Source organism: Raphanus sativus, chromosome 4 (assembly GCF_000801105.2).
Source record: "Raphanus sativus cultivar WK10039 chromosome 4, ASM80110v3, whole genome shotgun sequence".
Taxonomy (NCBI): Eukaryota; Viridiplantae; Streptophyta; class Magnoliopsida; order Brassicales; family Brassicaceae; genus Raphanus; species Raphanus sativus.
In genome coordinates, this window is record NC_079514.1 from 47810051 (window position 1) to 47951220 (window position 141170).

Genomic DNA, 141170 nt, shown 5'->3' on the forward strand with positions numbered 1-141170 from the left:
TGTGTGTGTGTCCACCACCTCCTCCATGCTATGCTCCTTCACCAAAAATAATATACAAATCTCCTCCACCTCCATATGTTTACAATTCTCCACCACCACCATACTACTCTCCATCTCCTAAAGTATACTACAAATCTCCTCCACCACCATATGTTTACAGTTCTCCTCCACCACCATACTATTCACCTTCTCCTAAGTTGTATTACAAGTCTCCTCCACCACCATATGTCTACAACTCTCCACCACCACCATATTACTCACCATCTCCTAAGGTAGACTACAAGTCGCCACCACCACCATATGTTTATACCTCTCCACCACCGCCACCTTATTATTCTCCTTCTCCAAAAGTTGAGTACAAATCCCCACCACCACCTTCATATTACTGAAAAGCAGTAAATGTGAGTTTTAACCAGCTACCGAGTTTTATTTGATTTCATATTTCTTTTTTTCTATATAACATGTATGCAACTTGTTTCAATTTATTTGGAATGTTGATTAATAATTTGGGTACAATACCTTCATATGTTGTGTTTTCTTTAATTTAGTTTGTGGAAAGAGTGGTTGCGGTTTATTTGTAGTCATTTTCACATTGTGGTTATGAATTTCTATTTTGACATGGTAATGTTGGATAACTATGTAATTCTCTTTGCATGAGTTTTGTATATGGATTGCATAACTAAATTGCATGGATTTCTTAAAACTATATTGTAGTCTACTTCAGAAGCATGATTATTAAAAAAATATATCACTAGAATATTAACAGTAAATCTTCAATTTCACTAGAAAATACATTTTTTTTTTGAAAAAAAACTAGAAAATACATTTGTATCCTATGTTTTAGTATCTATTATATTAATAGAGAATCAATCTAAAAATCTACTATACAAAAGTTATTACACCTACACATTACTATTTATTATTTTTACTTTTATATATCTTTATTTTCTCTGCCTATACAATATTTTAAATAAAATCATTTATTACTTTTCGTTATGTATTAAACATAATATAGGAACCACATTTATGAATATAGAGATACACTTTTTGAACTTGGCAATGAGTCCCTTTTCATTTTATCATATAATTTTCTTTTCAAAACATTTTTTTATCATTTAATTTGTATATGAAATTTCACAAACCAAGATTGCATTCTAACATGGCTACGAATAATGAATTCTGCATTAACATATGTAATTGTATGAAACATAGTTTCTAAAACAACCTTAATCATAAAATATATAGAACATATATAGAAGTTTGAATGACTCTCTCTCTAGACCTTCTTCTCCAACCTCTTTCTAGACATAAGTAATCAGAATATGTTTCCAGTAGCCAGTGATTAATCGAGAGTAAACGACTACAACACTAGCATTGAATTCGAATCATTACAGCACATATATAATTTTTGTAAGGAGAGATGTCTTCTCCATTTCTTTATATAGAGACACATTTTCTTTATATAGATAAATGTCTTCTCCATTGTAACCAGGGAGATGACTACAACACTAGCATTGAATTCGAATCATTACAGCACGTGCCCCACACTAACTTTATAACTTTTTGTTGGTAACATAATCTTGAGTAAGTAAATCTAGCATGTTTGGTTTAATTGAATCAACGGTGCCACACACTCACGTCACGTTTGACCATACGTCCTTCCATCCTTTATTTAATTTATTTTGTTATTGCCAAATGTAATTGGTCTAATTACTTTTTGTTCTTATATTTTAATTTTTACCATTTCTTTTATTTTTAAACTGAGGCTAATTTGTACCATTGTTTCTTAAACTTTATTAACTTAGTTATATATGTCTAATTTGTTCAGTTTTTTTGTGTGTAAATATCAATCTTGGATTGCAAAATTCTTACTTTATACTTCCCTATTAATTTTTAAAAATAAATTTTATGCTTATTACAAAAATCAAAATATAATAATAAATATTTTTTATGTGATTAACTAATGATAATTCAATAAATACAAATAATTATTCAAATTTACAGTTTACCATTATTATCTTATATAAAATGCATTTAAAATATAAACTATACATCCTAAAAATAATTTGTGTACCAAAAAACACATACTTTCAAAACATTTATCTAATGGAAAGATTATTTAATTAATTAAAGATTCTTGCAAACATATATTATTTTTATAATAATATAATAAAATTGTAAAAGTATTTTATAAATTATATATAACTATACTGTGCCCCATATAAAATATTTTTCTGCGTCCGCCCCTGATTGTAACTCAATATTTGCTCTCATATCCAATGACTTGAAAAAACCATGAAGGTTTCTGAATCAAATAAAAGTTTGAATTATTGATACTTTTATCGTTTTTTACAATGAGGGTTACGTTAAGCGACTTGGTAATCTTTTTCTGTTTTTTTGTTCGTGGTGGAGTTGGTATGTGATTCGAGGGGGTGTGATTCGGTTCTGTTTCTTGAGTCATATTTTATTGGGACGACGAAGAGGTAAAGTATCAATCTTTACTATACTTGTGAATATGAGTAGTGATCTGTTTTTGTATCACTCGGGAGGTGATGATTCTGAGTTTTTATGATTGTTTGCTTCTTACGTTACTTCACGATTCTATGCAAGCCCTCTGCCTTGTATTCACAAAGTCGACTCTCTTTTCTCTGATGCTTATCTGTATCAATCTTTAAGAAAAAAGAGAGATGTAAGATGTAAATCCCCAGGATTGATTTGATTTTTTTTTTTTTTTGAAACACGGATTGATTTGATTACATTCCATTTTTCTGTATCTTTGAATTCACAGGGAAGAACAAGGTTTCGGCTTTGACTGCATTGTAGAAATAGAACTTGAGTTTTCACAAGTTATGGAAGGAGCCTCTAAGTTCATTCCTCACATATAAAAATAACGAACTGAGCTTGTTTCTCAGCAAGCTCAGCAAATCTCTCTCCATGCTTAACCATGATGTAAATAGGCAATCTCTCTCCATGCTTAGCCTTGTTCCTTGCATTCCACACTGCATATATTGCAGCTTGAAAAGTATCTCGAGGTAGTTTTTTTTTTTTTTGAATGAATGTTAAATTTTATTCATCAAAAAAGCCTATTTACATCAAGCTCAGCTTGTTTCTCACACCTTTGTCTCGAGGTAGTTTTGTTAGGGTATGGTAGTTTGAGTACCAGAATAGGATAAGCATAGAGTCCATTGAAGTGGTTAAGTCTGGTAATTATTTAGAGAGCTTGGTAAGTTTTTTTTTTTATTATAAGGAAATGTTCTTTGAGAAGTGACTAATGATTTCGTAGCTTTGATTTTGTATACTTTTCAGTGATCAGTCAGTTTTATCTTGTAGGACGTGTGTCTATTTTTATGCTTTATAAGCTTCCTTGTGTCTGATCTTTATTTTGGTTATGGTCTTTAACTATTTTTCAGCTTAATAATATGATATGGGGTGATGACATTGACGGTGAGACAGGCGACCACATTGTGCCTTTTAAATTAATAAGTGAACAACCTAAGAGAAAGGAACGGAGTGAAGATTCTAAGACGCAGCAAAAGATAAATTGGACAAGAAATGACCTTCATGATAGTAATCCGGGGAGCAGTTCAGGCTATATTGTTGGTGAAGGCTAGCTCATGGCCTGACTTATCGCCTGACTTATCGGCTATCTAATGCCAGAGAAGCTGGTCCAGCTTACTGAACTTTCTAAACGCTTAGCTGAGCCAGCAAGATATCATTCAACGAGAGGTGGTGCATTTCTTGAAACAATGCTGTTTTGCTTGGTTAGGTTCTTTCATGTTAAAGTGATTTTTGCTCATCCTGTTATTTACCAGAGAAAACGTCTGAACTTGGAAAGGCCATGATATTTTTTTTCGTAGCACAGACGAGCATAAAGAGAAAGGTGATGATTGACTTTGATGAGTAAGGCTGGGCTAACATTGGCAGCTTTGATGAGATCTCCATTGAATGTTCAGGTAAAGCTTTGTTCATAAGTACTAGCCTCTTTATCTCATTTGTGCAGATTATTTGAAAATTTTGTGAAGAAGCTGCTTCACTTGTAGAATACTGACAAGATATTGGGGTTTTGATCATTTTTCTAAGTGAGCTATAGGTTTCTTAACATCAAAGATAATTACTACTAATGGTTAGTTCCAAGCACATTTGTCTCTATCTAACACAATATCCTCACAAGTGATGATTTTGCAGTAGTGATGTCCCTATATTTGGCGGTGGCAGATGAGTTATGGTCTTCTTCCAAAGATGTATTCAATAGTCCATCAAAAACAGTACCATCAATTTTGAACTCTGAAGATCTAGGATTTGATATTAGAACTGAGTTTGAGCAACAAGAGAACCAGCAATTTCCACTGACTGGAAAAGCCAATGGTCCCTCATCTCAAAGTGTGCGTGTAACCCCAAAATCTGAGCAGTTTCATGAGCATAAGGGTCAAGCCTCACTTGAGGACCACTTACTACGCACAGCAGACTGCTGCACGTTGCTCACACGTTTATGATAAAGTGAATGAAAGAAAGTGTGTTGCATTAGTTTTGTCTTTAAATTTCTTTATGTATTGAGTCTTATTTGTTTCATTTCCTTATTCTGTGCAGCCATATCAACAAAACAAAATGATGAAGTTTTTGAAATTGTTTGGGACTTCTGTGGCAGTAGCATTTCAAGATGCAAACGGTCAGAGGACACACTGTCCATCACTTGGAAAAAAAAAGTAAATTGGTTAGCACCGTCAGCGTGAGTCTCAAGGGTCTGGGACATCACACCATCTACATATGCCAAACCAGTACATGGCTACTTCTGGTTTTGGTAATCATACAAATCCATATTCTACTCTGCCTCTAATCTCAGCCGTCCAACATCCAGATGTTAAGAATCAGCTGATGCATCCTTCCTACAATCCTGCTACTGCTATCTCTGTAAACATGGTAATAGATGCCTCTGCAAGACAGAAAATGCAGGCAATGCTTGCCATTCAGAAACAACGGCATCAATTTCGTCATCAGGTTCCTGTAAGCAGATCGATCCCATTACTCAGAACTGTCCACTCCAGCTTGTTGGTAAAAAAAAAAGCTAATCTTCAAGGGCTAACTGCAGTGTCTTCCTTTGATGCTACTTCATTTTTGGAATTAGGTAATTCTGGGGCAACTTTGCTGCTGCTGCTGTTGATATAATTCATCAGAATTCTCGGTTCTTTATGAACTTCATGGTGTTGTAGCAAAGGTACTCAAATGGTTGGTTAGTTGGTTTGTTATGTTATAAGAAGGCAAAGCCTTAAAATCCTACAGTACTTTGTAGCTAGGTGGCCTTTAACTAATACTCTTCTTATTGACCTGCAGTTGGATATGGAAACAAGGACTTGATACCGCAGGTCACAGACATCTCACTAGTGATAATAAGACTACATTTCGAAAAACTTTTTGTTTGTTTACTCTAGTTTTTCCTCCTTTGAAACCAAGTTCAAGCTCTTATTACAATTGAAACCAAAGTAGTCTGGTCTTAAGAAACAGTCTATTTCCATAACTAAAAATATCTCAAGCTGCAGTGAGTTTGCATCATCTTCAGAAGATGCAGCGGTAAGTGACGAAATACCCAACAGGCTCTTTGCTGTATGTAATCTTCACCACCTGGCCCTTCTTCAACCCATGGTATCTCACGAAACTGTCCTTCTCCTTCAAAGAGGGAAGCTAAAAACGAAAAGAGAAATCCATTTAAAACATAGCATACAAAAAAAAGGTGAGAATCTATGTGAAGAACTTAACCATACCTGTTTGTCCTCAAGCGCATGCTCACTCATCAACTTCTCTTTCTCCTCTTTGGTTAAAACCTCAATCTTTGGCTGTCCAGTGTGCTTTGTGATGTTGACCAACAAATCTCCTATCTGTTGTTGACACAGAAATAAACACATAAGTGTTCCGTTAAGTATGATTGTTAAGTCAGGTATCAGTTGCATGATCCAAATCCTGTTATCTCACATTCATATAATAGAAACATTTCATAATGCAGCAAAAAGGGAGAACGGCTTACCGGGAAAGTTTCAACAGTACAAGGAAAGGTTGCCAGTTCCTTCCGAGCAAAGTGGTTCATTTTGCCCTGTAAAACTAGAATCAGCCCATGCAAGCCCACAGTGCCGGAAACCTGACTGTGAATAGCACGGACTGATTTCACAGTGACTGGTTCAAACCCCATGAACACAACAAGAATCTGCATTAAAGAAAAAAACAATTCAAGTATCAGAAGCTGAGAGATAAGCATGATGGGAAACAGGTAAAGCATGTGAACAACGTTTGTTGACACTTCTCATCTCAACTAAGCAGTTCAAAACAAAATGGCATTTCTCATCTCAATCTTCCATAGGAACACAACTCACAGTTTTACCACTAATCTCTGATCAACCCCTATACTCATCACTAGTCATTTAAAAGTGCGCTGAAAGCAAAAAGTCTAAACCTTTTGCAAGTATAAAGGCAAACTCAAACCAAATGTAAAACCCTAAATTGAAAAAGTTTAGGCCTTTCCTGTGTTTGAAAGCAAACTCAAACCAAATGTAAAACTCTAAACTGAAAAAAGTAGTTGCCTTTGTCAAGTTTTTCTGTTTTTGAAGGCAAACCAAACCAAAACTAAACTCTAGATCGAAAAAGTCGAAGCCTTTCTCAAACTTTCTTGTGTTTGAAGACAAACCCAAACCAAAAGCAAACCCAAAATAAAAAAAAGTGGCTTCCTTTATCATGTTTTCATCTGTTTCAGCCCCAAAACAGAACACCCAAATCAAAAACAGAGTTGAAATAAAGAGAAAAAGCTTAAACCTTTTTCATGGGGTTTGAGAGGAGAGGCACGCAGATACGGAGGCGTTCAAGGTCTGGCTTCTCTCCAAAACCAGATCGAAACTCTGAGAGAGAGAGGGAGAGTTCGGCGTCTGAAACTTGGTAGCCTCTGTCGCGGAGCATCTCGAGAGCTGTCGTGCGAGCCAAGTAAAACCTCTTGCTCTCGTCTCCACCTCTGTCCTCCGTCTTCGCGATGCAGTGGCTGTGTGTGCCATCGTCAAAGGTCGACACGCCGTTCTCAGAGGACCATTCTACTGCCATTACCTCCTCCATTTTTTCTTTTTGCCTTTGAGCTTCCTTTCACCGATTGAGTTTGTAGTTGAGAGAGGAAAAGGTTTTGTCTTTAAGCCATTTTGAGCTCCTTTCTGAATTTATTATTTTATTTAGGTTGGTTTGGTTTTGTTTTGTCTTTCGGTTTACAATTTTAAAGATTTAAAAACTGCTCGGTTATTCAGGACATTTGGTTCAGTTTTTATTTCAGTTATTTTGTTTTTTGATTTGGTTTGGATAACAATAGGAAGAAGCCAGTTAATAAATTAATTGTCTTTCAAAATAATTCAAAAACAGCCTTTTAAATAAAATATCACATAAATAAGTATTTTGCCACATTTACAGGATTAATAATTTTACAAAAAATTATAAATATATATATTATCAGTTCCAAAACCATTAAAATAAATTATTTTCATACTTTTAAACTATTTAATACTTATTTAAATATTGAATGTTTATATAATATAAATTTTTATTTAAAAATAATTTTGTAACTAAAAAAAGACTTTTAGATTCAAAGTTGCAACCTTTAGACTCTCCAGATCCTATTCAAGTCACAATTGATTTCTATTCATGTATAGCTCAAAACCCGGTTTCTATATTGAATGATCTGCTCCTCTAGGCTTGTGTATGTGTTTGTTATCTAATACAATTTGTATCAGTGTAAGATTTTTGTATTTTTTTTTATATCTGTACTGTGTGTTATGTGGAAGCTTGGTAGATTTCATCTTTTTGTTTGTATGAGACTTGACTATCTTGACTTGGCATTTTTTGTTGGGCATTACAGTCTGTTTCAGTGTTTTTTTTTGGTGTGTGTGTATCTCGTATGAGTTTGCAGATAGGTATAACACAGCACTCGTTTGCCACAGATGGAGATATCTGGCGTGTCACCCTCGCTTGTGGCTACGCGTTGACGGTTTTGTGAAGGATCTATCCCAACCTGGAGTTTTCCATAACATTGAGTCGGCCGTATCTGCAGCCAGGTTTGTGAATATTATCTTTGGTAGTAATAGAATAGTCCACAAAGTACCTGACAAAGTTAGTTATCACCTCTAGACCTGGTGATACCATTTTGATAGGAGCTGGTGGGAATTTTCTCGTTTCTAATATTCAGATTAAAAAGCCTCTTTGCCTGGTATGTCTTATCATATATCATATGTCTAGGTGTAGAAATGTGAGTCTTTTTTTATGTTTTACATGTTCAACATTACCGCAAAAAGTAGTAAATTAACTAGTTTATCTAACTTCATCTAAGTATATAGTTTAATATCCCAAAACATATGAATGAATAGCCACCTATCTACTATGATGAGAGGATGGAGATCCATTCCCTGCGGTAGCTCTTGGCATGAGAGATTAATATACATTTAAGAGACCCAAAGAAAAAAATGCCACATTTTAGGTACCAAACTAAAACTGGAAGACAGCTTAGAGTGTTTGACTCAAAGTCTGACAAGATTTTGGGATTCAAATTGTGTCTCCTCCATCCACTCATTATGGGATTCTCCGCCTCTTTCGTCTTAGTAATCCTCATATGATGAATAGATGGAGAAGTATGATATGACATATGATGAATAGATGGACTTTGCATAATCGAGGTTCAGACAGGTTTGGAGCTCATATTCCCTTTGAAGCTATTTCTCAGTTCTGCTTATATAACATCCTGTTTGGACCTGTTCTGTGTCTCCATGCTAGTTTATCTTTATTTATTGCAATTAAAGTTCTTCGGTATACGACTTTTTGTTGTTGTTGGGTTACTTGTGCAGTGCCCTGGAACTGCTATCAACCTGCAAGCTTGCTAACTTAACAGTGAAAGCCGAGCTTGGTTGTTGCTTGCTTCACAGGAGTGGAAGGGTAACCACTGATGGATGTGTGCTTCAATGCGAAACAAACCCTTTGGATCATCTCTCATGCCCAATCGTTACCACTGCTGGAGATGAAGAAGAAGAAGAAGATATCTTGAGCCATGAGGAAGTGAAAGAAACTGTTGTTGAAAAGATTAAAGGCAACAGCGTGAGTGTTTTGCAGACAAGGATCGAGGGAGGTGCCAAGGCTGTTTCTACAAGCGGGGACTTAGTTCTGCAGCGTGTTAGAGTCATGTATTCCAAGGCTTACCTCTATTTCTGGTTTGATGTAGATCATGAGTGAAATTGGGTCTTTGCTGTATGTTAGATTAATACGTCTTTTCTTCAACCTGTAACATTTTGTAATATGTGGGGATGTTGATGAATTGGTCATCATCATCTCCTTGTGTACTTTATATATCTCCTTTTATGACAAAACTAAATGGTAAATAAATTTTGTATGTATTTAAACTTTATAATAATTTATAAATTAATTTGTTGATAAAAAATCAATAGAGAATTTGTCACTAGTTAATGATGGAAGAATATTATTAAAATTTATTACATATATTTAATACATTCATCTCAAGGTAACTAAAAAGAAAAACCACAATATGTGAGTTATGATATACATCTAGTATCTATGTGGAATTCAGAAAATAATAAGTTTGAAAGGATTCTATTATATTAAAGATTAGGGGTTAATATGTCCTATGAATATGTAAATTAGTGAATGTCAAATATATAACATCTTAAATTTTAATGACTATTTACAATATAGGTGTAATCTCGTAACATTAAATTTTACTATTTGTTTCTCTATTTTTCTTAAGTTATCAAAGGTGCATCTCACTTATTTAAAGAATCATGAAAACATAACTATTTTAAAAATTTATATATTTTTTTTGAAAGAATGTTAAATTAATTCGAATAAAAAATTGTTTTACACTTTGTGTTGCTTGGAGCATAAGTTTTTGTAATGCAGAAAATTAAGTCTTTGACTCCTTGACTATCTTATGGTAAACCATAGAGCAAGTCCTCCTGCAAAAGCTGAATACTCACATATTTGAAAAAGTTTGAATATCAGCAACCCGCACCTGTCTGGCAGCGGGTGAAACGGGGGGGAGCTGATGGTCATTGAACCAAATCATCGTGTTTTTCCTCAACAGCAATTTACGTCAAAATGAAATTGCTTGCTCTCTTCATCACTTGAAGATTGAAGCTCAAAAATGTATTTTCTGTAAATGCGTATTTTTACAATTTTTTCTTTGTATTTAACCTTTTCAAGATTATTTTTTTCTTGAAAAAGTTAACCATGTCTTAGAGAATATCATATTTATGTTAAGATAATAATCTCTTTATTAGATTTAATATGTTTATGTAGTATCTTTTCATATCAGTTACATCTCTAAATGTAAAAACTCAAGAAACAAACAACCAGATCACAATAAAGATAATATTGCAACTATTCCACAACTTAGGAGCACTCTTGAATCTCAGCAAGTCATAGATGGACATTCAACAACGGTGGGTAACCACAACTTTTCTTACAACGTTCATGACACGCTTTATCAGTTCCACATCCCACATCACAATTTCGGTAACATATGACTCGTTGGTCTACTTCATTGACCCCTGTAAACATCATAAGAATCTTTATTTTCACTTTAATATTATATCATTCTAATAATTATCAAAATCACACGATAAATATAGTTCGATTAATTGTTTCGAATTCATGAGCTATGGGTATAAATGTAGAGAAATTGGTTATAGATAATATAGATTGAGAGTTCTGGTTACTTGTGTCAGAATGCTGAAAGGATGGAGGAGAAGCGCATCCCAAGACACAACTAGTGCAAGCTAAATTTTTTATCTTTTGATCACATAAGGACTTGCATACAGTTTCTTGACACTCAGTCATAGTTTTTGCTCTCACGTTCATTACTACCAAAGTCATCACCATTATTATCTTGATCATACTCGACATTTTTTGGGGGTTTTGTGTTGGCTTGTTTTTATCAACTCTGATTTATCTCAGGCTTATTATATAAAGTTCAATATATCTCTCATAAGATAAAAACGTTACGGCTTGCAACATCTGTCAAATATATTTTTCTTAGAATATAATCTAAAATAATAAAAGTTGTTTGATATTTTACTTGAATTGTAACTATTTCACCATTCATAGTTCCAACACCATTATAAGTAATCTTTACAAGAATATCTAAAATTAGTCACAGAATAAATATTTCATTGTATGAAGTTCAATATCTCTCGCAAGATTAAAAAAAAAATCTATAATTATTTAGATTCTACATGTGTCAATATATATTTTAATATTTTAAATAAGTTTCATAGAATATAATCTAAACTAATAAATACAGTTTGATATTTTACCTGAATTGTAACTATTTTATGTAAAAGTTCAAACATTTTATGTAAACTCTCACCATGAAGGTCTCATTATTATTCAATAATATTTTGACAATATTTTTTTCCACCAAGTTATATGAATATCTTCATATTACATACAAACATGCGTATGCGCTGTACACTTAATTTTTTGTAAAGAAAACATCTATATATATATATATATATATAAAAGTAGGTTTATTCTCTCATGGTGAAGACACCTAGAATTCCATGTCACAAAGTCGACTCTTGTGAGCATAATACGTGTCCAGACCAGTGAAATTCTGAGTTTCTTTTAGTCTGCAGCTTAATGGGCTTTGGTTGGATATTTGTGTGTTTTGGACTGTAAATCAGATTTTTCTCTCTTCTAACTGGTATGCTACAAGTGAATATTTGCGACAGTAAACATTACACGTCATCAAAACCCACAATAAACTTTGGCACTATTACAGAGCTGACAACATTTAAAGATCATAATTAAAGCTTTAATTAACTCATCTCTCCATTCCTCACGCAATCTCTCACACAGTACCTCTTTTTTTTCCAAGGACGAATTTAACGCTATAAATATGTTAGTTTCTCTGCGTAAAATTCATTTGTTATCATTTTACCTTTAGAGATTCATCAATTATAATCATCATCATGCACAAAGATCCATGTCTCTTTGCAATATTAACCTTAGTTTAAAGAGGTCTCCTGTTGGAAAATACTTCAATCTATCTACCGCCGACTCTAATTAGAAACCAAAGTGTTTGTGCTCTCCGCATTGCACCTTGGATCATTCTGCTGCCGATTACAAAACGAGAGTGCCAGAATTTTATCTTCGTCAAACAAGTGTGGTAACACGCGAAAAAGTATTTCAGAGTTAATTCTAGGAAAATTGGCTTTGGTGAATTCGCTATAACAGTTTCAGTTATTTGACGAAGAGTATGGTTAATTTAAACCGTCGTCTTTCCATATATGCGCCATCATGAATTCCGGCCACAACTTAACCGCTTCTACGTAATGCATAATCAAGGTTAGAATAAATAAGAATTTAGGTTTCTCGAAATTGGCTTTTTCATTTCTTGCGTTTAGCAATTATCTTTTGGTTATGTGTATGTTCATCATGATGACATCAGCAGGACCCGTATTCTCAGTTTGTTTTCTTAATATTCCATTGTATATAAACCCTAAACTTTATAAGAAACTGTTGGCCTTTTGAACGTCCTCAACTCTATGTTTTTCACTTTTGGTATGTCTGACTGAAACTTTTCATTCGATGTTTATACAATGAGAGACACTCAGATACACCAAGTACATGTTTCATTACTAGTTTCTTTCTAATATTGATGATGATGCATGTTATGTTGAACACCCCTTATACATAGAGAAATGAAAAAAAAAAGATACTGAGAATCACATATTGTGTTCTTTTTTTTGTCTTAGGATCGTTAGCTTTGTTGAAATTTGAGATCAATATAGTAGCAATTAGCAACTATAGATAATCTTTTCTAATCGTACATGACAAGCTACTAAGAGCAAAAAGATATTCATAATCACAATAGATATTATAATGCATGAATTTGGGAACCCTCTTTACTCATGTGAACCTCATCAAAATAATTTATCTACAAATTTGCAGTATAATTTTTAAAGATGTATTAAACACTCTATATTCCTTATCTTCTTATTCTATTAACTAAAATTATTACTAAAATGTTTAATGACCCAAAAGTTCTTTTTAGTAATTTTTTAATCAAAATTTGGTTTTAGTAATATGGACATCATTTTTACTGAAAATGAAATTTATAACTGGGCCACCTAGTTTCGTGAAGACGAAGCTAAATAGACCGGCAGTGGTGCTACCAGAGCCACCACGCGCCGGCCACCGAAAATTACAGAACTTGTGGCTGAGAGGATGAAGAAAACGAAGAGAAGATAAAGTTTTTGTTTATTTGGGATTTATACGCCTGACCTATTATTAAACCATCGAACAAAAATCTGTTGATAAACTATTGAAATAAATAATAAATGAGGTTAGTTTAGGTATTTTGTTTGCTTTCTTAATTTGTATGAAAAATCTTTAAAACCCACTTAAAATTATACAAATGGAGTATATTTTATTAGTTAACTAGATTCTGATCCGTTCTTTTAAAAAACGGATATATTTTTTTGTTTAGTTATTTTTGAAAATTTTAATTTTTACATTTTTTTGTAATTATATTTGTGTTTAATATTAATTTATTTTGATAGAACGATCATTTAAATAAATCAAATACATAGTTATACATAACGTTTATTAATATACATGTTACTGTTTTAATAGAATAGATAATCGTAAATGGTAAAACTCTATAAAACTAATATACACATTGAAGTTCTACGAGTTTAAAACATTTTGTCTTACGTGGGGATGGTTGGTGTTATTGGTCATCATCAGCATCATCTCCATGTGTACTTTATCTTTATATCTCTTTTTTTTTTTTGAGCAAATCTTTATATCTCCTTTTAAGACATAAAATGTCTCTTTTGATCAAAAAAGAAGAAAAACGAACACATAACATGTCTCTTGGTCTTTGTTTATGATTTTGTTAAGAAAAATGTTGTTTTGATTAAACATTTTTATGCGAAAGTGCAACATTGGATTCAAAAATGGTTCTTGTACTTTTTAAAATATGACTATGAATTCTCTTATTTTTAAAATAACGAACATGTTAACAAAAGGAATGTTTTCATTTTTTTCCACTGTTGTACAAATAAATGATTGGAAATATTTTCAAAACATATGTGAATGGTAAAAGTAAAAATAAATATGATACTGCAAATATAGTGTAAAAATAAATAGATTTATTTCATTCATTTCTCATCAAAATTGTTGTAAAATGATTCGTTTTATTTATAAAAAATAGTTGAATTAATGAAATAAACCATGTCCGATTATTTTATTAGGATAATCGAAGTCTATTTGACTGAAATTCTATTTTCAAGTTTTAAATTATTTATAGTTTTTTAAAGAAATTATTTAATAAAACTTGATACAAATTTAGATATTTGTTAAAATTAAAAAAAAATCTCTAAATTAAATTAAAGTAAAAATAGAGTGAAATCCAAAAAAATAAAACAAAACCTAAAGTATTTAAAACCCCGTCTACACAATCTCTTAACACTATATTTATTCTTAATAAATAAATCTTCGAAGTCATTCAATATTATCTTTTCAACTATATAAAATTAAGAATTTACTTTGATAAATATAGAGATGTGTTAATGTTATTAACCACTCTAACGTTTAACATGAAAGCTAGAAATCACTTTACAAATCATAATAATATTTTTATTAGTTAATATTGGTAATTTTTACATTAAGAAAACTAACTACATAATAAAAATATTTAATCATATAAATAACGCATTTATAATTCGATGTTTAATATAATTTAATATGTGTAAAATACAAATTAAAACTCAATTTAAAAACTGAGGAAATATTTTCTAATTAAATAAATGTATTTACTTTTCTCACTGCTATAGAAATATTATTAGAGAAATTTTCAAAATTATAACTGAATATATTATTATTAAAATTTCACTATTTTCCTAGTTTAAAATTTGTAAATACAATTAAAATTTAGAAATTTGTTAAAGTTAAAGTATCCATTTAAATACTATGAAAATCAAATAAATATTTAAATTAAATTTAATAATGAATAGATAGAAACAAAAAACAAAACAAAACCTAATGTATTTAATTCTCAATGCTATAAATAGAATTATTTACAAATTATACTTAAATATATTACAGTATTGAAACATTAGTCTTTTTCCAAGTTTAAATTTCTTAAAAAATACAATAAAATTAGATGTTATGAAAAAAAAAATTAAAATTTAGATATTTGTTAAATTTACAATTGAATACTTCAAATTCAAATAAAATTGTACAAGAAATTAAAGTATAAATACACAAAAGCCAAAAATACTTTTAACTAGTGGGCTTGGGCTAGTGGGGCTAGAGGGATAATCCCAATACGGCGAGTTCAAAGTTCGATCCCTCTGGCCACGTACTGCTTTAAATGGTAAGAATATGTGGCTGTTGCGGGTTTCGGGGGATTAGTCGGTTGACCTCAGTCGCCGGATCCTACGGTTATCAAAGAAAAAAAAAAAGAAGCCGGAAATAAAACAAAACTTAAATTAATTTAAAGTGCACACACTCTATATAATCAATACTATTAAAACATAAACAATTTTTATATCTTACAAATAATCTAGGTGGACCATTTCATTTATTTAATTTTTATTATTTTGACATTATATAATAACTAATCTTACTATATATACAATCATATCTACATCAATATTTTTTAAAAAGATATCCTAACAAGAAAACTTAAACAAACAGATATTTCATTAAGATTATATCCCATAAAAATAGCAATAGAAAATTTATGAAACCTGTAGAATTTTTCAATTATATGAAAAACAATAATTATAATATTATTAATGCAAAAAATTACGATAATAATTAAGATTTTGTGTATAGCAATATATTTTATGGATTCTAATATATTTTAAACTAGATTTTATATAATAATATATTTTAATCCTCATGCTTTAGAAGAAAAAGATATGAGTTCTACTATAAATAGTTTCACGGGTATTACTTATTAGCATACATTCAGACTTTTTAGCTTTCCAACTAAAGTCTAATGTATTTAACATCTACTCAAAGATATTAAAATAGGTACCTCATGTAAAAAGACTTATATTATGAATATAGTAACCATATTTTCATTGAAAATTTTGGCATAAAGTTATGGGTCTTGGTGAGTTTTTAAAAGTTTTCTTTCTTAAAATTTGGTAACAAATTTTTATTGAAAACTTTATTCTTTAGTAATAAAAAATTTATCCAATTAATTTTTTTCAAAGTTATCATATTTGCATATGTTGGCAATAAAATATATTCACATTAGAAAATAGAAATACATAAAGTATATACAAATTTCAATTTTACGTATTATAGTTTTTGATAAACAAAAAATGATCTCACACTTCTAAAATTACGTCCAAATATTAAACTCTCAGTTATAAACTTCAAACCTCAAACTTTGAAATTGAAACCGCACATTAAATATAAGTACATAATGTAAATAAACAAAAGTTGTAAATGTCAATAAATACAGGTAAAAAATACCTAAATATAACACTTTGTGTTAAATCGGATTACATATAAGGTCACTCATCGGTTCAAATGGTAGTTGGATCTCAAGTTTTAGCAGATGTTTGCGGATTTTAAATAATCTTTTTTGAAAATAAAACTGGATTACATATCAGGTCACAGGTTTGTCAGTTAAACTGTGAGTCCGAGCCGGGTTTCAAAACACTGAATATAACTCTTTATTTGTAATATTTATAGGTAGATATGCATTCAATAATTTATATCAAATATTTTTGATAATAATCCCGCGTTTTGAAAGTGCAGATCAAAATCTAGTCAATAAATTTATATCAAATATTTTGATATTTATACTAGATACGCATTATATAATTTATATCAAATATTTTGATAATAATCCTGCGTTTTGAAAGCGCAGATCAAAATCTAGTTAATGAATTAAATTTAGTTCTGCAGCGTGTTAGAGTCATGTATTCCACCTCTATTTCTGGTTTGATGTAGGTCACGAGCGAAAGTGAATCTTTGTTGTATGTTAGATTAATCAAATCTTTTCTTTCAGCCTGTTACATTTTGAGTTGGTTACATAATGGGACACAATTTGACTTATTCTTTCATCCAGAGACACATTGTACATTTGGGACACTTTTTCTTGGCAGTTTCTATGTGTAATGACATCGATGTCCTTAATAAAAATTTCGGTATTTTTTGGTCCCTAAAAAAAGAAACCGGTTTGGTTTGTGGACGGGTTTATGATATCAAGAGCCTTAGTCTTGACCATTGGATGTTGATTTTGTGCTTTCAATCCAAAGGCCGAAATTAAAACTGTAGAATTAGGTCAGTTTGATAAGGATTTTCACGGCATGTCGTACTTCTACGCCGTCCACTAAGTTGTGGTCGGATCTGTGGATTATTCCGTCCACAATTCTTTTTTACTTCGGTTCCGTCCATTTAATTACGGTCAGACCTATAGATTTATTCCGTCCACAAATCTTTTTTACTTCTACTCCATCCACAAAACCTCTTACATCTATTCCGTTCACAAAACGTTTTTCATATATTTCATCCACATACACTTTTTCCCAATCTATTGCATCCACAAAATGTTCAAAATAAACCCCGATGCAATCAGGCTGGTGATAAGGATATCCACAAATCTTCCTTACTTCTACTCCGTCCACAAATCTAAAACTACATGGCGGATGAAAGCGGTGGTGGCCTGGTAGGTTATTACCTGAAAAAAAATAAAAATTAACTTTGGCAAATCTAAAAACTGTGAAATCATGTTTCTGGGTACGAAAAAGTGAATTAAATCCCCAAAAATACCCACAAACACCAATCGGTGTTCTATGGGTTTGAATCGAGAACATAAAACCCAGACAGAGTCGGTGTAGCTATTGAAGAAATTAGTTAGAAGCTTAAAAACCTGGATCCGACAAAAGAAGGTGTAGATTAGGAAGAAACAAACAAACCTTGCATGTCTTGACCTTGAAGAACAGAAGAATGACAGAGATGATGTGATTCAGTGGTTTGGAGGCGAAAAAGGAAGAAGAAAGCGTCTGGTATGTGAGAGAAAATTGCTGCAAAAGGTGTGAGTGGAGAGAGACTGTGAATCTTGAATTAAAAATTAGGGTTGGGAAATTGATTAAAAAAGGTTGGTACAACAAGTAAATCAGACCGATGTGATTTTTGCGTTTTCTATTATATGAGGGCATATATGACATTCACTAGCTCAAAAGGTTGTCACATGTAGAAAATGTCTTGTGCTGAAATTCTAAAGTGATAAAGTGTGTTAGAAAGTAAAAAATTCCTTTATTAATCTCCTTTTAAGACAGAACATGTCTCTTGGCCTTTGTTTATGGTTTTGTTAGGAATAAAGTTGCTCTGATCAAACATTTTTTTTATCGATTGTGTTTTTTCCAAAATAAAGGTGTATTGATTAAAAAAGGGTGTTTTGATTAAAAAACTTTTATCGATTTGTTAAAGAAAAGTTGTCTCTTGGTTTTTGTTTATGGTTTAGTTAAAAATAAAGTTTTTTTTTGTTAAGAATAGTGCTCCAAAAAAATAATTAAACATTTTGTATGTGGAAGTGGAGCACTGGATTTTTAGCAAAAAAAAAAAGTGGAGCACTGGATTAATAAAAGGTTTGATAGTCTTTCAAACATGTCTACGAATTCTTTTTTTTTTAGATTAACAAATGGAATATTTGTGTTAAAAATGGAATATTTCAATCATTTTCATCAAACTTTTTATATAAAATGATCTCCTTTTGCATTTTATCTGTTTTAAAAAGTAATTAAAATTTTATAGAATCAATGAAACAAACTATTTCAGATATTTTATCACGACAATCCAGCTCATTTTGCTTAAATAATAAATATTTACCAAATATTAAATAATTTAATGTATTTTTACAAAAAAATATTGAATTGAATACTACTATATGATACAGTCAAATTTTAGATATTTGTTAAATTTAAACAAATCTCTAAACGAAATCAAAGTAAAAATAGAGTGAAATCCAAAAAAAAACAAAACCTTTTTTTTTGTCAAGTAACAAAACAAAACCTAGAGTATTTAAAACCCCGTCTACACACTCTGTTAGCTTGCAGTCACTACTGAGTCCTCTCACTTCTCAAAACCTCACAAAGCCTCAAAACAATGCCATCATCATCATCCATGGAGTCACTGATCCTCCAACTCCACGAGATCGGCGCCGTGAAGTTCGGAAACTTCAAACTCAAATCGGGAATCATCTCCCCGGTCTACATCGACCTCCGCCTCATCGTCTCCTACCCTTCCCTCCTAACCCTAATCTCCCAAACCCTAATCACCTCCCTCCCACCCTCCACCCACTACGACGTCGTCTGCGGCGTCCCTTACACCGCCCTCCCGATCGCCACCGTCGTCTCCGTCACCAACTCCATCCCCATGCTCATGCGCCGCAAGGAGATCAAGGACTACGGCACCTCCAAAGCCATCGAGGGAGTCTTCGAAAAGGACCAGACTTGCCTCATAATCGAGGATCTCGTGACCAGCGGGGGCTCGGTTCTGGAGACGGCGGCGCCTCTCCGTGGGGTCGGGCTCAGGGTCAGCGACGCGGTGGTGTTGATTGATAGGGAGCAGGGTGGGAGGGAGAATCTGGAGGAGAATGGGATTAGGTTGCATTCGATGATTAGGTTGACGGATATGGTTAGGGTTTTGAAGGAGAAGGGGAAGATTGAGGAGGAGGCGGAAGTGAACTTGCTTAGGTTTTTGGAGGAGAATCGTAGGGTTAGTGTTCCGTCTGTGGAGAAGGTTAAGACTAAGGCTTTGGGGTTTAAGGAGAGGTCTGAGATGTGTAAGAATCTGATGGGGAAGAAGCTGTTTGAGGTTATGATGGAGAAAAAAACTAATCTTTGCTTAGCTGCTGATGTTGGTACTGCTGCTGAGTTGCTTGACATTGCTGACAAGGTAAAGAACTCTGTTCTGTTCTTGGAGAATCGGTTTGGTTAGAGTTTGTATCAAAAGTTGAATACTTTCATTTGTGTTCATGAAGGTGGGACCAGAGATATGTATGTTGAAGACACATGTTGATATCCTTCCTGATTTCACCTCTGATTTTGGCTCTAAACTCCGTTCGGTAATGAATCCTTTGAACAAGTCTTTTCACCATTTTGACTGTTCTTCATTAGCTGGCTTAGATTTAAACCCTTTTAGGATACTCATTGATCCATTGTTATGGTTACTTCAGATTGCAGACAAGCACAACTTTGTCATATTTGAGGATCGCAAGTTTGCAGACATTGGCAACACTGTCACAATGCAGTATGAAGGGTAATGCGTTTGTTTTTACTGTATCTTACTGATTGTCTTTTCAAGTTTTCATAGAGTCTCTCTGTTGTGGTTTGTTTGCAGAGGCGTGTTTAAGATATTAGAATGGGCTGATATCATAAACGCTCACATCATATCAGGGCCAGGAATCGTGGACGGTCTCAAGTTGAAGGTATATTTTTGTATTTATCATTTGGTTATTTCGTTCTTACTAACATTTTTGAGGGCATTCTATGGTTTCAGGGTTTGCCACGTGGTAAGGGTCTGCTTTTGTTAGCTGAGATGAGCTCTGCTGGTAACCTAGCCACAGGAGACTACACTGCAGCAGCGGTGAAAATCGCAGAGGCTCATTCAGATTTCGTGATGGGGTTCATCTCGGTTAATCCAGCGTCTTGGAAATGCGGAAATGTGAATCCGTCTATGATCCATGCAACCCCTGGTGTTCAGATGGTGAAAGGTGGTGATGCACTTGGTCAACAGTACAACACTCCACACTCCGTGAGTCCTCTCTAAACCTTTACATTCATAATTAGTATCTGAACCAGAAACATAAAGTCTGTATTTTTGTCTTGTCTTGTTTCAGGTGATTACTGAGAGGGGAAGTGACATTATAATCGTGGGAAGGGGGATCATAAAGGCGGAGAACCCTGCAGTGACGGCTCGTGAGTATCGAGATGAAGGCTGGAAAGCTTACGTGGAGAAATGCTCTCAGTAGTTTCGATTCTGTGAGGTGGTTGAGTTTGTGTTCTGATGCTATTTTGTGTGAGTTCTGTGATTCATGTGAGTTTTAAAACTCATGTCTCGTTGATTTGTAATTTGATCTCAAATCTCAAATAAGTGTGAGCGTGGAGAGCTATTATCATATGGTTATGTATTTGCTTTGAGAATCTCTCTTTAATAAAATAAAACGTTACCGGTTTAACAACAAAAATCGCTTATGTCACTTCCTAATTACATCTTCAACCCAACTCTATATTTTCCTCCAAAATAGAAATAATCTGGTTTTATATTTTAGTCAGGATATATTATACATAACTAAAGTATAAATAAATTTTAAACATAAAACTTTATAAATATAAACTAATTTTATGTTTATATTGATGATTTATAGATTTTTTGATAGTTTTAGTGGTTTTTATCAGTTTAGTAACTTTGATATTTAATTCGACTACATTACTGGTTCATGATCGAATATCGAACCGATTTATTATATCCAATCCGAGTATATAACTAGTTCATGGTCGAATTCCGTCCAACATCGGATTGGTCTGGTTTTAAAAATACATATTTGAACAAATTTTCTGCTCAAAAAGCTTGGTTATATTCTAATACTTTTTATTTAAATTAAATTTCTGCGTATTAATGTAATGATTTATTTTGCTGTAATGTAAATCTATTAATATATTAATTTACTGCGAAAAACGTTACCAGAAACGAAATACACGTGGATCTATCTGATTTGCTGTGGAGGCGTACGTGGCTTTATTGCTGACGTGGACGAGAAAACTAGAGATAAGATTTTCCCAGCGATACATATATAACTTTTTTTTTTTTTCTGATCAGAAAGAGAAACAGAAAGATGAGATCTTTTTACCAACCCTAAATTACTCTTCCACCTCGCGATCAATTAAGATTCTTCCGATGGATGTTTCCATAGATTCCGATTACAAACTCTGTGGTTTCCTCCGCGCTGTCGTCTCCGTCGATTCCCCGCATGAACTATCGCTAGGCTCCTCTTGTTTCATCTCCAATGATGGTTTCAAATCCGATAACGGCTTGATCTTATCCCTCATCAATTCCACCTCCGATCCCAAATCCCTAGCTCCGGAAATCGCCGAAGGAGATCAGGATGTTGATGATAATTGCGGATCGGAGAGTACACCGAAACGCCGCAAGACTCAGAGATCGAAGAGACGAGGCTCCTCGGGAAGCAGAAGCTTTTCTCCGGACGGACAGGGGAGGAAGAAGAAGACGGTTAGGAGGAGTCTAGGTATGGTGAATGGAAGCATAAGCGTAGTGCATCAGCTTCACGCTTTGGTTGGTAATAAATGTTTGAAGACGGTGTGTCGAGTGGTGAAGGCTGATAAGTGTGAGAGTGGAGAGGAGAGAGCTGTGGTGTTGGTGGATGTTTTCTTACCTGTTGCATTGTGGGCGGGATGGCAGTTTCCTAGGTGCCACGCTACTGCTGCTGCCTTATTTAAGCACCTGAGGTAACTTAGTCCCCACCTTATATAGCTTAGGACTGTTTCTTAACCGTACTTGTATAGGTTTAGGGTGAATAAGTGATGAATGCTTAAAACAGAAGTGTTTGTGTGACTCTGATGTGTCTGCCTCACGTGTCTTTGCTTTTGAAATCTACTGTTAGCTTTGTTTATTAAAGTTCACATTTTGCATAAACAATGCGTTTTCTTGTTATCAATATCTGTCTTCCTTTGATATCTAGGCAAAGTTCTGAGACGATCTCAATTGGAACTTAGTCCCACCTTCTGTAGCGTAGGACAGTTTCTTAATCCTACTTGTGTAGGTTTAGGGAGAATAACTGCTGATATGATGAAACGGATTTGGGTGTGTGATTCTGATGTGTGCCTCACGTGTAATTGCTTTTGAAATCTACTGTTACCTATATTGATTAGGGTTCACGTTGCGTAAGCAATACTGTTTCTTGCTCCTCCTTGTTGCTGATCAACTTTGACTATGTTTAGGAAAAGTTCTGAGGCTATTTCAATTGGACTAAAAAGTTTTATACTTTGTAATACTGAGAATATCTGTAGAGGATGGAGTAGTTTTTTCCCTTTTACTTATGTATCTCTTTGGAAATGCATCATATGCTATATGAATGTGAACGTCTTTTGTGAATTAGCGTGAAAAGTTGCAATTCTGGCATTTTATTAATGTATTCCAGTTCTCTGCAGCTGTGACTGGGGACTGAGAAGCTCAATCCTTAGCGGGGGAAGCATTTGGGAAGAGGTCAATGGAAGAATAAAAGCCATCTGGAATCTATTTGACTGCCATGTGTTTGATTGCAAATTACAATGTAATGCCCCAGATTCTCCAGGAAGAAGATTATTTAAACTGCATGAAATTTTTCAGAGCTTGCCCAGTCCAGGAAATAATGGTGTCTTTGATTCTTCTAGAGTATCACCATCCACTGACTCTTATGCATCTGGTATTTGGGATCTCCCAGATGACGTTTTAACCAGCATTCTGATGAAACTTAACCCGAAAGACCTTGTCAGCGTTGCAGGAGTCTGCCGTCTGTTTAGATCATTGGCCTTCCTAATTGTGCCATGTATGAACCTTAAACTATTTCCTCATCAGCAGGCAGCAGTTGGTTGGATGTTGGAGCGTGAGAGGAAAGCTGAGGTTTTCTCACATCCCCTATACTTGGAATTCAGTACTGAGGATGGGTTTAGTTTTTACATAAACGTTGTGTCTGGTGATATAACCACTGAGGCAGCCCCCATGGTCAAGGATTTTCGTGGGGGAATGTTCTGCGATGAACCAGGTTTAGGCAAGACGATAACAGCATTGTCACTTATTCTGAAGACGCTGGGAACAATGGCTGATCCGCCGGAGGGACTTCCTGTAATTTGGTGTACACATAAAAATGACACAAAATGCGGTTATTATGAGTACACAAGTGACCAGATCACTTCTAACGGCATGTTAGCAGTAAAGAGGTTTCTAAGTCCATCTAGCTTTCGAAGCCAGCTTTCTCTGGAAGCCTTTGGTCCGTTGCTAGAGTCAAAATCTTTGCCGCTTAAGCAAGCTAGCCTGATTGGTTCAGATGGTCAAACTTCTGAGTCTAAGAACGCAAACTTTGAAAACGAATATGGAACTATCCTTGATTTAGAAGATCAACGTAGACGGAGCCTGGGTGATGTCAAAAAAAATCTCTTGCATGCATGTAATGGCGCATCTGAGCTCTCTGAAGTGACGGAAGCTAAAAGAAATGGGACTTGGAAGAAATTTGGTAGGATAACTGGTTGTAAGAGAAAGGGTCCTACTGGTTCGGATGTGGAAAGCGATATTTGGGTACAGTGTGATGCTTGCTCAAAGTGGCGGAGAATAGTAGACGAAGGTGTATCTGTTACTGGTTCTGCATGGTTTTGTAGCAACAATGCTGACCCTGCATATCAGAGTTGCAAGGATCCTGAAGAATTATGGGATAGATCCCAACCAATAAATTACTTGCAAGGTTTTTATGCTAAGGGAGCTTCTGGTGAAGAAATTGTGAATATCTCCTTCTTTACCAGTGTCCTTAGGAAACACAAGGCTTCAGTAAATAAACATGTAAATAATGCGTTAATCTGGCTTGCTAAACTCTCTCTTGAGCAGCTCTCACTGATGGAAACATTTGGCTTACCAGGTCCACCTGAAAATGTCCATAGATACCAGAGATTATTTCACGCATTTGGTCTAACGAGTAGATTTGAAAAGGGTGTCACGAGGTGGTTTTATCCAAAGCTTCTTGAGAACTTAGTATTTGATTCACCTGCCCTCAAGGTTGCTCTCTGTCAGCCGCTGGATGCAGTTAGATTGTATTTGTCAAAAGCAACTCTAGTTGTCGTGCCTGCGAATCTAGTTGATCACTGGAAAACACAAATCGATAAACATGTCAGCCCTGGTCAGCTACGTATCCTCGTTTGGACTGACAATAAGAAGCTTTCTCCGCACAACCTGGCTTGGGACTATGATGTTGTGATCACAACTTTTAGTCGCTTAAGTGCTGAATGGAATCCTCGGAAGAAGAGCCCATTGATCCAAGTGCATTGGCTGAGGGTCATGCTAGATGAAGGACACACTCTTGGTTCTAGTCTCAGTTTGACAAATAAATTTCAGATGGCTGTTTCTCTGACAGCTTCTAGTCGTTGGTTACTGACAGGAACACCAACCCCGAACACGCCAAATAGCCAGCTTTCACATCTGCAACCTCTTTTAAAGTTTCTTCACGAAGAAGTATACGGAGACAATCTAAAATTTTGGGAAGCTGGGATCCTTAGACCATTTGAAGCCGAAGTAGAGGAGGGTCGTTCTCGTTTACTTCAGCTGCTTCAGAGATACATGATATGTTCTAGAAAGAAAGATCTGCGGATGATTCCTCCATGTATCAAGAAGTCGACGTACATTAATTTCGTCCCAAGGCATGCAAGAAGCTACAATGAACTAGTGGAGTCGGTTAGGCGTAATATCTTATTAGCTGATTGGAATGACCCGTCTCATGTCGAAAGTCTGCTTAACTCTAAACAGTGGAAATTTCGAAACGCTACCGTAAATAATGTCAGACTATCTTGCTGTGTGGCTGGTCATATTAAAATGACTGACGCTGGTCAGGATATTAAAGAGACAATGGATGCTTTAGTTGAAGGTGGTCTGGACGATTCGACCGAGGAGTATTCTTCTATTCAAAATTGCCTTATTAGTGGCTGTAACTGTAAAAGGTATGTCTTAAATCCAGTATTGTCATTACTCATTCGTTTAGAACATTTGACACTAGTATCTGACTTTTCTTAATCTTATAATAGATGTGGGGAATGGTGCCGACTGCCTGTAATCACTCCATGTAGACACTTGCTATGTCTGGATTGTGTTTCTCTTGATAGCGAAAAGTGTACTTTTCCTGGTTGCGGACACTTATATGAGATGGAAACTCTGTTGGCTCGGCCAGAAAACCCAAACCCAAAATGGCCCGTGCCGAAGGATCTTATTGAGTTACAACCTTCATATAATCAGGTAGATATGAGTATAAATAAACCATCTTATAAGGTAAGGATTTGAACATATATAAATACTCTCTTTATTATGCAGGATGACTGGAATCCTGACTGGCAATCTACGTCTAGCAGTAAAATCAGTTATCTCGTGGACAGAATGAAGAAGTTACATGAGGGTAATCTTAAAAGCATTTCGTCTTTCAACAAAAGTAGCTGTGACAACCTTGAAGAGAATACCCATGGTACCTCGAAAGCCTTTTTGGGGCAAGAATTCCATGAGCATGATTTGAGATCTCAGATGGTACTTGTTGATAAAGTTCTGATTTTCTCTCAATTTCTTGAGCATATTCACGTGATTGAACAACAGGTACGAATTTACTGTTTATTTCGTTAAGGTCATTGTTTTTCCTTCAGTTGTGTTTGAAAGCTTTGAGCAATGGTAAATCATGCGTTTGTAGTTGGAAATTGCTGGCATCAAGTTTGCTGGAATGTACAGTCCAATGCCTTCGTCTAAGAAGGTAACGTGCCTTGTTGATTGTTTTCTTTGTCTGCTTTCCGCTAGACGGATAACAACTTTCGATTACAATTTTTCAGATGAAAAATCTGGCCATGTTCCAGAATGATGTTGATTGCATGGCACTTTTGATGGATGGAAGTGCTGCGCTAGGTCTTGATTTGAGCTTTGTAACACATGTGTTCCTGATGGAACCAATCTGGGATAAAAGGTATGACTCTGAACAAATTTTTCATTCAGCTCACAGGTTGTAGATTTGAATTTTTTTTTTTTTGAGTTTTGTCGTTACCATACATTTCCTTTTGTCAATGATTTATCCATAAAAAAATTATGTGGTTTGCTGATTCCTATATATGTCTGAATAAATGAACAGCATGGAAGAGCAAGTTATCAGTCGTGCTCATCGGATGGGCGCAAAACGCCCTATTTATGTAGAAACGCTAACCATGCGTGGCACGATTGAAGAGCAGATGATGAGATTCCTAGAGGTACTATTGCTTCTTTCTCCGTTCGCTCTGCAATTATTTATTTAGTCATAAGAACATATACTTTTGGGTGAAGGTCTGAGTAGGATATAATCAGTGTGTCATTGTGTTTCTATCACTGGACGACTAAATTCTCCATGTGTGCTGTTGTTTTAAGCAGGATGCTGAAAAGAGTGATAGATTATCCAGTGGGGATTACGTGAAAGTGGAGCAAGAGACAACAACACGAAGCAGCAGCAGGCGCACCCTACATGATTTGGCAGAGAGCAATTACTTGTCCCATCTTATCTTTGTTCGATCAGAGGGCAACACATAATGACTTCATCTCTAAATTATCGTAGTTTCATAAGGGTTTTGCAGCTTTGCTTCTTGGAGGGCTTAAATATCACCATTTTTATTGTGGTATCAGTAACACCTAGATTGATACTAACACTTAAGAGTTCAGAGAAATAAAGTGTGATGTAGTTTTAGTTATTGAGAAAACTTATAGAAATCAGTGATTTTGTATAAATTACTATAAACTTACAGAAATCAAATGATTTTTCATTTTCAAATCAAAAAACTAACTAACATCCTAACAATGTAACATATACATACTGTGAATAATCTTCCTACATCACTATCAAAATCATCTTTCAATTTCATTCATTTTCTAATAAACTAGGTGATAACCCGCACCATGTGCGGAGTGAGTAGATTTAAATAGATTATCATTTTTAGTTAATATATATTAATTTGGTAAAAGTTGTAGAAAGAAATTCTACATTTTTTAAAATAAAAGTTTAAACAAAATTGCACGTTGCAGTAATAAATTAATTTTCATTTGCTTAAACTTGAATTTTTATTTGTTTAATTGAATTATAAGTCTTGGAAGTGAATTCATAAGAGTAATCAAATACTAATATAATAAAAATTATTAAGTAAAGATAAAACGAAACATAAGCAATAGACTAATAAAACTTTGAGAAATCAAATATAAGAAAACAAAAATAAATTAAAAGATATTAAAAAGGTAGTGGAAAAGATGTTTTGAGAAGGAGACAATGGTGAGGAGATGTAGCTATGCGGGCTAGTATTTATATATTCAAGGTGCCTAGGTCTAGGGTATATTCGATATCATTAATTGGCACAATCAAATTTCATATTTCATTTTGAAATCTGAATATATTACTTGCACTTCTTCCTTATCGCATACTATTTGGTTGTTGTATAATAGGAAACAAACAACAAATTTGGTCAATCATATTACATGTAAAAATCAATCGGTGACAATCACATTTATATTCTTAGTTTAACGTGATTTACAATTCAAAAATGACCTTAATTTGACATGTATTAATTTTCGAATCAAATGCCATAATCAAGGTAGATATATTATTAAGATCATGCATTAGGTCACACAATACAATTCATATTTGATGTTTAGACACCTAAATTAAGCGAATCAATGAACTAATTAAATTATGAATCTATTTTCCCGTGATTGCATTACCTTTTAAAATTTTTATTGACAATTCATATTTCCGTTTGCCATAAAACGATCAAATAGTTTTGCATTAAGGAGAAGCAATCGATTTTAAAAAAATAATATTGAATCCTCTTTTGGCAATTTTAAAAAGTGATTCAAGGTATCACCGATAGATATATAATATCATTAAAACTATATTATAAACCCCTTGAATCAAAATACTATGATGAAACTTAATAAGCCACAATGACTCAAACATTTCCGTGAAGAAATAAAATTTGGTTTCTCTATAAAAAAAATTATGGCAAAGGAGAAGCAATCTCTATAAAATTTCCGTGAACCCAAAGAAATAAAATTTGGTTTCTCTATAAAATTTGTTTTCTCTATAAAAAAAGTTATGACAAACTGATATTCACAAGTTTAATCATTACATTATGTTATATAAACACTAATATAATAAATTGAATTTTGTGATCTGCCATCGTTTTTAATAACTTTACTGATGATTTTATATATGTTCCAAAGAAAACAAATATATATAAGGTTAGTTTTTAATATTGCTCCTCGAATAATAAAAAGGGGATATCATATAAAATGGACCAAGTGATATTTTTCTGTTATCGTACCTAAATAAGATTTTTTTCTATGTCCGGAAATATTGATTTATAGTTATGTAGAACATCTTCTTTTTTTAGCAAGTAGAATTTGCGTTCCAATTTAACTTAAAACTTGCCTAAACACAAAATATAACGAATTATATCAACCAAAATTAGGGAATTCGGCCAAAACAATCCTGAACTTTTCAAGAATTGCCAAAAGAAACATGAACTTTAGGGCTGACCAAAAAAAACACAAACTTTTCATTGACTTTAGAACTAGTTAACAATGTTTTCGTTGACTTGCCAATTTAGCACGCCGTCAGCAAATTTAACAGAAAAAAATAACATCGTTGAAAGTTGGTGTTAAATGAAACGACGTCGTTTTGAAATGAGATGAAACGACGTCGTTTTACATGATTTGAAAATAAAATCAAGTAGACCACTGGGTTCGAACCCAAGTTGTTTAGATAAAATAACAAAGTACTTTAGTGGTACATTAATTGTATGTACTAACACATTTACTTTTATTTAGTACTGATTTTGAATATAAAAAATTATCTAAAAACTTAAAAAGATCTTTAAAATTTCTAAAATTGAAAAAATAATTCCAAAAAGAAAAAAATTCATTTTTCGGATTTTAAAAGAAATTTGAAAAAATAAAAAAAAATTCGAAAAAATATTCCAAAAAAAGTTATAAAATATTTCGAATCTGAAACATATAATCAGAAAATATATATATATATATATAAAAAAATTATTACTATTTTTAAATGTTTTTATAGTTTCTGATTATATGTTTTCAGATTTGAAAATTTTTATCCCTTTTTTTGAAATTTTATTTTTTCCAATTTTGTTTTTCAATTTTTCTTTTTATAATTTGAAAAAATGAAAAATTTTATTTTTTGGCATTTTCTATAAAAAAAATAAAAAAATATTTTTAATAAATTCTGATTATTTTCAGATTCGATTTTTTATAACTTTTTGATATTTTCGATTTTTTTTTATTTTTCGATTTTTTAATCTGAAAATGAAATTTTTTTTTTGGAAATTGTTTTTAAAAATGAAAATGTTGGAAGATTTTTTATTTTTTAAGGAAAAATAAAATTTTATTTTTACTTTTAGTTTCAAAATTAATTGTAAAAAAAAATTCTTTATTTTCATATTTTGGAATTTTAGAGACCGTTTAAATTTTTAGAGATTTTTTTATATTCAAAATCAGTACCAAATAAAAGTAAATGTGTTAGTACATACATTGAATGTGCCACTAGCTTAGTGGTAAAATACCTTGCCATTTGATCCAAACAACCTGGGTTCGAAACCCGGTCTCTTCGTATTTTTATTTTTAAATAGTGTAAAACGAAACGACGTCGTTTTACTTAACGCCAACAGTTAACGTTGTGTTAACGATGTCTTAACTCTTGTTTAACGGTGTGCTAATATGGTCAGTCAATCGTAAGTTTCTAAATTATTTAAATAAGTCAACGAAAGTTTAGGTTTTTATTGGCCAGACAAGTGTACATGATTTTTTTGGCAATTTAAGAAAAGTTCATGATTTTTTTGGCCGAATTCCCACCAAAATTATGTAAAGTATGTCATATTCATATTATATAATCAATGTGCTTCCCTTAAGTGTAGGCGTTACATTTACTTGATATGAGACATTAGCTGTATAATTCAAAATTTCATCATAAACTTAACTTATATACTTTTGCTGATGCTGCAAAATAATTGATGGAAAGAAAATCAATTACTTTAATTCCATATATTTTAAATTTGAATTGACCACCACCAGTTTTGAAATCAATTACTTTCATTATGTTGACCGAGCCAAATGAAGATAAACATGTTATTCCTTTATGTAATTCACAAATTTTAATCGAGTTTAGTAAAGATTTTATATATGTTCAACATAATAAATATAATATAACTGATGAGACCATTGCTAAATAAATATATCAATTTGTATATTTATCAATAAGTATATTTTTGTGCTAAGAGTAAAACATGTAAAATATATATATATATATATATATATATATATATATATATATATATATATCAAAAGAAATAAATATGAAAAAAGTTCAATCTGACATATATATATATATATCAAAAACTACTTCAACGTCACATTATAGACGATAGTTCTGAACAATCGACTTGCTTGCAAAGAGTATACTAATTTAAAATTTTATTTATTCATTATGAGACCATTGCTAAGAGTGGATCATGAAAATTATTTATTCTTAAATATTAATTGATAAGAGTATAACACGTAGAAAATGGTTATACAACCAATCGAATAACGTTACAATCTGGTTTATATATAAAATTCGTTTGATTAACTAAAGTTAATGCATCTATTCGTTTAGTTATCGTCCTGCGAGTCTTGTAACATATCAAACATCAACTTTTATAATTAATATGTCCAATGGCATTTCATTGTAAATATTTTAGTAAATTATGTCCAATTTAATAAATGGTTTGAGAAGGATTATGGAGTTGCCACATCAGTAATGGCATTTTGGTTAATCACACATCAAGTAAAGGTTAAATATTAATAGTGCTTCTCAAATAATAAGAAAGGGATGTATCCAGTGACAAATATGATAAATTGAGAATTTTATATACCTTTTCAATTGTCTTGATTCTCACAGATCTTGACAAATAAGAGAATTTTAGTAATTTTCTTCTTTCATCATTTTCTTCTTGGCTGATTATTTTGAACAGACTCCAGAAATCTAACTTTTCATTCCAATTGGAGAACATTCATTATCTTTATAATTGTTTTTTTCTTAATTTTCTCTTTCACTCGCTATGATCCCTCTTTTTAACAACCGATAAAAATTTATGTTAGATTACAACTATATAGCTAGGGTCGGACGGGTACTTATTTTCATTTTTAATATAAATGAATATTATTTAAATATCTATTGATTTATATTTTAAATATTTATCATATTTTCAGCAATCAAATAGTTTATGTGCTGTAAAAATAGTGATCCGTACTTGTTATTAAACATTTGACAAATTAAGATTGACCTATTGATAGTTTGAATAATACTTCTTGTAACATGAAATTATTTGCCAAATGTAAAAAGAATTTAAATATTTTGATCATATATAGATAATATGGTAAGATTTAGATACGTTAGAAAAAATATATTTGGTTGTAATATTAAACATTGTTTTACAAGTAATTCAAAGATATTTAAAGTTCTGTATTAAATTTTCTTGTTGAAAATAATTAATAACAACCAAAATGGTTAAACATTTATTTTAGAATTTCTTGAAAAAAATATAATCTTAGGGGAGATTTAACTATATTAAATTAATATTCAGTTACAAATATTTCATCTTGTTCTATAAGTAGTTTAAATATATTTAAAATCTTAGAATATATAGATTTTATTGTTCAAAATAATTAATGGTAAATTAAACATATATTTTAGGAATATTCATAATATTGTTAAATATTGAATTTAAATTTGATTTTTGTTCAAAATAACTAATGGTATTGTTAACATCGATTTTAAATATAAATATTCTTAAAAATCAGCTCATTTATTTTAGGAAATATATTAAATACGAAAATTAAGCTGAAAGTAATTTAGGAAATTGTTTAATAAATAGGAAAAGACAATGATTACTTAAATATATGTTCATTTAATTATTTCAGTGGCATGTAATTATAAATAAAAGTGAAAATGAAGGGGTATTTTATATGGGTATTTCTCTTTTAATAATATAGATAGATTTATGGATCATTTATTGTACACAAAATATAAAACGATAAATTTAATGTTAGATTACAACTGTATAATTCATGGATTACATAATCAAAAGGCACATTCTTTTTTCTTGTCGGCTGAATAAGAACATCAATTCTATTAAAACACAAGTATGACCAATTGATATAAGATTGTGTCCAGCTTAAAATATAACTGCATCTAAATGATTATCTAAATATATCATGTAATCACTTTAGTAAAATAAATTTATAGCTTCTATTTATGTTCCATAATTTTCTGATCTACGTAATATACTATGGTTATAAGTGATCCAACAGTTTTTAAAGATTTCGGTCAGATTCTCAAAGACGAGGACAAGAAGTTGAAGTGGGTTTCGTCGACGGTAATATTGAGTACGGATCCTAAAAGCATCTCCAATCATTAATAATCAATGGGTTTCTTAGCAATAATTTTTTTTTTAAAATAAGAAAATTAAGAAAAAAACAAGTAAAACTGTAAAAAGTATCTTAAATGTGATATTATTAGTAATATTATTAAGAGGGAAATAAGTAAAAACAGGTAGTTCTATGTTTTAAAATTTATTACATTTTCATAAAAAATATAAGGAATATTATTACCAGTGACAGCTAGGAGTGGGCATTCGAGTTCGGCTCGGGTATTTTGGTATAAGGATATATAATCCATTCGGGTACTTTTGTACTTCGGATTGGATTCAAGTATTTTTAATTCGGATTCGATTATTTCGGATCGGGTTCAGATATTTAGATTTTAAAAGAAAAAATAGATTTTTTATTTTTCAAGTTTCTTGCAATTTAAAATATAAATTTCACTTAACTGACTTTTTCTATTTTTTATAGATTGAATGATTAATAGATTTAGAGATAACATTTAAAATATATATATATATATATATATTAATTTGGCTATTGTTTTAAACTTTAGATATAAGTTTTGTTAATAAATAAAACAAAAGTTTGACATGCATTATAAATTTATAATGAATATCAAATTATTTTCTCCATAATTATATATCTTAAATATATGTAACATCAATATAAATATTTTAAATAAAAATAAAAGATGTAAACTAAAACTACTGTATAAAGATAAGTATACATATGTTTGGATATCCATTCGAGTTTAGGTATTACCTATTCGGATTCGAATATCTGATCTCTCTTAACTTAATACTCATTCAGGTATTTTGCTATTTTGGTTTTGATTTTAGTTTGGGTTTTTCTAGTTGAGTCGGGTTGGGTGCGGCTTTGGTATAGGGTAAAGTGCTCACCTCTGTTTTGATCACTAACGTTATGATTATCATGCGTACACGTGTTGAGAACTTACGTCCAGAGCCGTGCCTAAGGTGTAAGTTTTGAGGCATTGGCCTCAGGCCCCTCTCATATTTATCATTTTTGGGGCTCCAAATTTACAGATATTCATAAACAAAATGTCAAGATAATTACCTAAAAAACAATGTAGTCTTTTAATAATTAATTTTCGAACATTCATCTCTATTTTTATTTATTATTGTGGACACTTACCATCTTTTTAATGTTGAAAACTTCTTCTCTGTATAGGATTTAAATACACATATGTAAAATTTCTCACTAAACAAATATAACCTCTTTTGCCATTAGAAGTTTGTATAGTTTTTCTTTCATATAGTAATTTGAAAATCTAAAATTAATATATAGAAATTATTTTTATTTACCTTTTATATTAAAAGTTATTATTACGCTAATATTACTATTTTTTGAATAAGCTAATATTACTATTTTGTTATTATTTAAAATAAAATGAATTATTTTTTGCCTTAGGCCCCAAATACTCTACGCACGGCACTGCTTACGTCTGTCGTTTAGTGACACAAGGATGGATATTCCATTGTTTTTTTCTTCCTTCCACCATCATCGTCAACAGATCAAATGGATCAACTTTGATCTCACCACCAGTAATCGAGTTTCTTTCTCCTCTGCTTCCACATCGAGCTTCCATTCTTCATGGCTTCTCTGGCGACAAAAATGATTCTTCCCTCGGAGAATGGGTACAGAGCTTGGGAGGACCAGACCCTTTTCAAATGGCGCAAGAGAGACCCTCACGTCACCTTGCGTTGCCATGATTCCGTCGAAGGTACAACTAATCCCTGAGAAAGACTCATCCTTTCCATCGAAAAAGAATCTCAATTGCTGAAAGAACTGATTTTTAATCTTCATACTCCCTTGAATGTGCCTCATGATAGCTAAAGTTAGGACCTTTAGTTACTGTATAGCTAAAGTTAGAACCTTTATTTACTGTATGGCTGCAAGTTAATCTCTAACACTGTGTTCGTTTAGAGTTATGGTTTAAAGGGACTACTACTAACTCAGTATAATGGCGTTCAATTTTTTATATGATTGTGTATAGGATCTTTGAGGTACTGGTACCAGAGAAACAACGTGGATCTCACTGTATCAAAATCTGCTGTTTGGAACGATGATGCTGTGCAAGCTTCTCTTGATAGTGCTGCTTTTTGGGTCGACGGGTTACCCTTTGTTAAGTCTTTATCTGGTTACTGGAACTTCTTCTTGGCTCCTACTCCTGCAAATGTCCCGGAGAAGTTTTATGATGCTGCGTTTTCCGATTCGGATTGGAAAGCTTTACCAGGTTCAAAACAAAACACCCTGAGAGTTGGTTCTTCTGTTGTTCTATTCTATATATCATGTTTTTGAAATGCTTCCTTGGTTTTACAGTTCCTTCCAATTGGCAGTGTCATGGCTTTGATCGGCCTATTTATACCAATATTGTGTATCCTTTCCTGAATGATCCTCCTCATGTTCCTGAAGATAACCCTACTGGTTGCTACAGGACTTACTTCCAGATTCCTAAAGATTGGAAGGGTATGTGGATATATCTAACCAAAGGAGAATTAATATTTTCTGTTCCATATCTTTTGTATGATCTTTTCTTTCCCATTTTCATTAAAAAAAAGTTTTGTCTTTCTGGCAGACAGAAGAATACTTCTTCACTTTGAAGCTGTAGACTCCGCATTCTTTGCTTGGGTGAATGGCAACCCTGTTGGGTACAGGTAGGTCATAGGTGTGACATGTCCCTGAGAGGACTAGCCTCCATTTTGTTTATCTTGCTATGTGCTCTTCTTTAGACCTGTATATAGAGAGGCACAGTGTCTTTTTTAAAACACAGCTGGAGTCTAAACTGCTTAGTCGAGTAAAAATACGACGTATGATAATTGATAGAAAAGATGTGCTGAAAATTTAATGTCAGTTAACAAAAAGGTAGAACATAGGAAAAGAGGCTGCATTTGCTGAAAGTTAGCGTTCTATGCTATGTACCACAAAATGTAGCATTTCACATAGAACATCATCTTGATTGATAGGGCCTAGTTAAACCATGAGCCACAGAGAAAAGTCTCTTTCTACTTCAGTTGTGTACTCTTTTTGGCAGCAAAGTTCAGAAGTAATATATTAACAAAACTGTTTTTCTTCTTTCTCTCAAACCAGTCAAGACAGCAGATTACCAGCTGAATTTGAAATATCCGACTATTGCTATCCATGGGACTCCGGGAAACAAAATGTTCTTGCTGTCCAAGTCTTTAGATGGAGTGATGGTTCATACCTTGAAGACCAAGATCATTGGTGGTTGTCAGGCCTTCACCGAGACGTGCTTTTGCTAGCAAAGCCCAAGGTTCATACTCTTGTCTTGTTAACAGCTTTATGTAAAATTTATTCATTGTCTCTACCATATACTAGCATTGATGAGCATAATCGGTTAACTTCTATCTATGCAGGTCTTCATTGCTGACTACTTTTTTAAGTCCAAATTAGCAGATGACTTTTCATACGCGGACATCCAGGTAGCCTATCCTAGAAGTTGCTTTCTGTGATGCAATCCACTTAAAACAACTATGTACTTTGTTATACTTAAATTTCAGTGTTTATGAACTTTTAGGTTGAAGTAAAGATAGACAATATGCTGGAGTCCTCAAAGGATCTTCTTCTATCTAACTTCATCATAGAGGCTGCCGTATTTGATACTAAAAGATGGTACAAATCTGGAGGATTTAGTGATGAACTTTCTCCCAAGGTGGCTAATCTGAAGCTTAATCTTTCTCCAAGCCCAGTTCTTGGATTTCATGGTTATTTGCTTGAGGGAAAACTGGATACTCCAAATCTCTGGTCAGCAGAACAAGTAAGCAGCTCATTGTCTATCGCTATTGACTTCCTGGTTCAGCCACCTAAATTTTTAGCTCTGCTTCTCAGGCATGCAGTAGAGTACTAAACTAAAAATAATGTTAGTTAGAGACAGTAAAATGAGAAACCTTAATGAAATGTATCAGGTTAGTACTTTTTGTCGTCTGTGGCTTTTAAGGAAAGTATGGATTAAAACCCTGCCGATGTCATCATTTTATAATGCATTCAGATTCGTCAAGTTGATTTAATTTGGCCTGGGCATTTTTCCTATTTTTAATCAAATTCCAGTGTTGGCTCTTTGCTTAAAACTGGTATGGTTGTCATAACATTTTTTTTCTAGTACTTTTTTCTTGATAACGTTTAACTCGAAGTGACATTTCCAAAATTGTAATGGACATTTGAAAAGAGATGTGTCAGTAAAGTATTGTGTTCTGATGTAAGTTACATAGTTTATGTACGGAAACCGAATTACTAACTCATATGTTCCTGTTTGGTGTTTGTTTGTGCACAGCCAAATGTCTACATCCTCGTTGTAACCCTGAAAGATAAATCTGGGAAACTCCTTGATTCTGAGTCTAGCATTGTTGGCATTCGCCAAGTATCAAAGGCCTTCAAACAGCTTCTTGTTAATGGACATCCGGTCATGATTAAAGGTGTAAACAGGCATGAGCACCACCCACGTGTTGGAAAGACTAACATAGAGTCATGCATGGTCAAGGTAACATGGTTTTACTTCTCTTATCTAGATTTGCTTTTTCCCTACCATGATTTATTAAAATGCCATGTGATTTATACCTGATACTGTTCCCAGGATTTAATCATGATGAAAGAATACAATATCAATGCTGTGCGGAACAGTCATTATCCTCAGCATCCCCGCTGGTATGAATTATGTGATTTGTTCGGCATGTACATGATCGATGAAGCCAATATAGAGACACATGGTTTTGATCTTTCTGGACATCTGAAGCACCCTACAAAAGAACCAAGCTGGGCAGGTGCTATGTTGGATCGTGTAGTTGGGATGGTCGAGAGAGACAAGAACCATGCCTGCATAATTTCTTGGTCACTGGGAAACGAAGCAGGCTATGGGCCTAATCATTCTGCCATGGCAGGTAACTATATCTTCCTTCTAAGAAAGCCTCTGAGTGTTGTCTCTTTCTATGTGCTGTACTTTTGGTATGGAGAAAAAGTGTTATTATCTTCACTATTTTCTTTTCCTTGAGTTGATTTTTTGGTTTAAAGTGTTACTTGATTTTAAATCAATAAAATTCTGTAAGTTAAGATGTGGCCAGAATGCTGAAGTAAGAAATTATATGAAGAAAATTTTGAAATATTCTTCAATCCTTATTGCTTGCACTTCTGATATGAGTTCCCAGTTCCATCCCTTTTATCTTACAGCTATTGTTGTTTAACTTGTGGAACAGGTTGGATTAGGGAAAAGGACCCCTCACGGTTGGTACACTATGAAGGTGGTGGTTCCAGAACAGATTCTACTGATATAGTCTGCCCTATGTACATGCGGATTTGGGATATTGTCAAGATTGCACTTGATAAAAGTGAATCACGTCCGTTGATATTATGCGAGTATGTGATATCAGTTTCTTTAGACTTCTCTTCATTTTTTCTTTAGACTTCTCTCCATTTCCCCTTATAGCATGACAGTTATAGCATCACCGTTTAGATTTCATGTTGTCCACTTGAGAGATTTTCTTCTCAATGAAATGCAGGTATTCACATGCTATGGGTAATAGCAACGGGAATATAGACGAGTACTGGGAGGCAATTGATAATACCTTTGGCCTGCAAGGAGGCTTCATATGGGACTGGGTTGACCAGGTTCCTATCTTGAACTTCAGTATAAACAGATTCGTCATACAATAATACCTCTTAACAAATTACTTAAAGCCTGTCATCTCTTCTATTTATAATCTCAAAGTTGTTATTCATGTAACATCTATCTTTGGTAAGATTCTATAGGTGTTAGGCCACTGCAGTAAAGCCATGCAAAAGTGTTAGAAAAATATACCCTTCTTTGTTAATTCGTGTTTAACCATGAGTCTTTCGTCATTCAGGGTCTATTGAAGATGGGGTCAGATGGCATTAAGCGTTGGGCTTATGGAGGGGACTTTGGTGACCAACCTAATGATCTGAACTTCTGTCTGAATGGGCTTATGTGGCCTGACCGAACGCCTCATCCAGCACTCCATGGTAACATCTTGATAGAGTTAGGAATCACAAAACAAAACCAAAGGCTTTTAGAAATTGGAACAAATCGAACTTGAAAACCTAAATTGTTAGAAACATTTCCTATGGTAAAGCCTACAACAAAGCTTTGCCAATATCCCTACAGAGCTCTCTCTCTCTCTCTCTAAGCTTGGATGAGTCTCACAACCGAGATCGCATCCTTATACTAAAACGTAAAAGCAAAACACTTTAGTAAAAAAACTAATAAGATATAAATAATCCTAAGTAGCATAAAACTGAACCAAGTAAACCAAGGAGTTCATTCCAAAGCACGCCCTTCCAAAACAATGAAATCATCCTCATCCTCATCCTCATCCTCATCCTCTTCGAAATCCAGATGAGGTGGAATATCAGTCAAAACTTGTTGGTTTCCACAAACAAGTTTGTGCTGTTGTTCCATAGAAACTTGAGGTTGGAGGAGCTTGAATATGACAACTTCTCCCTCTGTATCACTGTCAAGAACCTCTGTTGCTTCATCTTTAAATTCGTCAACCTTCTTTATGGCACAGTGGTTTTTTCTTATAGGGATCACAAAAAAATCTGTAGACGTTTCTTGAGATACTTCAGATATCGTGCTCACTTGAATTGCAGCAACCATTTCTGTTAGCCTCAAAATTTGATCTAAAACATTCTTCAGACCAGCTTGAGTACCATCCAACTTTTCACCCAGAGTTTGTTGTGAAACAAAGATATCCATCCAATGCTCTCTCTCTAGCGTGGATGAGTCTTACAAACGAGATCTCTCGTTAAAGATAAGCGCTAAGGAAAGAGTTAAGAAATTGAAATCCTAAATACTTTCCAAAATCAAGAAATATCACTTATTGTTCAATAAAGGAAACATAAATCTAAAACGTATCACATCTGTTTCCATTTTTCTAATACTAGACCATGTTACATTTCTCCTATGGTATTAATTTTCTTCTGTTTGCATATTTGCTTAAGAGGTCAAGCATTGTTATCAACCAATCAAGGTTTCATTGACTGATGGCACAATAAGGGTACAAACATAATATACTTCAACTAAGTTGGCTTAGCTTTGGTGTTTATCCTATATATGCAACTCAGACTTTTATCTTTGCAGGTAGCAAACGCTTACTTTTTCAATACAACAGAAGAGTTGGAGTTTAGCTGGACAGTTCATGGGGATGGTGTTGAACTTGGATCTGGGACTCTCTCTATTCCTGTGATAAAGCCACAGAATAGTTTTGATATGGAGTGGAAGTCAGGTCCATGGTTTTCTTTATGGAATGACTCAAATGCTGGAGAATTGTTTCTGACAATAACTGCCAAGCTATCAAATCCTACCCGTTCACTTGAAGCTGGTCATCTCTTGTCTTCAACGCAGATTCCTTTATCGTCAAAGAGAGAGATAATACCACAGGTAGTTCCCTTCATCTTTCTTTTGGAAAGATCTTTCTTCATTCTGCTAGAAAATATGAAGTAGTGACAGTTGTAAGTGACCTCACATTGTAGGTGATAAAAGAGAGAGACTCTGTCATCACTTGTGAAACTGTTGGAGATTTCATTAAGATCAGTCAGCAAGGTTCATGGGAGCTAATGATAAATGTCCAAAAAGGAGCCATTGAAAGCTGGAAGGTAAGTTTTTCTTTCTATAGGTTCCCCAAGTTAATGATGAAGTTACGGTCTAAAGTGTGATATAACCGATTATAACCAGTTTCTTGATTTATTCAGACCCATTTGGGGTTTAATAAGAATAGCACAGGAAGAACTACAAGATGAAAAATGAAACCTAAGTAGCTAGGGAAGTGGAAGAAACAAACAAAGCATAAACTACTAAACTAAACAATGAATTTAATGAGTGTTGGAGATTTGTTTCTTGGTTTGTGTTTTTATGAAAGCTGCAGACTCAATTTTTCCAACTTCAGTAAGATGTTTTGGTTTTGAAGATATTTCAAAATGACAGGTGCAAGGAGTTCTACTTATGAATGAAGCTATACTGCCATGCTTCTGGCGAGCACCTACAGACAATGATAAAGGTGGAGGTGACTGTAGTTACTTTTCAAGGTGGAAAGCAGCAAACTTGGACAATGTTGAGTTCATTGTTGAAAGCTGTTCAGTAAAGAGCACCACTGATAAAGCCGTTGAGATAGAGTTCATCTACCTTGGTTCTTCAGCTTCTGAGTCTTCAAAATCAGACGCCTTGTTCAAAGTCAATGTGACATATATCATCTATGGTTCTGGAGATATCATCACAAATTGGTATGTAGTCCCAAACTCTGATCTTCCACCGCTACCACGGGTTGGTATAGAGTTTCACCTCGAGAAAACACTGGACCGTGTGGAATGGTATGGAAGAGGTCCATTCGAGTGTTACCCAGACCGAAAATCAGCAGCCCATGTGGGGATATATGAACACAACGTTGCGGACATGCATGTACCTTATATTGTTCCAGGAGAATGTGGGGGTAGAACAGATGTTAGGTGGGTGACATTCACAAACAAAGAGGGTGTGGGAATATATGCTTCAACATATGGTAGCTCTTCTCCAATGCAGATGAATGCTAGCTATTACACAACCGATGAGCTTGATCGTGCAACGCATGAAGAGGATCTTATCAAAGGACAAAGCATTGAGGTAGTAATCTTCCCTTGTCCATTGATCCTCTTGATGAGATTACTTTGTGCTTGAGTACTTGAGTACCAACTAGCCTCTATTGTTTGTTTTTCTGTTTGGTTTTTTATTGTGCAGGTGCATCTGGACCATAAACATATGGGTATTGGAGGAGATGATAGCTGGACCCCTTGTGTTCATGATAAGTATCTGATTCCACCAGAACCATACACATTCTCTATCAGGTTGTGTCCCATTACCGCAGCGAGTTTGGTCTTGGACATGTACAAGGATCAGCTTCCCTGCTAGAATCTCTTCTTTCATATGAGTTGAATGCTATGCAACTAGACTTGAGAGTTTTAAGTGAAACATAATTTCTGTGTGATATTTGTTCTCGACACTAAGTTAATGTCAGGAACTTATCAAATACCAAACAGAGAGACTTAAGTCATTAGATCCAACTTAGTGTTCCATCTAAAGCCTAAACACATAGGACACAGAAAGTAGTGGGATATTGATGTGGGGGAAAAGCCACTTTAAGATGGGTGCTTTCCCAATAAAAGGGGTCCCCTCACCCACTTAGAAAAATAATAATTTCATTTTCTTGCAGACACTCTTTAACCACATGTGACCCACAAAACCCTTTGTTTTTTTGTCAACTTCTCAGAAAACTCTGTTAAAACCAAAGAAAAGATCTTTTTCTTTTGTCACTCACTCATCTTGTTGCTTCTATCTCTCACTAGACTCACTAGACTCCATAGCTAAAAGCTTCTACTACATCTATAGCTGTCTCCACGCGCTTATAATTACTTCCACAGTGGCAAATCCACCTTCTCTCCTCTCATGGCCACCACCGCATCAACCATCCTCCACCGTCCCTGACCACCACCACTCCTCTTCCTCTGCCGCCGTTGGAATCAGTACACCAGACTACATGCTAGGCCTAAGAAACGTCATCCTCTTACCACCACCGTCGCAGATTACTCACCCCTCGGTGGAAGCAGATCACAACAAGCCAAGGAACAGTAATGTTGAAGAAAAAGTGTGCAGAGACTGTGGAAACAGAGCTAAGAAAGAGTGTTTGTTCGAAAGGTGTAGAACTTGCTGCAAAAGCAGAGGATACAACTGTGCCACTCACGTGAAGAGCACGTGGATCCCTTCTTCTTCTTCTTCTCAGCATCATCACTCTTCTTCTTCCTCTTCCGACAGGTACAAAAAGAAGCTCAAAATCGATCCTTCCGACAAACCCAGTGTCTATACCGTTCCGACAACCACTTCTCGCCGTCAAGGTAATAAAAAAACTATAATAAAAAAAAAGTGAAACCTTTTTTTGATCGGTTGATGAAAAAGGTCAAAACTTTGTTTGTAGAGACGAGATTCAAAGAAGGGTTACCGGGAAAGATCGAAGCTCCGGCGGTTTTCAAACGGACGAGAGTAACAGCGATAAGCAACGAAGAACAATCAGAGATCGGCTATCAAGCGACAGTAACCATAAACGGTCATGTCTTCAGAGGCTTTCTTCATTACTATGGTGTTGATCACAACAAAGCGTTTCCATGTCTTTCTAAAAAGTAGGATCTAATGTTACTAGACTAGAGAGTCTGCTCTGTTTCGAACGTTACACATTGTCTTTTATTATTATTAGTATTACTAGATGATGTTATTGTGTTAGTATGTGAGGTTGTTACCGGGGTCAACACCAAACTGACGATTATAGTAACGAACCCTAGCTTCAACGGTGGCTCTGTTGGCTCCATCACACTCCAAAGCACAGTTGATGGCGCGGATTGTTGCACCAAAGCCTTGAGGAAGAACGAGTTGGACTCTGTTGGTCCAGTACCGCCTTGTTGTGCGTTGAGGCCGTAGAAACAGATAGCTGTTCCTGCTGGCCCGTAGTTGAAGTTCCATGAAGCCGAAGTAGCCTTTGGTTGGAATGCATTCCTAGAATGCATGGATATTATGTTGTTGCAGTAAGGATCCATCTATTTCTTCTATGTAGCAGAAATCTGAAACAAACCAAAAAGTATTATGTTTAAGCTGGTTGTACAAGAGTTTTAGCAAGTAGGTCAACTTGAAAATATATGTTTAAATCGGTAATAGAAGAGTTTTAGCTGGTAGATCAACTTGGACTGGTCGCTAAAACAGAATTGATGAATGATGTACCAAGAAGCACAAAGAAGAATTGATGAATGATAGTCCAAAACAATATAAACTAATATGATCTTTGATTACTTTAGAGAACATCCATATATGTAGCGCTGGGCATTCGGATTTTGGGTTATTCAAATTAGGATGTTTTGGAAACCATTTAAGGATCAGTATTTTTGGGATTGGATCAGTCCAGATCTTGTTAGGTTTGGATTAGTAATTTATCTTTTATGAAATGTGAAACAAAACCAAAACATATAATCTGGATTTGGTTCAGATTTAAACCCAAAACCTGACAAAATCCAATAACCTAAAATAAACCTTTAAAAACCAAAAAGCATTTGGGTATTTTGAGTAATTATTTATTCATAAATCATATTTTTAGATATGTAATATTCTGACATCCATTCAGTTATCAATTTGGTTTTGGTTTGGATTCAGTTTTTAAATTTAAAGAAATCATTCATACATTTTAAATATCAGTTTGATTTCGATTCTGCTTTTTTTTGGTTTCGGTTCCTAATCAGTTTTTAGATGTCGGATAATATGTTCACCTTTACAAGTATGTATTATAATAAAATACATATAAAATGAAGCATTGAGATATGCTTATGTCCAGTTGCATGTGTGACATGAGCAGAGAAGGAAGCGATCTCGCGCCTAGAATCTGTAAAATTAAACTATTATGATTTATATGATGATATCTACCCAAAGTACAAATCTAGATTTATGTTGTTTTAGAGAAGAAGAAAGGAACACTAACTTTTAATTCATGTTTAATGAAGTGATGTTCAAAAAGGCAATAGGTGCTAAACGGATGGTGATTTGGCGTCTAGAACGATTAAGCGGATGTCTGAACTGAATTATTATTTTGTTGGTTTACCAACTATAAACTTAAAAATATATTAAATATATGTTACATTTTTATCTTAAATATCATTATTTACAATTGAGTATTGTAATTATATAGACGGTTTAAAAAATAACCGCCATGGTCTTATAAAGCCTAGCACTTAAGTGCCAGCATAGGCAGCCGCCTAAATTGCTTTCTTGAACACTAATGAGTATAAAATGAAATCAATTCATCAATTGATTTTTTCCTCTCTTTGATCTTTTAGTTCAATGATTCCTTTTAATGGAGAATGAATTCAAGTTCTTAACACAATCTATTTATGTTATGTTGTAGTTATTTATGTGTTTTTCATAAATCTCACTTTACATGGAGTGTCTCTTTATATATTGACTAAGAGACACAATTAAAAGACACATCCAAGACACACCACTTAATAACTACCATCACACAGGTGTCTTTGCATATATTATATAGAACTCTTCATAATATATATGATTTAATATTGGGTGAGAAAGGAGGATTATCGATACACCCGATATCTAATGACTTTAATCGAAACCGATATCACGTACTTCGTCTTTAATATTAAATCCATAACTTTAATGTAAACTTGAATTTTATAATTAAGCCGAAAGACACATAGGTTATATAAGAATATAAAATATTTTTACATTCTCCCACTTGACCTTTTGTGTCGTCTTAATGGTTTAATAACTCTACAATGCATTCTTTTATATCAAGTTCACTTGATCTTTACTAAAACTAAAAATGATTGAATCATGGCGGTTTTATGTCATTTAACCGGCATAATCTCTTCAATGTATGACAAAATATTCTAATTTTATATCTTTTTTTTTGTTCACCTAATTTTATATCTTCTTTACATGAGAAGAATGTTTATTCTAAAAACTTTACCATATGTTATCTTTGAACCATAAATATATATGTACACATACTTTAATGATAACATCCTACTATATATATTAAATGAGAAGTTACTTAAGTGACATTTGCTTACAATCATTGGTTGAAGTCTTAAGAAATTATCATAGTTTGATTGGTTAATGATTTTAAATTTTTATTTATTTTAGATAAATATTAAATAAAAGATAACTCTATGTCCAACTCATATCACTTACCAAATAATCTTATAATATTACAAAAAAAAATTATGATAAATAATTGTGTAAATTATAGAAAGAGTAATAATGTTTGATCAACTTTTTATATTTATAAACTACATATAAAATAATGAACAAAAACCAATTATATAAATTGATATAATAACTTTATGTTCTTATATAAGAAATTATATTCATATATAAAATATTATAATTACTATTAATGTATTATAAAGTCCATACAAGGTTTATAAATCATATATAAAAAACATTTATAAAACTATTTATCTTGGCTTATCATAAATTTTAAATTATAATAAAAGGTTGTAAGTCATTTATAAAAAAAGGTTTACAGTTCATTACATATAAGATGGTAAAAAGATGAAAATATTTTTTAAGGTCTATGAATCTATTTATAGTACTAACTATAGTAATGAAGGTCGGAGAAGAGACACCAAAAAAGAAAATTCTTAGTATCTCCACAACCATCGGCTTCATTGGACCCGTCACCACCAAACATATTTAGTTAGATCCGATTATGAAGAAAAGACAAACAAATAACTAAAAAGTAAGGGTGGAAGGCCGGTACCGGTGCTAGAAAAACCATCGACCAACTCAGATCTAGATTTGAAAAAGGTGGCTGCTGGAGAGAATTGAGAGAGACTAGGGTTTTGACTATGAATTTTGGATTTTTTTTCTTCTCACTTAGAGGCTCTTGACAAGCTTCTTTCTTTGCTTCAGTCAACTCCTCCAGTTGACCCTTTGTCATTTGAATTCTGTATTTTCCTCCTAAAGTAAGCTCTTCTTGGCATAACATATACCCACTCAATTCCAACTCATCATTGTTGCATGCAAGTGTGTTTAAATTGGGGGTTTTATTTGTTTCGCAGTTAATTGGTTGGGACTTGGTATTAAGCTGTATCCACAAGTCGTGTCTGTGTGTGTTGTTTGTTATCTTTAATTTAATTCAATCCTCGCATTAATGGGTTTTTAAGAATTATTTGAGAATTTCTGAAATATTTAACCGGCAAAAGAAAACAAAACCCTTGTTCGGAAACTCGCTAGGCGCTACGCGTGCGGTGCACACGGGCCTAGCGATTTATTAAAAACGCGGAATAAACACGGGGAGTACTCGGGGTAGAATTTTTTGTATTTTTTATGTATAATACTTTATATATACGTATAAAACATGTATTGGGATTCAAAATTTTTATATAAATACCCAATTCTATAAGATTGAAGGCTAAATACATGATAGATCACGATTTCAAGGTGAGTACGTTGCTGTTTTTATAATTTATTTCAGTCTTTAATGAATTATATACACATATTTAATTATATGTTACTTATATAGTTTTACATAACACGTGTTCAAGGTAAATAAATGGTGTTTTTCACTTTTTCTTTAATGGATGAGAAAGAACTATGCCATCATCTCCCTCCTCTTGAACGTCTCTCGAACAGATACTCTAGTTTCCCAATTTCACGATTGTTAAACATATTTCAATGATCTTCTGATGTTTTTTTACACGATATTTTGATCCATTCTCAACAAAAGTTACGATCTTCAACTTACAAATTAGAGAAAGTGAGTAATTATTCCACGGTAGATTCCACGGTTTCGTTAACTAATCGGCGATTTTCGTTAAACCACGTTTATGGCGGACAGAAATCGGTTTGCCGAATAATTGCACCGATCACCTCTAACTCGCCACGGTTCTCGGCCGAGTAATCGGTAACTCCGGCGAGTTTTAGAACAAGGAACAAAACACTCTGAAATGAATTTTCTTGGACTATCATAAGTCACATGTTATGCGACATTTTTTTTTGACCGTGAAAGATCATGTATGTGTGCTTCCTTTCTGTTTTTAATAGAATATGCAAGTAATAATATAAATGGCGCGCACCTTAGCTACTACGGAGAATGCATACATGATCTCTCACGCTCTCCACCTTTCTCCACGACGACTATAATCTCCCATGCTATAAACGCTTTGACGCAACAGTTGCAGAAACTTCAAATTGAAACCAAGAAACAGAAAGAAGCAAAAAAAAATGGCTATTCCTATAAGGTTTATAACTATAGCTCTCGTGATCCTCTCCTTGTCACTACTCTCCTCTTCTATTACAGCGACGGAGACGAAGCGGAGCGAGGCGGAAGTGCAACAGATGTACGAGAGGTGGCTTGTGGAGAATCGGAAGAACTATAACGCTCTTGGAGAGAAAGAGAGACGGTTCAACATCTTCAAAGACAACTTGAAGTTGATAGATGAGCACAACTCGGTCCCGGACCGGAGTAACGACCTCGGGTTGACCCGGTTTGCGGATCTGACGGATGATGAGTTTCGAGCAATTCACTTGAGGGGGAAGATGGAACGTCTGAGAAGCGATCCAGTGATAGGAGATAGGTACTTGTACAAAGAAGGAGACGTTTTGCCCGATGAAGTTGACTGGAGAGAGAAAGGTGCAGTTGTTCCCGTCAAAAATCAAGGAGACTGTGGTATAAATGGTTTTCAATATTTTTTTGCGTTATATTTTTTTATTGTGCATTTGCTATATATTGCGGTTGCGGTTGAAATAATAGGAGGTTGTTGGGCGTTCGCGGCGGCTGGAGCGGTGGAGGGTTTAAACAAGATCAAGACAGGGGAATTAATATCTTTGTCGGAACAAGAACTCTTGGATTGTGACAGAGGGGAAGATTCCGGAAACTTTGGATGTTTAGGAGGTAGCGCAGCCAACGCTTTTGAGTACATTATCGAAAACGGTGGTATTGTATCAGATGAAGTTTACCCTTATACTGAGAATGATACGGCCGCGTGCAAGGCCATTGAGGTTTGTATAACGACCATTTTGAAGTTTTGATTATGGTTTCAATTTGGTAACATTTATATATATATATATATATATCTTATTTTCATCATGCAGATGGTTACCACTCGGTATGTTACCATTGATAGTTATGAGGATGCTCCACATTACGATGAGATGTCTTTGAAGAAAGCTGTTGCTCATCAACCTATTAGTGTTATGATTGAAGCCGAAAGCATGAAACTCCACATATCTGTAATTCTCACACTTTTCACCAAAAAGCATGATTTCCCTTTAAACCCAATACTAAGTTGTGGTTTTTTTTTCTTTGTTACTATAGGGTGTGTTTACAGGACCATGTGATCATTGGTATGGAAACCACAATGTGGTAGTTGTGGGGTATGGAACAACAGAAAGAGGTGAAGACTACTGGATTATCCGTAACTCATGGGGAGCAAACTGGGGTGAAAGTGGATACATGAAGCTTCAACGTAACTTCCACAACTCAACTGGGAATTGTGGAGTCGCAATACGGCCTGTGTACCCACTCAAGTCCAACTCAGCATTTGGTTTGTTGTCTCCAAGTATGTTTAAATTCGGGGGTTTATTTGTTTTAATTGGTTGGGTCTTGCTGTGAGATATATAGACTTTGCCAAGCCGTGTGTTCCAAAAGCCGTGTCTTCCAAAAGCCGTGTGTTTGTGTTGTTTGTTGTCTTTAATTTAGTTCAATCCTCTCATCAAGGGGGTTTTGAGAATTATTTAAGGCTTTTATGTTTCAGAATTAATAAAATAAGAGAGACTTCTCTCCTTCATTGTGTTATTCGATAAATTTCATCAAAACAATAAACATATATATAGCTCATCAAGAGACTGATTAAGCTAAACCTAGCCAGTCGTTATGCTACACCAAAATAGATTTCGATCATAAGAACCAAAACAGCCTTCCTCCCTAATGGCTACGGCCCCCCAAGCGACTTTTGTTAAAGATTAAGCTCTTTAGTTTATGCATTCAAAAAGAAGAGTACAATGAAATCGATGCATGAATTGCACTGCGCCAAAGTACTATCAGAACTAAAAGTGATATTGAGAAGGGAGTGAGCTCAGCTCATCATGTCAGCAAAATAAAGCCCACGATCAACAATGAAGTCACTGTGTTCCTAACCATTGATAGACAGCTGAGAAACATCATTTCAGCAAGAAGGCAAAAGAAACCCTTCCATCAGCTCATGATAATGTGGTTGAGATAGGGAATCTTTCTAGTGTTACTTGTTAAACCTTTGTCCCATCTTGTTTTTTCTTCTTTTTTGCCAAGATGGTTCAGTGATTAGTTCTACTTTGTAAAACTCTATTCATATATGATATTACAGTTTAGCAAAAAAAAAAAAACAATGAAGTCACCAAGCTCAGTACTAACAATGAAGTTCACTTGATCTTTACTGAAACTAAAAATGATTGAATCATGGCGGTTTTATGTCATTTAACCGGCATAACCTCTTCAATATATGACAAACAAATTCTAATTTTATGTCTTCTTTTTTTTTTGTTCACCTAATTTTATATCTTCTTTACATGAGAAGAATACTTATTCTAAAAACTTTACCATATGTTATCTTTGAACCATAAATATATATGTACACATACTTTTGTGATAACAGCCTACTATATATTAAATTAGAAGTTACTTAAGTGACATTTGCTTACGATCATTGGTTAAAGTCTTAAGAAATTGTTATAGTTTGATTGGTTAATGATTTTAAATTTTTATTTATTTTAGTTAAATATTAAATAAAAGATAACTCTATATCCAACTAATATCACTTACCAAATAATCTTATTATATTACAAAAAAATTATGATAACTAATTTTGTAAGTTATAGAAAGAGTAATAATGTTTGATCAACTTTTTATATTTATAAACTACATAAAATAATGAACAAAAACCAATTATATAAATCTATATAATAACTTTATGTTCTTATATATGGTAACTAATTGTCAAAATCATAGAAAAAAATAATTATCTTTGATTAAAAAGTTTACATTTATAAACTATATAAAATGAAGAACAAAGCATCAATGTCATCTTCTCCCTTTGTACATCAACGAGAGTTTCAACTTCAATAAAAACATCTAGGCGGTGTCGTCGCCTTCTCCTACTAGTCATTACCATACAAAATGTTGTTTTGGCTGGAGTGCCCATATTAATACATCCTCACAGCCCAAAAAGATCATGTAGTCTATCCATAGGAACCAGGAATCGACGCATGAGAAATAATTACAGTGAATTAAATAAATTTAGAATGGATATGATACTAAATGTAAGATTAAACTAGTATAATTTCTATGATGTAATCTATCCCAACCAGGAATCGACGCATGAGAACTAATTACAGTGAATTAAATAAATTTAGAATGGCTATGATACTAAATGTAAGATTAAACTAGTATAATTTCTATGATGTAATCTATCCCAAGTACAAAATCTATATTTGGTTTAAGTCAACCCTAATATGTTTTCTTAGAGAAGAAAGAAACACTAACTTTTAATCTAAGCTTAACGAGAATGAAATATATTCATCAATTGATTTTCTCCTTCCTTTGAACTTTCACTTTGATAATTCGTCTTGATAGAAAAAGAATCCAAGTTATTAACACAATATCCCTATGTCATGTTGTAATCATTTATGTGGTATTTCATATATCTCACTTTACATGGAGTTGGAGTGTCCCTCTATATATTAACAAAAAGACACAATTAAGAGACAAAACCAGAGGCACCACTTATTAACTACCATCACTTAAGAACTACACTAGAAGCATCACCTAATAACTACCATCACTTACAGTGGCGGACCTAGGAATTTGTATTAGGTGTGTCAGACTTTGAATAAAATTAGAAAAAAATCTGTTATGAGAAGAAGTAATGAAAAGAATCACAAGGAAGATAACATTTTGGAGCCTCGAACCTAAGTTTTTGTGGTGTCAGATTTCTCCACTATAACCAAATTAGCCAGAGTAACTTACTTAACTTAGCCTACATTTTTACTTTTTATACTTTAACATGTGTCATCTGCAACACTTTTTTATCATGTGAGTCCGCCTCTGATCACTTAAGAACTACAATCACACATGTGTCTTTGCATATCTATATATATAAAGTAGACTTTTACCTCTTCTTGTTGTGACATGTGGAAAGAGGATTTGATGACATGTATCTTCATGTATTTTGTTTTTACATTTTAGATATTTCTTTTCTTATATATTACTATAATTTGGTCTAATACTTTGTAATTGTGAATTTTTATTCTTCGATTGGTCCCAAAATTTCTAATTGCTACCTTTAACCTCATTTCACACAAATGATTCTTAAATACAATTCATCATATCTAATTTTTCTCGCAAAACCCATCATCATATATAAACTTTGCTAATCTATTTTAATAATCAATAAAATCAAGATAAATAAAGAAATAAGCAAAATAATATAAATATATTTTAAATATTTAATTTATTCACAACTAAATATAACATCAAATTTACTATTTTATTATATTTTACTGTTTTCTATTATTTTATTTACAAATTATATATTTATTTTTCTATTAAAAATTGAAAAAAATAACCAAACTAAGAAGAAGAAACTAGAGCACGTTACATAATATAAACCTAAAACCTCTACAATCATAGAGAAAAGCAAAATGTCATAGTAATACTAACTCAATAAAGGTCCAGAGCTGAAAAGAGATCAAGAACGAAGATTAACTTACCTCAAATTATCATAGAGTGTTTTGGTCCTAAATAAACATATGTCAAAAAGGGTAGAAAGATAAAAATTGAGAGAAAGCAATCCCCCGCACACAAAGGAACATGACCAAACATCAACACAAAAAACCAAGAAAGCGGATCAGAGGACACTACAAGAAAACAGATGTTTAACGAGGGCCATTTTCCTCGTTAATTCCTCGTAAAAGGATGTTTACGAAGAATTAACGAGGAAAAGTGTTTCGTCGTTTATCGTCCGTCGTAACAAAACTTTCGTCGCCATTTCCTCGTAGATTAGCGAGTCTTCTATTTCCTCGTAAAGACGAAGTTAATATTTCGTCCTAAGTTCCTCGCCGCTTTTCCTCGTAAATCACTCGCGGGCTTTCCTCGTAGAAACCACGCAGAACACGCGTCGTTACTTACACGTAAGATCCTTGAAAATAAATCCTCGTAAATTCGATCTAACTTCCTTGAAAAGGTTTCCTCGTGAAGTCCACGTAGAGTCCTTGAAATATTTTCCTCGTAAAAACCTCGAAAGGCTTTCCTCGTAAATTCTTCGGAAATCTTTTCGTCTTAAATAACTCGTACAGTGCCAATTTTCGAACTAATAAAAATATTATTTGATAAATATAATAATTATTAATTTAATAAAATAAAAGTATTTAAATATTGGGTTTATAAATAAATTTTAAATAAAATTCAGAAGCAACAAAATATTTTATATATAATTAAGTTTTAGATTTTATAATACATAAACCGAAAAAAACTAAAAAAACTAAGGCTCGTTCATTGCCTCGTAGAATTCCTCGCTCCTCCTCGTAATATTCTCCTCGTTATGTGTGCCCGATGACTCGCCTGGAATGGGATTTTGTTGTTTCATGTTCCTCAACAAAGCTTCCCATTCCGGATTTGTGGACGCTATAACGTCGATGAGGGCCTCGAGTCCACTCACACGGCTTTTGGTCGCGCCCAGCTCGGAACGCAACTGAGTGACTTCTTCGGTCCGTCTCTGAGCATAAGACGATGTCGCTCTCGGGACATCATTGACGGAACCGATCCCCAACGTACGTCCTTTTTTCTTAGGGACAACCTTAAAAACAAAAAAATTATATTTGTTAGTTAAATTTAAAAGGTAAATTTAGTGAATTAATAATTAAAAAGATATAATGTTTAAAAATTTACCTCCTCGTAAATCGTATCCACTTCAGTTGTGGATAAGGTAACGGGTAATCCGTCGGCGGACTGCTGGGTCAGCTGAGTCTGGCGCTCCTCAACCCGAGCAATTACGTCGTTGTAGATTTGCTCGGACTTGCCATGTAAAAACTGGCCCACCTTGTTCTTGTGGGTCCGCTCGTAAAGTTCCGGACCAGTTGTCGATGCAAACATCTATCATCTCCGAAGGCAACCCAAGACTATAAACCAGTTTCTGAATCTCATAATAAGAATCAGCAGACACATTGTCTTCCGGCAAATACTCTTTAAACAAGTCTGCCCATTCATTCATGCAACTTTCAGGTAGATTGTGATCAGTTTTAATATTCATCATTCTAGCAGCCAACGACAATTTAGAGAGACCTTCTCTACAACCACTGTAAAGTGGTTGATTCGCCGCATTTAACATTTCATAAAACTTTTTTGCATCTATGTTAGGTTCTTCATCTTCATCATGAGCTACGAATGCATCAGTTACCATATCATGAACCCTATCAAAATCTACCATCTGCTCCTCCTGATGGTAACTATGTTCATTATGCAAATGATGAGCAACCGGTTCTTCCTGAAAATTGCTATTACTACTACTAGCTTCATTCTGATCATAATTATTATAACCTTCTCCATGTTGAAACCATATATAGTAATTTGGCGTGAAACCTCTATTTATTAAATGCTTCCAAACATTTTCACGATTTGCCAATTTTGAATTGTTGCATTTCCGACATGGACAGAACATCTTACCGCTTTCTAGGGCGAGCGGTGTGGAATCTGCTTGATGCATAAATGTCTCCAGTCCCGCAATGTATTCTTTCGTCACTCTCCCGTTAGCATCTCTATGCATATACATCCACCTCCGCAACTCGTAGACATTCCCGGAGCCTGACATTTTTTTCCTTTCACGTTTTTCTTTTTTTTTCTTGTTGGTGTGTTTAAAATGATGTTGAAACTTCCATATTTATAGAAAATTTTCGAATCTGGTAGTTGAAGTTTTGCGATGAATTTGCGAGGAATAGGTAGGTAGCCAAAAAAAACGTGCTTCAAAATTCCTCGTTAAGTTCACGTATATCATTTCCTCGTAAAGGTGACGTAATCTTACGTTGAGTTAACGAGGAAAGTATATTTCCTCTTTTCCTCGTAAAGATAATGCAAGCTTTACGTGGTCTTTACGAGGAAAGTGTATTTCCTCGTTAAGACCACGTAAAGTTACGTTGGTTTTACGACGAAATATTGTCTTCGTTATTTTACGAGGAAATAACGAGGTTTACTTCTTTCTTTGTAATTTCCTCGTAAAATCGTCGTAAAGTTACGAGGATTATATTTCCTCGTTAATTTTCCTCGCCAAAGTGCTGTTTTCTTGTAGTGGGAAGAATAATCATTGAACCAAAATTACCATGTAGTAGAAAGACACATGACTAAATCACCGAAGCACAACCACCAGCTAAAAGGTAAGAAGCACCTTATAAACTAAACAAACATAGACAAAGAAAACAGGGGAATCATAGAAACAACCTGAAAAAAGGAGAATGGAAGCCAATCACCGAGAAAAAAGAGCCCAAGCCTGAGATCAGAAACAATCTCCCAAGCCCACAGAGCGCACACGGAGGAAAATAACATCAAAGATGACTAAACTCTGACTCAACCAAAAGAATTGCAGTTCCTAGCCAAAATCTAAAGAAGAAGCGGAGTAGTTGACCTAAACAGCCTATAATGCTGTGAGAAACAGCTACACAACTGGGAACTCATAAAATCGTTTTAAACAAATATCAGATAATCTCACAGGAGAAAAAGGTGAGAAAGAACAAGAGCACTGAGTTGAGTCTCTTTTCGGTGATGGTGAGAAGTACCGCACATTGGAAAGGTAAACAAGACACATAGATGGTGACGACTCAAGGTCAAAATATGGAGAAAGGACAAAAAACATGTTAAAAGAATAATGCTCAAAAAATTGAAAATAAAATAAAATACAATTTTGACACTGAAACGGTTAATCGAGAATCAACAAATGTCAAAATGAAAAGTTGTTTAAATTCAATATGCTTTATACCATAGTCTCACTACTGAAAAAGGAATGAGGGTTATTAATACACCCAAGTTTTAATGGTTTTAATAGAAACTGATCCATCATCGTATCATCTTTAATATTAGAATTTATAACTTTGATATGAATTATTTGAACTTTATAATTAAGCTGAAAGATACATAGATCATATAAAATATAAAATATTCTTACAGAATCATCTGACTGATCCAATCCTACCGAACCGAGAGTATGACTCTAAGGCCTCAAGAAAAGATCATTGGTTGTAAAATCTATTTCCTGCGCAACTAGACTCGGCTTGACAGATGATTCCATTGAAGAAATATTGCGTAACTGTCTCAGCCACAGACACATCATTCACAGGAGGAGGAGCAAAACGAGGCCCTTGTTGACAACCTACACCACAGTAGTCTGAAGTGTTACCGCATAATCCATTCTGACTACAACATAGCTCTGGTGAACAATTTCAGTTTTGAGCCTTTGTTATATATATATATATACATTTTCTTTTTGCTAAATACTTTTTTGAGCCTTTGTTATGGTATAGAAAGCTTGTAGAACTAATAGGATGGTTACTATAGAAATATTGTAGAACATTTTGATTTTGTTGGGAGAAAGGAAGGAAAAAATAATATCATTATGCCTAAATATAGCCAGACGATTTGGGAGAAAGGTCACATTCTAGAACAGCTATCCAAAACATAATGAAGAAATTTTTAGGCCCAGTCCAAAGGAATAGAGCAAATATACCCAGACAACTAGACTAATGATCATTTTTTTCCTCGTAAAACGGTTATTTATTATTCAAGTTTGAGATAGATTAGAAAACCAGAGTCCAACAGAACAACCAATATAATACAGTTCTCTGTAAACAAATCTTGTTATCTTAGCTAATAAATCAGAATATATTTTTAGAATGATGAATAAAAACAATTGAGAATTCGGAGAATCTATTCTTCAGTCTTGACAATTCTTTCAGTTTATTGGAAAAGTTTGGTCATGTTCTTGGATCTTGAATCATCAAAATTAAATTCTTACAATTGGTGCCAAAACCCTGACACGTCGAAAGAAGTAGCATGCACTTCATTTCCCATGGAAGAGTCTCAAGTTCTGAATATAGTGGTAGTATTCTTCTGCGTTGGTTTTTTTCTCCTAAAAGTTGAAGTACTCCTCTAAAATTTTCCCATGCCTATCCGCAACCACTAAAGAGTGTGTCATGTGTCCATGATCCATCTATCATACATCTCTTAGCTGTTCAGGAGATTTTCACTCCACTGGTATTTCTTCATGTTACTATTAGCTTCATACCAACATTCTGATTCATCGTGTCTGACAATTTTCAATAGGTCCTTGCCTATCCCTCTGAATAACTTATCATTAATTACTTTCCAAATATACCATATTATCTAAGGGTATGAGTCTTTATCCATTTCAAGATATTCAAAATCATTCTTTCGACATAACAGATACTCCATATTTATGTATTGGCTTACGCTGGGGAACATCAATGGTGTGAGATAGGGTTGCTGCTATAAACCATGTTTGTAAAGCTGGCGGACATTTAAAGATGGTGTGGTTAATAGTTTCATGCTCTGCTCCACATTCAGGACAATGGTTATCGCATTGCATATGACGATGTGTTAAGTTATTTGTCACAACTAATTGTCCTGAGATTGTTTGCCATATAAAATGACAGATTTTCTGTGGAGTTTTAATCTTCTAAGTAAAAGTTTGTAATTTTGCAATATTAGATTTTGGAAGTGGTTCCATCGTTTTTCTGTTGAGAAAATTTGTTGCTACCCAGTGGCCATAGTTGACAGTATACATACCACTATTTGTATAACTCTTAACTCATTATGATGATGTCCTTGACTTATATAGCCAAAGATTGAATCAGTGGGATATTTTCTGAATTAATGTAATTTTCTAGTAGCTCAGAATTTATCTTTTTGGGCTAGCATGATCGGATGAACCGCATGTGCAAAAGGTCTAACCGGTCGTGCTGGTATCCTCGGTATGTAAAGTTCTTCTCAAATTTTGATTTTATTCGTTGAATACATCTTTTGTATGATTTCCAATAATATTATCCTAGTTACTCTTCGGGACAGAGTGGAAGAAGGGAGGATCTGAATTAGGTGAAGGAAGTATGACTGCCTTACAAATCGTCGAGATTACTGTCATTATACTTATTCATCCATACGGGGGATTGTCGATACCAGACTAATGATCATTATAAAAAAATGGAAGGCCATACAATATTTTACTAAAATCATTTTGATATATACACTTGTTATTTGATCATAGATTCAAACTGAATTCTATGATTTTTATAATTTTCATGATTTAAATTAAGTTATAATACTAGTTTTATGAATTCATGTGTGGATTATATACTCTACGATATAGCTTCGGTTAAAAAAACTACTAATTTCATTTCAAATAATTCTACATATAAAAATATGAAAACAAGTTTATATAAAATAACACTGAATTTTATAAAAAATGAAATATTATTTACAAATAAGATATCTCTAACAACACATTTTCGAAACATGATTAATCATTAAGTGAATAAAATGGGCAGATGTTGGATTTCAATCCTATTAAGTCCTATTAAAATATATGATTGAATAACACTTCTTAAGCATTTTAATAGGTGCAAAATATCTATACACTACAAGTAATTTTAGACTTTGCTAACTCATATGTTAAAGAAGTTATAGTTAGGGACACACCCCAAATAGAAATCTTCACATATTACAAATCTACCAAATAATATCAAACTTTCGTTGGTCTCGAGGATGTTTACATATCACATTCAACTCTAAGAAACAAACAACATTGGAAAATACTTTGCAAAATATAATTTTAAAATGAGAATGAATAATTGATGGACAGCACAATGACTATAGAGTGGAGAAAGAAGCCAATGCGAGATATAACCCACCACATGGTGATGACTAATGAGTGTTACGTAGTTTGATACATTTCATATTAAGCAACAAAACATAATGCATTAATGTCAGTCTTCTACCCTTCCTCACGTGATACCTTTGACCTTTCTTCATGAGTGAAAAAGATATCAAACTCATTTTCTCGGATCTCTTACGCAAGAATGCACCGCACATTCCAACGTATTTGGATAACTCCTTCTAAGAATCGTTTTAACCAAGTAAATGGATATATATATATGTCAAAAAAACCTACATGGATGTCAAAAAAAAAACTTCCTATATGAAAAAGTAGTAAAACGATCGAAGTCTCATAAATAATTTTGGATGCTTTCTGTTGATATCTCAAATTTAAAAGGACAAACATTGCACATATAAAATTTTGAACCAATCTGTTTATTCACTAATTAATTTTAAATCTAATATTATTTCAAAACTTTATTGTTTGTCTCAATTATATATAATGTCCCGAAAAATATATAATTGGTCACAAAAATGGACCAATAAAAGTTATCGTTTCGATTGAACGTGTTAAAATCTTTTATCAAAAAATTAAAAAGACAAACATTAATCACTACAAGAAAAAAGAGATATTGTTACGACTTTTTGAAACTGAAGTTTTTAGTCACATATTTGTGACATAACAGACACTGATTTATGACTAATCTTTTATGTCAGAAAACAGTAGCTATTTGGTCACAATATTGTGACAAGTTATGTCGTAACCAAATTATGTCACATTTAGCGACGTAAATATGACAAAAATAAATTAGACAAAAAATGTGACATAATTGTAACTATATTTATCGTTACCATAGCAACAACATATGTGACTAAATGCTATGTCTCCATTTATGACGATATATAAACTAAATGTTGGTGATCAATGCATTGAAAACGATAACAAATAAAAAATGTCGTAACTTTTAAAGCAAAATTATTTGGGTGATCTTGCAAGGTTTATTTATGTTGCTCCAGTTTTAACCATGGTTTATCCATTTTTCTTTTGTGGTTGAATACAAAACTTTAATTCTATGCACTAATCCCTAAATTTAAACCCTAAACTTAAACTTACATACAAAACAATTAATTTGATCTTTTAAAATTTAGAAATTAATTCTTAAACTTTAACTTCAAACATATATTTTAAAAATTTAAACATATATACTCCAAACACTTAATCTCAAATCATATAAGTTAAGTCCAAATCTCAAATATATACCCTAAACTATATCAAACCATATATCATAAACTTAAATTTCAAATATAATATTTTAAACTTAAACTCTAAATCTTCAATAGAAACTCAAAATTTATTCTCTTAAAATATTTAATCCCAAATTTTTAAACTCAAACTGTTAACCTTACATATACTCCAAACCATATACAGTGAAACCTCTATAAATTAATAATGTTGGGACTACACCAAAAATATAATTTTTTATTAATTTATAGAGATTATTAATTTATCGAGATAGTAATTGAACCAAAAACTCAATTTGGAACTATGAAATTATATTAATTAATAGAGATATTAATCTATCGATTATTAATTTAAAGAGGTTATACTGTATTTGTATATCTAAAGACATTAAGTTATATCACATACTTCAAACTATTTTAAAATATTTTCTAAATTTTAAACTTAAACCTCAAACTCCAAATCATATATCATAAATTCCATATCTAAATCTATTTTTCATTTCTAGAACTATATAACATGTACTCTAAATGAAGTAAACTTGTAATTTTAATTAAAAAAAAATTTTGATCGACAATAAAACTTATAATAAACATTAAAACTAAAGAAAAATTAGAAACCAAAAATTTCTCGCTGTTCAAAATGAAATTAGAAACAAGAATTCTAAAACAACTAAATAAAACTTATTGTCAGTTGAGAAAATAAAGTATAACAACCAAAAAAAATCCTATTGGCTGATTCGGAAGCACGGGGATCAAGCTTTTCACCGTCGGATGAGACTGGATCCGATGGACCAAAGCTGTTCCTTTTCTTCAGATATTCATACATAAGCTTTCTTCACTGCTGGCCTCAACATCTCCTCTCTTCTCTTTCGTTAGAAGATCTCTGCTCCATGTCTCTCCACCCTCGCAAAATCTCTGCCTTCATCTTTCTCCATCTTCTCTACCGCCTCAGTTAATGGTGGTCTATTATAAGTTTGACTTCCATCATCTCTCTTCTGCGTGGCATTGATTTTGGTGCATGCTGAATGAGTGGTCTCTCTGTCTTTTGATGAATCCTCTTCCTCCATTTGATATCACGCTCGCCGTCTCCCCACCACTCTACCACGGTTCAACATATCTCTCTCTGTCTCTGTCTTTGTCTCTCTCTTTGATCTGATATTTGTTTGTTTTTGGTAAAGGAAGGTGGAGGATGCAGAAGAAGCTTGATGGGGGAGGATGCAGAAGAAGCTTGATGGGGGAGGAGACATGACCAGCCGTGGTCGTAGTGGCTACTGTGTGGCGGAGGCAAGGCGAGGCAGGCATGGCCGCTTATTTTTTAGGGTTGATTTTTTTTTTATCATTTGGTTTAGTTTTTTTTTTATCATTTGGTTTAGTTATCTAAACCGAATTTTATTTTAAACCAATTTCATTTTGTAAACCGATTTATATTTATTTCGATTTATAGATAGTAACCAATTGAAACTGAGATGTTATTATTACTGTCGTACTTTGTGACTTTTAATTATGATAAACTAATAACATGATGAGTCTTAAAAAATACAGAATTTTTGTTACGCAATTATAGTAACGGATAAATATCATTTCTTTAGTCATTGATTATTATGTTTTGTGACTAATTTTTTGTTTATAATAGGCTACAAAATTAAGATATTAAATTAGTTATAAATAATGACGGTTTGGGACAATATATAATGTCAGTATTGGTGACGGTAAAAATACTATAATGTCGTCAATATTAGCGACATTTTGTGACAATAAATCCGTCACTACGAGTGACAGAGTTGTCACAGTAAACAGTCACAAATTAAGACTGTTTGAGACCATTTAATAAGTAAGAAATTGCTACAATTATGTTACTAATATATAACGTAACTATGTGTGACGATTTGTTACGAAAAATTTAGTCGCAAGAAATTGTGACATTTTTTTGTTACTCCAAAACATTTGTGACACACGTATTGCAACCATTAATAATTGGTAACAAAAACGTAACAATGATGATATTGTTACGAATTATTTCTTATTGTGATGGAAAATTTCGTCACAATATTCTCATTTTTTTGTAGTGAATATATAATAAATTTGGGTTAATCCACTTATCGCTGATTTATTTTCATTTGAAAATTTAGAAAACTTAACATTTTCAGACATTCTAAATGGTCATATATATGTATTTTGTAATGTTTAGACTGTATCATTTGTACTAAAATATTTATGTCTTTTTATTACATATTACCACAATATTTTTTGTTTTTTTTTCACTTATACGATATTTAAAATCTATTTTACTATGTTACATATTATTAAATTGTTTTAATGTTTGTAAGCTTTGTGGAGGGAGGGCAAAGCATGTCGATGCCAATATTAGAGTGGACCTAAAAACAGATAGAAAAGGAAGATGGGATCCAGACTGTTCTCTCAAATATAAATAAAACCCACTCTTCATTTTATAATCTTATTACTTTCTACACACTCATTCATCAGTCACTATATAAACACACACTCACAAACACTAAAACCCACAAGATCAAATCAAGATCCAAGAAAAATGAGAACCCAACTCATCTTTCTACTCATCTCTCTCTTAGCCTTGAACTCTGAATCACTAAACTGCTATGAAAATAACCCACGAGGCCATCCCTCAGATCTAAGAGTGTTCCATATTAGCAGCCCTTGCTCTCCATTCAAACAACCAAACACTGTCTCATGGGAAAAAACACTCCTTAAAGACAAGGCTCGTCTCCAGTACTTGTCAAGCCTCGCCGTAAAATCTTCGGTCCCAATCGCCTCGGGACGTGCCATCGTTCAGAGCCCGACTTATATCGTGAGGGCTAATATCGGGACACCAGCTCAGCCCATGCTCGTGGCTCTTGACACTAGCAATGACGCTGCTTGGGTTCCTTGTTCTGGCTGTGTTGGCTGTGCTTCCTCTGTTCTCTTTGACCCTTCCAAGTCAAACTCTTCCCGCACTCTTCAATGCGAAGCTCCTCAGTGTAAACAGGTATATAGTTAGTATCTATTTATTACCCTTCAAATACATTAGATATACTGTACACGCCTTTGTGGACGTAAAACAGATTTTTTTTTTTTCAAATCAGAACGAATCTTATAAAAATAATTTGATATTAAATAAATAAATATTCTTATAACTATAACGAATTTGATATTTAATATTCTAATTTTCCATATTCTTATAACGAATTAGCCAAATTTTATAAAACTAAATTTGATATTAAATAAATAAATATTCAAAATGCATTTAGTTTTTGATACTCACTACTTTCTTTTGGAAAAATAATCCCTAATAGGAGTACTCTTACTCAACTTTTACTGTAAAACGGAGTTTGCAGTAAGATATTTTGTAATCATATTATATTTTATATTCTATAATGGAAAATGAGATTACTCCATGTAAAAAGTGATATTAGTCTAAAGAATAATAATTTTATATTTACTCACGATTCCACTCAAATATAGAAGATGATTGGAATGATACACAACTTCATTATATAATTACACTATTTTGGAAAAGAAATAATGTAATACACTGGAATTGGAGATATGCTCTTAGGATAGGATTCTTATTCGAATTTTGTTTTCGCAAAACAAGAAAACCAAACCGAAGGACCACTCATGTTGGACTCTAGTGTTGAATATACACACAAAGATGTGATGTGAACTTAATTTCGGCTTTGTTATAACACCATCATCCAGAAGTCTACGATAGTCACGGGTTCTTATGTCACGGGTATTTTTTAATACAGTATAGATTCGTTCCTTTATAGATAATACCGACTAGTAGGGCAAATTTTACTGTTTGATATATATTATGTGTCTATAACGCTGGTTAGTGTTTGTTTGCTTACATGTTAAAGAGAAAACATAACACATAGGGAGGCAGTGTTTAAGGAGGGGATCAGCTGACCCCCTTTTTTTAAAAAAAAATTGTTTTTATTTAAGAAAAATTTGACCCCATTAAAAAAAAATTTGTCTCCACTAAAAAAATTGACTCCAGTACGAAACGTTTCTGTCTCCGTTCTATTACCGCATTCTATTAATGCATCATAACCAGATCCAAGATGGACAAAACAGTTATTTATCGAAGTGCGTTGTTAAAGTACGAATATTCTTTTTTTTGCAGGCTCCAAACCCAACGTGCACCGTAGGCAAATCATGTGGTTTCAATATGACTTATGGTGGATCAGCCATCACAGCATCTCTGACACAAGATACACTAACACTAGCCAATGACGTCATCCCAAACTACACTTTTGGTTGCATCAACCAAGCCACTGGAACATCGTTGCCAGCGCAAGGACTCATGGGTTTAGGTCGTGGTCCATTGTCTTTAATCTCACAGACACAAAGTCTTTATATGTCCACGTTCTCGTATTGCTTGCCTAATAGTAAGTCCAGCAACTTCTCGGGATCGTTGAGATTGGGACCTAAGTTTCAACCACTTAGGATCAAGACAACTCCATTGTTGAAGAACCCTAGGAGGTCCTCTCTTTATTATGTTAACTTGGTCGGGATTCGTGTCGGGAATAAGATTGTGGATATTCCTACAAGTGCACTCGCCTTTGATCCGGCCACAGGAGCTGGCACCATCTTTGACTCTGGTATTGACTCCTTACATTCTCTCGGACAATGCAGTTTACTAACAATTGTTTCAAAAAATGGACAGGCACTAACCAGACATTTATATGAGATTATTGCTTAGGCGGAATCAATTTTTTAAAAAAATAATTTCGTTCATGACCGATTCACTGTTTAGGTGCGCGTATTAATGCTGCATCGATATATATATTTTTTAGAAAGGGTTTGCATCGATTTTTAAAATATTCCATTTGTTTCGTATTACTTGTCGTTCTAAATTTATCCACACAGATTAAGAAAATATTTAATTTTACATATTTCCAAAATAAAAATACTATTACCAATAAACTTAACCATATATCAACCAATAAAAAAATAGAATAAAGAATATTGTCAATAAATTTTGCATTGAAAACTAAAAATGATACGTATTTTGAAACAAAAAATTTTCTTTAGAACGACAAATAATTTGAAACGGAGGGAGTAGTAGATTAATGATTAGGTGGGATATAGACGTGGTTCAGATTGATTTTTTAAAAAATTGTTTTAGAAAAAGTGTCATTAGTTACCAATTTGCCTTTTAGACGGGTTCTTTTAGACTCTGTTTAGACCGATTTTTACAATAACATTTTAAATGTACATGCGCAGGAACGGTCTTCACGAGGCTAGTTGAACCAGCTTACCTTGCCGTAAGAGATGAGTTCAGACGACGCGTCAAGAACGCAAACGCAACATCACTCGGAGGTTTTGACACTTGCTACTCCGGCTCTGTTGTCTTCCCACCTGTCACGTTTATGTTTGCGGGAATGAACGTGACTCTGCCTCCGGACAATCTTCTCATCCACAGCTCCTCCGGCAACACCAGTTGCCTCGCCATGGCCGCAGCTCCGAACAACGTAAACTCTGTCCTTAACGTTATCGCTAGTATGCAGCAGCAGAACCACCGTGTCCTCATCGACGTACCCAATTCCAGGCTCGGCATTTCCCGTGAAACATGCACCTAATTAAAATATAAGCGTGGTTGTGTTTTTGTACTATCTATCTATCGCGTTTTGAACTTCTTGAGTTTGGAAACAATATAAATTGAAGATTTTTGTGTGTGTTTGATTATCAACATTATCGGTTACAGGTGTTGCCATTGAGTGCTATAAACTGCAGGCTCTTCTACATAATGCGAATTAAGACTAATGTAACTAATGTATGATGAAACATGAATGATTTTTATAAATTAATATAAATGTATGTTGAAGCATGAATGAATTTTGTAATGTATGATGAAGCATGAAACAATATAAATTAAAGTTTTTTTGTGTTTTGATTATCATGTCAATCCACCGTAAATTTCTCTTGTTATTCTCATTTACAAGTGTTGCTTACGTTAGTTACAAAAAAAAGTGTCGCTTTAAGTTCTGACACAAGTGAAAGTACAATGTGCTACTCAGTGATGCAAGTAACTAATGGAGAGGTCAGAGATGGACAGGAAAACACAAGACAAAAAGATTCCAAATGAACTTTCATGGAGTGGAGTAAAATTCAGCCATAGTTTATGAGTTAGGTTGGTCCATTGGTTATGATTGCTTTATATAAGTAACTTTTTGTTTTACACCAATTTTTTCATTACTAATTTTAAACGATTACAATACTAATAGCAACATAGTACACACAACGATGTGCAATCCGATAGACCAAAACCCCAACATATAGTTCAAAGGTAAATCAGGATACAGACACAAACTTCAAGAAGTTTGATGAAACGTTATGAAAGATATTAAATTACCACTTGTGATCCAATTTAATAAGAGAAAATGGTCATTTAAATCACGAATTTTTAAATTTGGTTGAAAAAACCACGAACTTTTATTTAGACCATTTAAAGCACCAACTTTCATTGACAAATCATTTTAGCCATAATCTTCTATTGACCATATCATTTTAGTCCTATCGGTAGTCAACAATAATACTAGTTGACTAACAGTAGGTCTAAAATGACTTTTAAAGTTTGTGATTTTTTTGGTCCAAATATAAATTATATAATTTTAGAATAAATTATTTAGTAGCTATAACTTTCTATAAAAATAAATATTAAATAAATAAAATATAATTTTTATTATTTTTTTCAAATGAAAATTTAAATAATTTTCATTATGTTCTAAAATAATTAGTTAACATATCATTAGTTTAATAATTACTTATTAAAAAAATTATAAATAATAATTATGTCAGTTTTGTAACTATCCATAGAGTTTGGATTTGCCAAAGTTAATATCTTTTTTTGACAAATTATATAAATAATTTTTATTATTATTTTTATGGTTATCAAAAATATAATTTCAATATTTAATATTTAATCTTTTTGAAAAACACTGATTTATATTTTTGCCAAAGAGACATCAACTTTGACAATAAAATTATGAAAGATAATCCAAATTCTATCAATAGTTACAAAACTGACATAATTATTCTTTATAATTTTTTAATCAATAATTATTAAACTAATGATATGTTAACTAACTATTTGCTAACAAAAAAACTAACTATTTTAGAATATAATGAAAATTATTTAAATTTTCATTTGAAAAAAATAGTTAAAATTATATTTTATTTATTCAATATTTAATTTATAAAAAAAATTCTAGCTACTAAACAATTTATTATAAAAGTTAGATAATTTATATTTGGGCCAAAAAAATCATCAACTTTAAAAGTCATTTTAGGCTTACTGTTAGTCAACTATAACAGTTAACTAATGATAGGACTAAAATGATATAATCAATGGAAGTTTATGACTAAAATAACTTGTCAATGAAAGTTAGTGTTTTAAATGGTCCAAATGAAAGTTCATCTTTTTTTTCAAACAAATTTGAAAATTCGTGATTTATATGATAGTTTTCTCAATTTAATAAAGAGTCAAACCACACTTCTAAATTTTCAAATAACGAACAATTAATCATAATGATAAGTACTATCGCAACACTATCCAAAACCTCAACTCTCTCTGAACAAAAATCATTGCATTTACGGACCCCAAGTGGACCATCACACAAGATAACAAAAGTATAAACTTTTCCAGTTTTGGGTACTGGGATAAGGTTAGTTCTTACAAAGAGGACACATTGTTCTTTGATATAAGTAACTATCTTTCATTATTTGCAACATAAAAAGAAGAAGTCGAGGAAAATGTCTTCCCAAACAGTAATGGTGGACACTTTGTTCTTTGATGCCTTGATGGTGCAGAGAGTGGTCATGACTACTAGGCCCACCAACCTGCCTAAGCTTGCCAGAGTAACTAGAGCAACACTGATGCAGATAAATATTTGGAATATTTCCATTTATCTTATTATTTATTTTATAAAATATTTGATAATTATCTTAATGTTTTAAAGTTTTATGGTTTTCTTATATGTAGTCTTTTAGACTCTATGGTTGTAGGAATTTATGATGATTTAAGAAAAAAAGTTTTCCAGAAGAGGTTTTGATAAACCACTGAGAAGAGTATTCTCAAACCCTAAAGAGGTTTTTATAAACCACTGTGAAGAGTATTCACAACTCCTAAGAGCTTTTAATTAAGCATTGTGAAGAGTATTCACAAACCCTAGTTTCCGGATATTCGTGGAATAAACGGATCTAGTTCTATCCCTAGAAGTTTCCGCTACATCAGTTGGTATCAGAGCCAAACGGTTCTATTATCTTGATCGCAGATGTATCTACAACAACAACCACTAGCTGAGATCTTGGAAAAGCTTAAACAAGATCATATCTTGGAAAAGCTTAAACAAGATCTCAACAAGATTTATAAGAAGTTAGAACAAGATTTCTGCACGGCATTAAATAAGTTCGATGAGGCATTAAAAAAAAAAGCAGCACGAGCTCAAGATGTGCAGTTTGATGATGATGATGACGAGGAGAGATTTATCGAAGAAGATATTTGTGTTGTCGACTCTGTCAATAAAGATGAAGTTTGTGCAAAATTCGGACGGGACGAGATCTGTGTAAAGTCTGTGCAGAACGATTTTCGTGCAAAAATAGGGCGAAGTTGTATTGATGAAGATTTTGGGCAGAATCTTAATTATCTGTTATGTGCAAATTTTGTGCAAAAACGGATTTTTGAAGATTCAAGTTACAATCGGATTCGTGCAAAAATCGTGCGATACAGGCTATTGAAGATTCGAGGAAGAGTTTTTCTTGGAAAACGTTCTGGATTCGAAGACTATGATCAAGATTCGAGGACGAATCTTCTCCAACCCGGAGAGAATGATGCAGATAAATATTTGGAATATTTCCATTTATCTTATTATTTATTTTATAAAATATTTGATAATTATCTTAATGTTTTAGGGTTTTATGGTTTTCTTATATGTAGTCTTTTAGACTCTATGGTTGTAGGAATTTATGATGATTTAAGAAAAGAAGTTTTCCAGAAGATGTTTTGATAAACCACTGAGAAGAGTATTCTCAAACCCTAAAGAGGTTTTTATAAACCACTGTGAAGAGTACTCACAACCCCTAAGAGCTTTTAATTAAGCACTGTGAAGAGTATTCACAAACCCTAGTTTCCGGATATTCGTGGAATAAACGGATCTAGTTCTATCCCTAGAAGTTTCCGCTACGTCAAACACCAATGGACAGAACTCCATTTAGAGTTCTCAGAACATCAGCAATGGTGTAAGATAATTTAATCTCTCCAACAAAGATAAATATTATGATAACTATATATATCTTTTAATATTTTAAATAATTAGAGCATTTAGAGTTTGATACATGGTTAAAGTCTTTTGCCAATTTTTTTTTGTACAAGAGATTCTACCTTCCTTTTGCATTTATTTTCTATTTATTATCTTTAGCTTAAATTATGAGAAACTCACAAAATTTAACCAGTGCACATGCTTTTAAAATACAAAATATTGATTTTTAACAAAATTTAGTTAACTAATTAAAGTCTATTTATTTATTTGAAATTTAGCCAATACAAGCCAGCATTTGGATCATGAGTTTTTTATGAAGTATAAGGGCCTGACTGGTGTAACCGCAGCGGTTGCGGTTGCGGGAGTTTGCGGGTGCGGGTGGTTGCGGTTTTAAGCGTTTTCTAGAGATTTGTACGACTGGTACAACTGTTAGAAATTGTTGCGTTTGCGGGACTCTTATGACTGGTAAACTACCAAACACAACATCTGTTAAATAATAATTTAACAATATTTACATTTTATGTAATTATAAAAATATTAAAAATCATAATAATATGATAAATATAAAATTTATATTTATAAAATCATATTATTCAATTTTAAAAATTTATAGAAAATATTTAGTTTTGAATTTTTATAATATAAATTGAAATATAATATGAATACATTTTACAATTTCTATTATTTCAATTAAAATTTTTTATTGGATATTTTTAGTATTATTTTTATTTATTCTGTTTTTAAAGAAAAAAAATTTACCCTCCCGCAACCGCCCGCAACCGCAAACGCTTGCTGGAACCAGCTTTTGATTTTAAGAGGTTCGGAGCGGTTTGAAGCGATTTGTAGCGTTTTCTGTGATTGTTTCGAAACGCCAACAACCGCTATGAACCGCAAAAGCTGTGTTTGCGGGTGGTAGCGGGAAAACCAGTCAGCACCTAAGTCTCTAACTTTTGAGCACTCTATCTTCTCACTCTTAACATTTTGATTTAATCTTTTAAACATCAGAAACTCACTAAAAACTCCAGGCGGAGTTCTTCTAAGGAAACATTTGTATTGAACTATTGCTCCACGAAACCGATTTAAACCAAATTTAGACTCCCGCGCTTCCTAACCTACCTTTAAAGTTTTCTTTAAGCTCTTAGCAGTTTGAACCAAAGTCTTATTTTTTGTTGAAGGGCCCAATTCAATCCACTCAGGGTATAATAACGATCGATCCATCGATCATTGATTGAAGAAGGGGACTCTAAAGGACATCTCCATCTATATCCCAATCCAATCCAATCCAGGTTTATCCATCTCTCTCTATCTGATGACCTGCTTTCTGAATCGCTATCTGAAGATTGTTGTCAATTCGATTTATAGCTAAACACCCATGAATCTACAATCATCTTTTCCTTCACTGCATTGATACAAGAGGATTGGTAGATTTACCTGAATGTTGGAAGGCTCTCTGTGACTTAACGTGTCTCCCACCCACGGGGATAAGCTCAGGACAACTGGCGCCTTGGATTCTTTGGTTCCTATGGCTGGCAAGAAATGATCATGTCTTTAACAACAAAGAAACAACCCGCTCAAGTTGATCAATGCACCGAACAAAGGCTCCCCGGTGGCAGAAATTTATGGAATAGTTGCTGATATTCTCTGTCTAACATCAGCCTTTGTCTCTATCTCTTTTGTTTGGATTCAACGTAGTAGGAACAAAGAGGCCGATGCCTTGGCAAAGCAGGCTCTCTGGAATGAATCCTCTGTAATGACTCCCATAAACCTTGGAGTTTAAGCTTTATTAATGATAAAAGTTTGTGTTACAAAAAAAAAAAAGCACTGCAAACTGTTGGCATTTTATAACAATTACTAGATTCTAACCCGCCCTTCAAAGGGCGGGTATATTTTTTGTTTTTAATTTTTTTATTTGTGTTTTATTTGTAATCATATTTACTATATTAAAAAAAATTATTAGTTAAAAGTTTTGATAATTATATTGAATTTGTGATGTTATATAACTATATACTTGTACACAATATTTTGAAATAGATCCGGATTCGCGAATAAACCGGCAAACCCGTGGATCTGGTATGTAATTCTGTTTGAGTTTTAGGAAAAACATCATTGTTTAATAATCTGGTAAAACCCACGAAACCCGGTAAAACCCACGGAAACCCGGTAAAACCCATGGAAATCCGCTAAAACTCAAAACTCGGTTACCAGTTGAACCACTGGTTAAACCAATACGTAAATTTTAATTATTAACTATTTGGAATTTTAATTATATTATTAGAATATGTTTGTATTCTAATTAGGAAATTAAATTTTTGGTTTTTATATAAAAAATATATATATGATCTTGTGGATTATGAATCTATTAACAAATCTAATTGTTGTGATTTGGTATTAGTTTATTTTTGTTATCAATTATCAATTATAATTTTATGTTTTACTTTTAAATTATTTTAGATTTAAAATTTAATTTTATTATTTACAATAGACATTTAAATACTTAAAAGTTATTAATATTTTGTAAAATTTAGTTCAAGCACAAGAGCCTTTCATAGAAAACCTACCCGTATACATACATATCCACTTTCTATATTTTATAAAATAGGAGTAAGGAAAAAATACATAAATACAGTATATTAGTCTATATCGTATATGTAGAAGGCGGTTATATTTTGATTCCTGAATATTTTTGGTTGTTAAATAGATACTATGATTTTGGAATTAGATATAGGACAATTAATAGGTGAAGTAAAAGAGTAAGGAAAATGAAACAAAAATATATATATTCGTACATTTATGTTGCAATATTTGTAGCCCTTAAAAATAGGATTTAGTGGTTATGGAGGTTGACTATATATTAAGTTAGGCAGTTTTCTTATTATTATTATACGGTTACTTTAGTTAGTTATATTTGGATGCCACTTTTTTAAATTGGACCTAACCCATATTAATTGGACATGTTGAAGAATTAATAGTATTGATATGTATATAAATAGATTAATATAGTCTTCACTAACTTTAAATAAAAATCACATTTAATAAATATTTTTAATCGAATAACCTATTTAAAACCCGTTAAACTAAAACCCGTAAAATATATTTTTATGAATAATACTTCCATAATAATAACAACAGATCATGTTCCTAAATTAATAGAACACATGGATTAAATAATCTAATTTTCTTATAAAACAGCTATTTATATTTATTATTTATCTTAATTGATTCATGAACTTTTATTGTATTTGGTCAAATTTTAATCTGTTTTGAAAGCTATATATTATTAAGTTATATATTTGCTATGATTTTTACTCATGGGCTGTTGGTAGTTATTTATCATGACAATAAAAGATATTTATAATTATATGTTATAAAGCTAACGATGACAAAAATATTATCAAGCTAATAAATAATATTTATTTTTGTCTAAAACTAACAAAAATTATTAAAAGTGGGTTTGTATCTGGGTTGTATAGTTATTTCTATTAATGATTTGTATGTAGAAATCATCATCAAAAGAATATTCCATAAAGTCTATATAATCACATAAGTACCTCTCAATTTTTAATAGTAGGATAATATATACTTCATGAAATATCAAAGGCACGTTACAGTAGTTAGTTATACCTCTCACGTACGGTAGTTATTTATCATGATAATATCAAAGGCACATTACGGTTACTTCTAAAAAAGAAAGAATATTACGGTTACATAAAACTTGTTGTTAGTTGAAATGGTTAATTTAAATGCAGTTATATTTTAAGTTGGACACAACAAATATCAATAGGTCATGCTGAAAAATTAATAGAATAGATAGCTAAACTTGCAGATTAAACACACACTTCCTGTCTCGTTCAATAGGATAGGAGATCTTAAATATTATGACGAGGTGCAAGGTCCTATTACCGTCGTGCTTAAACGCTAGACGTGATGCGATGAAGCATCACCCAAATGCTCCTTCACAAGTAAGTATGCCTTCATCACTTCATGGTATTTCAGTTTTGCTCTTTCTTGTTTGGCCCTGTATTTTACTTAATCCTAGCATGTTGTTTTTAATAATAAACTAACCACTGACACTAAATGTTTTACAGTGGTAAACTAACCAGCGGTTAGTAACCACTGACAGAAAGAAATCTCTTGAAGTTATTACAATGTGTGAAGGCTTATTTGTAGATCATAAGCTATGTTTCTTGTGGTGTTTTTTCTTTTCTTTTTGTGTTGTTACTTGATATTTTGTCTTTAGAAGTTGGACCTGAAAGATAAGTAAAAGTAGCAGCATGCTTAATGTATAGTAGGTCTGATACTGATGTAGCGGAAGCCTTAAAAGATAGAACTAGAGATCCGTTGATTCTGAGAATACCCGGAAAACTAGGATAATCACAAAGATCTTATTTAGTCTAAGAATGCCTAAGATCGATGTCTTCTTAAATTCGTTGAGATCACCAATGATCTACCGAAAATAAGGAACAAAAAAGAAAACTCTTAACTTTTATTAATAATCAATCAACTGAATACAAGATTAAGCATAGACGGCTATATATAATAAGAAAACCATAAAACCCTAAAATAATAAAGATAATTATCCTAATAATTAATAAAATAAATAATAAGATATTGGAATATTTCCAAATATCTATCTACATCAGATACGCAATAGAGTACTCTCTACAGAAACGTGTTATCGTAGAGTCATATTTGCATCAATAACTCTCATAATCTTTGGATGATCTGATGTATTAACAATGTGAATCTTTTGTCCAAGTTTACAAAACCACATTTTACTACTCTGAATGATAATGCTGTCTCGTTAGTGTTGTACAGGGAGAGACTCTAGGGGTCAGAAATTACCCCTATGGATCTGTAGTTGACTGTAGCTACATTGACATGTCAGCAACAGACATTGAGTCGTCTAGCTAATAGCTGACTGATTAAAAGGGAGCTAAGCAGAATGTGTTGAGAGTTCTTGATATTTTTCTTGTTTCAGTCTAGAGCTAAAAATCTTTTTAAGTCAGTGAAATCATTAATGTATAGTTGTGTTTAATAAAAGTTTTATTGGTAATAAAGGAACATTGACTAAGTTTTATAACAATTATCGCTAAACTTGCAGATTAAACACACACTTTCTGAACTGACGCATGCTTATGTAAATGTATATATGTAAATGTATACCTAAGCACTTATCTGTCGCATATTGGCTGAAATGAAGAGAGGAGAAAGCAAAAACCTTGTGTTTGCGCTTAAGGGTTAAAGTGTTGGAACCCAATTTTTAGCGGTCCTACAAAAAGAAACAGAGTGCTCTGCATCTTGTGATGGTTTCAGAAGTGTCTTAACACTCTATGAATTTTTGAATAAGGCATGCATGATGACTTGTATAGACTCTATGACCTTATGAAGAACACATTGTGAAGAATCTGTTTGTCAGAAAGTAAGAGTTTATCGAAGAATCTGAGTGGGTTGTTACTTCTTGGTAGATTAGATACATAAAGTGACTACAGCTGTTAATTTGCTTTCAGTTTTCTTTTCAATGTAAAGTGAAGAAGAAAAAAGATCAAACAGAGATTTGAGGCTTTGGCTTCATCGTTTTAGGATTACTTGGCGATTAGGCCAAAAGAGCAGTTAATAAGCTCCTAAAGATGATAACATTGTCGATATTATAAGATCACAAAATTCTGTGGGAGGTAAGCCAGTTAAGTAAGCAAGAAGCTACTAAGGACTCACAAAATAATATAAGGAACCAAGTAAGCAAATACAAACCCAAAGAAGAAAAAAAAGTAGAACATAAGGAAGCAAGCAAAAATACACACAAGAAAGAAGCAAGCAAGCAAACCGACAAAGAACCAAATAAACAAAAAAAAAAATCAATAAAGCAAGTAAAGAAGTGAAACAATAAATCAGGGAATGCAATAAAGAAGCAGGACATCAAGAGAACAAGCAAGGGACGAAGTACGAGTGAAGAGGGGCGATAAGGAAGCAAGTAAGTTAGCAAAAGAATCAAACAAAAAATAAATCAAGAAAGCAAGTAAACAATGATGTATCTAATCAATTATGAATGTACACAGTATGAAAGTACGTATATATGCATATTTTGAACGCATGTATGTATTTATGTACTTTTAGTGATTGCGCCGAACCCAAGTATGGAGGTTCGGGATACACCACATAGGAATTGAGGTTGATGCGGAAGCAAATAGACCTACAAGATCAAAGTAAATGAGTAGGCCAATACCACAATCAGACTTGGAACTTGGAGAATCAAAACAGAGATATGAAAAGAAACCACTAACCTGCAGAGTTTCAAGTGACCAATGTTTTCTTCTACGAAACAGAGACGTGGTTACTCTGAAACATTAAAAGGTTTTATTTGAACGTCATTGATTCAAATGCATAGTTAGCCAATAAAAAGAGGGTACTAAATCCATATTTAACCAATGATTTATACATGTTAAAAAAATCTTTTTAGGCGTCCATAAGAGCCGCACATACCTGAGAAAATTAAAATTGGCATTTATACTTCAAACTGTCACATAAGCATAAAGACTAACACATAAATATGTTAGAATTTTGGATGCTTATTCAAGAACGTGTCTAGTGATAGTGAAATTAATCTAGATTTCACATATGTTTCTCATACTTGTGAATTTTAGAAACTAATTACAAGTAAGTCTGAAAAGCATATACCTGTCACAGAACTCTGCTACACTTGAAATCTTCTCAGTATCTCTAATGTTTTGATGTTTTCAACACCTTCTGAAGCATATACCTGAAAAAAGAAAATCAGAATTAATTAGTCTTTACTTCTGAAGCATATACCTGAAGACTCTCTTTTAGATTCATAATACTTGATAATAATCTTTGTGCTATGCTTCTTTCTCAAGATTGGTATGTAGTCTCTGTCTAAACACTGATTTTAGACTATGAATTGGTTATTCTTCTACTGTCTTTGTTTTAAAAGTTGGTGGTTCTATCCATCTAACTTATAGTCCTTGTATACTTTTAAACCTTGTTGTTCATAGTCTTTGTCTTGAGACCTTTTTAAGCCGTTGGCCATTTTACCAAAACAGACCCATATTCTTTTTGAAAAGACTTTTAAGCCATGTTGTTACATTGAACTCTGTTGTAGATTCGTACTGTCAAGAATCTTTGCCGTTTGACTTTTAAAGCCGTTGGTGTTTCATCAATACAACAAGTCCTTAAGTTTTTTTTCTCTATCCAACAAGTCTATATAGTATCGACTTTCTCAACAGAAATGTTTTTACCATCCAACAAGTCTTTGTCTTAGAATTTCTTAGCTGTGGGACATTTTTAAGCTGTAGGTTGTCTTTGTCTAGAGACATTCCAAAGCCATGGCAGTTTTTTCTTTGAGCTCTATCTTATTACTGATGTCAGACAATTGGTCTATACATCTATCTGATAAGATCCAAGTCACTTACTTATCAAGAACAGAGAGATTACAAAGGAAAGTACAAGAGAAAGCTATTTTGCTCTCCAAGAGAAGCAAGCCCAAGCCACAAGGCTCCAACTAACCAACTAACTCTCAATTACAATACTCTCTTCTATTTATACTCTCCCTTGTGTAACCGTATATGCTTTTCTCCTTTGGCAGATGACAGCTCATAAGTTTCTCCAGTGACATGTCATTTGCTTCCATGATCATATCAATACCCCCCCTTTCGATGATCATATCATCGCTGGCCTCTTTTCCCACCGATTGAGTATCCTGGCTGTCCAGTATGATATCTTGTGTCATAAATTCAGGATCCCACCCTGCTCCCTGCAACGCTGTGCATAGCCTTGCGGCTATCACTGAAACTCTGCGTTTCAAACAGTCAACAAAAACATAAGCGACTCCCAGCCATGTCCCCATCCTCATCTTACCAATAGAACCAAACAAACGTCTGAATTGGTCTAACGACATGTGAATCCATGAAGCAAACTCATTATGAACGAGGCTATCCAGTTTAACTGTAGGATGATCAATCAACTTCACATTCTTCATTCTGTATCTGTTCTGAGCTGTGTGTCCAACTCGAAGCTGGTAAGACTCAAGTTCTCCCTCAATCTCACTGTTCTTGCTGAGTAGCCAGCACCAGACTTTGTGGCGCTGCACCCTTTTTATTCCAGTTAACAATCCGAGACCACCACTCTATAATCTGGTTCATGGTCCAAGCTGCCACCCGGTGAAACAGAGGAGCACATGCCCACTCAGCAAAGCCATGTTCTTCATGAATTCGAATTATATATGTCTTCACGAAGGCATGTTTCAACTCTGCAAACCGTGAGAATTGTAGCCAAAACAAAACTCTGTTAATCAGCTCTAGTAGTTCCCATTGATACATCAAGATAGTGTGGTGACAGTGATAATTTCTGATCATTGTAACTCTACCAACGTCACAACTGAACTGATGATGAATACCACACTGTCCGTACAGAAAATCCCATCTGAAACAAAACATGGTTGCTTATATCTCCATTTATGCTTCTCCCCTAAATCATCTCTCTGCCCATCCTCTATCTCAGAGCTTGACTTGTCTACAAACCATAACGCAGTATTAGCGGATATCCAAGTCTGCATTTGAACTTAAACCTCCAAGATTTATGTATTTTTCTCTGCTACAATTTTGTAGCTTATCTCTTCTCAAGTTCAGAAGCATTTTATCGAATCCATGGTGTGCAAAACGCCTACTAGTGACATCTGTTGGTCTTCTAAACAACTCAACTCTTTCACCCAATTCACCACAACCAAACACAGAGTAGTAATCTGCACAAGTACCAACTGAGATGTTCTGAAATGGAAGGCTTGGTTCCCAGTTATAGTTTGGTACCTTAGATGATGGAATCGCCACATCAGGAAGAACAATCTCATCCACCACCGGAATCGAGATAGTCTTCAGAACCGTTCAACATGCTAGACTTGAACGAGTCAATGCGAAACAAACGAGTCAATGATGAGGTCCCTGTATCTTTGGAGACTGTCTTAGGACATCTTTAAGTCGTGTTTTGCCCACATCCAACAAGCCTATTTAAGCTGTTAAGTAAGAATCTCTTTTAATTCTTTAAGCCATTGGTAGTCTCTGTTTAAGACTGATTTCAGAGTATGAATTGGTCATTATTTCCATCCAGCGTAATAGTCTTTTAGAAACAATTCTTTAAACCTTATGGTTCATAGTCTGTGTGTTGAGAGACTTTCTATTTGAAGTTGTCTGCCAGAGTAAAGAATCAGTTCTCCATCCGTAGTTTGCAGTCATGAGAGATTTTATTTCATTTGAGCCGTGGTTTTGTTTTTCCATCTATAGTCTTTCCCTAGAGACATTTTAAAGTAATTGGTTATAATACCAAAACCAAGCCATAGTCTTTTGCAGAAGACTCCTAAGCCATGTGGTTTCGTAAAACCCCGTTGTAATTGTCAAGAAACTTTGCCTTATGAACTTTTAAAGCCGTTGGTCTTTTATCAATACAGCAAGCCAATCCATGGCATAGACTTTCTCAAGAAACTTCTAAGCTGTGTGGTCAAATATGAATCTGTGTTTGATTCATAGTCATTGTCAAGAATGTCTAAGCAGTTGGTTTCTTTAAGCCGTTTGGGCATCATTTTATACAGCAAGTGTAAGTTGTTTTACTATCCAACAAGTCTTCTCTTATGACTTCTTGAAGTTGTTTGTCATCCATTTTCTTCATCCAACAAGTATTCTCTTAGCCATTAGTCGTTTTTGTTCATCTAATGACCTTTTTTTTCTAAACCGCTGGCCAATGTTCCCATCATATCTGAAAACTGACGGACCCATATTGTCTTTATCTAGAGTAAAGAATCTCTTTTCAATTCATAATCCTTGTTTAGAATCTTTGTGTTATGATTCGTTAAGTCCTTAGCAGCCTTTATCAAAAGACTTTCCAAAGACATTAGTTGTTTTTTGTATCAGCTCTGTATTAAGGACACTAAATGTTCATCCTTTCCATCCGCCAAATTACAAACCAACTCATACTATTTGTCTCGACTTTTAACAAAGCAGAAACTGTTTTCGATTTAGTCTTTTATGTTCATCCTTTTGTTGTCTTAAGAGTTGTTCATTACCCATCCAACTCATAGTGTCTTTGTATAGTTTTTAAGCCTTGTATTTGACAAGCAGACATAGTCTTTCAAGACTTCATCAAGCCATTGGTCGTTTTTTTAATTTTCCCCTCTTTTGCCTGTCTTTTTTTCCATCTACGAACCTTTTGTGTTCTGAGGCACTGGTCTTTTTTTTTCCATTCAGCATATCTAAATACCTGACCTCTTTTGTCTTTGGCAAGAGACGTTTGTACTGTTTGAACTCTTTTATTCCACCAAGGACTCTTTTCTAAGCAACCCCATATTGTCTTTTGTGTAAAAGACTTTTGTTTCAGACTTTTTCTCAAGCTTATTCAGCTGTTGGTCATTTTTTTATTTCCATCTAACAAAACCCATCCAACTTTGTGGTTTAGAGTCTTTGTCTTAAGACATCTTTAAGCTATTGGTCATTTTTCCATCCAGGAACTTTTACTAAGCCGTGGGTCATTTTTCTCTCATCCCCATACAGTCTTTGTCTTAAGACTATTGAGCTGCACTACCAACCAAAATATACCTTACGGAGCAATGTACCACTTTGTGATTTAGAGTCTTTGTCTTCTGACTATTGAGCATGCACTACCAACCAAAATATACCTTACGGGACAGTGTACCACTTTGTGGTATAGAGTCTTTGTCTTAAGACTATTGAGCATGCACTACCAACCAAAATATTCTTTACGGGACAATGTACCACTTTGTGGTTTAGAGTCTTTGTCTTAAGACATCTTTAAGCCGTGGGTCATTTTTCCAATCCAACGAGTCTTATTTAAGCCATCGGAACTTTACTAAGCCGTGGGTCATTTTCCTCTCATATATCCCCATATAGTCTTTGTCTTAAGACTATTAAGCATGCACTACCAACCAACAGAATCTGAGTCTTATATGCCATCGCCATTAACATTCTTCTTTGGAGATACATTACCAACCAAAAGATTCCTTACGGGACAATGTACCCAAATAAAAATCTGACAGAACACTATTAGATTAGTGCTTGCCAATGATCTTTTTGGATTTCAAAAATGCTATGTCATCGATTAGAACTGAACTAATGTGTTTCGAATCTCTGTTCTTTGAGGATGGAATTCAAACGAGGACAAAGTCAAAAGTTTTGAGTCATAGACAGAGCATTTACCTTGGCGACGATGGTCTCACGCGGAGTAAGCTTCCAGGAATGTAAAAGCAGCAGCTCTGGCGGAAAAAGAAAGGCAGGTGAGTTTCTTCCTCCAAGCGATACTGTCATCTGTTCAAACCCAGAAAAAAACATGTTCAGACACTAAACCACGCTGACTTTGTGTGCTAGAGATTTATACAAGAGAAACGAATGTATTTGACAGATTGTATAGCCAAACCTACACTAATTGCAACCATTTGGGATTCCTGAAATCTATGCATGTAGTGAAGATAAACGGATCATTTTTACAGACAATAGAAACTGACAATTGTGTGCGTGAAGTGGGCACATAAGATGGTTCTTTTAAAACTAATCGCAAATCTCAGAGAATGTTATCAACGACGAGTGCAGTGCAGAGAGATGACTACAAGTCTACATACAGCAAGTTTTCAAAACAAAAACGGGAACCCTAAACCAAGATCACTGCAAATCTTATTTACCTTTTGAAAATTGAAAATCGCGAAACATATGAAGGATTAAAACGAACTTTACAAAACCCTAATTAACAGATACAGAGACATACCTTGGCGACGACGAGTGAGAAACCCAACTAATCACATCGTGTATCAGGCGGAATCAACCTTCCAAAAAAAATCTAATCAAGATATCTTCAAGAAGAAGAAGAGATTGAACGGTTCATGAAAATATGGAAACTCAGAAGTAAAATCGGGATCAAGTATTACTCGAAACTCTGGAATACTCTAACAGATTCACGATTTACAGAGAGCGAAACACTTACGAATCAAAGATCATAATCGGATTTTCCGTTTTTGCAAATCCTCGAGGAGTCGATCGAGAGATTTCTTCCTAGACCAAAAAAAAAAAGAAATTGTGAACAATGTGGAAGTAATTGACACGCACACAATTTTTACTTTTGTATTTATCTAATGGCGTAGACGGTGAAGACGCGTTTTCTAACGGGTATATTTTTAAAACTGAGCCATCTTAAAAATAGTAACATTTTAATGTAAAATAAAATTTTGCCATTTTCTTTTCTTAACACATCACACATGTAAACTAGTGAAAATGTGACATACAATAAAATTTTATAAATTAATAATGATGGTATTACAAAATTTTATTAATTTATAAAAAAATATTTTTGGATTTAAAATAGATTCAAAAAAAAAAGAATTCAAATTTTGAAAAACATTTTTGCAAAAAAAAAAATTGAAAAATCGAAATTTTTCTTTTCGATATAAAAAATTTTGAAAATATATAATCCAAAAACTACAGAAAATTTTATTTATTTTTAGTTTTTAATTAAAATAATTATTTATATTTATATATCTACAAATCAAAGTTATAAGAGTATTTTTTCCTCTTTAGTCTTTAATGATGAAATTATTTTTGAAAATATTTATTTAGTGAAAATAAATATGAATAATGGTATAAACAATGTGGTAAAACTGAAAATTTTCCAAAATTTAATTAATGTATATATTGTAAAATAAATTATTTTCTTATTTAAATATTTATTAAAATCCTAAATCCACATCCAAAATCACACCCCTCAATCCTAATCCTAAGTGTAGATTAGTAAACCTTAAGAGTCATTTTAGAAAAAAATTGTCACAAAAATAGGATAGTATTAAGTATCCTATTAATCATCATTTCACTGCCTAATTTCTGCAAAGACGTGCCCATTTCGATAACTTTTGTAATCAGATTATGTGTGCAGTCACCTCTCTTACATGAATCTTTTTTCTGAGAGAAGAACACGGGGGCTCTTGTTCATGTTGTTCTCGTTTCCTTGTCTTCTGTTTCTCTTGTTTGTTACTGGAAACAGGATGATCCTTTGATGTCCCTGATGTTGGATTGAGCCACGAACGATCTCAACAGTGTTAAGCACAGTCTGTCTGAGTGCATGCATGTTTGCAAAGCTGTATCAGATTTGCTTAGACGAAGTAGTTAGAAACATTAATGCTTATCAGTTTTGAGACTGTCAAGTTATTTCTGTGGGCCTGGGGTTTCTTACTCCTTCATTGGTAGCTTGTTTGGCATTCTAGCAATGAAGTAAGTTGATTTGCTGGCTGGTGCATTTTTGGAATCACTGGCTAAAGGCGCTGTGCAGTTTTCTAGACGATTTTCTATCAGAGAACTTCAAGATCGATGGCATGCACTCCTATACGATCCTGTATGTAGTTTCTGCAGAGGCAGCTTCTCGGATGGCTGAGCTTGGACGCATTCCTACAAAAGTTTGCAAGAAGAGGACAAAAAGAAAACAAAAGCTTTTCTAGGAAGAGGAAGGCTGAACAGCTCAGAAGCACTTATCATTCCTTGCGGAGGAAATTTCAGACTGAGTCATTCAATTCCTTGGATTTCTTGGCTCAGAAAATGACAGCCATTTCATGGATTAATGGTAGCGATGCAACACTTCTTGGTCTTGAAGACTCTCACATGGACAATATTCTCCACAATGCGTTCCCAGATATCTTGGATGATATTGGAGGCGGTTGCGTGACTAATCATGTTGTCTCAGAAGATCATTTACAGGGAGATCTCATGTTCACTGAACATGCAGGTTCATCAAGATTCACAGCAGAAACTAGAGATCTCTCATGAGCGGAAAACCAGCACTGATTGTTTCCTGGCACAGCTTTCAACTTCTCTTTTTGAAGACCAGGAATCGCTCATGGAAGTAGATGGCAAAGAAATTGACAAGTCGTATTATGATGGTCTCAGCTCACTGTTGGTAAACCCGACCAATGGTACAAATAGCAGAGCTTTGTCTATTACCACCGGAAAAGATCCTTCCAGCTCACAAGCTCATCCAGTAGATGATGCTCTGGATGACCAAGTGATGCCTAAGCTATATGGTACAAGTGAAGTGAGGTCAGTGGAGAGCAAACCTGTGTCATCTGACTCAGCTGCTCTTGATCCTTATCCTGAGGTTGTTAGTGGTGTAGTCTGCTGTGTATTAAACCAAGAGCATCCTGATATTTCGTGTAATGATGACATTTTTCTGTCCAACACCTACCATGCAATGTCCGTTTCTTCGTTAGCCCGGAGGAACTTCAAAGATACAAACAATCCAGTAACTTCAACTGTTAGAGATCTCTCTTCTACTAGAGAAAGAAGTGAGGGACATACAGGACGTTTGCAAGGGTTTTCTAAAGGAAAACTAGAGATTGGTCAATCAAGTCAAGGTGACCCACATAATACTGTTCATCCTCCTACTGGTTCTGCACATGCATGCTCAAACACACTGATTTCTGATGGTGGTGGTGCAAAAGATGGAAACAGAGAGATGGCCGGTGGAAAACGCACCGTCGGATTTGATGGACATGGAAGCTACACGGAGAAGGATAGTGGAAACAGTAAAGAGGGAAAATGTGTAATACATGTAAATGAAGTGCAAGAAGCAAAAGATGCTGATGTTGGCTTGATAGAGATTCCAGAACCTGAGCTGGAAATCACTCAAACCGAAGCAGGTGAGTATGCTTTTGAGAGTGAAGAGGACTTGCCGAACTATTCAGACATTTAGGCTATGGTAACTATCAACTTTCATCCTTATTCGTGCATGATGCGTAATGGCTCTTATGATTTCAGACTCTTGACATGAACTTGGATCTGGATGACTAAGATAATTTTGATCTCCAAGGTAACTGAGACTCCCTACTCACTCAGCATAACTCTTGTTGCTTTTAGTATATGCCATTGGCCCATGCAAGTTGTTATATGCCAATCATTTTCTTGGAGTTATTATTAGTAGTGAAATTTTGGGAGCCTTTTCCATTGGTGATGTAAGAGACCTTATAGAAGGTTTAAGGCCAATTTGTAATTGCTTGAAAGTTTTCACCTTCAGTCTCCAAGTATCAGAGCCAAGACATGAAAAGAACAATTATAAGACTTGAACAGGCTGCTTATTCATATATGCAAAGAGCCATTTCTTCCCGTGGTGCATTAGCTGTTTTATACGGTAGATAGTCAAAACACTATATCAAGAAGTATTAATGATCCTCCCATTCATTTATGTAGTATTTTAAAGTAGTTTCGTTGTATTTTATAAGCTTCTTAAGAGTTATTGTATGAAAGAACCATTGCTTCCCGTGTGGTGCATTAGCTGTTTTATACGGTAGATAGTCAAAACAGTACATAAGGGGATGCCTTTTATATTCGAAACAAACGAAAGCCGCATGAAAGAGTACTTAAGAGAACATGGAAAGAAAAAGAAAACAAACGTGGGACTTCCTCACCTCCCTGGCTCTCATCAGAGATGCCCCTTGGCTGGTCACAGGGGATTTTAACGACCTTTCGGGCAATCATGAAAAGGAGGGGGGTCCAGAAAGATTAGAAGCTTCTTTCTCAGACTTCAGAACGTTCCTCTCAGAAGGAGACCTATATGACCTGCAACATACTGGAGAATGCCTATCATGGAAAGGAACCAGATGGACTCACGAAGTTAAATGCAGGCTTGACAAATCATTGGCAAACAGTTCATGGTCAGAAACCTACCCCTCAGGCAGATGCGAGTACTTAAGATTTGACAGCTCTGATCATCGACCCCTCATCACCTTCTTTGATCCGCTACGACAAAAAAAGAGAGGGATCTTCAGATATGACCGCAGACTAAGTAAAAACACAGAGGTTGGAAAGATTGTCAAAGATACCTGGCTCATCAACACTCAACTTAAAGTAAAACAGAAGATTGATAAATGCAGAACGGCTATCATAGCTTGGTCAAAGAAGCAAAGAGAGACAAACAGAGCCAACCTTGAGAAACTTCGAAGCACGATTGAGGAGCAGACAATTTCTCCTGCCCCAGACACCATTCTCTTAGAAAAACTAAAGAAAGATCTCCTCGAGGCCTATAGAACGGAAGAGAACTATTGGAAGCAACGCAGCAGACAGCTATGGTTGCATCTAGGAGACAAAAACTCGGGGTTCTTCCATGCTTCTACAAAAAAGAGAAAAGCGATTAATAAGTTTGCTATGATCGAAACTGAAGAAGGATCAGTGGTTTACAAAGAAGAAGACATAGCTGCAACCATTGAAAAGTACTTCACTAATCTCTTTACCCCAAAGACCTGCAACATCGAGGAGATGAAAGAGGTCATTTCAGGAGCAATCTGCCCTAGAGTCACAGTGGAACAGAATGAAAACTTGACAAAAGGTCCACTACCTGATGAGATTAAAGAGGCTCTATTCTCCATTCATCCAGAGAAAGCACCAGGTCCCGATGGCTTCTCCGCATGCTTCTTTCAATCAAACTGGGAAGTGGTGGGTGACGATATAATCAAAGAAGTACAAGCTTTCTTCACCTCCGGCTATATGCCGAGAACAGTAAACGAGACCCACGTCAGATTGATCCCTAAAGGCACGGGTGCAAAGACCACGGCGGATTACAGACCGATAGCACTCTGTAATGTTTATTACAAGACAATCTCCAAGCTTCTCTCCAGACGACTTCAGCCCATACTCCAGTCTCTGATAGCTGAAACCCAGTCTGCATTTGTGCCAAAAAGAGCTATATCAGATAATGTACTCATAACCCACGAAGTCCTCCACTACCTAAAGAACTCGAAAGCAGAAAAACAAGTCTCTATGGCTATCAAAACCGATATGAGTAAAGCCTATGATAGACTTGAGTGGGAGTTTATCAGTATGGTATTAGACAGAATGGGGTTCCACCCTATCTTCCTAAACCTTATCATGCAGTGCATCTCAACAGTTAGCTACACGTTTATTATTAACGGAGCAACTAGGGGATTTGTCGAACCTGAAAGAGGGATTAGGCAGGGAGACCCTTTGTCTCCGTATATCTTCATTCTATGCTCTGAAGTCTTGACGGGTCTCTGTATAAGCGCTCAATCAAAAGGCCTCATAACTGGAGTATCCATCGCGACTCACTGCCCGAGCATTACTCATCTCCTCTTTGCCGACGACACAATGTTTTTCTGTCGAGCAAACAAGAAAAATGCAGAAGGGTTAAAAGCTATCCTCACAACCTATGAAACAGTCTCTGGTCAGCTTATTAACAAGCAAAAGTCATCAATGTTTTTCTCTAAAAGAACTAAGCAGGAGGTTCGTGATCAAATGAAATCAATAATGGGGATAGAAAAGGAGGGGGGAGTAGGTAAATACCTAGGCCTTCCAGAGCACTTTGGCAGGAAGAAGAAAGATCTCTTCGCCTCTGTGGTGGATAGAATACACCAAAGAGCTGCTAGCTGGTCGTCGAAGTTCTTATCTACGGCGGGGAAGATGATAATGGTGAAGAGCGTGTTAGCCCCCATGTCCTCACACCCGATGTCCTGCTTCAAGCTTCCCCAATCCATTTGCTCTAACATCCAGTCAACCCTCACCAGATTCTGGTGGGACGCAGAACCTGGGAAAAAGAAGATCTCATGGATATCTTGGGATAAAATGGCACAACCAAAAAGAAAAGGTGGTCTCGGATTCAAAGATGTTACCTCCTTTAATGATGCTCTGTTGGCAAAAATAGGGTGGCGCATCTTAGAAAAACCAGACAGCCTCCTAGCAAGATGCCTACTGGGGAAGTACTGCCACGATGAATCATTCCTCACATGCAGACCCCCTCAATCATCTTCTCATGGTTGGAAGAGCATACTTGTGGGTAGAAACCTCCTTACAAAGCAACTAGGGTGGATGGTAGGCACGGGTGAAAGCATAAGTGTGTGGTACGATCCTTGGCTATCGCATTGTAACCAACAACGCCCCTATGGCCCACCACCAGAACGCTACCAACACCTCAAAGTCTCGGATCTCTTACATCCAGCGTCACCTGATTGGAACATTGAAATGATTGAAGGCGTGTTACCTTTCCACAAGAGCAAATACTAAAGATAAAGCCTAGTGTCCTAAGATCAGAAGATAAGCTGGTCTGGTTAAAAAACGCATCGGGAGAGTACTCCACGAAATCAGGTTACCTGACAATCATGGAAGAAAAGGATGTCGTGCCAACACCACCTCTAACAGCTCAAGAACCTTCACCTGAATGGCTCCCCTGCGTCTGGAACATTAAAACAGCAGAAAAGATAAAAATCTTCATCTGGAAATCCCTACAAGGTGCTTTGCCGGTAGGAGAACAGTTTGCAATAAGAAATATACCTGTCGATTCTCGATGTGCTAGGTGCGACCAATTGGAGTCAGTGAACCACTTGATGTTCCAATGCCCTTTTGCTCTTAAGGTATGGGAGTTGGCCCCGACAGCAACCATTTTAAGCTCAAGCACTTTCAACAGCTTCCATGAAGGATGGGAAAGAGTGAGAAAAATCCCATCTTTACCACCAGTGGGAATCGAAGCAGGATCGCTCTCAGCGTGGATCATCTGGACTTTGTGGAGATCAAGAAATCTTCTAATCTTCGAGAAAAGATCTATCTCTCCAGAAGACACCATCCTCAAAGCCATATCCGATGCGAGGGAATGGATATTGGCGCAACCTCCCACAAATCCAAAAACGATGAATCCGGTCATCAGATTCGAACCAAACCCTAGAAGCCCTTTTCCATGCTCGATCTTCACCGATGCAGCTTGGAACTCTTCAACGGGCTCTGCAGGACTTGGTTGGATAGTTGATGATCGCGCCTCCTCATCATCACATGCAGCGACAGAAACTTCGGTCTCATCGCCCCTTATGGCAGAAACTCTGGCAGTTAGATCGGCCATAACCTTTGCCCTCTCTCACGGTTTCGAATCCATTGCAATCTTCTCAGATTCACAGACGCTCATCACTTTGATCAACCAGAAGAAGATGAATCTCGAAGTCTTTGGCGTACTTAATGATATCAACCGCTTATCTACCTTCTTTAATTCGATTGTCTTTAAATTTATTTCAAGATCGGCAAATGTTAAAGCCGACCAAGTTGCTAAGGAAGCCCTTTGGGCCCTAAACCCATCTTAAGTTTTTAATGAAAGCCCTCAGTTTAACAAAAAAAAAAGGGAACTGAGACCAGAACTAGAATGAGTGTTCTTTCTTCGTGTATTCGCGTTTGAAGAAATTGATGTCTCTCTTATAGTCTTGTGTTTGTGTAATGTTAGTATGTTACCTTAACCACAGGAACATGTTTTGTAGATCTTTTTTAGTTCCGCAACATAGTTTGACCCAGTTTTTAAACTTTTAAGCCTTAAAATGAAAATACAACTCAGATTGCAACCGGGCTACTTGAAAGAAGTATGGGTGATCTTTTTTTCGGCTTGTTACTTACACTGATAAGTTTTTCAGTATATAAAAAGTGTTTATAGCAGAAGTATATGTAGTCCACGGACTTATACACTACAAAGTCTGAATCTCAAAGAAGACAAATTATGTAGATTAACTGAGAAAATGCTTAGAATAGATTAGCATGGTGTAAATAGAATTGATAAAATTGTGTAGATTAACTGAGAATAGACAATTTTATCAACAAGATAAAAGCCAACAAATTATGTAGATTAACTGAGAAAACCAAAGTACGCTCTTGGCTTTTAACAACAAGATAAATTTTGGTTCAAACCTAAACTTTAGTTTCCTTTAGGGTAAGGGCAAAAAGCTAACCAAATCCCACCTGCACAGATCTGACATTTACAAACGCCTAAGTATGTCATCGTGTAAACAAAAAGCTAGTGGGAAACCAAGGAAGCTCCGTGAATAAATAAACGGAAAGCAAACGAAACCCATTTATAGCTTTGGTCCACTCTTGCACCTATAGACAATTGAGTTTAAGCAGTGTCTTGTAATTAACCATCATACATGTCCATTCCACTTACCAAAAAGGAAAGTTTATCACTTAGTTTTCATCACCTTCTGAACTTATTTTTCATGGATTCGGCAAGTGGGTCCTTTGCTTCGTCTTGCACTTCTTTCTTATTATTATAATCTCTTTGTCCTCTCCTCCAAATCTCTCTCTTCAACAAAACATCAAAAAACTAAATAGAGAGAAGAAAAATGGCGAGAGGGAAGATCCAGATCAAGAGGATAGAGAACCAGACCAACCGACAAGTGACGTATTCAAAGAGAAGAAATGGGTTGTTCAAGAAAGCCCACGAGCTCACGGTTCTGTGTGACGCTAGGGTTTCGATTATCATGTTCTCTAGCTCCAACAAGCTTCATGAGTTCATCAGCCCTAACACCTCGTAGATTATATTTCTTAAACACCACTTTTAAATTGCTTTTTATTTATTTCTAGTTAATGACTTTTTGTGTGTTGTTTTGTTGGTTTATAGAACGAAGGAGATCATAGATCTGTACCAAACAGTTTCTGATGTTGATGTTTGGAGCGCTCACTATGAGGTTCTTTTCTTCTTCTTAGATCCTCTTTATTCTTGTTCTTGATATGTGTTTCTTGATGGTTTGCTTAAATTGGTGAATCTTTGTAGAGAATGCAAGAAACCAAGAGGAAACTGTTGGAGACAAACAGAAATCTTCGGACTCAGATTAAGTATTTGTTTCTTTTTCTCTCATCTCATATCTCTCTTTAAACTGAAAAAAAAAACAAAATTAAGAAATACTAACTAACTTTTGTTTTGTTAATTGTAGACAGAGGCTAGGTGAGTGTTTGGACGAGCTTGATATTCAGGAGCTGCGTAGTCTTGAGGAAGAAATGGAAAACACTTTCAAACTCGTTCGCGAGCGCAAGGTATCATAATATTTTGCACTTATCTAGGGTCTTAGTTAACAACTTTTTCAATTTCTGGTTTTCAATTTTTTTGGAGTTAATTATAGTCAGAAGACGTTTGTTGTATTAATTTGTAGTTTTGTACTAACAAGGCAAACATTTAGTTTAGCTCAATATATGTGAGATTTTTTTTTTATTAATCGATATATGTCAATTGTACAGTTTAAATCACTTGGGAATCAAATCGAGACCACCAAGAAAAAGGTCACATCTTCTTCTTTCTTCACTCACTTCTACAGTTTCATATTATATGTCTCAATAATTCCGTATCATCTGAATCCATGCACTATTAAAACTGTTGATAGTGTTTTTTTCCTATGAAACAAAAAAATAAACCTAACCCAGTCGACATCCGACTTTTTCAAGCATAACTTTACAATCCGTTAATTCTATAATTAGTAGCTCTTTTAGTGAAGTATTCAGTATCTTGCTTTTAGAAACTGTCGGATTATAGTTAAGGTAATGGATAAAAGAACAAACCAAGTGTAAATTATATATAGTGATGTCATAAAAGCTAAACGAAAGTAAAATGGATTAGACAGTTAAGAGTCTTAATCATTTCAGTCTCTTCACAATTTCTCTTGTGGTTTACTCAATTGCAGAACAAGAGTCAACAAGACATACAAAAGAATCTCATACATGAGCTGGTACCGTCTCTTTTTCCCCTCTTTTTGTCTTTCTTACGATTTGTAGGCACAAGCACTGACAATTTAAAGGATAAAAAAATGTGTGAGTGTTCCAAAAAAAAAGTGTTCCGAAAAAAAAAATGTGTGGAGATTAAGTCACTCTTATGATTTCTCTTTAGTGAATGATATCAAATAACAAGCATGAAAAAAAATTCAGTCACCCGGACGAGTTAGTCCAGTGGTACCCCGAGGCTTCAGCTGAGGGAACACGGGTTCGAAACTCGGGCGGGGAGGCGTGTCCAGGGCCTTAACCGGTACAGACGCAGGCTGGCGCCGGGCCTAGGTGGTGGGTCCCGAAGGGGCCAACACCTGGTTAATCAAAAAAAAAAAAAAAAAAAAAAAATTCAGTCAAAAAAAAAAATAACAAGCATGTCATGTCACTTAGAGTAAACAATACAGGATGTTGAATATGGCTTTTAATTCTCATTAATATTATAATCTCTTCGGTGAAACAGGAACTAAGAGCAGAAGATCCTCATTATGGACTAGTAGACAATGGAGGAGACTACGATTCGGTCCTTGGATATCAACTTCGTTTCCATCAGAACCATCACCACAATTACCCCAACCATGCCCTTCATTCAGCATCTGCCTCTGATATCATTACCTTCCACCTTCTTGAGTAATTACGGGTTTGAAGGTTGCTGGTGATGTCATTATCTATCCATTTAATAAAATAAATACTTAAAAGCGTAAGGCTGGTTCTACTGAAACCTTAAACTGTCATGTTCCTTAATTATGTATTTTCTTAAACCTTAAGAACTATGGGTTGTGTGATCAGTAGCTTGCTGCTTTAACTTCTTGTGGATTGAATGTTTTCAACTCTATGTATGATATTAGGTGACGACTTCCTACTTATACTTAGTTACTCCGTTTTAATCCATATATCTTTATAAGAGTAAGCAGTGAAAATATCTAGCCTAAGAAACCTTCTCTTTGTCTAATATTCCTTTGAAACATTCTCTCTATATGCATGCTTAAAAACCTCCTTTCTGTAATGCTTGCATATCGAAAACTCAAGTGAAACTATTTTACGGAGACACATCCTCCTACTATAGTATGGAGCCTCTTATGATTCTTCAACTTGGAAATTGTCATCTCAATTGTGTCTCAAGTAAGTATATATTTACTTTGTATATTTAAAACAGAGAGAGTTACATTGAGGGACACAATGTAAGTTTTTGTTTCATTGAGAGACACATTCTCAATTGGCACACATTTTCTCTGTCAGGTGTATTTTTTAGGACAAAAATAACTTTGGTTTGTGTAACCGAGAGTTGTAACTAATTGAGCTACAATAAATAAGAAAAGTTAAAATAAGAAAGTAGGTGAATGGATAAAAGTGAATCTGTTTTGGCCTTTAGATATGTTTAAATGAAAAATATCTAACGGCTGCGGAAAGGCTAGCATTCTATGAGGTTTCTTGGTAGATGGGGTAATTAAGAAGCGCACGACTTGTGTCAAATGCAAATGGAGGAGATGTGGTTCCGATGGCAATGGGAGTTTGTGGTGGACAAAAAGAAGATGGTCCGATTGGGATTCTCAAGTGTGTTGAGGATGAGACTCTCGTGGTTAGTGTGATTGTTGTAGTGGTCGGGTGTGTTGTGGATGAGACTCTCGTGGTTAGGGGGAGTGTTGTTGTGGTCGGTAGTGTTGTGGTCAAGGCTTTGGTGGTCAGTGGGTGTACGGATTCCAATATTGGCGATAGTGCCAGTGTGATATTATAAGCTTTGGTTTGGGTAGAGGTAGTATTATGCGGCATATTGGCTAATGATATGGAAGTGGCTTTCAAGTGATTCTTGTATAATATGGAGTTACAGGGTTGACGTTTTGTTAATTTAGTTTAACGGCTTTAACCCTTTCACTAATAAATCTTTCTAATGGTTTCTAAACAAAAAGTATATAAACAAAATCTAATTGTGTCATACGAGAAGAAATACAAAAGTTTACAAAATGCAAAAACTATCTTCTTATATAAATCTCGTAAATACCCAGAACATAGAAGACTCATGCGGGATCTTCATTGTTATCCATATCTCTTCTGACCACCTCTTATCTGACCACCGCACACTTGATTTCCCCAACTCTCATGTCCACAGCCACCACATCCACACAACTGTCGTCCACACCGATCACATCCACACATCCTCTGTCCATCCGCACCTCACATAGTCACATATCTCCGACATCGACATCCACAGATTCCCAATCCACAATATCCACACAAACAGAGTGTGCATCTCAGATAGATATCCTCAGTGGCATGAATCAAGACACAATTAGTTCCAATTAAGAATTGGGGACTAACCTTCCATGTCGAGAGACAAAGGTGGAGATAGAGAAGAATGTTGGCGAGAAGAGAACGTTCGGTATCGATAAAGTTGGTGTGTGAATAAAAGAGTGGATCGATAAAGATGAAGAGGGATCTGTTTAATTTCACTATCTGATGTAGAAAGGAGGGGATTGATTCAAAAATCTAAAAGATGAAGAAGAGTTAGGAGACAAAGAGATAAGGTTGTAAGGTTGTAATTGTGGTCGTCGGGTAGAATTTTTCTATATAAAGTTGTAATTTTTTTAATTATTTTTTGAAAGTAATATTAATATCTCATCTGGTTAGATATAAGGTAGTTTTTTTGTTAGTTAGATCTTTTAAGTGAAGGGTTATAAAGGTAAAAAAGAAGATGAAAAGTGTGCTAAGTAGCAATGTGTCTTTTTTAGTTATTGACAACTCAAATTGGGTCTGTCAGTGTAATATTCTCTTTTTTTGTTAGTTAGGTCTTTTAAGTGAAAGGTTATAAAGGTAAAAAAGAAGATGGAAAGTGTGCTAAGTAGCAATGTGTCTTTTTTAGTTATTGACAACTCAAATTGTGTCTGTCAGTGTAATATCTATCTTATTAAAACAGAAATATTCTGTTGGACCTAACATTTATTTTGTAAGTTTTTAAATTAAATACACCTTTATATTTTATAGTTAAACTTACATTAAATCATTAATGTTTCTTTCTTTATATTACTATGTATGTTTCCAAACAATATATTTATTTCTATATACTACTATCAATGATTCCAAACAATATATTTTTTATATTACTATCAATGTTTCCAAACAATACAATAATTAATCTTAGTTATGTTATATCTATCATTTTCTTTTTAAAATTTTGTAGAAACGTCATAATTTCATTAATTTCAAAATAATAAACTTTAAAATTTGGAGTATAAGATTACAAATTATGAAATTGTTACAATTTAAATCAAATTAGATTACATATCGGTCATCCAACAATTCAATCGGTTAATCTCGGGTTTTAGTAATTTTTTTAATATGAATATTTTAAAAACCTAAATTGAATTGTCAGATCTCCGAATTAACCGATATAATCACAATCGGGTTGAATTTAAAAACATTGATTTAAATGCAAAAATATTTTAAATATACACTTTTAAAAATTACCAAAATATTTGTTAAGTTATTAGTGAAATTTTTCATCGTAAAATATTCCACGCTTCCAAAACGCGGATCAAGATCTAGTTCTCTTCACTAAAATAAATTATTTTCATGCTATTGATATATTTAATAATTAACTAAATATTAATTTTATATAAAATAAAGTTTTTTATTTTATCTATACTATTATTTGCGAAGTAAATTTTCGCAACGGAGCTCCCACGTTTAAAATTAGAGCGGTTAATAAAAATTGGATCACATAATTTATAATTTTTTAGATAATGATGAGAATCAAATTAATGAAATTCATTTTTAATTTGTTAATAATTCTATATTAACAAATCTAATCTAAATATATATTAAGGGTAATGAAGATTTTAAACGCTTTAAATTTTACCGTGAGAAAAGGAAAATCATTTTGAAAATAATAGAATAAACTAATTGTTATTTTTTCAGTTATATAAAATTAATAATTTTTCTTTCTTCTTTTTAGTTATGTATTTTCTGTTTTTTCATTTATTTTAAATTTATTATTAAAAGATAATTTCAGATAACAACACAATATATATAAAAATTATCTTTTATTTTAAAAATATATAGGTTTCAAATAATTCTTCTTGTTATTAATATAATTTTAATCACTTATTTAGTTAAAATAATTTAAATTCGTTTTTATTCTGTAGTTAAATTATATATTTTATTATATACGAAATAAATCTTAAAATTCATTTAATATTCTCTTTTAAATTATTTAAAATTAATAATTTTATTTTATTATATAGAAATAAATCTTAAAAGTCACTTAATATTCTCTTTTAAATTATATAAAATTAAGAATTTTATCTGATTAATATTTAGTTATATACTTTATGTTTTCAACTTTATATTTAAAAAATTCAGATAACAACACAACATACATATAAGAATTATATTTATAGTTTAAAATATTTTTTAGATTTTGGATAAATCTTACTATTATTAATTTTAATCAATTATTAATCAAATAAATTAATTTTTGTTTTTAGCTTAATTATATATTTTAAGTCACTTAATATTCTCTTCTCAATTATATAAAATTTAAAAAAATTATTTGATTAAAATTTAGTTATATACTTTATGTTTCCACCTTTATAGTTAAAAAAATTCAGATAACATTACGTACTTATAGAATTATATTTATATTTTAATATATTTTTAAATTTTGGATAAATCTTACTATTATTAAGTTTAATCAAATATTAATAAAATAAATTAATTTTCGTTTTTATTTTTAGCTTAATTATATACTTTATTCATTAAGGGTAATATCGATATTAACCGCTCTAACTTTTAACGTGGGAGCTCCGTTGCGAAAATTTACTTCGCAAATAATAGTACAGATATATTGCGTTTGTAGTGTTTCCTTCTGAAAAAATCATATATTATTTTCTTTGCATTTCAATAGATCATGTTATTCAAGAAAAAAAAGATCATGTTATTCTATCGAGTTATATATATATATATATATATATGTTTTTTTTTCTATCGAGTTATATATATATGTAATGCATTTATATTATTATTGTATATAATATTTCGAGACAAATTTTCTTTATAAAATAAAACTAAAAGTATACGTATAAATCTAAAAAGAAAATTTTCCTTAAATTAATAAATTTATAAATAAAAAATATTATATTTTTAATGTTATTAATTTATATGTATTTCAATTTATTAAAGTCATAGCAAAATTTTTCATTTGTTTGAAAGTTACCGATATACAAAACTAACTCTGCTTATTTTTTTCCTCTCTTTAGAAAGAAAAAATTCTCTCTTGTTCACACACTTCCATCTTTCACAAGAGAGAATTTCTCTAGAGGAGAAGAGATTTTTGTTTGTAAAATAGTCTCTTCGCTTAGGCGATTTCTAGTTTCGCGTTGGCGATTTTCAATTTTGCGTTGGCGATTTTTGTTGTGCTTTAGCTTTTCTCTTTCTGGGTTTATTTTTAACCCATCTATTCTAAAGGGTAGACAATCCTTTCACTAGAAAAGCTCAACTCTTGATTCGGATTCGGAATCAATCTTCTTGTGTGAAAAGAAGTATCCATGAAGATCAAGACAAGAGGGAGATTTGAAGATACTTGGGAGATTCGAAACGGAAATAGAAGAGTCGGAGCTGCTGTTCAAGGTAGCGTTCCAACAATGTTCTGTCTCGGGTTTTTCAAAAGTCTTCGTTGGAGGTTAAATCAAGTGGTTGGAGAAGATGTCCTTGATGAACGGTGGCGATTGAAGGAAATTGAAGCGAACAAGCAGTTTCAAGGGAGTCGGAGATGGTGAACATAATCGTCCGGTTGAGTTCGGCGGCATTTCTCGTTCTTCGATTCAGAAGACGTTGAAGCCTAAAAAAAACACGTGTCATTACGTGTTACACATGCGTTTTAATATTTATCTTTAAATTTGGGCTTTAATTGGACTGAATGTATCTATCAGTAACTTGAATTGTTTGTAATTATGCCCTGTTGGGCTTCGTTTTATAAAACGAAAGGTTGACAAAAAAAAAAAAACTCTGCTTATTTTCAGTCTTATGTGTTTTACATTTTTGATATTTAATGAACCAACTAATCACGGTTCGTTTGATATAAAGTAAACCCCAAAATTCGAAATAGTAGTAGCACACTGAAAGTAAACCGAACATAGATGAGATCGATAGTTACGGTCAATTCAGTTAAAAACCGAAAATCTATTAATATCTAAACCGAAATGACCCAGAACAAATATGGTTTAAAGTAAACCAACAAAAAAATACAATAACCGAGATCGATAACCGAGAAAATAAAAATCAAACGAAACGATGTTTTATAGAAGTGTTGAATACATCATCTCTTTGCTTTCATCTCCTTCATCATCACCAAAGCCAAGTCTCCTCCTCCTCAAGGTACTCGCTCGATTTCGTCTTCTCTTCTCATCGATTTCCTTTATCTCTATACTTTCCTCCCGATGCTCCGATCCTTAGATTTGCATCGTTTGCTTTTACATAATCCGAGCATCCGATCATGTTTTTCCGGTTCCAAATCGGAGATTATCAATACGATTAGTAACAACCTAGTCTCTCCGATTAAGCGATTTACTGTTAATCCTCTTGGTGCGCGTGCGTGCGTGCGTGTGTGTGTGTTTTAGGGTTTTGATTGTGATTATCTGTTTGGTATCGCATTTCCAGATCTGATCGTACACGTTCGTTGACTTCGTCTTCTCTAGAGAAATGAGTCAGCAGAAGGGATTGATTTACAGCTTCGTAGCCAAAGGAACCGTCGTTCTAGCCGAGCATACTCCTTACTCTGGAAACTTCAGCACCATCGCTGTTCAATGTCTCCAGAAGCTTCCCACTAACAGCAGCAAGTATACTTACTCCTGCGATGGCCACACCTTCAACTTCCTTGTCGAAAACAACGGTTTTGGTGAGGTTTTTATTAGCCTTGTACTGCAGTGCTTGTTATTGAGTTGTTGAAGCCTTTTTTTGATTGTGTGTAGTGTTTCTTGTGGTTGCTGATGAGTCTACTGGAAGAAGTGTTCCTTTTGTGTTCCTTGAACGGGTCAAAGAAGATTTCAAGAAACGGTATGAGGCGAGTATAAAGAACGATGAGCCACACCCTCTTGCAGATGATGATGACGAGGATGATGATTTGTTTGGCGATCGGTTTAGCATCGCTTACAATCTTGACAGGGAGTTCGGGTCTGTCTTTTGATTTTAGCCCCATGACTAGTTTCATTCTTTTTGCATTGCAAGAATGTTTCTTACTTCTTTTTGTTTTCTTGTCTTAACAGGCCTATACTTAAGGAGCATATGCAGTATTGTATGAGCCATCCTGAAGAGATGAGCAAACTTTCAAAGTTGAAGGCTCAAATAAATGATGTCAAGGGGATCATGATGGACAACATTGAGAAGGTACGATTTTTGTAGCTATAACAAGCTGAAATATTTGATTAACAGTTGCACACCACTCCTCTTGGGGTGGTGATAGCAACTTTATCTGCAAGGTATAAACAGACTATTTTGCCAAAAAAAAACTGTAAAGAATGATACTTTGATCCGTGATGTGCTGAGTCTGTTAGAAATTAAGAAATTGCATGCAGCTAACAAGTCTTGAACTGCTGTTATATGCCTTTGAACCAGCTTGAATTTGTTAGACTAGGAAAACTGGTATTCTGTGATGGTCTATTTTGAATGCATATCTTTTAGCTCGTCAATATTAGCAAAGATTCATATAGTTCTGGTAGGAAATAGGAATGTACTGGGGAATTCTAAAAGATATGATAAATAGGATTATTTTGTAGCATGAACTCCCCTGCTTCTCACCACAGGAATTAATTGTTATTTAGTGATGACACAAGTCATAAATATTATCATATGTCGCTATTGCACTACGGATCATATTTCTATTTGCCTGAAGTTTAAGGTATAAATATGCTATAAACAAAATAACTGCAGTTATGGGGATGATATCCAGTTTTTAGTGCTAGGCAAACTGGACCTAGGACCGGTTAATTAGTGTAAAGAAATTGCGAACTTGTCTATGTATGTAAGAAGGTACTGTTTATGAGAACCGATGATGCAGTACAGCTCTTCTCTGAAGATTCTCTTGTTGATGATGTTTTCAGGTTCTGGACAGGGGAGAGAAGATAGAACTTCTGGTTGACAAAACGGAGAACCTTCAGTTCCAGGCAGATAGCTTCCAGAGGCAAGGAAGGCAACTTAGAAGGAAGATGTGGATACAGAGCCTGCAGATGAAGCTGATGGTGGGAGGTGCTGTTTTGTCCTTTATTCTCATTGTTTGGGTTGTTGCTTGTGGTGGTTTTAAATGCTCGTCTTGATTCTCTGTATCTGTTTGATCGCCACCACCTTGTTTACCACGTAAAACGCATGCTCATGTTTGTACATGTTATGATCAATCACCATCATTCCCAGAAGCTTATCTGTTATGCTTATATATAAACAAATAAAAATCAAGTTTTGGCGTTTGCTTGTTTTCAATGAGTTCTTTTTCCGTTGTTCTTCAAAATTCGTGTTCTTATTATTCCCTTGTCTTAAGACATTCATCTTTTTTTGAATGGATAAGAATTCGATTTTGGATATCTGATTTTTTATTTTATTTTATCAATGCTATATTTTTTTTTGCATAAATTCGTGGGGATTCCTCGTAAAACTCTGGTATTTGAAAAAAAAACCATACTAACATTTGGGACACGTATCATAAAATCAAAGAAATCCAAATTACACTTAACTGTGTCAAAACCAAAGATAAGCGATTTAGCTATGTGGATGATGAAGCAAAGAGGAAAAGAGGAAGCGTAAATGCGAGTTAAGTAAGGGGTAAAGATCACATTGGCGGAATACAAAGTCATTCTTAATGTCTGTCTGATACTTGTTTCTGTTTGTCAAACTTGTTTCTGGTTTATAAAGCGGATTTGGAATAATTTTTTTTATAATCCCACATTGGCTTCGTTTTCGATCATGATCGTGGGGTGGTCAAATTTTTTTTTACGGTAAAACGGGGTGGTCAAAATTTTACACACATTCGTGACCTACGTTTAGGCAAAACATTGATACTACGTTTTGTTCACTGTAATTAACCTGGGTGGTAATCCAAGGAATGTATGTGCGTGATGACAAAACTAAAACATACTTAAATGCATGAGTTAAAGAAAATGATTTTTCATACATTTTGAAGTATGAGTACTTCAAAAGTTCTGTGTTTTTATTTCCAAGGTTTTTTCAAAAAGATCTTTTTTTACCATTTAAGACATTTTGCATTTATAAATTCAAATATACTGGTCCCCAACTTCTTTCCTTTTCTCAACAAAGCTTAATCTAGTAGTAAAACAATTCATGGACTCAAAGCAAAGATAGCGTAAAACATCCTTTATCCAGCAAAATCAAATCATTACATAGTATAGAACAAAACTCACTTTAAAATCAATCATTGTTTAGGTTACTTAAAACCCCTGTTCAAAAATGCAGCCGCCTGAGCACTATTCGGTGGGTGGCCGCGGCGAGTTGGGCCAAATCGGTGAATCTAGACGTTGACCCGCGTTTGATTGCCTAGTTCCCGCGTTGACCACCTAATTCCCGCCTAATCCCGCGTTGACCGTCTAAGTTTTTTTTTTTTTTTTCTTAAAGCTGAAATACGATTAATTATTTTTACTCATTATTGACAAATTTGTATAATTATTTATTACTAAATAGTTACAATTAGTTATTTAACCCAAAACAAACACATATATACTATATTAAAGATTTTCTCGTATCAAACACGCCCAAATCTAAATGTTCGATAAATTGAAAGGAGATCATTTCAAAAAATTATCTAAAAAGTTATAAAATTATGTATAAGAACTTGTGTCATCATGTTTAAAATTAACTAAATATATTATAAATATATTAAATTGTATTTAAAATTAGGCCCCACGTAATCTCCGAATACTCTCCGATTTTTCGGTAACTCGATAGGCCCGGACTCGCCGCCCGACTAGCGCCTAGCGTAGTTTAGAACATGGCTTAAAAGAAACACTATATAGCCTTATCAAACTACATATAATCCACATATTTATAAAGTAACTTTGGAAAAGGTATTATCCACATGCATACCAGTTATAGATATGACATAAATGAGCCCTTTATTGGGTATAGTTTATGATAGACATATATTTCTTCAAAATAATTAATTTTCCACCTTAACTATAACAAAAAGTTTAAAAATCAAACGTAGAGATTGTATTATCCGCAACCATACCAAAAAAAAGACATAACAAAAAAGGGCCGAAAGTGGTTTAGGCAACAAACCAACTCTAATTCTATCATCTTACGAAGTCTTTAAAAGATATAGCAAGCATTTTTTATCAACAAAACTAACACCTAAATTCAGATTTTCCATATTAAACAGAAAAGAGCAGTAGTAAATATTATCATCTTGAAAGGTTATATATGAGTAGATAATAAACGAGACCAGATGCAAGATATTAAGAGATTACGACTGAAATTACCTCAAGCTACAATGCACAATATGTAGTGGAAAATGACCATTATTTAACAATCATTTATACAGTTTCTTTGAAACGTTGCCTTCACAGTAAACAAAGCTAAACTTTTTACATAAATATCTCTGCTAGAGAGTCAAGCACTTCCAAGTTTAACCACTATTATAGCAAATATACGGTTTTTGAAACCGAAATATAATTTTAGACGTAGAATATAGCCTACCTAAAAACCTAGAAGATTAGAGCACATATGATGATGCATACCTGCAAAAGAGATGAGCACATATGATGCATTCTTACCCTTTTTTTACATCAATCATTAAAAGAACATAATAGAGAAATTAAGAATGATCTGTTGCACATGCTAAATAAATACACCAATGATTGATGGTTCAATAGATTTCCAAAACCATCAACTCTGTACGACTAAGGATAAACACTAGCACCACAACAAATCTATTTTTTTTGTTCAGTGTACATTAAAAACTCATGTAAATAGCACTTAGATAATATATTACAATAATCATAAGTATATATAAACTATGAAGCAGAATGGCATAATTTCTCTGACATACAAATTTAACTATAACATTGTAAAGACATGATACATGATGCAGAATTCGAGGATATATGCTGAATGCAGCTATGCAGAATGCAAACATCAGAATGCAGAACTGTAAGGAAATGATGCTAAATCCAGAACTGTAAATACATGATGCAGAAAGCAGAACTGTAAAGTCATGAGGCTGAATGCAAAAATCAGAATGCAGAGTGCAGAATTCAGAACGGTAAAGACATGATGTAGAATGCAAAATGTAGGACATTCATACAACAACCAAAATTAAATTATAAAATTACATGAATATGATCACGAAAGGTTAGTGGGTGACCATAAATAAAAAGTTTCTCAGACATATAAACTACAGAAGTCTCACATACCTACAAATATATATATATATATCTACGTGAGACTCAACTAATTCAAAGAGATGTACTACCTGTCGCAGAAGTGTGCTACACTTGCAATCTCCTCAGACCTCCTAAAGCTTAACCTGAAAGAAAAAAAATCAAATTAATTAGTTTTTACTTGCATGTAGTCATATGCCTCATGCTTACCATGTTCCTTCCTGTGCCTAAATCTAAGATCGGTTTTTCAAATTTGAACAGTCTATGTGTCGCTATATAGTACATGTGGTACATTAAAGAATCACATATGATTTGTAGTATTTTGAAGTTGTTGGTCGTTTTTCCATTCAACAAACCACTTCAAATCTTTGTAGTAGAGAGATGATTATTTCTTTTCCATAAGACGTACCTGTCACAGAAGTCTGCTACACTTGCAATCTCCTCAGACCTCCTAAAGCACAAACCTGAAAGAAAAAAAATCAAATTAATTAGTCTTTACTTACATGACTGGATATTTGAAGACTTTGTAACCATTTGGTCGTATTATTCCCATCCAAATGGTTCTCGGTTCACATTTTCTTTATCTAAGCCGCATTCTAGAATCAAACCCATGGGTAATTTCTTTTTCATTCGACAAGTCTATGAAACCCATGTGTAGTCTCTGACTTGAGACTTTCTTAAACCATTTGTTTGTTATACTCGTGGTTTGTTATTCCCATCCAAAGTAAACTGACATGTGTTATACATCTTGGTCTAAAGACTTGTAAGCCGTGGGTTTTTTAAATACTGATATGCCTTATACATCTTTGTCTAAGACTTTTAAGCCGTGGGTTTTTTTAACTGACATGCCTATATCTTCTAAGCCGTGGAAAGTGAAATAAGGATCTGTTTTTGATATGCAGTCTTTGTCTAAAGACTTGTAAGCCATGGGTAGTAAATACTTTTAAGCCGTGAGCCTATTAACATGACATGTCTTATGCCTTTGTCTAAAGACTTGTAAGCCGTGGGTAGTAAATACTTTTAAGCCGTGGGTAGTAAATACTTTTAAGCCGTGGGTCTATTAACATGACCTGTCTTATGACTTTGTCTAAAGACTTGTAAGCTGTGGGTCTTTTAACTGACATGTCTTGTCTATGTAAGCCGCGGGCAGTAGTAAATAAGGATCTGTTTTTTTTATTTCTCATGTCTTTTGTCTCAAAGACTTTCTTAAACCCTTAATCGTTAGTTGTATGTAAGCCGTATGTAAGCCGTGGGTCTTTTCAACTGACATGTCTTGTACGTCTGTCTTTGTCTAAGACTTATGTGTAAGCCATGGGCAGTGAAATAAGGATCTGTTGTTTTCGATATGCAGTCTTTGTCTAGAGACTTGTAAGCCGTGGGTAGTAAAAAATTTTAAGCCGTGGGTCTATTAACATGACATGTCTTATGCCTTTGTCTAAAGACTTGTAAGCTGTGGGTGTTTTAACTGACATGTCTTGTTTATGTAAGCCGTGGGTTGTAGTGAAATAAGGATCTGTTTTTGATTTCTAAGTCTTTTGTCTTAAAGACTTGTAAGCCGTGGGTACTAAACACTCTTAAGCCGTAGGTCTTTTAACATGACATGTCTCATACATGTCTTTTCTATGTACGCCGTGGGTAGTACTAAAACAAGGATCTGTTTTTGATTTCTCATGTCTTTTGTCTCAAAGACTTTGTCAAACCCTTTGATTCGTTATACTCCCATTCCATCCAAATAGATTTTCTCTAAGCCGTGGGTAAGTAAAATATGGATCCGTTTTTGATGTTAGTCTTTTGTCTTAAAGACTTTTTAAACCATTGGTGGTTATAATCCTTTCCATTCAAATAATCAAAAACAGAATCTTCAAGCCGTGGGTAACTAAAATAAGTATCTGTTTTTGATTTTAGTCTTTTGTCTTAAAGACTTCCATTCAAATAATCAAAAACAGGATCTTCTCAAGCCGTGGGTAACTAAAATAAGCATCTGTTTTTGATTTAGCATTTTGTCTTAAAGACTTTCTTAACTCGTTATAATCATTCCATCCAAATAATCAAAAACAGATCTTTCTCAAGCCGTGGGTTAGTAGTAAAGTCTCTTCTTGTCTTAAAAGACTTTTTTAAGCCGTGTATAATAAGTTTCTTTTAGGGGCAGCAAAGGGACAATCAGCCGTGGGTGGAAGTATAATAAGAATCTGTTTTTGATTTCTCAAGTCTTTTGTCTTAAGGACTTTCTTAACCACTTATAATCCATTCCATCCAAATAATCAAAAACAGATCTTTCTTAAGCCGTGGGTAAGTAAAGAAAAAAGGAAATCTTTTTGATTTTAGTCTTTTGTCTTAAAGACTTTCTTAACCATTGGTTGTTATAATCCAATCCATCCAAATAATCAAAAACAGATCCTTCTTAAGCTGTGGGTTATAAAGTCTTTCTTGTCTTAAAAGACTTTTTAAAGCCGTGGGTGATACGTTTCCTTTAGGGGCAACAAAGGGACAATGTTCCCAAAATAAGAATCTGACAGAACACTATTAGATTAGTGTCTGTGTAAGATTTTTTGGGGGTTTGAAGTGGAAAACCAAAACATCAAAACAAAATAAAAGGTTTTCTGAAATCTTCTTGTTGTTGAACTCAAAATCATCTCAAAACTGATTGGAAATCTGTAGAGCATAGAAAGAGTCGTTTACCTTAAATGACAGGTATTTCACACGGAGTCACTGCAAAGTCATTCTGCTATAAAACCAGTGTATCTTGTTGTTTCGCCTTTCAGCTCTTCCATCTCTCTCTCTCTCTCGTCACACTGTTTCTTCTGGTGTGAAGCTAACTGAAACAGTAGGAAGATACTGTTATGTAGGCTTTACCATCTGCTGAGTATAATCAAAGACTAAAGTAGCAACAAGGCCCAAAGTTAGTTAGAAACTAACTGACGACAAGAATAAGAATTTGAGGAGAAAACAGAAAGCTAATGAAAAGAGTAAAACATGGTTTCAGTACCACACCCAAACAGGTCGGATCCAATCTGAATCAATCGAACTATAAAGGAACAAGACAATCAATCGATTCACACGAAACCCTAACACATAGAGCGAGAAACCCCCAATCGGGACCGAATCTAAAGAGAAGGAAACCCTAAATCAAAATTGCGATCGAACTGTAAAGGAACAAGGTAATCAATCGAACTAATATATATATAAATCGAACAAAAACAATTAACACGAAACCCTAACAAAGATCGAGAACTCCCAAACCAATCGGGACGGAATCTAAAGAGAACGAAACCCTAAAAACAAAATTGCGATAAAAAGTCCTCAAAGAAATTCATGATTTTACAGAACGAGAGATGGAAACACTTACTATTATATTAATGAATTGGATCCGTTTCTGAAAAGTTTGGAAGAGTCGAAACACTTACGAACCAAGGTTGAGAGAGTTCTTCAAATATATATTTTTTTTATTCGGGAAAAAATGTTTTCTCTTTCATGTGTTGTTAGCGTTTTGCTAACGGTTATATTTCAATTTCAACACGCGATTAACGGTTTAATTATATTCTAAAATTTGTGTCGATTTATTCTGAAATCAAACCGGTTCTGCAATTCACCTCTTAAACCGAACCGATTCTTGTCCACGTCTCTGACTAGTACGCCGTCGTTTTCCATGTCTCTGTTGTTTGGCAGTTTCCAATTTTTTTTTTTTGTAACTCAAAATGGAGGTAACAACCATGTTTTGCCAAAAAAGGTTATTGTTGTATGAATATCTTTCTCTTTTATTTATTTTCTCCTTTAGATACAATCACATCAAAAAAAATCTTATTCACTAAATTTTACATGAAAATTTCTACAACTACAATGTAACCAATCATTTTCATTTTACATATTTATCAATTTTCAGAGAAATTTTATACTTATTTAAGAAGTTTTTTTTTTTAACTCAAATTCACAAAGATATGATACACATTGATAAGGATTTTCTTAAACTTATTAAAGAAAAAATGTTACCCAAAATACTTCAAAAAAAGAAAACTCAAATAATATTTGAAATTTTTTATATAAGATTTTTTAATATATTTTTATATATCTATAGAATAAGTTCTAATTGTCATTTACCTCATTAGTGAAACATTTTTTTATCATTTTGACATTTGAATACTTACTTTTGAAAATTATCAAAAAAATATATAGAAAGAATGATATAGGGTTTAATTGGAATACTCTATTCAATAAACGGGATATTTGATGTAAAAAAAAAGAATGATACAAAGGTTGATTGGAATTAGTTGTAGTTTTATATTTTTTGCTGTAAAATTAAAGTTGTAAATTTATTTGTTGTGGCTGTGTATTTATTTGTGGTAAGATTTTAGCTGTAGATTTGAAAAGATTTAGTAACTTACATAAAATTCTTCTAAAACCAAATATAATAGATGAAGCTGTTTTGGAATCATAAATACAATTAACAAAGGTTTTAAGTTTTAACCCCTCATGAAACTATTTCTTTCAGTGATCTTGTTATCTATATTATCAAAACTAAAATTATATTTTTGTATTGTTTGGAAATATGGATAATAGGATAAATGAAAATTGTTTGAAACACTGATAGCAGTTAAATAATTTTTTTATTTACACATTTAACTATTACATTTACAATAAATTAAATATTTTGATGTATTTTTATTTACATATTCTATCACTACATTTAAAATCAACTTAAATTAATTAGTTATAATGTTTATCGTTTCTTTGTAGGAAAATAAAAACACAAAATGAATTATATAGTTTATAAAAACCTATTTAAATATATTATTACCTTATTTATTTTAGTCAAATATAAAAAAAATTCAAGACTTTAATTTTCAAGAAAACAAAATATCATAAAATTAATAATAATTCATAGAAAACTAATGCAAAAATAAAAATAAATTAGTATGTTGTTTCAAATTAAAATAAACTAACAAAAAACAACAGGTTAATATATAAATAGTACAATTAGATCAAATTGCATCAAGTTATAATTTTTAATATAATATTATGTACAAATAAAAAAGTAATTATAAACATATATGTTATAAAATAATATATTTTTTACTAAATATGTAGATTATAAAACATAAAATTTTAATTGGGATTTTTTTTAAATAAAACCAATAGTTTATGAATTTACATTGAACGCAAGTTAAATAAAAAATATGTGCGGAGGCACGGGTCAAGTTGTAATATTTTTTTTATTTATGATCACATAAAAAGGCTGAGCATAAAATCCGTAACCCAAAATCCGAACTGAATGCGAACTGAAAAATCAGATATGTATCCGGTTTGAAATATAATAAATACACGAATATGTCTTGTAAGGTGGTATAAAACATACGTGAACCAGAAGTGTTATTAACCGAATTTGAAAACCCAAAAGATCCAAAAAACCGATTCAAATGTCCAAATTAATATACAATATAAAAATATGAAACATAAATATATACTTTACATATTCAATTTCATATTTATTTTCTAACAATAAGTATTAAAATTTTAAATAAGTATCCTAAATACTCAATTATATATAAATAAGTATATAATTTATGTTTTTTTTTGTCAGCGACATAACATATATTTTTATGTTTAACTTTTAAATTTTAGATTTTACTTTGGGTATATTCGAACCGATCTAATCCGAATAATATACGATTACTTTATGGGTTCTAGGTATTGATACAAAACTGATCCGAAACAGACGTGTTATATCAGAACCCAAACCGTATTTACAAATTTACTAAAATAAAACTTAGGAAGTGTTATAAAACAGAACCAAAAATATGAAATATTGGATCCGAAGCCAATGGGTATAACTGCTATATTTATAAACACATAGTAAATATATATATTTCTTATTTTGTTAAAACAAGGCAAAAGGATACATCCGAATTATATTACACATGTAAATGGCAAATAGATTTTCATCAGATATTTAGGGTGTTTATGCTAGTTTCAAAGAACAATAAACCATGATTTAATTATAGCATATGTAAATGCTATATTTATAAACACATAGTAAATATATATCATATCTTTGTGAATTTGAGTTATATGTTGGGTCTATTTATAATATGGTCTGTTCTTTCTTTTAGGTTCCTAAAACCAAATTAAATTTTGTGTTAATTTGTAGTTACCAATTTGACAATTTTTACACTATTGATAAAAAAAGAATTCATAAGAGTTTTTATTTCAAAAAAATAAAATATTACAAAATCAAATATTATAAATAATCACTATTTAATAATATTTTAAATTTAATTATTAAAAATATTTTTAATTAGTAATTTAATTTAATTTGTGACACCCCTAAAACAAATTTCTGGGTCCACCACTGATTGTGAAGTCCGTGAAACCCATGAAAACCCTCAAAACTAAAAAAAAAAACTTGAAGGTCAAGTTAATCTCAAAATATTCTTAGCATATTTACATTAACGTTTAGGAAAGTTATCATTATCTAGTATTAACATTATGATAATGTTACTACTATATATATGCATCTTGTATTCTCTTATCAAATACAACACAATAATATATCATATTTTATTCTATTTTACACATTAATTAAACATCTGATAACAACAACATACCACAATCTTCAAACCACGTAAATAAAAACAACGATTCAATCTTCCTATATATTAATTAAGAAGTCACTTAAATAGATTTTCTTATGTTTCATTCATATGTGAAGTCTAGAATTAATTCTCTTAATTTAACTGGTTGTTGGTATTTAAATTTACACTTATTTAGTTAAAAATTTTAAAAGGAAACTAACCCTAGAATTACCTAATATAATATATCTTACCAAACGAACAACTAAACATATTAAATATTGATGAATCAACATAATTTATTTATATAAACAATTAAATATCATATATTACACTATAGAAAATATTAATTTATATAAATACATATGATATTATAGAAATAGTTACATAAACCATTTTAAAACATATTTCTATTAATAGTGAGTACAGTAAATCATAAATGCAGAAAACTAATTAACCTAAATCTAATAATATTTTCTATACTCACTCACTATATATATATTTCCTAAAAATGTGTCCAACGAATGCAAACAGTCAAATATACAATTTAAAATATTCATTCATTTTTCAATGATAAATGTTGATACTATAGTAGAGTTATCACTTATATCTGGTGATTCTAAACTCTAATTTTTTTTTTTGTATTTTAGTAATAGTTTAACAATTATATACATACCGAATATTGTATAGGATAATGTTGTAGATACAAATTATTTTATATTATTACTTTTATACGTCCTTTTACATTATGTAATAACAAATATATTGAACAATTGTGAAACATTAATTATTAAGTATATAATTAAATTGTCGCAAATCACTCTTGTTTATAACCTATCATTTTATGTTAAGTAAAACTAGATAATCATATTATCTATTTTATATAATTAAATTTAAATAATACTAATATAGATATATATATATTTTAATATGGGTATCAATTAATTGAGACTTCATAATCACGGTTTTATAATCATTCATATCTTTTTGTAACAAATTTTTAAAATCATTGATAACAATTTTCAATGTGGAAATTTTAATAAGTTTATAGTTTATAAATGTACTTGAAGATTCATTGCAAACTAAATTTAAATATTTATGTATTCTTATATGGTATATAGTTTATATATATATATGTGTTATTTCAAATATTTATTAAATAAGACTTTTTACTTATATAGTTTTAAGATCATATGTATCTTGTTATATAAAAATGTGAAACTATTGATCATAAACTTTTAACATAAGAATTTTAGCAGTTTTAGTAATTTATAGTCATTTAAAAAAATTTAAAATATAATATACAAAAAATCTAATTTTAATTTTATAGTTAATCTGATTGTTTAATTTACATTAATAGTATAAAATTAAACAAAAATTACGGAGGAGACAAAAATTGTTATCAAATCTTTATTATTAAAATCATTCATTGTCACATATATTTTTCATAACTAATGTTGTGATTATATGTAACACTTTAATTTTATTTTATGATTAATTTAAAAAATAGTATATATTTAGATGGACCAATACATTTTTAAAAAAATTCTGAAAATCATTATGGCGATGTCTGATCACGGTAACTACATTCAAAAGTTGTAATGCTCCTCGATTAATATATAAGGGATTCACGAATTTATTTTTCACATTAAAATAGAAAATGATTCAATATAGTTCCTCACTTTCGACTCTCCCAAGTCTATTACAAACATTAGTTATGAAAAATCAGAAAAACTGTAAATCAATTTTAAATACTCTAATCTCATCAGAAAGAAAAAAAACGAAAAAAAAAATCCAAACATTAGATTTTTGTTATTTTCACAAAAAGTGGCTAGAGAGAAAACATGCATATGGTGGTTTGCATATCTAAACATTAATTACAGAGATCTCACAAAATTGATAGTAGCTAGATTCTATATTCCCCCTTTTCAAATTAATTACGAAGATCTCTTTTATCATTGACTGTAGTCTGCAATCACCACAAAAATATATACGAAGATCTCTTTATTATCCTGTATCAAAGGAAAATTCGTTGGCATTAACGTAATTGTCGTGTCTAGAGTCACGACCTCGACTGTAATCCCTCATGTCCCAAATAGTCAAATCCAATCCAATCCAATCCAATCCAAGTCTTATGTATTTATACTTATTTTTGGTATGAAACTAAATAAAATGTAATTCAATTAAATTATGATTATAATAATAAAAATAAATAATGTTTCCTAAGCTTTTGGGTTTGATAACAATGGCGTGACACTGAAACCTTTTTATCTTCTTCTCAACAAATCTCATCTTCTCTTTCTCACTCCAATTGCTTGCTTGCAGCTCACTCCATCCCTCAAAAAATGGGAAACTGCCTCCCCAATTCCACAACCAAATCCACCGCCGAGATCTCTCCGGTGACGACGGCGAAACCAACCTCCACCGTCACGGTGAAACTCACCGGTCCGCCGAACAGTCTCTCAACCTCTTACCTCCGCTACGCCCTCCTCCACAAGAAACTCAACCTCCGCTTCGTCCCCTCGGAAAACCAGAAACCGACGATCCACGTCGGAGCAGAGACGGTGTCGGGATCCCGGGAGGTTCTGCTCCGTTACATCGAGGACAAGTTCCCGGAGCCGCCGCGGCTCGCGCTCCGGAAGTTCAACCTAGAAGAAGGCTTCGACGACGAGGCGACCCCGCCGGTAGTGAAGGCGATCTGGCTCCAGCACAGGAGCGTGACGTGGCACGTTGAGAGGATGGTGAGGTGGTCTGAGGATCTGGCGGCACGTGGAGGGAGGAGAGCCGTTGATGCTTCGGTGGGGACGCCGAAGATGGAGATTAGGAAGTTCGCTAAGAGCTATGGGCAGTTGCTGGAGGTTATGGTTGAGCATGCTCAGATGGAAGAGAGGGTTCTCTTCCCTCTTCTTGAATCTGTTGATCGCGGTAATAATAATAATAATTAAGAGTTTTTTTATTTTTATTTTTATTTTGATGGACGGTTAAAAGTTTTTTTTGGTAGGGATGTGTAAAAGTGCTAATGAAGAACATGGGAGAGAGTTGCCGATGATGAATGGGATTAAAGAATATATTAAATCGATTGGGGTGATGGACTCTGGGGTCTGTTCTGAGGAGCTCTTTAGTCTTGCTTCTCGTTTCAAATCATTGCAGGTAACAACAGAACAAATCTTCCACTTGTTTTTTTTTTGTGCTTTTGTAATGAAATGGCCGAGATTGTTGTTGTGTGTAAGCAGATGATGTGTAAAGCACATTTTGAAGAGGAAGAGAGAGATTTGCTACCGATGGTGGAAGCTGCGGAGATGGGGAGAGAGAAGCATAAGAGGTTGATGAATCAAAGCTTGGAACTTATGAGAGGGAGTCACTCTAACGTGTGTGATTTTCTACTCCAAGGTCTCACTCCTCAAGATGCTATGCAGTATCTCGACTTGCTCATGGACTTTGCTGATCCTAATTTCATCTCATCTTTTATCTGCCGACAAGACATTGCTGACTGATTCTTTTCTTCTGGCTCAAATTGTGAAAACTGTTATTGTGTTCGGTGAAGTGAGTTTGGTGTAAATATAGTCAGATTAGAGGCTTCTTTGTTTCTTATCGATACAGACAAAAAAAAGGTTATGAACTTATAAGAGGGGAAGTGATTAGAGGCTTCTTTGTTGAAGGTTACTTTGATTTTATCCCTGTTTATTGCTAAGAGCCGAAACTGGTTAATTCAAGAAAACTAGGTCTTGAATCTTTGTCTGTTAGGGAGATTTGTTGTCTCATTTTCTCTTTATTACATGTCTTAGTGTCTCAAGACTTGAATCCAGCAACCTGGTCATTATCCTCTGACCCTTTCTTCGTAGACGCACCACCACACAGAAAATACCCGATTATTGAGGATACCATTCATCTGGAAACTTGAAATCAAAATCAATTATTATTACCGTTTTCTAAGTTTCAGCTGAAGCAAATAAGTCTAGCAACTGATCAGTGTTCATTGTCCTCATACTAGCATTCTCAGCATTGATCACCGTATTGGCAGCCGACACTTTGAATTGTCAAGTGGGCTGAGAGTATGAATTGGGCTGAGAGTATGGGCCAAGATTCATGGTATCCTTATTCTGAGATGACCCATTAACTTCTAGAGAATTAACTTTTCGGGGATAAAGTGAAGAGTGTAGATCACAAACTTGAGTGGGGTATATATCTGCTGATTTATTGTGATGACACTTGGCAAACACCCATACAAGCAACCTGTTTTTCATATGGACACTAACTCGATCCTAAAGTACGTGTGTTGTGTTATATATGTAACACATAGTTTGTTGTGTGTTTGTTAACCAAAAAGAAGAGAATGGCGGCTTTGTTTATTGCTAAGAGAGGAATCATAAACATTTACAGAGCATCGCCGAGACACTACAACAACAACACCACTCTTCAATCTTCTCGTTGCTTCTTCACCTCTCAAGTAAGATGGGGATCATAAACATATGTTCTCTTCTTCTACCTTGATGCACTTTTTTGTATTATTTTCTACAGGGAAGCGGCGATGGGGGAGGAGAATCATCTGCGAGTGTGAATGAGGCGAGACAAGAGGCGATGGGGACAAGTACAGATACTAAGGCTCCGGATGTTTCAGTCAGTTACGCAGCAGATACTGCGAAAGAAGGGTTGAAACGAGCCACGGAACTAGCCAAGGAGGATAGGGAAGACCCTCCTTCAACGGAGGATGCAGCAACAACGGTTGCAGGCGGTGAGGATGAGAACGAAGAGAACGTGACCGTGGGTGAAATAGGAACAGTTAAAGGGAAAATTCAGTCTTCAAGCTGAGAAAAATATTTTATGTATGTTTAAGGACAAACAAATTAATAATGTCTTTTAATGCCTTTTAGAATGTTAAAACTATTTAATGTTTAAGGACAAATATGTTTTTGTTCACCTCTAATGAATAATCCACTCAAGTAGCTAAATGGAAGAGATGTGAAACTCTTACTCCTTGGTTACAAGCACAAGTCCAAATATAAATTCAAAACTATTCTACCTGATGATCACGAATAGGATTCCAATCATGCTCCATAAATACAATTCTGTCAGCAGAGGTAAGGTTCAACCCAAGTCCACCAACTGAATGAGGAAAAAGTAAAGAAGTTTCAATTATAATTACAGTATCTACTCTAGATAGCAGAAGAACTACAGTGCTGAGTAGAGAAAGCATACCGTGTGTTGTCAGGAGCAGAACATCAATTGTGGGATCTGAATTGAAAGCCTTCACAATCACAAACTTTTTCTCCGGTAACTGACCCATCCAGTCTCATATATGTGACGCTGCTTTCAAGAATAAGGCATAAACAGAATCAGCATGGGTATTTGTGTACATCCGCCTGGAGTGGAGAAACTAATACATGATTGGATAGATGATTAGAAAAATTCACATGGGGAAAGGAAGAAGATGCAGTTTCACATTTGGTTAGATAGGATTTCTTCTTCTCATATCAGCTCAGACACATGGATTGTAACATTTGACAAGCACGATTCAATAATTTCTTTTAAGATATAAGAGCAATCCTTTGAGTCAAGTAAACTTCAAACCTTGATCTTGTTTGCCTCACCAAATTGCTAATCACCCTTATCATATTATATTCATTTTGTGTGTAATGTCCTGCTTCATAGTTTCTCTATGTGCCTATCCTGAGTGAGGAAATGATTTAGCAGACACTGCTGCCATCTAAACTGTTTTTGATGTGTTTATTATAAGTCAAATTAATACAAGTAGATTTCTAGGAAGGTGCTGTGGATTTGTTTGATCTTAAAGTACAAATACGCTATGGGGTGAATCTTATTGTTGTTTCCACATTCAAAGCAGGTTCGTGAAAAGTTTCCTTTGTTCCTTGAAGATGATTGGAAAATATGTTGATTTGGTTATTTCCTCACCATAATGGGATATTATAGAACTTTTGCTTCCATGTTCCAATGTTTTGGTCTTATTTGTCTTTCGGTTGTATTCAGAGGGAAAAGTTCGGTCTTGTTGTACAAGAGAATTATTGAGTTGTCAGGTAACCTGTCCTTTTCAAGTTTCTCAAACGAATTGGTTGTTGACTAAAACAAGTATTAAAAAATCTGAAAATGGGGTTTAAAATTGATAAAGGAGGAAAAGAAAAGGCTGACGTGGATGCACATCCACCAATCTTGGTTAGATGATTCCTGCTCAGATGATCAAGAAACATAGATTTTCTGAATCTGTACCCTGACATATTATGATACCTGTTTGGTACAGAAGCTACCAATAGAGCATAGTGTTTGTGTTATGTATTGGCTTCATGAATACTCTTTTGCATATCTTGAAAAGTATAATTAAATAAGGAAGACTGTCCCCTAATTGGTACGTCTTTGGATCAAAATTGGTTTGTTTAGGACCCGTTAGTTCTCTACAACAAAACCATACACTTCTTTGGTTTATGCATCTGATAACTCATGTTTTGCTTCTTTTTTTCAATTTTTTTGTCTTGCACTTAAGAAAGAACTCGGTTTGGTTCTTTTCTGGTTTACAGGGATTGTTTTGTGCTATATCGGTTTGGTTCGGTTTTCTTAACCACAACGTGATTACTCGCGAATCCCGCCTCGGATACTGTAATCTAAAAAGGATATGATGATGGAGATAAGAAAAGACGCAAGTTACGGAACATGATTTAAAGCATTAAGGTGCCGACTGGTTTTCCCGCTACCACCCGCAAACGCAGCTTTTGCGGTTTGTAGCGGTTGTTGGCGTTTCGAAACAATCACAGAAAACGCTACAAATCGCTTCAAACCGCTCCGAACCTCTTAAAATCAAAAGCTGGTTCCAGCTAGCGTTTGCGGTTGCGGGCGGTTGCGGGAGGGTAAACTTTTTTTCTTTAAAAACAGAATAAATAAAAATAATACTAAAAATATCCAATAAAAATTTTAAATTGAAATAATAGAAATTGTAAAATATATTCATATTATATTTCAATTTATATTATAAAATTCAAAACTAAAATATTTTCTATAAATTTTTAAAATTGAATAATATGATTTTATAAATATAAATTTTATATTTATCATATTATTATGATTTTTAATATTTTTATAATTACATAAAATGTAAATATTGTTAAATTATTATTTAACAGATGTTGCGTTTTGTAGTTTACCAGTCATAAGAGTCCCGCAAACGCAACAATTTCTAACAGCTATACCAGTCGTACAAATCTCTAAAAAACGCTTAAAACCGCAACCATCCGCACCCGCAAACTCCCGCAACCGCAACCGCAACCGCTGCGGTTACACCAGTCAGGCCCTAAGTCTTGTCGTAACTACTAATTACCACACTTTCCGTAATTAACGCCTTTTCACTCTATCCATCTTTTTTCTTGCTTATCTTCTTTATAGTATTGTTTCTTTCTCCAAGCTCACTCACTCACACTAGCTTAAGTCCGTTTACTCAAAATGGCTACCTTAAACACTCGAGTCTTCGTCATCTTTTCTCTCTGTCTCATACTTAGCAAGAAAGCAACGTCGCAGCTTGATGAGTTATGGCTAGTCGGCGACGACGATGACGATCCACTGAGGGCGTTGCAGACAAGGCACGAAAGAACGGAGGGGAAGTGTGATTACTCAGAGGGAAAATGGAGCTACGATGAAACGTATCCTCTCTACGACTCAAACTGTCCGTACTTGAGCTCTGCGCTAAGTTGTCAGAGAAATGGAAGGCCTGACTCTTATTACCAGAAATGGAGATGGGTCCCTAAGTCTTGCTCACTTTCAAGGCACACAACCACACTACTCTCTACTTCTACTTATTTTTAACCAGTTTAGGGGCTATTATCTATAAGAAGACTCGGTTAGGTTATTATATTGGCTCCAAATGGTAACTGATGAGGACTAAATGGTATAAAGATGATTAGAATACAAATTGAAAATAGATTAATGTTTTCATTTCTCTACAATGTAGTAATCTAACGTTGAGATATTATGAAATTGTGTTTAAATTTTTGAAATTAAGGTGAAGATACTATGATCTAGGGATTTACTTCTCAGCTAGTTTTCCAAACATAGTTTGTTAACCACAATTTGCAAGTTTAGGCTATTATATTGGCTATAAAGGGTAACTGTATGAGGACTAAATGGTATAAAGATGATTAGAAATATACATATAGAAAAATAGATTTGTGTTTTCATTTCTCTACAATGTAGTAAACTATGGTTAAGTTATTATAAAATTGGGTTTAAATTTTTGAAAGAAATTAAGGTTAAGATATATAAAGGGTTAATATACTAGTATGATCTAAGTGATTTATTTCTCAGCTAGTTTTTCAAACAGAATCTTTTAACCACAACTTTTGTTCTTACAATCTCTCTAATTATTGATGGTTGGTGTTTAGGTTTGACGCATTGAAATTTCTGGGGAAAATGAGGCAAAAAAGAATAATGTTGGTAGGAGATTCAATAATGAGGAACCAGTGGGAATCTCTTGTCTGTTTGGTACAGTCTGTGCTTCCCACTCATCGTAAGAAGCTCACTTACAATGGTCCTACAATGTCTTTCCATTCTCTGGTAACAATCATATCTCTTTTGGATCACATTTACATAATTGGTTTGTAAAAAGCAACTAATAAGTTTGGTTACCACAAGGACTTTGAGACATCAATTGAGTTCTGTTGGGCTCCTCTGCTTGTGGAACTCAAGAAAGGAAATGACCGTGAAAGAGTGTTACATTTGGACTCAATTGAAGACAATGCTAGATACTGGCGAGGTGTTGATGTTCTTGTGTTCGATTCTGCTCACTGGTGGACCCACTCACAGAAACGGAGTTCGTAAGCCATCAACAAAACCTTTATCAGCTTTGGTTTAAATGCAAATGACTAAATATATAACATTAAAGTTTTGACAATAACAAGAGTTATCGATGATTTTAGGTGGGACTATTACAAAGATGGGAACAAGCTTTACAAAGCTATGAACCCAATGGTTGCTTATGAAAGAGGACTAACCACATGGGCTGAATGGGTAGAGATTAATCTTGATCCATCCAAAACCAAAGTCATTTTCCGCACAAGCTCACCAAGGTCTACTTCTCATCCTAATCTCATAACGTTACTTATATGAAAGCAAAGTTGATCATGTACATAAAAAAATGCTTTGGCAGAGAGAGTGGTCAAAAGTGCTACAACCAGAGACATCCATTGCCTTCTTCTAGCGAACCACATGTTCCTCAACAATCAAGAGTGTTGAAAAAAGTTCTTACGAGAATGAAATACAGAGTGTATTTGCACGATATCACAACAATGTCGGCGTACAGGAGAGACGGGCATCCATCGGTGTTTAAGAGAGCTATGGGTGAGGAAGAGAAGCACCATCGTTTCGCTGGACCTTCACCAGATTGTAGTCACTGGTGCTTGCCTGGTGTCCCGGATATCTGGAATGAGATGCTTTCTTCAATTATCTTAACCAAAGCTGCATGAGTTATGTGTCGGATTTACTCATGATGTTTACTTGTGTGAGTTATAACTTATAAGTCTGTTTATGCAAAGGGAAGTCAGTGGTTTATTTAAAATAAGTATACCCTTTCCAAACTAAGAACCTAATAATCAAAGACAAAAGACAGCTCAAACGCCTTTAAGCATGTGATGATAACAAGTACTTGAACTTGGCATGTTGCAGCAATAGATGATAATAATAGTGTACTCTTTAAAAAACTCGAATATTGTTCGTTATTTATCCATTTGTTTTGTCACTAAATGCATATTAAGTTCCGTTTATAGCACAAAATGTTTTGGTAGAGAGATTTTCATGTTACTTTGAACTTTGCAGCAATTGTGAAAGCTCTTTCTTTATTTTCACCCACTCACATTTTCACAACTTTTTCTTCTTTTCTTTGTCTTTGGATGATTCGATTAATTAAATCTGTCTTAAGAAAGACACCAAGATATTATTCCCAAAACAAATGCTACAAATCAAATAGAGAGTAAAAATAAAAGAAAGAAAAGATTAGGCTTCCAACGAATTTTCTAACGTTTACATGATGTGCCTTTCACATGTGAAAACAAAAATTATGTATCTTAATCTTTTATTGGGTTAATGTATCCAAACACCCTTTATCTGTCTCCAGTCTCCAGTCTCCACTAATACCTAACTCCTTTTGTTATTTCTCAAACATTGTAGGTCAAGTTTTGGTAGTATCTCTTAACATCTTACCAAAAAAAAAGGTTTTGGTAGTATCACTATCTACTAATATCTTTACACTATATACTATAGAAGGCCGGTCTTAGATTTTGAAAAACATAGATTATTTATAAAAAAAATTAATAACCTAATGTCAATGCATATTCAATTCATAGAATTTTGGAGATAATAAACCAGTAATATCGCATTTGTTTATGATTATGACCGCATGATACGACGTTTTATTGTACAAGTTTTAGTCAGAGACGGTCTTCACACGACGTCGTTTGTTTGACGAAAAAAAGTAATGAATTTTTTCATTGGTCAATATATTTGAATAAAATAATATAATCCGTTATGAGGGGGGAGCGCGTGACTTTAGTTTCTCCGCCTCTTAATTGCTTTTGGATTTAATCACTTGAAAGCTCTCTCGCTGGGCACAGACAGAAGATCACAGTCTCTATCTACACGCTTGGAGGAGTATGGCGGCGGAGAAATGGGTGTACATGGTGACGGCGCAAACCCCGACGAACATCGCGGTGATAAAGTATTGGGGAAAGAGAGATGAAGTCCGTATCCTCCCCGTCAACGACAGCATCAGCGTTACTCTCGATCCCGATCACCTCTGTACCGTCACCACTGTCGCCGTCAGTCCCTCTTTTGATCGCGATCGAATGTGGCTCAACGGCAAGGTAATCTCTCATGTTTTCTTCGTTTCTTTCTTTGCTGTGAGATTCCGTTCCACCCCAATCCAACGGCTTTTGCTTAAATATTGATTTAGATTCCAACTTTTTGAATATTTGTAATTGGGATGAGTCCTGATATTTTTTTTTGTTACTTCATAAACGGTCTCATAACTGGGCATAATGAACATATTTTAAATAAATAAATAAAATAGGAAATTTTGATCCTCATCAAAATTGGATAGGAAAAACATTTCTTCATAAATCCATTCATACATAAGGAAAATAGAGAAAGTGTGACAAGATTTTCAACATAATTGGTATAAAATTTGAGGAACAATGAGGAGTTTTAACCGAATGGTCCTGACCTAGTGCTAAAGGGTTCACAGATGTGAGTAGTCGATTCCCCTTGAGTGGTAAAAAAATGCGGATCTTGCGGGCCTCATAGTGATTAGTCCGGCCTAGAAAGCCTTTGGGATAACACCACGTTTATCAGAAAAAAAAATTGAGAAACAATAAATTCATGATATATTTTTTTTTTCTTTCTAAAATGTGGTCACTTACTGAAGCCAAATTCAAAGTTTTTTATATCACTTTATGATTGGATTCACTTTCATTTTTTTTTGTTCTTGTTTGTTTTCATGTTAGTGTAGGAGATCTCTCTTTCTGGGAGTAGGTACCAAAACTGTTTGAGGGAGATTCGAGGTCGTGGTGGTGAGGTTGAAGACAAGGAGAAAGGTATCAAGATAGAGAAGAAAGACTGGGAGAAACTTCATCTTCATATTGCTTCTCATAACAACTTCCCTACTGCTGCTGGCTTAGCATCTTCTGCTGCTGGATTTGCTTGTCTTGGTATTTCTTTTTTTTTTTGCTTTTCCTCTCTGTTCCTCAATGGGGATTGAAACTGAAGCATGGAAAATTACAGATTATTTGCACTGTCTTTACCTTATTATATTGAAGGAACCACATGGTTTGATAATTGTTAAATATCTAGATTGGTGCTTGAAGCTTATTTTAAGGTTAGAATATATAGCAAAGATGTGATTGCTTGTTTCTGAAGGAACTTAATTACAGCTCATAGATTCTCCACTGTAATTTATAGCTTGCTATTAAATCTTTTGTCTATCCATGACAATTAAATTATCTACTATTCTCAAGGTTGATTATGAGCTACAGAATGATCCTTGTTTATGTTAAATTGCTCTTTTTCTACAGTTTTTTCTCTGGCAAAGTTGATGAATGTAGATGAAGATGCAAGCCATCTTTCTGCAATAGCCAGGTATATATGCAGTGGACATTCTTCCAGTATCGTTCTTTACAATATATATATCATTTTGCTCGTTATTGATTATATACGCATACTATACTTTATAATGATTTTTTAATGCCTCAGTTATAATAATTAGTAAACGTTCTCCTCTCCATGTTGTTTTATTGTTGAATGACGAGTATTCTGACACTCCTCTAGGGATTAAGTGGTACTGGTTTACCAGGGTTTAATTTTAATTCTCTTGTGTAGGCAAGGTTCAGGAAGTGCTTGCCGGAGTTTGTTTGGTGGGTTTGTCAAGTGGGAAATGGGAAGCAAAGAAGATGGAAGTGACAGCGTTGCAGTTCAACTAGCAGATGAGAAGCATTGGAACGATCTTGTTATCATCATTGCCGTGGTATGAATCTTATAAATCTATTGTCAAGCGACTTGTATACTTGGTCGTCCAATCTACCTAACAATGCCGTTTTCTAGTTAACCGTATGGTACAATTTCTCTCGTCGTGCAATTTTAATGAATGAGCTATATGATAGTATTTCCAGGGCAAAGTATTTGACTATTTGGACGTATGACAAAGTATATGATAGATTAATACAATAATACATGCAGCCTCTTCTGCATTATGGCATGAATAGACAAGTCTAAATGATCTGAAATCTATGAAAATCCACTGTCTGCTTTTATTTCTTCCTTTCTAGCTTGTAAAAGCTTCTTGCATAAATGCTTTTTAAGTGTTTTTAGCTTTTGCTACACCTAGGTGAGTTCACGGCAGAAGGAAACGAGCAGCACCTCTGGAATGCGTGAAAGTGTTGAGACGAGTTTGCTTTTACAGAATAGAGCAAAAGTATGTTACTTCTTGATGTTTGATGGAAAGTCTGTATTATTACCTCTTACCTTTTTAGACTTCACTCTCTGTTTTTTCTTTACCTGTAGGAAGTTGTGCCTAAACGAATCCTGCAAATGGAGGAAGCTATTAAAAACCGAGATTTTGCATCCTTTACACAATTGAGCTGCGCAGACAGCAACCAGTTTCATGCTGTTTGTCTGGATACATCTCCACCCATATTTTACATGAATGACACCTCCCACAGGTTTATTTTTTTGAGTCAGAGGCTGCTTCTTTTTATTTAGCTATCATCGTACATTTCTTGATTTAATATCAAACTGTTAACTGCTTCCTCAGGATAATTAGCTTGGTTGAAAAATGGAATCGTTCTGAAGGCACACCACAGGTAAAGTCCCTACCAAGTTGTGTCTTGTTCGACCTTTTGGCCATTTTGCGCATATTATTTCCAAGCATTTGGAGTTGAGATAGATCAGACCACCTTTGTCTTAAATCTGTTTGCAAAAAAAAAAAAACATCCTCTGTTCCTTGAGTATATAAACAAGAAGTAACTCGAAATTTTGAATGTGAACAGGTTGCTTACACATTTGATGCTGGCCCAAATGCTGTACTGATTGCACGCAACAGAAAGGTAGCAGTTCAATTGCTCCAGGGGCTTCTCTACTATTTCCCCCCTAAGTCTGACACTGATATGAAGAGGTGAGAGATCGAAACTTTCTGGTTTTTGTAATGAGTTTAACATAGTATAGTTTAAAGCTGTTTGCAATGATTTTGGTTTCTTTTTTTACTAGTTACGTAGTGGGAGATAAGTCGATCCTAAAGGAGGCAGGATTAGATGGAGAAAACAGTGTAGAGAATCTGCAACCTCCACCTGAAATAAAAGACAACATTGGATCACAGGATCAAAAAGGCGAAGTCAGTTATTTTATCTGCACTAAACCTGGAAGAGGTCCTGTCGTGCTTCCCGACCAAACTCAAGCTCTTCTCGATCCAGAAACTGGCCTTCCCAAGTGAGCATGTTCTCTGCTTGATCAATGAAATGTTATATGATTAGCAGCAATCCTTTTGACTGCAAAGTTTAAGAAACAATATTTGTGGCAGAATAAGGGCAAAGCTTCGTTTTTTCTCTACTGCTAGCTTTCTTATGTCCAATAAACAAAAATATCATCTTTTGCCTTTTACGTGAGTACATGTTCGTGCAACACTGCAACATATACCAAGTATTGATATGCCTTGAATCTACTATTAGCTTTAGGGTTCTGAAACAGTAATCCATATACATATACGAATAATTCTTGGGTTCATTGATGAACCTAGTTTCGTTATTAATGAACCGCACCGCACCAATTGATAAAATCAAAGATCCAATATAGTACTGGAAATACACTTTTATTGATGATAAACTCGAGATATACAACTATGGAGGACTCTATAACCTGAGTTCCTCTCTACTCTATCACCTGAGTAGATCAAAGCACATCATACACTATGATTCAAAAATGTATATTTCGAATGAATACAGATATTGTTTATACTCCTTATTTTTCTAAGTCTTCATCACTTCTTTATTTATTTCTTCAGCCACGTCAGCAACTCTAACCGCTGCAATTCTTTAGTCAGCTCCTTCCCGACTCTTATCTTCATTAAATCCAGCTTCCAACTTCTTCTTTCTTCTCTCATACTTGATTCTGTGCCTATCACAGACCCTGCCATAGCCACAACCAACTCTGCCACAGCCCACCAATGCCGACACAGATACCTTCATTGCCCAACCTGGTGCAGCTCAATATCCCCAACCTTGCACAGGCAAACGTCCCTGTACCTTTCTATCTTCCTTTGAACATCCCAAACATTGCTTACCTATTCTTGTCATGCCACTGTTTTGTATAACATACAGTTTACCTTGTGTCAGTCAGTTTGTAATACAACTAGATGTACTGTTTCTTTTTCATTATGCTCTTGTTTGTTGTTGTCGTCTTCAATATTGTTGCTTCAATGGGCAAGTTTCTTTTGCACCAGTACAACTTTTTCTTATCCTTTCAGTTTTTCTTTTTAAATTTGCATGAGCTTACTTAATTGTGCAACGCAGATTAGACTAAACTAGTAGGCTATCAACATACATAACGTAACACTATAGTTGAAACAAGTCATAATCTTGGACGAGGCATTCTTCACTATGTTGCTAAGAACAAAAAATAGCTTTACTTTTTGGCAGTATTCTGTAACAATTACTGGATAATGTTTTTGCCGAGTTGGCCACCATTTGCTAGGTTTTTGAAAAAGACAAGGTCTCGTTTGCAGTTTGATTTGATAGCATCCTCTAGTTTATCAACCTGGTCAAAATCAACCTTGAAGGAAACCATGGTGGTACCATCTTTACCAGTATCATAGTCTTCCTTGATGTCTTCAGCCTGGCATGACTGCAGCTGTGACACACACACACACACACACACATGTATATATATATAGAGATCAATTCATGAACACACTGGCAACGCATAATCTCTCAACATCTATAAGAAAAGTCAAAAAGATTAAATTAAGGTGGATATTAGAAAGTAACCTGATTGTAAACAACACCTAGAAGATCAAATGTCACCTCGACTCCCATTTGAACCTTGAGAAACGAACGAATGGATCAGTTCAAAACCCAAAAAAGAAGTAACAGGCAGAAACGAAATGACTTTTGTTTTACTTTAGACTTGAAAAGGCGAGTTGAAGCAGTTTTCAAGCAATCAGAGGTAACCCCACCATATGCTCTAACAAGACCTCCGGTTCCGAGTTTGATGCCCCCAAAATACCTAAAACACACACACACATTACATGAATGAATTTGCTAGATTCTATAAAGATTTAACAATGGCAGAAACCAACCTAATGACAACAACAATAACTCTGTCTAATCCAGAGGAACAAATTGCAGACAGCATCGGCTTTCCTGCTGTGCCCGATGGCTCACCATCATCACTAGATCGATGTTGATCACCAACCTACACAAAATAATAATAATAATAAATATATATATATATATTTTTTTTAACTGAAGGCATCCCATAATGAAATGTTAATTTAATCGAATCACCTTATAAGCCCAGCAGTTGTGCGAAGCGCGAGGATCTCGGACCTCGGAGAGGAACAGTTGTGCCGACTGCTCGGAGGAGATAGGACCGGCGATCGCGATGAATTTGCTCTTCTTAATCTCTTTCTCTAAGGATACAATTTCTTTGATGGTCGTGAAGGCGGCACCGAAGGAATCCGAAGTCATCGAGCTCTTCGTGGATAGCAGACAAGCGGTGGTGATTCGCCGGTGGAGATAGACAACGACGGAGCCTGCTGCTGCTACTGGTAAGCGCACCAACATCTGATTCCTTCCTTTACCTTTTTACGACTTCTTCCCTCCCTTTAGCTTGTTATCCATTGATTCCATTCCATCGATCGGGCCCAGTACAGGCCCATGTTATAAGACCTCTAGATTCCATGAGGAAGAAACATTGACATTGGGTCCAGGCATTTTGTATTTTATTTTAGTAGTTTTTGAGGTTTTTATTTTAAGAGACAACTATATATAACATTTGTCCTATTGAATTTGCGTTTGATAATAAAAGCAAATTTTAATCTGTTTTTAAAATATCACATATGAAAATAAATCATGACTTCTATTTTAATATATAAGACTAGGATATGACTCGTGCCTTGCATGGGGTGAAAATTCTCAAAAAAATTAGAGAACATTACGTATTCTATATTTAAAAATTGTCAAAATGTATAGTATGTGTAATAATATATAAGGGTTAACATGATTAGTAAAATAATACACCTTGGACTTTAAAGTACATGTTCCGATCTTGTGGCAAAATGGTTAGTTTGATCTACTTATATCCGAAAATTATCAAAAAAATATTCATTTCGTATACTTTATAGTATTCATGTGATCCCACTGAGTGTGTAACTAAGAAGTGAACCATCAGTTTTGAAAGCTGTCACAATCCGATAAGATGATTGGTTGTGCGGTATAATCCCCCTGAGTGCGTAACCAAGAAGTTAATCATCAATTTCGAAAGACCTTGATTGAGAAAAGGGTCAAATTGGCTGAATTGTTCTTTCTTAACAGTAGCATGGATCTTATCCCCCTGATATAGTAAAGCAACATTTTTTAGTAGTTGGTTTAGATAATCAAACAATTTAAAACGGATAGAAAATACTCTAGGTTTCAGTATGTTTACCTTGAAATCGACCAAAACCATCTCTATTGACTCTCCCACGGCACCGGAATATTTTGTGCAAAGACGCACAATTTTCACCTTCACTTTCCACATAGATTTGAAAAGCTACAAAATCAAGACCAGCCATTTTATTAATCTCACGTGGTTTGAGTAAAAAGTTTAATGTCATTGTTTTTCTTTCAAAATCATTGTGGTGATGATACATGGTAGATCATTTTTCAACAATGTCTAAAAGATGGGATCGTGAGAGGTTTTGTTACAACAAAACATGTTTCGACAAAGATGCAACGTGCTGATATTTTGACGAAGGTACTTGGTAAGAAGGAATTTATGGGATTTCTTATCAAGTTGGAGTTTGAAACCTATACTCTCCAAAATTAGAGAGGGTATTGAGATTTGTACATATCTACATTATTTATGATTAGATATGATCGTATATTCTGTGTATCTATGTTTTAGGATAAAAAACTTTGTATAAATAGAAGGGTCTTGGACCTAAGAATGAATAAAAAAACAAAATATTTTTCCATATACTTTGTTTTCTGACAAAACATTTCCAATTTTTACTAGTACTTAATAGGAAATCTAAACTTTCCAAAACTCTGTGACTTACACACAAAATGTAAATTCAGAATCAACAATACGTGTATATATATGTACAATTGATTGGTCGGTTAAAAGAAAAAAGAGAGGAAAACTTATAAAGACTAAAAAGTTTGGTGAAAGAAGAAAATGAAGAAAATGTCTTGTATCATCGTAACCATCGTCGTTGTGGTGCTCATCATAATCTTGGCTCTTCTAGCTTTCTGGGTTTGCGCCCCAAACCTTATCAAATGATTTGCGAGCGATGCATAACTATTTTGTTACCAATTAATTATGTCTTTTTGTTAGTTTTCATTCAAGTTTTGTTTCGCTTAATGATATTGTAATTCTATAGTGTTTACATAAATGATTTATGGTTTTATTATATTGATAATAAAAGTGTTTACAATCTTGAGACAATTGCTAGAGAGTAATCTCACCTCTCCATGATCATGAATGATATAACTTCTAGATAAAGATCTCTAATTCTTACACTTTGTTAAGGGTGTTGCGGTTTAAGTCGGTTTACTAAACCATTCTAGAAGTCGTTTGTGATAAGGACTAAGGTTGTTGTGATAAGTCCTGTATATTAGTGATAAGGTTGTTGTAGATATGGAGATCATGTTGTATCCAAATGTATATATACTCATCGACATCTAATGAGAAGAACAACAAGTTTACCGAACAATCTATCTCTCTAAAGTTTACATGGTATCAGAGCCTTTATAAGGTGATCCGTTAATCGTTGAGAGAAGATTTGTGTCATGGTAAAAAAAGAAGTTGCAACGAGTGGCGGCGTCAATCACAGTGTGGGATCGCCGTATTTCTTGTCGCATTTCGATAACCCTGGAGTGTCGATTACACCAGTCTCGTTGACAGGTGACAACTATGCCGAGTGGGCTTCGGAGTTAGAGAACGCGCTTCGTGCTAAGCGCAAGATTGGATTCATCAATGGCACCTTGTTGATGCCTGATGAAACAGAGAAACCCGAAGAAGCAGAGCAATGGAGAACTGTTAACTCCATGATCGTGGGGTGGATAAGGGCCTCGATCTCGCCAATGGTTCGATCGACGGTGACGTTTACGCCCGACGAATACAAGATGTGGAGTGACTTGAAGAAGAGATTTTCAATCGGAAACGCAGTGCGTGTGCATCAACTCAAGCAGGAGTTGGCGTCTTGTAAGCAGGAGGGGTCGACTGTTCTGGAGTACTTTTTTGATTCCTCCCTCCCTTTTTTTACGACTTCTTCCCTCCCTTTAGCTTGTTATCCATTCCATTGATCGGGCCCAGTATCAGGCCCATGTGATAAGAGCTCTAGATTCCATGAGGAAGAAACATTGACATTGGGCCAGGGGTTTGTATTTTATTTTAATAATTTTTGAGGCTTTTAACAAAGATAATTATTAAATACAAAGTTGGAAGACATAAGTTACTTAATGTTAAACTGAACTTTGAAAATTAACATAACAATAACTACCAAAGATAATTATAAAATAAAAATTGGAAGATTCAACCAATAAAATAGAAATCAATATCAAATAAGGTAAGTTAACAAAAATAAAACATTGTATACAAATTAACATAGTATTTATAATATTTTTTAAATTTAACATAAACAATAAAAAATTCAATACTTTCAAATACTATAACTATAAAAAATTATAACACAATTTTCAAAATTTAGGTATATGTTATTGAAAATATTCAAAATAACATATGATATATATAAGTTAATGTTATAAATTATTGAGAATGTACATATATTATTTTAAAGCACCAACAATATGCCAAATCAATTTTTATTTTATATTTCTAAAAATTTCAGTATTACTGATAATTTTTAGTGAAAAAAATATAAATAAATATAAGAAGTTAAACTTAGGTAAACAATTATATATATAACTTACTTAATGTTTAACTGATTTTTAAAATTAACATAAAGATAACTAACAAAGATAGTTATTTGATAAAAATGGGAAGACTTTCAAAACATGCGATTTTTAAAGTTCAGGTTATATGATATTAAAAATAATAAATAAAATTTACTATATATACGTTGATGCAATTTTTAAGATTATATTATATGCTATTGAAAATATTAACAAATAAAATAGATTATATATAAGTTCAATATATAATCTTTGATCGAAGGGAAAAAAAAAAAGAAAAACGGTATATCTGCCTTTGATGTGAGTGTCGACCAACACATTTAAGTGGCGATCGATACTCTTTATGTTTTGTCTATCGATGGTATCTAGACCAAATTATTTAAATTAACCATCCCCTAGTCTATATTTGAGAAGTGATTTGCCACATGTCTTCTCTACAATCGTTTTCACAAAAAAAATTGTGACATGGCTATTAAGATTGATGACATGTCATATGGTTAAATATGACATGGACAATTACATTAATGTTGATATATATTTTTGGAAATCTTTTTAGAATATAGCAATAACTCATATATTATATTTAATATTGATTTATATTTTTGGTAAACTTTGTAGAATATGGTAATAACTCATAAATCATCAATAAAATAAATATATTCAAATATGACATTTTGAATTTCGAAATATTATATAATTTTACTTTTATAATTATAAAATTTTTATTATCTAAACTTTTCTAAATTTTCTGAATTTTTAAAAAAGTAAATCGTAATATCATTAGTTTCTTTTAGATATCTACAAATTATATAAATATTATTTAGTTTTAATTTTTGATAACTATAAAATTTTATATGATAGTAATTTGTACAAGTTGATAGCAATAACTCATATATTACATTTAATATTGATTTATATTTTTGGTAAACTTTGTAGAATATAGTAATAACTCATAAATCATCAATAAAATAAATATATTCAAATATGACATTTTGAATTTCGAAATATTATATAATTTTACTTTTATAATTATAAATTTTTATTATCTAAACTTTTCTAAATTTTCTGAATTTTGAAAAAAATTTAAATCGTAATATCATTAGTTTCTTTTAGATATCTACAAATTATATAAATATTATTTAGTCTTAATTTTTGATAACTATACAATTTATATGATAGTAATTTTGTACAAGTTGATTTAATACATTTAATCAAATGAAATAAATAATTTTTTATCTAAGATTTTAACTTTATATATATATATATATATATACATATATATATTTAAATATAATTTAAAATAAAAATATTTTGTCTTAATTTTATGCTTAATTAATGATATTTATATTAATTATTGGTCAAAATAATAAAATATATCATATTAATAAATTATATTTTAAAATATAAAATTTAACTTTTAAAAAATTCATCACTTTTTCTGATGAAATATTCAATTTATTGATCAACTCTGAAAGTTATATACAGTGGGTGTTCTTTTTATTCAACTAAGATATACAAAGAATGGCTATGCTAAAAAAATCATAGCTACACATGGTGCAGGAAAACACCTAGATTAATAATTGCGACATGAATACTAAAATTGATGACATGTCTATATATTAATATGACATGTAAAATTATATTTAATGTTAATTTATATTTTTGGTAAACTTTTTAAAATATGGTAATAACTCATATATTATATTTATTGTCGATTTATATTTTGGATTTTTTTAAAATATGGTAATAACTCATAAATCATCTTTAAAATAAATATATTCAATTATGGCATTTCAAATTTGGAAATATCATTTAAATTAAAAATATTTCAAAAATATGTAGATATTTTTAGAAAATTATAAAAATTAAATAATAAAGTCAAATTAAATCGTAAAATCATTAATTTCTTATATATATATCTACAGATTTTATAAATATTGTTTAATTTTAATTTTTGACAATTATGCAATTTTACAAATTTATTTAATATATTTAATTAAAATATATAGATAGAAAAATCTACCTAAGATTATAATTTTAAATATACACATGCATATTCTTAAATATAATTCAAAATAAACAAAATTGTTTTTATCTTAATTTTAATGTTCAGTTAAATCAAATTTATATTAAAATATTGATAAGAAAATAGAAAATTTATAATATTAATAAAAATTTAAATATAATTTATATTTATCTATTAAAAATTTTTAAAATTCTTTTACTGCACATGGTGCAGGAAACACCTAGTATATTTAAAAAATAAATAGTAAAATAAATAATAAGTAAATATAGAATATAAGAAAAATAGAAATATTACATTAAATATCAATCGTAATATTGGAATAAAAATATATAATAAGTAAATACAATATAATAAATAGAAAAACTACATTAAACATCTATCTGAAAAAAAAATTGTAAAATAAATAATAAGTGAATATTCAATATAAAAATAGAAATATTAAATTAAACATTTATCGTAATATTACCATTTGGTATAAAAGCAAAAAGTAGAATAAATAAATATTTAATATAAGAAATGAAAAAAAATTACATTAAACATCTATCTGAAAAATGTATAGTTTTACATTTTTATTATTTCTAAATATTGTATAAGTAAATATACAATATAGAAAAAATAAATAATAAGTAAATATACAGTATAAGAAATAGAAATATTATCTATCGTAATATTAGAATAGATAAATATACAATATAAGAACAAATAAAATAATAATTAAATATAATATATAAGAAATAAAAATATTACAGTAAAGATCTATCGTAATACTATCATTTGATATAAAATTAAAAGATTTAGAATAAGTAAATATTAAAAATAAGAAAAACAGAAAATAAGTAAATATACAATATAAAAATTGAAAAGACTAAATTAAACATCTATCTGAAAATGTATAATAAAATAAATGATATGTAAATATATAATATAAGAAATAGAAATATTACATTAAACATCTATCATAATATTAGATAAGTAAATATACAATATAAGAAAGAAAAAATAATAATAAGTATATATACAATATAAGAATAAAAATTACATTAAACATCTATCTGAAAATATATAGTAAAATAAATAATAAGTAAATATACAATATAATAAATAGAAATATTACATTAAATATCTATCGCAATAGTACCATTTGATAGTAAAGTAAGGAAATTAGAGTATATAAATATACAATATAATAATAAATAAATAATAACTAAATATATAATATAAGAAATAAAAATACTATATTAATCATATATCTGAAAATGTATAGTTTTATATTTTTAAGTAAATATACAATATAGAAAATGAAAATACTACATTAAATATCTATCTGAAAGATATATAGTTTTTACATCTTTATTATTTGCACGTATTTTTATGTGAAGAGATCGCTTATCTTGCTCTCAACCACATCGTTATAAATGTCTCTACCATTCATATGATAGAAAGAGCTATCGAATGTGAAATAGTAACAAGTACACATATTAGTAAAAGAGTCCCACTCCGAATAATGATTTTATATCTAATAGTCTCAGATCATCCATTCATACTTAAGAGAAGACAATTTCCAATAAGAGTATGCTATGCAATGACCATAAAAAAATTCAAGAACAAAGCTTGAAATTAGTTATTCTATATTTGCCTAAAACAATTCCAGTCATGGCTAGCTATACATTGCTCTCTCAAGAGTAACATCACGTGAGTGTTTAATCATTTTACAAGAAAAAAACACTCAACAACTAGAGTAAATAACATTGTTTACAAAGAAATCTTCAACAGCATCCCTAATAATAGGGTCCGCAAATCATAAAGAAATATATCCCTATATACTAAAGCGGAAGTCACCTCTCCAATAAAATCTTGACAAGTGGTTATTATTTCATATTAAAATTTTAGAAAATTATCTTAAAGCAAAACAGAAAAAATTAAAGGGCAAACACGATCTATACAACGAAATTATATTTACTGCAGAAAATATTTACTAAATCCAAATACTAACTCATCCATCTCTCTCCAACATCTCCACGATCACCAACTACCAATCTCCATAATTCAGCTAACTGTATTTTCTGATCACCACACACAGAAAGAAAGAGAAACCCACATTTATTTAAGTTGACAGATCCGACGTTTGTATTCGAAATGTTTCTTCTTCAGTGTAGAAAGAACATATTTTCTTATTTTTATTTCTCAATCTCTCTTGATCTCCACTTTTTTACATATTGTCTCTGTATATTAATCTCTCGCTTACTCATATACAAGGTTTCCTTCAAAGAACTCACGTCGTACAAATTTTTTTTTATAGGGTCCATTTTCGTATCCAACAAACATATAAACAAGGACTATAGAGACAAGCATCAAGTTTTGGCTAACAAAGAAGGTATTTCCTGATTTCCACTCTTTACTACTTTTCTTTGATTTGTTGATTAATGTTTACTTTTTGTATTAATTATTTTTCAGTTTTCACTAATGTAATTGAGTTCCACTATGAAACTATTGTTGGGCGTATCAGAGAGCTTACATTTATGAATCCAAAAGGTGAATCTACTTTTATTATTTATTTCAAGACAATTCATTATCTAAAATATTAATACTGAAGTACATTTATCTATGTCCCCTTAGTTTTCCACAAATATTACAAATCCATGCCACTGCCATCAAAACACAGTAGTTTAATCATTTAGTTTTAACATAAAAAAATTGTGGCCTTTAATGCTAATTACCCATTATTATTTTGTTTGGGCTTTTTTTTGACTCACATGGCCCAGACTTCTAAACCAATCGATGAAAATATCTACACTACTATACCAATCAATCGAAATATCTAAATTAAACACCCAAAAACAATTAGTGTAAAATATTATTCATATTAAAACATATCTACACAAGTATATTAACATATTCTATTGCTTATGGTGGAAATTATTTTCACAGTGAAGAAACATTTTAGATTGTTTTGCTTATGATGAACTTTTGGTTTTGTTTTAGATGGTTTATGTTTTGGTTTTTTTGTGACAAAAAAAAATTGGTTTGCAATATAAACCCGAAACGAAACAAAATTTGGTTTGCAAATAATATCTAACCTAATTAAACTGTTTTCCTTCCACTCCACGAAACATTCCTAAATCAGTCCTAAATTTACGAAATTTTTTAATTAATGTGTATTAATAACATTTAAAGTGATTTTTAATTGATAAGCACTCAAATATTTTCCTAATTCTTTGCGATCAGAATATAGCTATTCAAATATTTTCCTAATTCTACGTGAAAAGAATATAACTACTCAAAGATTTTTCCTAATTGATCAACAGCTTGAATCAAATAACTAACACAATACGAAGATCTTTTTAAGAAACTTGACCACCAAGTTATCCTTTTCTATACGGAAATTCCTTTTCCCTATTAGATAATAAATAATAAATGTACATTTAATTACTTTTAAGATTTTTTGTCTTTGATTGTGTTTTTAAATTATAACTACCAAAAATAAAATATCGAACTTATTGATTTAAGATTTTTTGTCTTTGATTTAACCTAATGGGCGCCATTTTTCACCACCGGTATATGTATCTTATCATCTATTCTCCAAATCATATCAAAAACAAATTCCTTTCAAAATATTTTAATGGGCTTGGCATATTTTTAATCTTTTCAAAATATTAGCAAATCAGGCCTATTTTAAATTTTGGGCTATCATAATATAATTTTCAAAACAATTGTTTTTGTACATTTCCATTACTTTTTATTTTTTATAAATCCTGTTATTAAAAGTTTAAAATATGTAAGCTTACATAAACAAGTTATAATAAATTTCAATTAAAAAAACCCACAATAAAAAATAGATATTTATATAACATCATACTTTATAATCAGACACTCAACAAACCGAACAAAATACACCAATATCAAAATTCAACAAATATAAAAACCGCCAAATTTTAATTTACCATTTAATCTCTCCAAACATACACCCGCACGGGTGTGCGGGTCCAAAATCTAGTAGTTGAATTAAAAGCAAACAAAATTTCTAAATTTTAATCTTATAAATCCAACAACCTATCAGAATAAGAAATGTCAGCTTAATTTTTTTTAATGTAAATATTTAAAAATATATTTTAAGCAAAGTAACATAAAATGTCAATAAGATTGTCATTCTGAATTGTAAAAAAAATATTAATTTGCACAAAAAACATATTTATTATATTCATCAAATAATTGAAATTAAATTAAATGTTAACTACTCTGTAAAATTCATCGAATAAATTTAATAGATAAAAATAAATTATAAATATATATTGATTTATTTTTTATTTTTCTAAAATACTACAAACATATATCCATTTAATAATTATTATTTTTTACCCTTTCAACTCTTTGTTTCATTTCAGACACCTCTAAATATTATTATTAAATGGATATATGTTTGTAGTATTTTTGAAAAATAAAAAATATTTATGATTCATTAAATACAAATTTTAATTGAAATTAAATTAAATTTACTAGATAAAAAGATTAAATTAAACATATAGATATATATTTTTTTAAATACTACAAACATATCCATTTAATAATAATATTGTTTTATCCTTTCAATTCTTTGTTTCACTGAAATAATGTTATTCTGATTTACAATTATGACAATAATCAAATGATTGTTAAAACAATAAAATATCCATACACAGCATGGGCGAAATACTAGTTTATATATATACACAAAACATTATAAATGTCTATTCACTATACATGTTCCTAAATCTGACGAGTAAAGAGGTTAAATGACACCAAGGAAGAGAAATGAGAAAAAGACATCATACAGAGATGAAAAGAGATGAATGAAAGCCTCTTTTATAAAGGAAAATAAACTAAAACAAGTTCACATGTAGATAGTGAAGGAGTGGCGTTGCCATCACATTATGAAAAGGAACCCACTGCCACAAATCAGAACTTTAAAAATTACAAAAATACATGATGCTAACAAAGAAAAAAAAGTGATAGATACAAAATATGTCATAGAAGGAGCAGGCAGTGAAATCTACCACGAGAAATCATAGCATGAAACAGTCACATGGGTGTAAACATAAATCTGCAAAAAAGAACATAGTCAAAAGATGATAGAGACTTATACTTTAAACATCACTAGACACGCAAAAATCCCATATTTATAGTTTGTACTTAATACATTTTTTGATACAGCTCACAATTCAAACCTTGATTATGTGAAATTGGAGATTTTACGCCGAAAATTTCAAGAGGCAGACACATAAAAAAAAGAGAAAATGATTTGTTCTTAGCAAAACAAGTTTTTTTTAAGTCGGCAGAGAATGAGTTTCCATGACAGATGATGACAAACTTAGTTTACGATAAAACCCTTTTACTTTTTGTGTGTGACTGTGTATAAAATTGAAAGACAATTTTGAAACTAACATTAGATTTAGATTAATGCTACAACTACTAGCCATATGTTTCTTTGTTAGAAATAATTGAAGTGAAATATTGTTAGAAGATAAATTAGAACAAACTTTTAAAATATTATTTTATGATTTGTAATTTGATTTGTAAAATAATTAGATTATATTATCTAAGTTTATGATTTATAAAATAAATATACAAATTTTACGTAATAAAAATATAAAACTTAATTTAATTTTTATCTAAAATGAATTAAACATTTTAAATATAATTAAATAATTTGTATATTTTTATACCCGAAGGGTTTAAACCTAGTATACTATTTAAGATGATTATCCAGCTCAGCACATCATGGCTTGTCCAAGTCGTCCCTCAGGTGTTGTCTACTTATGTGCCCTTGCTTTTTGTTAGCAATCGCACAGCTCCGTTTCTGACGCGCTTCTTGAACTACGTCTTGAAACACTTCTTGATCTACATCCTGTAGTACCTCCTGATATACTTTCTTGTATTACTTTTTCAAATCAGTCAGCATTACATCTTCGATCTCTCTCTTGATGAGTGCGTTTTAGAATACAAGCGCCTTCTCAAACTAGTCAACACAACACTAACAAATTCCTAGCTCAAACCTTAAAAGACAAACAATTCAATCTCATATCTCAAAAGCCAAGAGGTTGATAAGAATAGTTGGGGGTGAAGTTGGTTGGAGTTGGCTGGCTGCTCGGCCATGGGAGACTTGACTTATGGACGCTACAGATGCCGCCACGCTTCCTCCTTCTAAACATTTGAAGTCACCGGAAACGTTAGACGTTGTTAAAGTTCGAAGAAACAATGTGACAACTCGGGTATCTGCAAAACCTCCTCCCCATATGTTATCTTCAAGTCTCGGTTCGTCTTTTATCTCTATCTGCACTTCAACCACACCTTCTTGCGGAACCACTAGACTTGTTTCAGACAACTCTAGCTGTCAAGTAAACAGCTTGTTGTTGTCTGTGTTGTGAGATATTTTGTTTTCTATGAAACTACATTGGAGTTTTTGGCGAATCTAAATATAAAACTGCGGTTTCACATTTATTTCATCAGTTTTATAAAATCAGAATCTTTTGATGGCTCTGAGCTTAACACCATTCTTGAAGCTGAGGATTACACCATAATCAAGCTGCAGTGGTTTTTCCATATCTGGAGAATGTCTAAAAATGTAATTACGGTAGAGATGCAACAAGGTGAGTTTGATCTCTTGCAGGGCAAATCTTTGTCCAACACAGGCTCGTGGACCAATGCCAAACGGGATGAAAGCATATGGATGTCTAAGTTTCTCCTCTTCTCCGTAGGGATCAAATCTCTCCGGCTTAAACTTTTCTGGCTCTGGAAAATTTTTGGGGTCCTTTGCTAGAACCCCTAGTGCCAACCAAACCCATGTCCCCTAAACACCAATAATAAGGGTGAGTTTCTTTAAATGGATTATTAGTATGTTTTTTTTGTCAACCATTCAAAGTGTTTTGAAAGGAAACATAAATAAGGTTTTGAGTTGATGATACCTTGGGAAGTAGGTAACCTCCTATCTCCACTTCTTTTGATGTTTCCCTTGCAACCAATGGGGAGACCATGTAGAATCTCATAGTCTCTTTGATGACCTACAAAAAAAAAAAAAATCCATAAAAAAAAAATCTAATACCGTCACTGAAAATCAACTTGTTGGATAAGCAACCTGATCAAGGTATGGAAATTTGAATTTTAATTCATGGGAAGTTGGGATCAAATCACGTCCTCCAAACCCGTCAATCTCTTGAAGCAGACGTTTCTCAACTTCAAGATGAGCAGAGACTAAGTAGAGAACAGAGGATAATGTGAAAGCAGTGGTTGCAGAGCCAGCAAGAAGATGCTCATAAGTCACAGCGCTAATATAATCAGGTGTAAAGATGCACTTGGCAAAAGAGTCCAACTCTCTAGCTTTCAAAATCAATGACAAGAAATCTTTTGAGTCAGTATCTCTCTCCTTGGCTCGCTTTGACACAATCTCATTGAGTTGTCCACTAAGTCTCGTGTTAGTCTTCTCGACTCTCCAGTCCATAGTTCCTGGTATTCTTTTCAAAATCTGCCTGAATGGCTCTTGTAAGATCGGAATCAGTAAGCCTAAGATGATGGAGAGTGAGCCAGACAAATCCATCTTGAGCTGTGTTGTGGAGTACACATGCTGGTTTATGAAATCAGTAACCTCTACATTGCTATCTTTTTTAATTGTTTTTTTACCCGACAGGCCAAAATCCACTCCAAAAGCAGCTTCTCCGATGATATCTGTGGTTAGCTTGAGGAAGAGATCGGAGATAACGACATCTTCTGGTACTTCAGTATCAAGATTATGAGTAGCACAAGTGATGAAATTTTGCATTGTTGGGATAAGACTTGTCAAATGTGAAGGCTGGTAGAGAGATAAGATGGTGTTTCTCATCTTAGACCATCTCTTGTCCCTGTCAAAAGTTTATGAATCATTTAATATTTATAGAATGGTTAGAAGAAGAGCGAGAGATGATTATAATGAAAATGGTGGTTCTAATCAAGAAGCATATACCTGGTGAAGAAGAGACCTTTCTGGTGAAGAGGAGAGGCTGAGATTGGAGAAGGAATACTTCTGTTTGGAATGTCTTTGAACTTTTTTATCCCAACTTCTCTGCAAAGCTCTGCTTCTGCAACTATTATCAATGGTTGCCTCCCCATCTGAAATCTGTATTTTGATAGTTTATTTTTTAATGGATACCTTTCATTGGTTTTATAAGTTTCTGTCTTTTTTTCTTATAATCAATTCTGTTCATCTTTTCTTTTTTCCACAAACACTTTGTGTTCATCAATCAGGAAATGATAACAAACTGGTTCATCAATAAGAGATTGTAATACAAACCAAACTGAATTGACTCTAAACCAAACTGGTTCAAACTGCACTCAAATCGAACTGTATTTGTAATTTGTTTCCTTTTACAACAAAGAACAATGAAAAAAACCGATTTTATTGCAGCTGAACCAAACCGAACTGAATAACTAGAAGAATTGTATACCGTTGACTATATTTATGTTTTAATAAGATAGATGTTAGTATCATATTAATACATATACCAGTAAATATATAACTATTTAAAAGGATTAAGTTGTTTTTTCATTGTAAATCAAACTGACCGAAACCAAAAAAATGAATCAAAATGACCCAAAATTAAAATGAATCACACAAAACCAAATTACAAACCACTATCGTCTCAGTTTTGGAGAAAAAGAAACACACGTACTAACTATGAATCCAGAGAGAGGGGTGGACCTGAAGATCGGGCCATAGTGCTTAGCAAGAACGGAGAAGACGTCAGGGCCGTACTTAGCCATCATGGGCAAGTGGCCAACAAGAGGCATAGCGGTTGGACCGGGGACATTGAGTACGGACCAGGAAGGTCGGTACAAGTAGAAGACAATAACCACAACCGCTATAAAACTCAAGAATGGAACAAGAACTCGGTTTTGTACTAAGAATAGATCTAGAACTTCCCACCATAAATGTTGCGTCTTCATCTCTCTAACCTCTAAAGTTCTCTATATTTTTCTTTTTAATGTGTGCTTGTTCTGATGGGTGGTTCATTAGTTTATACTTTTGTAGTATTTATGTGCTTTTTGGAAAGTTGGTTCTACTTTCATTCCACTATCCCACCATTAGATAGCTGGAAACTTTTGGTCAAAAAGAAAAAAAGATAGCTGGAAACTATTTTGTAAAAGACAAAATGCGTTGAAATTATTTGTCAAATTCTGATTTCTACAACTGGGTGATTGTAACTAGGGGTGTTAAATCTTAATAAAACAAAACCGAACCAAAATAAAAAATGGTTTTATTTACAATACTTAAAAAATGGTTTTATTTACAATACTTTATTTTTCAAAAAAGGAAAATTATTAGTAAATAATTATTTATATGAAAAATTTTATTTAACACATGTCACAATGTTAAATATAAAATTGACATGTGGCACAATCATGTTAGCTAGGAACTATGAAAAAAATGAAAATTACTATTAATCAATTATTTATATGAAAATTTTATATAATACATGTCACAATTTGGATTTAAAAGAAAAAATTACTATTAATTTACTATTTGTCTGAAGATTAATTTATTTACAATACTTTTTTTTCAAAAAGAAGAATTACTATTAAATAATTATTTATATGAAAATTTTATTAAACACATATCACAACTTTAAATATAAAATTGAAATTTAGCACAATCATATTAGCTAGTAACTTTGAAGAACCAAGCTTTATATAATAAGATATTAGGGTCGGTCCGCCCTACGGCCGGGATGATAATTTAAAAAGTTAGAGTAATATTTGTTATTTTTTGTTTAATATTGTTTTTATTTTAAAATTTTTTATTCAATATTAGTATGAATCATTATTTTATTGATTATTATTTTTTTTATTCAGTTTCATTCTCATTACAATTAATTTTGTTTCTTACAATTAATAAGATTATTTATTTGAAGTTTCATTGCTTATAATTAACTAAACTTATGTGTTTAATTTGAAGTTATCTAATTTTATTCATTCTCTTACATTATTTTATATTGTGTGTTTCTAATTTGACTATAAAACTATATATTTTATTTTTACAGAAGTGTGGATCTATGTTTATAAATGTGTATCCAATAATATATATCTAATAATTAATAAATGTATAATTTCAAAAAGAACCTGTTAGCTTTGTGAGAAATTGACAGTCCAAACATCAGCCACCGAGTTGGGAATGGTGTTTTTGGTACTCACCTGTAATTTTTGGTAGAGAAAGTTCTATTGTTTGCTAGGAACAAATATGAGCATATATTAACTATTTTTTGTTTGGTCTTAACTCTTAAATATACGATTTTAGGTTTTAGAGAAAAAGATTCATAATGGTTAGTAAATCATTAGAATCATGAAAAATATATATACTATTACTTTTTTCTTGTGAAAATAAAAATTATATAATATTTTACAAATAATATAATAATATTATGAACCATAATCAATTTAGGAGTATAAGGAAAATTATAAAAGTGACATAATTATCAGAAATAATTATAAAAGCTCTTATAATTATTTAATAAATTATTCTACGGGCGGGCGAATAAATAAACTAATAATATCAATTTATTTTAAATTCAAGTTTACTTTTAGTAATTGTTTACAACTGTTATCTATGTATTATATTCATTTTAGAAATTATTAACTTGTCTAGTTATAATAAAATATTAAAATATAGTTATTTTATTCTCTCAGTGTTTATTTTAGTTTAATTATACAAATTAGACATATATAATTTTTTTAATTGCAAAACACCATTAAAAAAAATTATAATTGCAAAACATCATTAAACATTTTTTTAATT

General features: G+C 33.1%; 18 protein-coding genes, 3 long non-coding RNA genes and 2 pseudogenes across 24 annotated transcripts in view; 17 read left to right on the top strand and 6 right to left on the bottom strand.

The window, feature by feature from the left end:
• The window catches only part of LOC130511598 (extensin-2-like), a 2068-nt gene extending 1452 nt beyond the window's left edge, over positions 1 to 616 (top strand). The window contains exon 1 of the mRNA XM_057008804.1: positions 1 to 616. This exon is cut by the window's left edge and continues 1452 nt beyond it. Coding sequence (XP_056864784.1) covers positions 1 to 389 — 389 coding nt within the window. The 3' untranslated portion in view covers positions 390 to 616.
• Positions 617 to 2354: 1738 nt separating this feature from the next.
• On the top strand, positions 2355 to 5496 carry LOC108851213 (protein LNK2). The gene is given in 9 exon segments (XM_057008371.1): positions 2355 to 2415; positions 2458 to 2483; positions 3411 to 3726; positions 3813 to 3941; positions 4176 to 4212; positions 4214 to 4445; positions 4585 to 5151; positions 5153 to 5212; positions 5329 to 5496. Coding segments are annotated over 9 exon segments (1452 nt in total). The 3' UTR covers positions 5353 to 5496.
• Positions 5396 to 7142, bottom strand: LOC108852288 (DNA-directed RNA polymerase V subunit 5C). The gene is made up of 4 exons (XM_018625793.2): positions 6796 to 7142; positions 6017 to 6193; positions 5757 to 5870; positions 5396 to 5676 (listed from the first exon to the last, which is right to left on the bottom strand). Exons 1-4 carry the CDS (start codon positions 7084 to 7086, stop codon positions 5551 to 5553), a joined length of 708 nt encoding a protein of 235 aa, XP_018481295.1. The 5' UTR covers positions 7087 to 7142; the 3' UTR covers positions 5396 to 5550.
• A 648-nt stretch (positions 7143 to 7790) lies between these two features.
• LOC108851212 (F-box protein SKIP5-like) lies at positions 7791 to 9234 on the top strand. The gene is made up of 5 exons (XM_018624619.1): positions 7791 to 7803; positions 7925 to 8069; positions 8143 to 8250; positions 8665 to 8694; positions 8853 to 9234. Exons 1-5 carry the CDS (start codon positions 7791 to 7793, stop codon positions 9232 to 9234), a joined length of 678 nt encoding a protein of 225 aa, XP_018480121.1.
• A 9848-nt stretch (positions 9235 to 19082) lies between these two features.
• Positions 19083 to 21238, top strand: LOC130510705 (uridine 5'-monophosphate synthase-like). The gene is made up of 6 exons (XM_057007284.1): positions 19083 to 19947; positions 20033 to 20116; positions 20228 to 20310; positions 20392 to 20479; positions 20551 to 20805; positions 20891 to 21238. Exons 1-6 carry the CDS (start codon positions 19156 to 19158, stop codon positions 21020 to 21022), a joined length of 1434 nt encoding a protein of 477 aa, XP_056863264.1. The 5' UTR covers positions 19083 to 19155; the 3' UTR covers positions 21023 to 21238.
• A 623-nt stretch (positions 21239 to 21861) lies between these two features.
• LOC130511748 (F-box protein At3g54460-like) lies at positions 21862 to 27582 on the top strand. Its single transcript, XM_057009280.1, has 8 exons — positions 21862 to 22517; positions 23220 to 25748; positions 25833 to 26040; positions 26116 to 26388; positions 26480 to 26539; positions 26616 to 26746; positions 26909 to 27023; positions 27181 to 27582. Exons 1-8 carry the CDS (start codon positions 21949 to 21951, stop codon positions 27334 to 27336), a joined length of 4041 nt encoding a protein of 1346 aa, XP_056865260.1. The 5' UTR covers positions 21862 to 21948; the 3' UTR covers positions 27337 to 27582.
• A 7163-nt stretch (positions 27583 to 34745) lies between these two features.
• On the top strand, positions 34746 to 42296 carry LOC108854229 (uncharacterized). Its single transcript, XM_018627743.2, has 17 exons — positions 34746 to 34969; positions 35243 to 35482; positions 35569 to 35715; positions 35825 to 35903; positions 36337 to 36520; positions 36624 to 36689; positions 36785 to 37024; positions 37538 to 37744; positions 37838 to 38141; positions 38454 to 38613; positions 38757 to 38865; positions 39102 to 39237; positions 40216 to 40271; positions 40355 to 40654; positions 40747 to 40869; positions 41198 to 41869; positions 41984 to 42296. Exons 1-17 carry the CDS (start codon positions 34840 to 34842, stop codon positions 42152 to 42154), a joined length of 3324 nt encoding a protein of 1107 aa, XP_018483245.1. The 5' UTR covers positions 34746 to 34839; the 3' UTR covers positions 42155 to 42296.
• Positions 42297 to 42438: 142 nt separating this feature from the next.
• LOC108854231 (protein SHI RELATED SEQUENCE 6) lies at positions 42439 to 43881 on the top strand. The gene is made up of 2 exons (XM_018627746.2): positions 42439 to 43134; positions 43215 to 43881. The coding sequence occupies exons 1-2, from the start codon at positions 42780 to 42782 to the stop codon at positions 43418 to 43420; spliced, it is 561 nt and encodes a 186-aa protein (XP_018483248.1). The 5' UTR covers positions 42439 to 42779; the 3' UTR covers positions 43421 to 43881.
• On the bottom strand, positions 43514 to 56388 carry LOC108851211 (endochitinase EP3-like; annotated as a pseudogene).
• LOC108854230 (probable cysteine protease RDL3) lies at positions 47854 to 49583 on the top strand. Its single transcript, XM_018627744.2, has 4 exons — positions 47854 to 48467; positions 48552 to 48799; positions 48893 to 49030; positions 49116 to 49583. The coding sequence occupies exons 1-4, from the start codon at positions 48023 to 48025 to the stop codon at positions 49410 to 49412; spliced, it is 1128 nt and encodes a 375-aa protein (XP_018483246.1). The 5' UTR covers positions 47854 to 48022; the 3' UTR covers positions 49413 to 49583.
• A 4277-nt stretch (positions 56389 to 60665) lies between the features above and the next one.
• LOC130510923 (uncharacterized) lies at positions 60666 to 61489 on the top strand. Of its 2 annotated transcripts, none has more exons than XR_008944702.1 (2): positions 60666 to 61051; positions 61124 to 61489. It is a non-coding gene; the product is annotated as an uncharacterized LOC130510923 (long non-coding RNA). The 2 variants fall into 2 exon arrangements; XR_008944703.1 differs by having other exon boundaries at positions 61128 to 61489.
• An 854-nt stretch (positions 61490 to 62343) lies between these two features.
• Positions 62344 to 65651, top strand: LOC108855183 (aspartyl protease AED3). The gene is made up of 3 exons (XM_018628935.2): positions 62344 to 62946; positions 64087 to 64564; positions 65190 to 65651. The coding sequence occupies exons 1-3, from the start codon at positions 62494 to 62496 to the stop codon at positions 65543 to 65545; spliced, it is 1287 nt and encodes a 428-aa protein (XP_018484437.2). The 5' UTR covers positions 62344 to 62493; the 3' UTR covers positions 65546 to 65651.
• Positions 65652 to 76000: 10349 nt separating this feature from the next.
• Positions 76001 to 81323, bottom strand: LOC130511004 (uncharacterized). The gene is made up of 3 exons (XR_008944789.1): positions 81212 to 81323; positions 80996 to 81053; positions 76001 to 80541 (listed from the first exon to the last, which is right to left on the bottom strand). It is a non-coding gene; the product is annotated as an uncharacterized LOC130511004 (long non-coding RNA).
• Positions 81324 to 82339: 1016 nt separating this feature from the next.
• LOC108851209 (uncharacterized) lies at positions 82340 to 84154 on the top strand (annotated as a pseudogene).
• Positions 84155 to 89286: 5132 nt separating this feature from the next.
• LOC108852004 (floral homeotic protein APETALA 3) lies at positions 89287 to 91634 on the top strand. Of its 2 annotated transcripts, XM_018625486.2 has the most exons (7): positions 89296 to 89548; positions 89639 to 89705; positions 89792 to 89853; positions 89952 to 90051; positions 90253 to 90294; positions 90693 to 90737; positions 91232 to 91634. In XM_018625486.2, the coding sequence occupies exons 1-7, from the start codon at positions 89361 to 89363 to the stop codon at positions 91400 to 91402; spliced, it is 675 nt and encodes a 224-aa protein (XP_018480988.1). In that variant the 5' UTR covers positions 89296 to 89360; the 3' UTR covers positions 91403 to 91634. The 2 variants fall into 2 exon arrangements, with proteins under 2 accessions (XP_056863823.1, XP_018480988.1); XM_057007843.1 differs by lacking the exon at positions 90253 to 90294 and having other exon boundaries at positions 89287 to 89548.
• A 5346-nt stretch (positions 91635 to 96980) lies between these two features.
• On the top strand, positions 96981 to 99216 carry LOC108848603 (vesicle-associated membrane protein 727). Of its 2 annotated transcripts, none has more exons than XM_018622001.2 (5): positions 96981 to 97137; positions 97420 to 97657; positions 97731 to 97932; positions 98025 to 98145; positions 98859 to 99216. In XM_018622001.2, exons 2-5 carry the CDS (start codon positions 97462 to 97464, stop codon positions 99069 to 99071), a joined length of 732 nt encoding a protein of 243 aa, XP_018477503.1. In that variant the 5' UTR covers positions 96981 to 97137; positions 97420 to 97461; the 3' UTR covers positions 99072 to 99216. The 2 variants fall into 2 exon arrangements, with proteins under 2 accessions (XP_018477503.1, XP_056865265.1); XM_057009285.1 differs by having other exon boundaries at positions 97063 to 97137; positions 97458 to 97657.
• A 2797-nt stretch (positions 99217 to 102013) lies between these two features.
• LOC108853820 (uncharacterized) lies at positions 102014 to 105623 on the bottom strand. Its single transcript, XR_001949772.2, has 4 exons — positions 105487 to 105623; positions 104820 to 104956; positions 102550 to 102604; positions 102014 to 102286 (listed from the first exon to the last, which is right to left on the bottom strand). It is a non-coding gene; the product is annotated as an uncharacterized LOC108853820 (long non-coding RNA).
• A 5300-nt stretch (positions 105624 to 110923) lies between these two features.
• Positions 110924 to 112366, top strand: LOC108851478 (uncharacterized). The gene is made up of 3 exons (XM_018624916.2): positions 110924 to 111628; positions 111705 to 111853; positions 111937 to 112366. Exons 1-3 carry the CDS (start codon positions 111049 to 111051, stop codon positions 112195 to 112197), a joined length of 990 nt encoding a protein of 329 aa, XP_018480418.2. The 5' UTR covers positions 110924 to 111048; the 3' UTR covers positions 112198 to 112366.
• Positions 112367 to 113005: 639 nt separating this feature from the next.
• LOC108853558 (uncharacterized) lies at positions 113006 to 113620 on the top strand. The gene is made up of 2 exons (XM_018626969.2): positions 113006 to 113150; positions 113222 to 113620. The coding sequence occupies exons 1-2, from the start codon at positions 113037 to 113039 to the stop codon at positions 113510 to 113512; spliced, it is 405 nt and encodes a 134-aa protein (XP_018482471.1). The 5' UTR covers positions 113006 to 113036; the 3' UTR covers positions 113513 to 113620.
• Positions 113621 to 116090: 2470 nt separating this feature from the next.
• LOC108848548 (protein trichome birefringence-like 36) lies at positions 116091 to 118256 on the top strand. Its single transcript, XM_018621940.2, has 5 exons — positions 116091 to 116466; positions 117082 to 117253; positions 117332 to 117513; positions 117616 to 117765; positions 117846 to 118256. Exons 1-5 carry the CDS (start codon positions 116147 to 116149, stop codon positions 118159 to 118161), a joined length of 1140 nt encoding a protein of 379 aa, XP_018477442.1. The 5' UTR covers positions 116091 to 116146; the 3' UTR covers positions 118162 to 118256.
• A 982-nt stretch (positions 118257 to 119238) lies between these two features.
• Positions 119239 to 122857, top strand: LOC108855303 (diphosphomevalonate decarboxylase MVD2, peroxisomal). The gene is made up of 9 exons (XM_018629087.2): positions 119239 to 119553; positions 120198 to 120396; positions 120760 to 120823; positions 121064 to 121208; positions 121569 to 121655; positions 121745 to 121902; positions 121995 to 122043; positions 122230 to 122354; positions 122447 to 122857. The coding sequence occupies exons 1-9, from the start codon at positions 119344 to 119346 to the stop codon at positions 122667 to 122669; spliced, it is 1260 nt and encodes a 419-aa protein (XP_018484589.1). The 5' UTR covers positions 119239 to 119343; the 3' UTR covers positions 122670 to 122857.
• Positions 122858 to 123745: 888 nt separating this feature from the next.
• Positions 123746 to 125048, bottom strand: LOC108855304 (uncharacterized). Its single transcript, XM_018629089.2, has 5 exons — positions 124738 to 125048; positions 124530 to 124645; positions 124351 to 124456; positions 124219 to 124272; positions 123746 to 124081 (listed from the first exon to the last, which is right to left on the bottom strand). The coding sequence occupies exons 1-5, from the start codon at positions 125014 to 125016 to the stop codon at positions 123884 to 123886; spliced, it is 753 nt and encodes a 250-aa protein (XP_018484591.2). The 5' UTR covers positions 125017 to 125048; the 3' UTR covers positions 123746 to 123883.
• An 11771-nt stretch (positions 125049 to 136819) lies between these two features.
• Positions 136820 to 139393, bottom strand: LOC130510695 (cytochrome P450 711A1). Its single transcript, XM_057007268.1, has 5 exons — positions 139080 to 139393; positions 138345 to 138497; positions 137484 to 138243; positions 137314 to 137409; positions 136820 to 137198 (listed from the first exon to the last, which is right to left on the bottom strand). Exons 1-5 carry the CDS (start codon positions 139322 to 139324, stop codon positions 136869 to 136871), a joined length of 1584 nt encoding a protein of 527 aa, XP_056863248.1. The 5' UTR covers positions 139325 to 139393; the 3' UTR covers positions 136820 to 136868.
• Positions 139394 to 141170: the final 1777 nt, after the last annotated feature.

Bases quoted from the DNA above. Each gene is read 5' to 3' on its own strand.
- LOC130510695 (XM_057007268.1), bottom strand. From the start codon at position 139,324: ATGAAGACGCAACATTTATGGTGGGAAGTTCTAGATCTATTCTTAGTA. The intron at 138,244-138,344 runs GTATATGCTTCT...AACTTTTGACAG, and splicing joins AAAGGTCTCTTCTTCACCAG to GGACAAGAGATGGTCTAAGA. The intron at 137,199-137,313 runs GTATCATCAACT...ATTGGTGTTTAG, and splicing joins GAGGTTACCTACTTCCCAAG to GGGACATGGGTTTGGTTGGC.
- LOC130510705 (XM_057007284.1), top strand. From the start codon at position 19,156: ATGCCATCATCATCATCCATGGAGTCACTGATCCTCCAACTCCACGAG. The intron at 19,948-20,032 runs GTAAAGAACTCT...GTGTTCATGAAG, and splicing joins TGCTTGACATTGCTGACAAG to GTGGGACCAGAGATATGTAT. The intron at 20,806-20,890 runs GTGAGTCCTCTC...GTCTTGTTTCAG, and splicing joins AGTACAACACTCCACACTCC to GTGATTACTGAGAGGGGAAG.
- LOC108852004 (XM_018625486.2), top strand. From the start codon at position 89,361: ATGGCGAGAGGGAAGATCCAGATCAAGAGGATAGAGAACCAGACCAAC. The intron at 89,549-89,638 runs GTAGATTATATT...GTTGGTTTATAG, and splicing joins TTCATCAGCCCTAACACCTC to AACGAAGGAGATCATAGATC. The intron at 89,706-89,791 runs GTTCTTTTCTTC...GAATCTTTGTAG, and splicing joins TTTGGAGCGCTCACTATGAG to AGAATGCAAGAAACCAAGAG.
- LOC108848548 (XM_018621940.2), top strand. From the start codon at position 116,147: ATGGCTACCTTAAACACTCGAGTCTTCGTCATCTTTTCTCTCTGTCTC. The intron at 116,467-117,081 runs GCACACAACCAC...GTTGGTGTTTAG, and splicing joins AAGTCTTGCTCACTTTCAAG to GTTTGACGCATTGAAATTTC. The intron at 117,766-117,845 runs GTCTACTTCTCA...ATGCTTTGGCAG, and splicing joins TTCCGCACAAGCTCACCAAG to AGAGAGTGGTCAAAAGTGCT.
- LOC108854230 (XM_018627744.2), top strand. From the start codon at position 48,023: ATGGCTATTCCTATAAGGTTTATAACTATAGCTCTCGTGATCCTCTCC. The intron at 48,800-48,892 runs GTTTGTATAACG...TTCATCATGCAG, and splicing joins CCGCGTGCAAGGCCATTGAG to ATGGTTACCACTCGGTATGT. The intron at 49,031-49,115 runs GTAATTCTCACA...TTGTTACTATAG, and splicing joins GCATGAAACTCCACATATCT to GGTGTGTTTACAGGACCATG.
- LOC108852288 (XM_018625793.2), bottom strand. From the start codon at position 7,086: ATGGAGGAGGTAATGGCAGTAGAATGGTCCTCTGAGAACGGCGTGTCG. The intron at 6,194-6,795 runs GTTTAAGCTTTT...TCTTTAATGCAG, and splicing joins TCTCAAACCCCATGAAAAAG to ATTCTTGTTGTGTTCATGGG. The intron at 5,677-5,756 runs GTATGGTTAAGT...TTTCGTTTTTAG, and splicing joins ATGCGCTTGAGGACAAACAG to CTTCCCTCTTTGAAGGAGAA.
- LOC108851212 (XM_018624619.1), top strand. The intron at 8,070-8,142 runs GTTTGTGAATAT...TATCACCTCTAG, and splicing joins TCGGCCGTATCTGCAGCCAG to ACCTGGTGATACCATTTTGA. The intron at 8,251-8,664 runs GTGTAGAAATGT...TATGATGAATAG, and splicing joins ATCATATATCATATGTCTAG to ATGGACTTTGCATAATCGAG.
- LOC108853558 (XM_018626969.2), top strand. From the start codon at position 113,037: ATGGCGGCTTTGTTTATTGCTAAGAGAGGAATCATAAACATTTACAGA. The intron at 113,151-113,221 runs GTAAGATGGGGA...TATTTTCTACAG, and splicing joins GTTGCTTCTTCACCTCTCAA to GGAAGCGGCGATGGGGGAGG.
- LOC108854229 (XM_018627743.2), top strand. From the start codon at position 34,840: ATGGCTTCTCTGGCGACAAAAATGATTCTTCCCTCGGAGAATGGGTAC. The intron at 37,025-37,537 runs GTAAGCAGCTCA...GTTTGTGCACAG, and splicing joins ATCTCTGGTCAGCAGAACAA to CCAAATGTCTACATCCTCGT. The intron at 40,870-41,197 runs GTAAGTTTTTCT...TCAAAATGACAG, and splicing joins GAGCCATTGAAAGCTGGAAG to GTGCAAGGAGTTCTACTTAT.
- LOC108854231 (XM_018627746.2), top strand. From the start codon at position 42,780: ATGCTAGGCCTAAGAAACGTCATCCTCTTACCACCACCGTCGCAGATT. The intron at 43,135-43,214 runs GTAATAAAAAAA...CTTTGTTTGTAG, and splicing joins AACCACTTCTCGCCGTCAAG to AGACGAGATTCAAAGAAGGG.
- LOC108855304 (XM_018629089.2), bottom strand. From the start codon at position 125,016: ATGTTGGTGCGCTTACCAGTAGCAGCAGCAGGCTCCGTCGTTGTCTAT. The intron at 124,457-124,529 runs GTTGGTTTCTGC...TGTGTGTTTTAG, and splicing joins GTTATTGTTGTTGTCATTAG to GTATTTTGGGGGCATCAAAC. The intron at 124,273-124,350 runs GTAAAACAAAAG...TCGTTTCTCAAG, and splicing joins CTCGCCTTTTCAAGTCTAAA to GTTCAAATGGGAGTCGAGGT.
- LOC108848603 (XM_018622001.2), top strand. From the start codon at position 97,462: ATGAGTCAGCAGAAGGGATTGATTTACAGCTTCGTAGCCAAAGGAACC. The intron at 97,933-98,024 runs GTCTGTCTTTTG...TTGTCTTAACAG, and splicing joins AATCTTGACAGGGAGTTCGG to GCCTATACTTAAGGAGCATA. The intron at 98,146-98,858 runs GTACGATTTTTG...TGATGTTTTCAG, and splicing joins TGATGGACAACATTGAGAAG to GTTCTGGACAGGGGAGAGAA.
- LOC130511748 (XM_057009280.1), top strand. From the start codon at position 21,949: ATGGATGTTTCCATAGATTCCGATTACAAACTCTGTGGTTTCCTCCGC. The intron at 26,389-26,479 runs GTACGAATTTAC...ATGCGTTTGTAG, and splicing joins TTCACGTGATTGAACAACAG to TTGGAAATTGCTGGCATCAA. The intron at 26,540-26,615 runs GTAACGTGCCTT...ACAATTTTTCAG, and splicing joins CAATGCCTTCGTCTAAGAAG to ATGAAAAATCTGGCCATGTT.
- LOC108855303 (XM_018629087.2), top strand. From the start codon at position 119,344: ATGGCGGCGGAGAAATGGGTGTACATGGTGACGGCGCAAACCCCGACG. The intron at 119,554-120,197 runs GTAATCTCTCAT...ATGTTAGTGTAG, and splicing joins GAATGTGGCTCAACGGCAAG to GAGATCTCTCTTTCTGGGAG. The intron at 121,209-121,568 runs GTATGAATCTTA...TGCTACACCTAG, and splicing joins TTGTTATCATCATTGCCGTG to GTGAGTTCACGGCAGAAGGA.
- LOC108855183 (XM_018628935.2), top strand. From the start codon at position 62,494: ATGAGAACCCAACTCATCTTTCTACTCATCTCTCTCTTAGCCTTGAAC. The intron at 62,947-64,086 runs GTATATAGTTAG...TTTTTTTTGCAG, and splicing joins AAGCTCCTCAGTGTAAACAG to GCTCCAAACCCAACGTGCAC. The intron at 64,565-65,189 runs GTATTGACTCCT...GTACATGCGCAG, and splicing joins TGGCACCATCTTTGACTCTG to GAACGGTCTTCACGAGGCTA.
- LOC108851478 (XM_018624916.2), top strand. From the start codon at position 111,049: ATGGGAAACTGCCTCCCCAATTCCACAACCAAATCCACCGCCGAGATC. The intron at 111,629-111,704 runs GTAATAATAATA...TTTTTTTGGTAG, and splicing joins TCTTGAATCTGTTGATCGCG to GGATGTGTAAAAGTGCTAAT. The intron at 111,854-111,936 runs GTAACAACAGAA...GTGTGTAAGCAG, and splicing joins CTCGTTTCAAATCATTGCAG to ATGATGTGTAAAGCACATTT.